The following is a 144,179-nucleotide window of genomic DNA, read 5'->3' as shown; positions in this document are numbered from 1 at the left end:
CTGTCAATATACACTTTTTATAAGTTAAATATTGGACAAGTGACAATGAAATACTTACGGTTGACCATCGATATACACTATTTGAATTACTTGTCGTGGGTCACACTGATAAGACCCTGCATCCAGCGTAGGTGAGTCATGTGTAGGCGAAACAACACCCACAGAATAATGAGTTAGAAATTCACACAATGTACATTTCAACTAATCAAGTATATAATTATTTAAATGATATACCTATCGAAGGAGCCCATGAAGATGAAGGCTCAGACTGGCTACCACTGGGTTCTTGACGAGTGTGTCCTCCATGAACCATATTCTAACAAATAAATATATACTAGCAATATATTCAAACATTGCAATGCATTTAAATATATTCAAATCAATACAATATATTTTAATACATTCAAATCATTTAGATCAAATTGAAAAAAAATTCATGCAAGACATTCAAACATTGTAATACATTTCAATATATTCAAATCAATACAATGCATTTCAATACATTCAAATCATTTAGATCAAATTGAAAAAAACTTCATGCAATACATTCAAACATTGCAATACATTTCAACATATTCAAATCAATACAATACATTTTAATACATTCTAATCATTCAGATCAAATTAAAAAAAACTTCATGCAAAACATTCAAACATTACAATACATTTCAATACATTCTAATTATTCAGATCATTCAGATCAAATTGAAAAAAACTTCATGCATGACATTCAAACATTGCAATATATTTTAATATATTCAAATCAATACAATACATTCTAATCATTTATATCATTCAGATCGAATTGAAAAAAACTTCATGCAAGACATTCAAACATTGTAATACATTTCAATATTATCAAATCAATATAATACATTTCAATACATTCTAATCATTCAGATCAAATTGAAAAAAACTTCATGCAAGACATTCAAACATTGTAATATATTTCAATATATTCAAATCAATATAATATATTTCAATACATTTTAATATATTCAAATCAATACAATACATTTCAATACATTCAAATTATTCTAATCAATCATATCAAATTAAAAAAAACTTCATGCAAGACATTCAAACATTGCAATACATTCAAATAATTCTAACACATTACATGTGCATTCAATTCATAATTCTATACATATCGAACATACATAATCAATTCGCAAAATATCCGAGACATGTAATATATTCAAACATTGCAATACATTTCAATTATTCAAATCAATACAATAGATTGCAATATATTCAAATCATTCAGATCATTCAGGTCATTAAGGTATGTATTACAAAATGTATTTCACTAGCTCGTGAATGATTCATCATCACTTGTCTGACTTTCATACTCTTATTCTTCCTCCTCCTCCTCTTTGTCATCATCTTCTTCACAGCCCGAGCAATGTTAGAAATATAGCCATATGAAAATCTCAACTATCTCAACCATTGACATATAAGCTTTACTTGATCTGGTCTAAGCATATACCTTGCCTTTGGTTTCAGTACTTTGCCATTGTACTATTTGAGTTTCAATTCTGGTCTTTTATATACCACTTTTAAATTCATATGTGCCTTCGAATCATCCTTCGTTTTCCCTTTCACATTCATTACTATATTAAACACATTATCAAACACATTTTTTCTCTACGTGTATGATATCCAAATTATGTTATATTAATAAGGTTGGTCAATATGATAGTTCCCAAAATATAGAGTTTTTTGTCCAATTATGATCCTTCCCAAATCCAATAAAGGGCGTTGGTCTACGGGCATCTGTCAGTCCACATGAAAAGTATCGCAATCTTCTTAAAATCTCTATACCAGACAACCTTGTTGGTGGACCTTCAATTTCAGTTGTGCCTGCTCGAAACACATTCTTTTATCGTCGGAACGGATGATCGCTGGGTAGAAATCGACGGTGACAATCAAACCAGCACGACTTCTTTCCATGATTTAATCTAAATGATTTTGTATCCTCCATGCAGTACAAACATGCTAACCTCCCATGTGCTCCAACCAGATAACATACCATATGCAGAGAAGTCACTGATTGTCCATAGAACAACAACCTTCATATTGAAGTTTTGTTTTTTATGGGCATCATACGTGAGAACACCGTCATCCCACAGTATTTTCAGTTCAACAATCAATGACCTCAAATATACATCGAGATTTTATCCCGGAGAAGTCGGACCAGGAATTAATAGAGACAAGAAAAGATTTTGACGCTTCATACACAAGCTTGGAGGTAGATTGTACGGGGTGACAAATACCGGCCAACACGTGTATGGGGTTGATCTACCCCTAAATGAATTAAATCCATTTGTATATAAACCTAGCCTAACATTTCTCACTTCTAAAGCAAAGTTCTGATGAGTATGATCAAAGTGCCTCCAAGCTTTTGCATCAACAAATCGTGTGATCTTGTCTTCATCATGTCGAACTTTATTTGCATGTCATATCATTTGTTTAGCTGTCCTCGAAGACATATAAAGACGTTGCAATCTATGAGTGAGAGGAAAGTAGCAGAGTGACTTATATGACACTTCTTTTGACCTTGTGCTACCATTTTCCTTTGTCTTTGACTTGAACCGAGGATGTCCACATGATGTACATGATCTGCTATTTTCTTGATCTTTGAAATACAACATGCAGTGATTGGGACAAACATCTATCTTTTGATACCCCATATCTAGAGCATTAACCATAACCTTCGCATGGTAGAGATTTTGTGGCAATTTCTCATCTTTGGGCAACATACTCTTCACAATAAAGCACAGACGGTAAAAACATGATTGAATCAAATTAAACTTAGACTTCAAATTCAGTAGTTGAAGAACAACAGACAAGATAGTGTGACTCTCGCAACCATTCTACAATGGTTCATCAACATCTCTAAGTAGGTCATAAAATGTACTAGCTATATCGTTTGTTGCTTCTTCCTCTACCTTAATTGGTGCATCACTATGTCCCACAATAGAACCAATTTTTGGTCCTGCGGTATCAAATCTACATATGGATTATCGTGCACCACATCCACTCGTGCATCAAAATTATTCTAAAATTCTTCACCACTAAGCGTCCAATTTTAATAACCACTAACAAAACTCTTCTTGTATAGGTGATGTCTAACGCCATGAGGTTATTCAAATCGATTGTTCTTACATATCGTGCATGGGCATCTGATCTAACCGGTAGGATCCACTGTACTGACATTTTCCGTTGCGAATTCAATAAAACTGTCAACACCATCCATATATTCATGCGACACCTCATTATCAACTATCTTACGATATATTCATTAACGGTTTGCAGTCATTTTGTCCTATAATATTACAGATATTATCATCACCAATTAAAAGAAAATCTTAATAATACATAGATTTTCGTGTTCAATACACCATCATATCATATTTATACACATCAAGAAGATATTTAGAAATTTGAAATCACATTACATATAAGGATACATTCATTTGAACAAAAAATTCATGATACAAATTCACATGGAAGGCATAATCAAATGAAAAATAACTTTGTGCAAGCATGGATACATAAATATCAATCATTGCAATACATTCAAATCATTCATATCAAAACATATATCAAACATGTACCTACAGCAAACACACTCCAATATCCTACTAACTACTATCATGCTGAGCATGGAATCCGTACTCCAAAAATAAGAACACTTCTACTCATACATTAAAATCATGCTTAGCATGATCTCCAAACTCCATCAAAACAATTCTAGATATTCACAACTATGTGAGTGTGTGAACAAAAAAGTGTTGCATCCAATAAATTAAATAACATGTGATTCACTTGCATCACTTACTCACCACTGGTATTTACCAGATTTTGCATTGCATTTTTATCCACATGTGATGCTTAGCACTAAACATCGCGTGTCTTTGGCTCAACAACGTACCTGCGAAGCACAAATATATAGTACAATACAGGAAGACAGGCTGGGGGGGTTACCTGCGAGGTCGCCGGAGACGGGATAAAAGCGTCAGGGATGTCCCGAGCATGAGCGAAAAAGATGGGGAAAGGGGATGTCCAGACGGGGGTGTCGTCCTAGGTCGGGTGCGCGGTGAAAGGGGCTCGGCAAGGCTGTCGGAGAGGAGGGGGGGGGGGGGAAGAGAAGGCAGGAAGGGGGGCGGCAGGCCGGGGGTCAACAGGCGGCGGGAAGGGGGGGCAAGGGAAGGTGGGCTGGGGGGCAAGAGGAGGCGGGAATGGGGGCGAGAGGAGGCGGGTCAGGGGTTGACAGGCAGCGGAAAGGGGGCGATAGGCGACGGGTTGGGGGGCAAGAGGACGGGGGAATGGGGGGGGGGGGGGGGCGGGTCGGGGGTCGACATGCGGCGGGAAGGGGGGCCAAGGGAAGGTGGGTTGGGGGGCGAGAAAAGGCGGGAAGGGGGATGGCTGGTCTTGGGTTGACAGGCGGCGGGAAGGGGGGCGACGATCGGCTGGTCGTGGGGCAACAGAAGGTCGACCGGGGCTGGGTCGGGGGTTGACAGTGGCGGGAAGGGGGGCGATGGTAGGCGAGCCGTGGGGCAACAGGAGGTCAGCCGGAGGCCAATGGGAGGAGCAACAGAAGGCGGGCCGGGGGGGCAATGGGAGGCGGGATGAGGGGCAATGTGAGGCGGGCCCGAGAGATGTGGCGGAGAGGAAACATAAAAGAGAAAGAAAGGGAAAAAATTAGGAATTTACAGAGAAATTCGTGATGGATTTGCGACAACAAATTTTCATCGCTATTTGGCGACGACTTAGCAACGAAATAGGTCTGCCGTTGATCTGTTGCTAAGCTGTAACAGATATGGTGACAAAATAAAATCCATTGTTAATTCGTCGCTACGTTGCGATGGATTATCGACAGAATATTTTTCGTCGCTAAAATCAGAAATAAACAATATTTTAGCGACAAATATCATTCTCTCGCTAATCCGATGGCACTTTGCGACGGTTTTTTTTTTATCGCAAATGTCCATCGCTAAATAGGGTTTTTCTTGTAGTGGGCCCCACCTCGCCCCCGTTTGCACCGGGGATGGAAGACATGAAATGGGGATGGAGGCGGGGGTGGAGACCTTGTCGCCCGCCCCCGCCCCCACCCCGGTTCACTGCCCTCCCTACTTGCATAACCCCTTCTACATTTTCATTATTAAACTGTAATAACTTACTTTTCGCAATTGCAAGTGCTATAAATGGTATTTTTTGTTTTAATATTTTCTGTATATATTTTTTTAAATAGATTTTATTTTAAATGTATACACTTAATTTATTACTTATTGTATTTATATGATAAAAAATTTAATATAAACTTTACTTACCTACATCCCAGCCATATGGACAGGCTGCTATACCGTACTAGTGTATTGCCAAGAGGAGGACCATGTCTTTTTTAAAAGAGGAGCGTTACAACCCCATGTCATTATGTTGTAGATAGTGATGAGTTTCATTTTCATCTAAACGATCATGACTCATATGATTTGAGGATGTGGACCATTCATTATTAACGCGTGCCTCACTTTATAGAAGAGATCATTTCCATGCCCAAAGACGTCGATGCAGTGCGATCCCACAAGTAGGAAAGCTTCCATTATTTGTCTTTGAATCTTGAGACGGGCAGCTAATTGGCGATGGAGATGCATGACCACAGGCTATAAGCACCTAGAAGGAAAACCAAACTTTCATGTCAGTTAAATTTGGCTACTGATGATGAGGCCATGAAATTGAAGTCAATCAGGGTTTTTTCTTTTTAGATAGTCCAAAGAAAAATCCTCCATCACCAACCGCACATTGGCTGGCTTCCGATTGGTAAAAACCCTTGAGGTCTTCCTACCTACCGGAGAGTACACTAGAGGTGTCAACAGGCCTGGTTTACCTGGACCTGACCCAAAACAAACCCTATAGGGTCCGGGTATGGTGATAAATAAGAAGACCCGATTAAGAGCCGGATCTGGACTTGAAGGTCCAATTAATACATGAACCTGGGTGTAGTTTGTGAAATTTTATACCAGACCTGTACCTAACCCAAGTTCTGATTAAGACCTGCAGTTTTTCAATGTAAAAGTGATACAAATATGATTTTACCGGGTATGGTCCAGGTTTTGGTTCATGTAGTTCTTATCGGGTCTGGGGATGGTTTTTCTTATAGTGGACTCGATTAAACCTGGGTCCAGACCCGATACCATACCCAAAAAATCTGATCCAAGTCTGCTTCAACCTGGGTCCAAACCAAACCCCACCTATTAACACCCGTAGAGCACACCATGTTATTTTGGCTCAAAATTATTAACTTTTGAACAAAGTTTATTGGCAAACTAAAAACCCTCTCTTTGACTAAGTTTTTTGGGAAATGAGTTTTGGAGGAGAAGCTCATTTTATGAATCTTTTTTAGCCACACATTAGTCATTTTTTTAGAAACACAATGGGTTTAAAATGTGTAAAATTATCTTTGAGGGCAAAGCCCTATAGAGGCTTGTCAATCAATTGAACTTTAAATTTGGGCTTTTGCTTGGATTTGGATTTGGCTTTGGTTTTAGTTTTGGTTTTGAATGGTTTTAAATCCACTAAATGGAACCATTAAAAACCTCTTTAAAAGAGTTTTAAAACCTTGTTAAAAGGACCTTTATTCCCAAAACCTTTTGAGAGGTTGACCAGCCAGTCAAAAGTCATTTTTGACTTGATTTAAGCATGCCACCTAGCCCAACATTCTGGATGTTAGTGGGTGCATGCAGTCGATTTGGGCCTTTATAAGGGAATGCAAAACATTATGGTTAATGGTCCTTTCAGGTCTTGTTGACTAGCCATCCAACTCTGGTCTATATATAGCCTGTATGGTTTTTAGTCTTGTAAGGCTTGGCTGTTGTAGACTCTTTTCTTTCATTGCATCAAAGTCCTGTCCTTCTCTCTTAGGATAACCATGTCATAGTGAACGATTGCTTTAGTGCAAAAAGTGTGTCAGTATAGATGAGTAGATGAGGGTTTGGTTATATCCCAAAAGCGAAATTGCGGTTCACCCTTTTGCACCTGATTTTTGCTTAGAGGGGAAACTATAGCTTTTAAGAGAACACCATGTTGTGTGTCAGCATGCCAATTCTGATCTCGTTATCACAAGGTTGATGTTTAAATCATACAAAAATTATAACAATTTAAAAGTGAAAATCATGCTCCATGGCGATCGCATAAGGAGATTGCCTGATTAAAGAAATTGTTGAAAAGAAGTCAAAATCGGTCATAAGAAAATCGAATTGGTGTAAAGACGACTATTAATCATTTCTTTAGTCTCGTCCTCTTGGCAAGATGCTATTGTCTATGCCCTTTGGATCGGGTGATCATGTGCATGCACTCTTGAGCTTAATTAACAATGGAGGATCAATTGTGTTTTTAGTGGGTTTCCTTAATTTCTTGAAATCATTATTGTATAGATGGGTAATATGGGTGTTTTCATCATTAAAAGTAGAAATTTGATGGATGCATATTCTTTTGTGTGGACTTGTTTTTTTATTCAAATTTGGATTTTTGGATCCACTCTTGGATTTAGTATCTTATCCTAACCCACTTTAGGTTTTTTGCTTTAGTTGAGATCATTTAGTTATTTTGTATCTGTGATGAATTTTTGTGTTCACTTAAGGTCTTTATTACTTTTGTCTTTGGTCTTCTCCACATGTAGCATGTTCTGGGTTTTAGAGCCATGTCGACTTATATGCTTTGGATTCATTTGAGATTAATGTTCATTTATTTGTTTTTATTAACATACGAGCTTATTTTATGTGATTATATACTCTTGTAGTTGAAATTGAGTTTTACATTGGATCTAAGTTATATGTGATTTGTTTGGATGTTTTGGATTGTGACCTATATCTTTTGGATTCATATGACTACACCAATGTTAAAAGCATTTATGTTTAATATATGTTGACGAATTTACATGGTTAGAGGTGTATTTGACCATAGCTTGATTGATTTTTTTTTAAACCCATTTCGGTTTCGGAATTTGATTCATATCTAAAATCTTTGTGACTTGGATCCAATTGTGATTCTAAATTAATGTTTGTGAATTAGATCAAGGTGTTGATTTGTCATGATATTTTTTAATAATTCATGAGATGTATTTCGATTGGACTTGATAAATGAATATCATGTAAGGTGTATGCAATGATTCATTTTGATATGGATATATGATGGCTTTCATCTTTATTATGTAAAGATAATAATCTTATTATGGGTTGGATTAGACCTTATTTATATGAGTTCTTTAATAGGATCCATATAGACTTCTTCACAAAGACTCTCACTTAAAAAAATACTTTTAACATCTAATTGATAAATAAAGTCATTGGTTAATAGATGCTAAGGCTATTAAGGTTCTTACACTAGTCATCCTAGCAACTGGGGCAAAGGTTTCTTCATAATCAATTTTATATTCTTGTGCATACCCTTTAGCAACTAACCTAACTTTGTAGCTTTCTAATATTTTATCACTCTTGGTTTTGACTTTATAAATTCATCTACATCCAATAGCCTTTTTTCCTAAAGGAATATCAACAATTGTTTAAGTGTTAGCTTTGTTGAGTGCTTCTAGCTCAAGTCTCATAGCATCAATCCAATGTGGATGTCGTTTAGCTTCTTTAAAATTGAAGGGATCATGATAGGAATGAATCATCATGAAACTATAATTTTGAGAAAAAGAAACATATGACACAAACTTTGAGGAGATCTACTATTCTTAGAAGATCACCTAGATAGGGATTCTTCAATTTGATTTTCTAAAAAAACATCTTGAGAGTATATATCGAAAGTATTTTGATGTTCATTGCCCTCTCGCCGAGTATATATAAGTATATCATTGAGATTCTCATTATAAGAATCAGCATTTTGATGTAACAAACCACCATTTTGATGAGAATTATCATCATAAATAGTGTCATTAAAATCTTTAGACTTATTTCTAGGCAATAAGTCAAAGAAGAAAGAATATTCCAATTTTTTCATAGATTTTTGAGATTCAAATATATTTTGTTCTTCAAGAAAGGTCACATTTCTTGAAATATAAAGTTTATTATTTTTTATGTCATAACACCTATACCCCTTTTGATTTTCACCATAGTTAATAAAAGCGCATTCAAAAGCTTTTGGTGAAAGTTTATCTTGTCCTTAGAAAAAAAATAAAATATTTACAACAAAAAATTCTTAATCTTTTAAAATTTGGAGATATTTTGAACAATTTTTTAAAAAGAGAAATATTTTTTAAGAATGAGGAAACCATTTGATTTATAAGATAAGTTGTGAAAAGAGCAGCTTCGGCCCAAAAGTTCTTTAGAACATTTCTAGAGACAAGAAGAGTTCTTGTTGTTTCGATAAGATGCTTATATTTTCTTTCGGCAAGACCATTTTATTGAAGAGTTTTAGGACAAGATCTTTGATGAATAATGTCATTTTGTTTAAGATAATTTTGAAATTCATTTGACATGTATTCACCTTCAAAATCGGATCTAAAAATAAGTATGTTGTTTTGAAATTGATTTTGAGTGAGGATATAAAATTCTTTAAAGGTAAAAAAAATATCAAATTTGTTTTTAATAAAATAAACCCATGTATATCTAGTAAAATTATTGATAAAGACAACATAGTATGAATATTCTCCTTTAGACATAACGGGTGTTGGTTCTCATACATCCAAATGCACTAATTCAAATGGTCTTTTGAAAATAAAATTGCTATGTGAATAAGGAAGAGAGTGCATCTTTCCAAAAATACAATCATTACATGTAAATTCCTTTTCATTACAATTTTTTTTTAAAAATAAAAATAGATACAACTTAAAAATACTAGGGTGACCAAGCCTTTTGTGCCAAGTAACAATATCTTTAGTTTGAATATGATTACAAAATGATTTGGATGGCAAAGACAAAAAATTCATGTAATATAGGTCTCCTCTACTATGGCCTTGCCCAATCCGTTTCTCAGACCAGAGATCCTGCACATAGCAATTGGTTGATGAAAAAGAGACACTATCCAAAATTGGTAATTTGAAACATGAAAAAGAGATTTAAGTTGAGCTTTGGAATAATCCTAATTTTTGAAACATAAAATTTTTTGCCTTGACTAAAAGCTTTTTCAAGATTTTTTATCCCTTTAATATCGAATGATGTTCCATCGGCCGTAGAAACAAGACTTAAAAGAATTAAGACTTGGTTTGGATAAAAAATATGTATTTAGAGTCATATGAAAGGAGGCACCCGAATCAAGGATCCAAGAGGACATACCGGAAGTTGATGATATCGCGACATTGGAGGTAGAAGGTGTGAAAGAGTTGATTCTCATGAATTGTTGGAGAGTTTTTGTAAGTTGAGCAATGAAGTCTTTTATATCTCTATCTCTCTTTGATTCTTAACTTGAATTGCTTGGACTATCTCCAATGGAAGCCACCTTCTTTTTAAGCTTGGGACAATCTGGTCTAAGATGACTTGGTTCATTACAATTGTTACAAACATTTTTTCTTCCTTCACCATTGTTATTTTTGAAAAAATGAGAAGGTTCATATGTCCTCATGTTGTTTCTCGGTCTAAATACCGTATGGACTTCATCAAAGTCCTTTTTAAGAGCCAAGTAAGTTTCTTCTTGGCATAAGTCGGTAGGGATTACACTAAGAGGAGTAACTTCAATTTGTATTTTACTAAGTCTATTCATCGTGTCGATTTGTTTATTGTTTTTTCTTTCTGCCTTTTATGAATTAGTCATTGTATAAATCACGATAGGACATATTGTTCACATATACAAAGCTCGTAAAATTAATTCACGATAGGACAATCGGTATCAAGCAAATCGCGATAGCATGTATCATTACAATGAAATTGATTTGCAACTAAGTCACGATTTGTAATTTACTAAGTCTAAATATCATGTTGATTTGTTTATTATTTTTCTTTTCTGCCTTTTATGAATCAATCATTGTGTAAATCATGATAGGACATATCATTCACATAGGCATAGCTCGTAAAAGCAAATCACAATAGGAAAAATATTATTATATTATGAAAATTAAAGAGTTGTGGTTCTAAGTCAATTTGTATTTATCAAGTTACCTAGATTTGTACTTCACCAATAAACATTGTGTCGATTTATTTTTTCTTTCTACTTTTCACCTTTTATCAGTCATTATGTAAATCGTGATAAGACAAAAATTTTTACATATACTATATCTGAATCGTTATACCAGATATTGTCCTAGAGCAATTTAACTCGATTTGTTCTTTACTAAGTCTAAACATCGTGTCAATTTGTTTGTTTTTTTTCTACCATTTATGAATTAGTCATTGTGTAAATCGCGATGGAATATATCATTCGCTTAGATAAAGCGTGTAAAGGCAAATCGCAATAGGATATTCAAACGGATTTGGTTTAATTATTTAATGGGTTTTGGTGGGATGGCTGTACAGATCATGATAGAACACCTTCTATAAAAAACAAATTGCGATCTCTTATATAATTGGTTGCAAGGCAATCGAAATCAAGCAAATCACGATAGTACATAGTCTTTATACGTATAAATTGTTTCAACCTTTTATCAATGTTTGTGTAAATTGTGATATGAAGACAACTCGTAAAAGCAATTCATAATTTATGCAATACACAACGCTAAACACTTCTTCAATTTTTTTTTTATGAAGACCGAACATTACAACGATTTATTCAGTGGCACTTGTGTGTTACGCTTATTAAAAGAAGAATTGTACATTTATAGAATGTCACGTTACAAAAAATAATTATAGAATTACAACAAAGAATTATAGAATTTCAACAAATAAATATCGGGGTAAAAAATCATATAATGTTTATTCAGTGGCACTTGACAACTCAGATGAACTATGACATACAAATCATCTCTTTCTTTTTCTTGGTGGACTCTCTTTCCTTGGTGGCCTCCTGGTTGTTTTGATCTTATTATAAACACTGGTCATAATCTCTACCAGTGTATCATATTGTGACCACATTTGTCTCTCCAAATTCCTCACATGATTCTGTAACTCCTTATTCTCCCTCTCTAACATCTTTAACCTTGCGGCAGAGACTACCTTATTTTTTGTGAGTTATTTTCGCTCATCATCATGTACTACAACTAAGAGAATCATTGTTGTAGCCAGAGGGATACGATGGATGTGTTTTCTATGCTGGGAGACGACATTATGGGGGACAGGAGGGATGCATGACTTTCCAACATTTTCATGTTGCTTATTCTCAATCTTCATATTTTGACGCATGGGTTTCCAATATTTTTTTAAAATAGTTGGGGTCATATTGTTGTTCTTTGTAATCATATGCTATGGCATGAACCCCTTCTTTATTTAAGCTATCCAATTGTTCTCTGAAGTGTCCGTGCCAATTCATGTTCTTGGCCTCACCACTATTCATCTTCCTTCTCACTTTCATAGGTTGTTTTGGGATAGACTATCCAAAGCCAGCTTGTAGGAGAACTCGACTATCATGCTGCAACTCGGCTTCATAATTGCTAATAAGCTAAATATCACAGTCAGACAGTCTTGTAGCCTGAGAAACAACCTCTTGGTCCTCGTCCTCTCCATCTCCATCTCCATCTCCATACGGTCTCCACACAACCTATACAATGGAGATTATGGTTTAGGTATAGACATAATTATTCATGCTAATGAATGTTAAATATTAAAATGATTTATAATAATGAGTGCTAAATATATTACAACAACTGCTACTAATGAGAGCTTTGTATTAAAATGATTTACACTAATGAATGCTACATATTACAACGATTTACAATAACGAATGTTAAATGCTAAAATAATAATGCTTTGTACTAACAAAGAAAAAATCCTACAACGATTATTATTTAAGAATACTAACGATTACAATAATGTATATTAATTAAAGTTAAATGCTCAAGCAATAACGATTTGTACTAAGAAATACAAAATCCTTCAATGATCATTACTTAAGAATGCTACCGATTATAACGATTTACACTAATGAAAGTTAAATACTAAAGCGATAATGATTTATACTAAGGAATACAAAATCCTGCAACGATCATTACTTAAGAATGTTAAACATTAGAATGATTTGTACTAATGAAGATAAAATCATGCAATGATGATTACTTAAGAATACTAAACATTTCAACGATTTATACTAATGAATGATAAATGCTGAAACGATTGTAAATGATTTTAAACCATTTACCTTATTTAATTGTAGACCATCTAAAATGAACTTAGCATTATCTTTCTTGACATTTATTCTAGCCCACTGATCGATCTTTGGAAAACCATAAATCACAAAGCCACACTGAGGACGCAAGGCGATAATATGCTCCCATAACCAGGCCTACAAAATCAATATATTAGTAAGACTATAACCTTCAACGATCTTAGTCTACAACTATAAAATATGTAATAAACAATTACTTGAACAAATGGCCAAAACCCTGCAACAGTTTTTGTACCCTTACTTGCACGGTAAAGTTGATTATACCAGTGTACGAGCATAACAACACCCCATGCATAGTTGTCAACTTTATCTAAGTCTTTCAAGAATTGCAGCTATAGTTAACTTATCCTCGAACCAGACAAATTAGAAAATAAAGTAAGTCCAAAAAAATAAAGAAGGAAGCCACGCAACTCTTGGTTAGCTCTTTCAGTTGTACATGTAGTGGACCGGCCTTCCCATTTATTACGGAAATAATAAACTTTCATCGATGTGGAATTTCTTCCACCAGAAATACATTAACTCTAGTCTTCCATCGACATTCCTAGAAGGTTGTGCACTTGTCCCTTGCGTTATAGTTTGAATCTCATAATAGAACAACACTTCCATGGTACTTAAGGCCCGTAATCCGCGCCATATCTTCGAGGGTCATGATGATGTCAAAAGAATCAAACTGGAATGTGTTCGTCTTATGATTTCACTTATTTAGCAGGTGGGTCACACTACAAGAAAAATCCTAATTAGCGACGGCAATTTGTGACAGATTTTTTCTGTCGTAAATTAGCGATGGATTAGCGAGAGAAAACTATTTGTCGCTAACATTCAAATTATTTACATAATTAATGACGAAAATATCTCCCTCGCTAAATCCATCGCTAATTAGTGATGGATTAGCGACAACATTTTTCTGTCGCCAAAACACTATAAAAAAATTCTAATTAGCGACGACATTACCGAGGGAATTTTTCCGTGCATAATTCGTCGCTAATTAGTGATAGATTAGGGACGAAAAAATTCCGTCGCTAATTTTCGATTTAAACTGTCCCACATGAGGCCCAAACTTTTCCCACCCCCGTTCGAAAGTTTCCCTCCCTCCATTTTTCCCTCCCTCCGTTCGAACTCTGAACTGCGGTCTACTTATCAGGAAGGAAGCATAGGTGCATTTCGAGATTTTTTTTGGAACTCTGGTCGTGAAGTTTCTGACAAGAAAGGAAAGGATAAGAGAAGAAATCAATGGCATCCCAAAACTGCTCAAGCCTCGACACGTGGGCCTTCCGGCCTTCACTGACCATCGATTCCTGGTTCTCGGAGGCATTCATAAGCCGTGAGACCGACGCCCTCACTCGGGCGCTCCAGCTTGAAATCTGCAACTCTGACTCCCTCGCCTCCCTTCCCAAGTCGAATGCCCTCACCACCACGAGTGTCACCAGCTCCGAGATGGACGGCTCCCTCCTCCCTCCCTCCCGCCCGCCGGACCACCATCTCCCCTCTGCCCACCGGACGGATCTCCAAGAGAAAGTCCTGGGTGTCGAAGAAGACGCCGACGACGTTCATCAACGTCGAGCGCACCAATTTTTGCCAAATGGTCCTCTGGCCATCGACACGGAGCTTGTCGGTCTCCTTCCAGGGGGAGTCGTTCTCCCTCTCGATCGGCCGCCGTGAGAGGCCGCCTGCAGCTGCCCGCGTCCCTTTTCTCATCGTGTCTGGCTTGCTGCGGAAGAGTGTCTCGATGTCGGAACGCGCCGGTTCTGTGCAAAAAAAATGCTCTCTACCGGAGAACACGCCAGCAGAGAGCAATTTTTTTTAATTTTTTTTTTAAAATTTAACGATGGATTAGTGATGGATATTATCCATCGCTAATTTAAAATAGCGAAGGAATCACGATGGATCCTGTTCGTCGCTAATCCGTTGCAAATTAGCGACGAAAGTAGCGACGGATAAGTTCTGGCACTACTTAGCATCGAAAAATTTGCGATGAAAGTTATTCGTCACTAATCCGTCGCTAAACAGTTTAGTGACAGATTTAGGTCATCGCTAATCCACAGGTTTCTTGTAGTGTCATGGTGTTCCAGCACGTTTCAAAATAATGCTGGTCCAGAAGGTCGGTGAAGTGTATATTTCATAATCAATCATTCTGATATTCACTGAGTTGTCCATACCATGACAGAACTATAGGCCACTGACGTCGCCCTCTGAGCTTTTCACCTAGTACTCTACTTCTCTTCTATCCTCAGTGTAACACAAAATAACATATTAATCGTATCAAATCAAAATTAGTCTCATTTGTACTTTTATACGTCGGTGTACACAGTAATCGTTATAAATAATAATCATTGCACATTCGCTATCATAGTAATCGTTATACATAGTAATCGATATCACAATAATCATTATACATAATCATACCTATAACAGTAAATCGTTTATAGTAATCGCTATCACAGTAATTGGTACACATAATAATACTTATCATAGTAAATCGTTCACAGTAATCGCTATACATAATAATCGTATCACATTAATCGTTGTACATAGTAATCACTATCACAGTAATTGCTATACATAATAATACATATCACAGTAAATCATGACAGACATGATCGATTTACGTACTTTGGTCACACTTTTCTCCTCTTTATCCCCTCCCTCCATCCTTTGCCTTTCTTCTTTCTTCATTCTCTCATTCGCCTCCCTCCTCTGTTTTTCAATTTCTTCCTTCCTTTCTATTTTTTTTTTCTTCCTCCTCCTGCTTTTCCTTTTCTCTTTCCTTCTCTTCTTTCTCCTGCTTTTTCCTTTCCCTTTCCTTTTCTTCCTCCTCCTGCTTCTTCCTTTCTCTTTCCTTATCTTCCTCATCCTCCTTCTCCTTCTCCTTCTTTTGTCTTTCCTTCTCTTCATCGTCCTCCTTCTCCTTCTTTTGCCTTTTATTCTCTTCCTTGTCCTCCTTCTCCTTCCCTTCTCTTCCTCTTCCTCGTCCTCCTTCTCCTTCCTTTGCCTTTCATTCTCTTCCTCGTCATCCTTCTCTTTCTCTTTCCTTTGCCTTTCTTTCTCTTCCTCGTTCTGATGCTTTTTTCATTGTCTTTTCTCTTTCATCTTCATCATGTGCATTTCCTTCTCTTCCTCCTCCTTCTTCTTTTTCAATTGCCTTTCCTTCTCTTCTTCCTCCTTATTTTTTCTTTGTCTTTCCCTCTCTTCCTCCTCCTTCTTCATTTGCCTTTTCTTCCTTTGCTTTTCATTCTCCTCCTCCTTCTTTTGCTTTTCCTTCTCTTCATCATCCTTCTTCTTCTTATTCATCTTTAGTTCTTCCTCATGCTTCTTTTGCTCTGCAGCCTCAATATCTGATGGATAATGCTTCACATTATACAATTTTAATACTTTGTCCCTGTCTTTATCATTCTCAATCTTCGTTATATTTTGGTATCTTTCATAACGCTCATATAGACGAGACTGACAGATAATTTCTCTAATAGTCATTCCATCGAACAACGGGGGATTTCTTGTCTAACGAGTTTTTGACATTGCTAACTTACACAACACATAAATTTAACTGCATCATTATATGTTACAACCACCTCCCCAAGTATATAATGATACAAATTATCTCATTCGTTAAACAATTACTAACATTACAAATCGTCGTAATATTTGGCTTCATAAGTAAACATCATTGTAAGATTTAGCAAACTTAAGTACAAATTGAGGTAACTTCATAAATACACATCGCTACTACTTTAAATGTATAAATCGTTGCTGCTTCAAACTTACAAATCGTTGTAGAAATCACAACCTTCATAAGTACATATCGTAGTAACATTTGGGCTTCATACGTAAACATTGTTGTATGATTTATCAAACTTAAGTACAAATCATGATAATTTCATTAAATCATTAATGCTTCAAATATATAATTTGTTGTTGCATCGAACGTACAAATTGCTACTGCATTAAATGTATAAATCATTGTTGTATTTCAACGTACAAATTGTTGTAGAAATTTAGCCTTCATAGGTACAAATCGTGCTAATTGTTATTCGATGCCCAGAAGGTGGATAGGTACAAATCAATTTATTTTAGTATAAAAATAGGTGTTATTTAGCATGAATAGTACAACCAGTTGAAAGATTTAGCATTCAAATTTACAAATTGATTTGTTTGCATAACAAAACCTTACACGAAACTCACTGAAATGATACGAGTTTTGGTAATCTGACAGTGGAGGAGAAACACCCAAAAGGTAGACGCAACTGATAGTGGCAACGATGTTGCCACTGTGCAGACGACGGCAAAGGATGCTCCGACGGTAGCAGACGACGGTAAAGGGTGCTCTGACAGCAATAGACGACGACAAAGGTTGGTCTGACGGTAGCAGACGATGGCAGAGGGTACGCCGGTGACAGCAGACGACGACAAAGGGTGTTCCAGTGGCAGCAGATGACGACAAAGGGTGCATTGTCAAAGAAAGCTCCTGTTATAGCAGATGGTGCAAACAAAATGTTTGAACTTTGAAAAGTTAACATTGTCCTCGACTTTCTAGATGGAAGACATTTTTGTCCTTTTCTCGAACCGTCATTTCTTTTTTTTGGATGGAGGATATTTTTGTCCTTTTCTCGAACCGTCGTTTCATGGCGAGAATGGTGGAAAAGGGTACTTAAATCTTTGCAACCGCACCGGACTCTGATGCCAAGTAATGCCGACACACACGGAGATACGAGCCCCATGTGCTTATATACATGGCGCTCATTCGGACCTCCAAATATGCATTGTAGCAAATAATGCGTCTTCGGAGAGGGGGCATATAACTTGTTTCGATCCATAGTGATAGGTTTGAGAAGAAAAAAATATAGGAAATCTTTGGGTACTAAGGAAAAAATAGAGTGGGTTGTTTTTTTTTTTAGAGCATTAAATGGAGAGAGAGAGAGAGAGAGAGGAAAGCTCTTAGAGAAGATGAGAGCAAAGAGAATAGTAAATAAGCTTCTCTTGGGAGTTTGAGATACGAGAGAGAGAGAGAGAGATGTTATCTCTTGGGTTTGAGAGAAGGTAGTCTCTCTTGGGTATGGAGAGGGTGAAGATATATCCTGCACGGTGAATGAGTTTGATGGATCGGTGGTTGGACTACATGCACCGGTGCAGCTTTGGGCAATTAAAGACGACCAAGGTGGAGTGTAGTTGGTATGCTCTATATTGTGTTTTGATTATCTCTCTTGTATTTACATGGTTATTTGTGCCTCTTGAATAACAAAGCACTCAGTAGTCTCCATGTGAATACAGGTGATTTGATCGAACTATATAAATCTGTGTATTTATTGTGCATCGTTTGCTTTTGTTGGGTTTACTGTTTTTGCTCATGTTTTTTATTTGCATCCATCCTAGATCCGACCTACAGTGATCCTGAGCAAGGGCCCCAAGACAACAGCAAGTCATATTAAAGTTGTTGCTTAGTAGAGCGGGTGGCTTAAAGATCTGAGATGGTATTAATGAGGATGGGGAATTCAGTTTGAGGTAGAGCAATTCGAAGGCAAAGGAATCGTGGCTTATGGCAAGGAAGGATAAAAAAATTTGTTGATTTATCATGGCTTGCACAAGATATTTGACAGTATACCGAGTAAACCTACTACAGGCAAAAAATGAACAAGACCATGAAAGAAGTAAAATTTTAGGGCTCGACTGAACTTGGTTTGTGGTGTCAGTTAGATTGTTCGGGCTCTTGGGAAAGTGGGTGTTGCTTAAGAGCTAGTTAAATAGAGTCCATGCCAAGATGAAGAATGTTGACAGTGGTTTGAATGAGTCTTGCGTGAGCACACGTGAAGACTCCCTTTTTAGATTAGCCTTTGGTAACCCATAGTTACAGGTTTGATAATAAAAATATCAGAATTTCTTTGAGTGTTAAAGGAAAAGACAAAAAAAAGAGAGACTGAGCTGCTCTCTTTTGGAGCATTAAATGAAGGGAGGAAAGTTATCTTGGAGGAGATAAGAGCCTTGAGAGAATGATACACAAGCTTCTCTTGAGAGTTTTAGAGAAGTGAAAAAAAGGTTTCTTTTGGAGCATTAAATGAAGAGAGAGAGGAAAGCTCTCTCTTGCTGAAGGAGATGAAAGTCTTCAGAAAATGGTGCGTAGGCTTCTCTTGAGAGAGAGGGAGAGGGTAGCTCTCTTGGTGGTTGGTCTTTCCTATTGTTCAGAGAGATGTATTTTGCGAAGCAGGTTATATGTCCCCCCCCCCCCCCCAACAGGGCCGGTACTCCATCTTATGTTCGGGTGTTCCCAAAGAGCGCCACGTATAAGATGTAGACCGGCATGTATCCCCATCGTAATTTGGTGTTGTCGCAAAGACTTAAGTACCCTTTACCGCCATTTTCTTCCTCTTTCTCGAACAGACATAAATGCCCTCTATCTAGAAAACGGAATCAGTGGTTCGTGAAAAGGACAAAACTGTCCTCCATCGTTATTGCGCCAAAATGTTTCGCAAAGTTTGCGTATGCAACAAGTTGTATGTTGTAGGATTTAAATAGTTCAAAACAATTCATTCTCGTCCTAATCAGAAAACTCTACCGGAGAATACTTTACTTTCATCTATGTATAACGAAGTAGCCTTTCCTTTGTTCCAAAGCATCCGTTTTCGTCTTACGCACAGTCGCAACATCGTTGTCACCTTTTGTTGCGTATTAGTTGTTACTGTTGCTTACTCTACAGTTGGAATATCCAAAATCCTATCATTTCGGTGAGTTTCGTGTAAGGTTTCATTATTCAATCTGTAGGTTGCTTCTTATACAATGATTTATAAGTTTGATAAATCTTACAAAGATGTGTACTTATGAACCCAAATATGAATCGCTTTTTAATCATGATGATCGTTTAATGTGTTGTGCAGGTTAGCAATGTCTGCGGCTCATCAGAGAAGAGATGCCCCATCGTTCTATGGTTTGTGTATTAGAGAAGTGATCTGCCAGTCTCATCTATCTAAGGTTCTTAAGAGGTACCAAAATATACTTAAGATTGAGAACGATGAAAACAGGGAGAAAGCCTTGGAATTGTCTTATGCGGAGGATTATCCCTCAGATATCGAGGCTACGGACCAAAGGAAGAATGCTGAAGAACGAAAGATGCTGAAGAAGGATGACAAAGAAAAGGCAAAGCAAAGAAATAAGGAGGAGAATGAGAAGAGAAGGCGGAGGAAGAAGGCATTGCAGAGGGAAAGGCAAAAAAAGAATGAGGAGGAAAAAGAAAGGTATTTTAACAAGGTAATGATGGAGGCTAAGGCGGATTTGGATAAGAGGGCCTTGGAGCATAAAGCAAGGCGAAACAAGGAAAAGTTACTGAAGGAGGCAGAGAAGAGGCGAAGGCAAATGAATAAGGAGGAGGAAGAGAAGAAACAAAATAAGCCTTAGGATGAGGAAGAAAAGGAAAGGGGAAGGAGGGAGAAGGAGTTTGAGGAAGGTAAGAAAATGCAAAGGTAGGAGAAGGAGGATGAGGAAAAGAAAGAAAGGCAACGGAAGGAGAAGAAGGAACAAAAGGAAAGACAAATGAAGAAGCAGGAGGAGAAAGTGCAGGAAAGAAGGAAACAAGACTTGGAAGAGGAAGAAAGGCGGTGGAAGGAGAAGGAGGAGGAGGAAGAAAAGAAAAGAGAAAGGAAAAAGCAGGAGGATGAAGTGCATAAAAGAAGGAAACAAGACTTGAAAGAGAAAGAAAGGCGGTGGAAGGAGGAGGAGGAGGAAGAAAAAGAAAGAGAAAGGAAGAAGCAGGAGGAGGAAGTGCAGGAAAGAAAAAAACAATATTTAGAAGAGAAATAAAGGCGGCGGAAGGAGGAGGACAAGAGAAAGGAAGGAGAAGGAGGAGAAAAAGGAGAGAGAAAGGAAGGAGAAGGAAGACGATAAAGAAAGGAGAAGGAAGAGGCGAAAAAGGAGAGAGAAAGGAAGGAGAAGGAGGAGGAGAAAAAGGACAGAGAAAGGAAGGAAAAGGAGGCGAAAAAGGAGAGAGAAAGGAAGGAGGAGGAGAAAAAGCAGAGAGAAAGGAAGAAAAATGAGGACAAGGAAAGGAAGGAGCGAGAAAGGAAAGAGAAGGAGCACAAGAAAAGGAAGGAGGGAATAAGGAAGGAGAAAGAGGACGAGAAAAAGAAGAGAGAAAGGAAGGCGATGGTGGAGCCGGTAGAGAAGGAAAGGGAAAGGCAGTTGGAGGCAGTGGACCCACCAGAAAGGCCTAGGTTGGAGGAAGAACAGGAGAAAAGAGCGACCAAGGTAAATAAATCTGTTCTGTCTTTGAAGATTTAATAATATGTTTAGCGATTTTGGTATAGTGTTTATTGTGTTAGGTATTAATATGTATAGCGATTACTGTGATAGTTTGTGTGCAACCAATATTATTTATAACGATTAGTAGAATATTATTTATAAGTACAAATGGAACTAATTGACAATTGGTAGGAATAATATGTTATTTTGTGTTACAGGGAGGTCACAGAAGAAGTAGAGCACCAGGTGAAAAGCTCGAAGGTCGGTGTCAATGACCTGTAGTTCTGTCGTGGCATGGTCAGCTGAGTGCATATCAGAAAGACCGATTACGAAATATGCACTTTGGTGGCCTTTTGGACCTGCAATATTTTGAAACTTGTTGGAATATCATGACCCACCTGGTAAATAAGTGGAATGATAAGACTAACACATTCCAGTTTGATTCTTTTGAGATCACCATGACTCTAGAAGATATGGCGAGGATCACTGGCCTTAAGTGCGATGACAATGCTGTCCTATTACGGCATTCAAACTATAACGCAAGGGAAAAATGCACGGCCCTTTTAGGAATGTCGATGGACGAATGGAGTCAATGTATTTCTGGTGGAATGAAGTCCACATCAATGAAAGTATCATTTTTCTGTAATAAATGTGAATGTCGCTTCGCTACTTGTGCATCTTAAACAACTGACCAAGAGTTGTGCGACTTCCTTCATTATTTTTTTGGTCTTACATTATTTTCTGATTGTTCTGGTTCGAGAATAAGTTTCATGTGGCCGCAGTACATGGCAGACTTAGACGAAGTCGACAGCTATGCCTGGAGTGTCGCTATGCTCGCACACTTGTACAGTCAACTCTACCGTGCGAGTAATGGTACGAAAACAGTTGGGGGATTTTAGCTATTTGTTCAGGTATTTGTTGATTGCATACTTAGTAATTGTAGACTAATTTCATTGAAGGTTGTAGTGTTACTAATAATATTGTTTTTGTTAGGCTTGGGCATGGGAACATATTATCCCATTGCGTCCACGTGGTGCCCCTGCGAGTTGTGGTTTTTCAAAGATCAGTCGTTAAGCTAGAATAAACATCATAGTTCATAATGCTAAGTCCATTTTAGATGTGTTGCAACTGAATGAGGTAAACGTTCTAAAATTGTTTACAATCGTGTCAGCATTTATCATTGAGTATTATAAATCGTTGTAATATTTAGCATTCTTAAGTAATCATCGCTGCAGGATTGTCTTCCGTAGTACATATCGTTGTCGCTATATCATCTTAAGTAAATTATAATATATTTGTCACTCGTTATTAAAAAGAATTACCAATGTACATGTTTTGTGGAGACCTTATGGAGATGGGGAGGACGATGACCAAGACGTTGTTGCAGAGGTTGCTAGATTGTCTAACCGTGATTTGTGGTTGTTTTGCAATTATGAAGCCAAGTTGCAGCATGGTAGTCGAGTTCTCCTGTAATCTGGCTTGGGGCAGTCTATCCCAAATAAGCCTTTGGAAGTGAGAAGGAAGATGAATAGTGGTGGGTGCAGGAACGTGAATTGGCGCGAACGCTACATGGACGAATTATTAATTTGGAACTTAGGTGGTGTCTGTGTCGTATCGTATGATTCTAATGGACGACAATTTGATCCCTTCTATTTCGAAAGTTATTGGGAACCAATGCGCCAAAATTTGGCGATTGATAAAATTGAGAACTCATACCTCCCAACTGCCCCCTCTCATGTTGCAGTCCAGCCTCTACAACCAAAACGTCGTCTCTCTCTGATTACAACAACGATTCCCTCAGTAACAAAGCTTGATGAAGAGCGAACATTTGCTACAAAAGAGAACATTGTCTCTGCTGCAAGGTTCGATCTTATGGAGAGAGAGAATAAGAAATTAAGGACAGAAATTAGCAATATGGGGATACAATTAAACTCAGTGGTAGAGATGATAATGAGTTTTTTTAGTAAGATGGACGCAACCTAGAGGCCACCCAGGATAGACAGTCCACCAATAAAAGGAGAGAGACAAGTGTATGATATTTCATCTGATTCGTCAAGTGCCTAGAAATAAACCCTAGGCATTTTTTTATCACGATAGCTATTCGTTGTAATTGTATAATTAATTGTCGTAACTTGACATTCTTTTATTGTTTAATTCTTTATTATTACATGTAACAGACACGTTTCGTCTGTGGATCTCGTAAATAAATAAACTTTAATCAAAAATCGATGTCTGTTGTTCAGAATGTGTGACATTGACTAAGGTCGCCATCGTTATGATAGAGCATTTCTGCCCAGCAATCGTTGTATTTGTCTCTGCCTCGATAATACATCACAAAAAGGATTTGCGATGTAGGCCGTGAACAATAATTTAACGAGTTCTGACATCGTAAATGATAACAGTCAATAGCGATAAGAAAAGTTTGATGCTCAGAAATCGCTACTGATGATCATAAGTAAATTGTAAGTAAATTGCAATCGCGCAATAGGATGCCGGTCAGCCAAAATAGGTACGATATTGTTCCCTGTCAGAAATCGTTCATTTGCGGGGACACCTTCAATGCAAACCGCAAAATAGGAATGCAATTCATGAGGTCAACAACGCAAACGGCAATGGCTTGTCCCTTTGTAAACGTTGTAAGTCAACAAGGATTTGCGGTGTTAAATGATACTAGTATAAAGCGACAATGAACATTTGTTGTTAAAAAACCGATAAGGGCTAAGATATGTGGCATGAATATATCGATGTATCCATGTTTAATAATCAATTCAATAATCATCAAAGATTATTCATACCTGGAAAACAGGTTTGTTCGGGTCGGGTCAATCTCGCACTCAACCATTGTTATAATATGAAGTCGAAACGATAGTTTTTTAATTATTTAAAACCTAATCATTTAAGTTGCGGGTTGTTTTCGATAAAGGGCGGTATTCGAAACGATGGTTTTTTAATTATTTAAAACACAATCATTTAATTTGCGGGTTGTTTTAAAAAAAGGGCGGCATGGAAAAAGACGTATTTTGTATTATTTAAAATGCAATCATTTAATTTATGGGTGTTTATCGAACAAGGGCGGCATGTGAAAAAATATATTATTAATTATTTAAAACGCAATCATTTAATTTGCGGGCGGTTTTCGAAAAAAGGCGGCATGTTAAAGGACGTTTTCTTTATATTTGACTGACGACATCGATTCCATATCTGCATTGCAAATGTGACATCGATATCTTCGTCCAGGCATGGCGCCGAAGAAAAGGACTATGGGAGCAATACGACCAGGCATGACGCAGAAGAAGAGGACGATGAGAGCAGTACGACCAGGCATGACGTCAAAGGAGACGACGATTGGAGCAATACGATCAGGCATGGCGCCAAAGAAGAGCACGATGGGAGCAATACGACCAGGCACAACGCTGACAAAGAAGACAACCACTTCCACAGTACCAGCTTTAGCGCTTAAGACGTGTATTTTTGCCTTTTCATGTTGTATTTCAACTTTTGTTGTTTACTGTAGAAAATAATTTCAATGTCGAATTCTGAATACTACGCTCATGGTGCACTCAGTGCAACATCCACAGACAAGGGTGGGCGGCAATGCCTAACGAGGTCGTAGATGACATCGAGCAGATGCAAGATGAATTTGCAGACAGAAACACTATTAGTAATTTTGTACGTACGTAACCACTATCATTTTCTAGGTCTTCGGTTTGTATGTTTTGAAGTTCGTAAATTTTTGCAACTAGACAATGTGTGATTTTGTCAATTATATTCAAAGCAACACAACGAGCAATACAGTACGCATCATCACCCCTTATTTCATGGTATGTCTGGTCTGCCATTGTTTTATTTGCTTTTATGACTTACTCACTTTTCTTGGTGGTTAAACCTTATTATTTCGTGCAACAGATGTATGTCCGGCGAAAGCCATACACCAGTGAATTCCTAGATGCACTACTTTGTTGGAACAACGGTGATGAGTTCGTAGACTTTTCAAATTTTGATAAGGTAAGTGAACAAACATCTTCTCCAAGGTTTAGTTGTTACATTCACATCATGATATGTCTATGAAATTATAAATTATTGTATCGATTCACAGATTTTACTTCTTACGCTGTAGCAAAATCCAGAACATTGGGTCTTATACGAGATGAATTTTGTGGAAAAACAACTATGGTGCTACAACTCATTGGACTGCCACAGTGGTGTAGAACGTGACGCTATGCATTTGGTAAGCTTCTGCCCATAGGTGAAGCGTAGCTATTTGAGGTGACCCGGACTGTACTATATTTTCCCCTTTATCACAGGCGGGATTCCTGAACGACTATGTGGGTGTCAACATTGTCGAGTGAATGTTGCTCTGTGCTGACGATGCTCCTGTACAAAGTAATGGGGTCGGGTGTGGCATATTCGTAATGAAGCATATTGAAGCAATATACAAAGGAGAAGAACCTTTTTTCGACGTTGTATGAGCTTTGTAACCGCTGTTATTGGGGATTCCAGTTATATATTGGTTTCACATTACATATTTTTATTGCAGGAAGATATACCAGAATTACACAAGAAAATATGCGGAAATTTGATTGAGTTTAAAAAGAACGGGAGACAAAATATGTAATGTGAAACCTATCGATTTCTCTGTTTGTACAAGCTAACGAGCTCTGCCATCACCGTTCTAGCCCAACTCTGGCGGTGTAGTCACAACATGGTGAGGAGCGGTCGGCGGAGGCGGAGTTGGCTGACGTGGAGCTGTCGGCGGTGCAGTCGCGGGCATTTAATTTGTGGTCGTCAGCGATGGCGAGGGACGCGGTCGGCGCGCTGAGGGTGGCCATCAGGAGCTCCACCGCGTCCTCTTCCTCTCCCTCACGAGGAGGAGGTTTCAGAGGAGCGGTCGTTCCGGTGACGGGGGTTCATCTCGCCGGTATCTGAATCGTCTGGTTTCAAGTATCAACACAATCAGAGAGACAGACACAGAGAGATAGAGACAGACTAGAGATATGTAGGAGGACTTCCGGTAGGCAAATTTTGTAAGACTACAAATTTTGTAAATCTGTCTCCGTTGAAATATAATTTGAACGTTACAAAACACTCTTGTAAATCGTTGTATTGCTTCATCTACGAAAACTAAATCGTATCGAGAAATAGTTTTGTGTTGTATGCGCTTAACCAATGCTAGTAATGCTGCTCTTCGGTAATTAAAAATATTGTACAGCGAAAGATATTTTGTTGTTGTTCTGAAATCGTTGTATAGCTCGCATTACGTGAACGAAAAGCGCGGAAATGGATTTTCGCGATTTGTGGTCCACAAAGGCACGTAATGTTCGCTTTGAACAAAGTTGTGGATTTATATAAGACCAAAAAATATTTCTACAATCAAACTCACACGCTACGTGCTACCGTGATTTGAACTACTAGGTCCAATCACATTGATTAGTTTTGAGAATAGCTCTCTGACATGCCATTGTTCAATTTCATTAATGCGGAGGGTATTTTATTTGAGATTTGCTCTTTGTTTATTAAAATTGTCGTATTTGTTTGAAAATTGATGGAGGGTGATAGAACGTTTCATTAATATTTGAATGACACATCACACAGGTTAAGGATGTGTTCCACTTTGCTTCACGAATAAGGAACCGACAAACCGACAATTCATGTAAAAACGACTTGTTCTTGAATCGAGTGTATAGGCGGCTTCGACGCAGTTGTGGTATCCGTGTAAACTCTTTTCATATGTATACAATATCATAATGAAAGGAAAAGTCATTTAAAATTAAAAAAAAAATGAATTCTTACACAAGATTTCATGGTAGTAGTAGTGAAGCTGACGTTAGACCACTATTTCTCAACAGCAAACTCGTCTTATCGTTGTGTACTATTTGTAATTATGAAAGCGACATTAATGGCTCTTGTTCACCGCATTCATCTCGAATCTCTTCTGTGATTTTCATTCTGTGCGTGTCAACAATAAGGCGATGTTTAAACATCAAACATTTCGTTCATTGCATACATCGCAATCTAATTCTGCGACTGTCAATCATGCGGGTTGGGCACCGCTGGTCGTTGTCTTTTAGATCCTCGTGGCGGCTCGGTTAGTTTTGCCTCCGCAATTAGAAAGGACGTCATTTTTTGGCATAGTTCTTGGCGGAATCCAGGTATATCAACCTGCAAAAACAAATTGTAATGTGGAACCAATAGACATGCATTTAATCACTAACAACAGAGGCCAAGAAATGGCATAAAACGTCGAAACAGGGTTTTGCACCATTGTATATCGCTTCAATGTACTTCATTACAAATACGCCGCAATCAACGCCATTATTTTGTAAATGAGCATGGTATGCCGTGCGATAGATCCACTCGCTAACGTCGACTCCCAAAATGGCTTTGACAAAACCGATCTGAGAATAATGCGGCCGAAAGTAAATTCATGACCCCAGTACACGACACGATACTCATATAGATGGAATCTTATGAGATGGGAAATGTCAAGTCGTAAACCACTGTCAACTTCCAACGAATTGTAACACCATAGTTGTTTTTCGTGTAAATCCATTACGTATAAGACCCAATGTTTTTCAGCATGCCAGAGTGTAGGAATCAATATCTGCAAATGGATCGTAAAAAATGTTATTAGCACTGTTATGTTGTGACCTTGCACTCTAGGGGTGTTTACTTACTTTTTCATTAGACAAAAGGTCTCTGCAATGATTACCATTTACTCAATAAGGTAGGTCGTCTTTAAATCCACTGAAGTATGGCAAACGGCGTAAGATAGTCTGCGAACTGAAACCTTATTAACAGCAATGTTAACATACGAATCAACTAGACTAAATCAATAACCAAAAGCAACATAAAATACAACTGATATACCATGAAATACGGGCTGACGATGCTTATAGTCTTGCTTGGCACGTTGCTTTTAATATAACTGACAAAATCGGATATAGTCTGTTTGCAGCAAATATGGTGTTGTTAACGTACGTACACATGACTTACGTATATAGACAACTCCTACTACTTTCATACAAACAAAATTATTGATCATGTTGCATTGTTCGAATTCATTGTGCATTCTTTTGATGTCCTGCAGGAGTGATTGACTAAGTTCTCGCCCAACTTCGTCGGTGGATGTTCTACTGAAATGAAGAAGGACATTGCAATGAACGATATTGAAATTACATTATAGAGTACACAACACAAAGTGCAAATACGGCATGAAAGAGACGGATTTTGATGAAAATGGAGACGATGTGTAGACAATATTGTACTGATTCGCCATTGTTGGTCGTGTAGTTGTCTTCCTTTGCCTCACATGTTCGAGGGAGGAACTCCAGGTTTATAAAGGAACCGTCGGTTTGACTATTGTTGGTTCACGAATTAGAAGATAATCACATCGTTTAGGGCTTGTGCGACTATTTATGAGCCAAAAGATCTACTGCTCATCCACCGTGATAAATAAATAATGTACGATAAATCAAAAAATTTATGATACATCCTTTGTTGTCCTTACGCAACGCATATGTGTATTGCGATTTGTAAACAACAAACGTTCCATTCCTTACTAGGACAGCCTATTGAGGACCTATTTTCCTTTACTTGTAGAGTACTTTGGAACATGCGAGGCATGTAAGTAGTACATCGATTGGATGAGGTGGTCTTATGACCTCGATCAATACAGACGAAGAAGAAGAGGAAGGAGAACATGAATAATTGTCAAAGTCCACTGGATTTCAAGAAGGCCTACCTTACTGGGATAACGTTAATAATTACGGAGACCCTTTTGTCTAGTAAAAAATTAAGTAAACAATCCTCGAATGCAAGCTTACAGCAAAACAGTCCTAACACCATTGGTGGACCGATTTGCATATATTGATTCTTACACTCTAGCAATCTTAAAAGCATTTGGTCTTATAAGTGATGGATTACAATGGAAAACAATTATGGTGTTACATTCAAAGTTGTTTGTGACTGGTTTCCCTCCTTATTCAATTCCGCAGCAGAATTCCAAGTGCGCTGCCTGATCATGTTGAGGTTGTCCTTCCTATTCGCTAGACAACGATTTGTAGTAGTGATCATCAGCTCAATGACGATTTGTAGTAGTGGTCTGTCTGTGTCTATGAACTCAACTCCATTTTCATCATTTGTTGTCCTCTCCTCTTTAACAACCACAACTATCTTTTGATACTTGTCAACAAGCCACCGGTAGAAGGATGGCACACCCATCGCTGGATAGTTTGTGCTGTGAGCCGGACAACAATTTGTGGCTTCTGCAGGAAGTCGATTCATGGCATCACTGAATGGCGATTTGTGGTTATCGTTGAATAGCGATTTATGGCATCGCAGCATAGTGATTTTTGGTTGTCCTTTGAATGTCAATCTAAGCGGGCTGAGAAGGGTTGTTCAAGTAAGTTTTTTTGGGCCATTGTTCAAGGTTGCGATTCATTTTATGATCTGAGTAAGCTTTCACCTGCGTTTTTCAGGTAGGTGGTTGCACAATGTTGGACTTGAGTAATGATAATAAAAAGAAATCATTTTATGATCTGAGTTTTTTTGGTTGATTTAAACAAGTTCTTTATTTATTGAATTGTGATTTACATCCAATAAATAGAATGCGTCCCAACATAGCTGTCAATCTACTTCCAACATTAAAATAGAAAATATAAGACACATACTACAAGTTTCACAGGAAATGCAAACCTTCTTCCAACATTGATTACATACCAAAAGACTTCTAAAGCGCAAATTACGATAAATAAAATAATAATCTATTTTACAAGATGTTTATACGCACAAGTATAAAGAAAAAAAAGGGCACTCATAGCTTGTGAACATGACACTATCTTGGAAGTAGATTGGCAGCTACGTTGGGACACATTCTATTTATTGGATGTAAATCGCAATTCAATAAATAAAGAAATTGTTTAAATTAACCAAAAAACTCAGATAATAAAATGATTTCTTTTTATTATCATTACACAAGTCCAACATTGTGCAACCACATACCTGAAAAATGCAGGTGAAAGCTTACTCATATCATAAAATGAATCGCAACCTTGATCAATGGCCCAAAAAATCTTACTGGAACAACCCTTCTCACCCCGCTTGGATTGACATTCCAACAATACCCGCAAATCACTATGTTGCGATGCCACAAATTGCTATTCAACGATAACCACAAATCGCCATTCATTGATGTCATTAATTGACTTCCTGCAAAAGCCACTAATTGCTATCTATCGATTTAAGCAAATCCAACCACGGACCGCAAGTTGTCACTGACAAATCACTATAAACTCTTAACAAATCCGACAATGTGGAAATCGGGTCATGCAAAGGGGCATTACAACTAAATTAATAGCCCACGCGAGATTCATGTGTCCCATACCTATCTGTCGAATGCATCAGAGTCTGTCATGAAATAGAAAATATAAGACACTGCATTACGTTTCACAAGAAATGCAAACCTCCTTCCAACATTGATTACATACCAAAAGACTTGTAAAACTGAAGCTATCGTTGCCGAAAATCTGATCAGGAGGAATGAAGGTTTCAACGTTTGGTGTTACTTCTATAGGGTATTGTTGCATGTTGGACATTAAACGAGTTAGATATTGACAAGCTTCACATAATGAAAAGCAATATAATGTCTTACATATCTGTTCATTCGAAGGGCTTTGTTGTTTTTTATTACAGGTTGATTGTTTCTTAGTCATTTTCTTGCCAACCAATTCTAGTGCACCCTTTGACATCCGACAACTGCGATCAGAGGCAGGTTTTCTTTTCATACCCTTCACTTCATAAATATGTTCATCATAATCAACAACGTTCACTACTGACTTGTTGAAGATAATGTTTACGCTTCGGCGCAACTTCTCAAGAGTGTCAAGTGAAACATGATTTTCACCTACGTTGTTCAATCTCATTATCTTCGACTGGTATTCATTCGCTGCAACCGACTTAAGGTGAATTAACTCCAAGTTTTCAAGTAACTCCATTGAAAGTTTTCTCACGCATACATAGCCTTCTTCACTTCTCGATGCCAAATCAGCAATATGCATAAATGACCTACACAGTTGTTGGTAACGGGAGGCTATGTGGCACTTCTCGTCAACACCAGATTTACTCACATTGTCCATAACAATGGTTTCAATCTTTGCACATCTTTTCCATCTTCGCATTACATAAGACTCAGGTATTTCTTGTATCTTCTCTTGATTGAGTGTCTTTAATGCATAACAACATAAAATACCTTTGAATTCATACATTTTGCACGAACATTCAACTCTTTCGTTGTCAACATTGTACGTGACATGTGCTTCTCACCTTTCGTGATGCTTTTCGCCCTGCCATAAAATATGGTATTTGTGCATATTCTCGGTTTACGCGAGTCCTTCTATTTTGCAATTCATGACATGTAACACCTCTTTCTTGATTCATTCAAATACAGTTAGTGTATACAGAGCTGCAGATCGCATCAATATTTTCATGCCAAAAGTTAGAGGTCGTATATTGAAGCATTTCACATCTTATTCAAGCTCATTGTCTTAGACCGTCTATAAATAATTCATATTGTTTCATGAAACGAAACATTGTTAAACATGAATACAGGGTTTTCTTCAGCGTGGCATGCATAGATTCAGCCCTTTGTGTGCTTATCATACCAACACAAAAGTATTGTCTTCCATAAGCCAATGCCCACTTCTCTTTTTCTGCATATAAATTTTTTAACCACAGACAATCTTCAAGGTCGTATGTCTGAATCATTTTCTCCCAATCAGTCATAAAGGTGATCTCGTCTACGCTCTCAAGCACACACCTAGTAAACTTTTTGTCAAACCCTGTCTTCTAATTAAATATGTGTCCTATGTTCTTTGCTGCATTTTAAAAGATATGTCACAAACATAGGCGATGATGTGCATCTGGCTACACATGAAGCACTGCAGCCGCAATTGCGTGATCACCATCAGTAAGTACAACTTCAGGTTGCTTCTCGTTCATTGTCTGTGTAAATACTCTGAACAACCACTCAAAGCTTTCATTCGTCTGGTCATATAAAAATGCCCCGCCTAATATACAACTTTGTGCGTGATGGTTCACTCCGACAAACTGTGCAAATGGCCACTGTTCAGTATTAATCTTTACTGTAGTATCAAATACAAGCACATCATTGAAGCATTCATAATCTACTCTTGACTTTGAATCTGCCCAAAACATATTTACAGCATATCCATCTTCATCCACTTGCATTGCATTAAAGAAACCATGTTCATTGCTTGATTTATTCTGTAAGTAATCAACCAAAGAACATATTTCTCCTTTCTTCATGTTATCTGTCCTTTTTCTTCTCAAGTGGTTTCTTAGATCCAAAGGTGTGAACGACACATTATCGCGACCACCGTTTATGTGGGCAAACAAATTGTATGTCTTCCTTGGTGTAATGTCGGCGCTATCGGCTATTTTAGCCATTGCAGCATGCACTATAGTTATTTTACGATGTGACCTTAGCATAGGAGTCATAAATGATGCAGATAAATCATGATTATGATCACTGATTAAAGTACGAACTACAAATTTCCCATTCGGATGTCTTCTTAAAACCATTCTCTATTGACATCCACATCTTGATTCTGACATGCTCCTTGTTAGATTTCCCATTGATTTCTTCCAACCTTGCTTGGAACAAACATACGTCTTTCTAACCAAGACGCCCTGTGCATTTTTTGACCAAGAAAACCTTCTCACACTGAAGCCAACTTTTAAGGCATAATCATTGTAAAATTTATATGTAGCTTTCTCGTTATTAAACCGCATTCCTTCTACAGGAACAAAGTCAAGTGTAATTCCATGTACATTCTCAGTTCCTACACTTTTATTATATGTACTGACATCAAAATCTCTCTCATTATTGAATTGCATTTCCACTACTGGAACATTCAAGTCTAGTGTGCTTCCATTTACATTACCGGTGCCTACTCTTTTCTTATGTGTACTATAATGGTAATCTACCTCATTATTGAATTGCACTTCTTCTACTGGAACATTCAAGTCAAGAGTGGGTCTAATGTCTGCACCCTTTTTTCATGTGGATCATTAGCGCAGATGTTCAATTCTTCAGTTGCGTCATTGGTATAGATGTTCAATTCTCCAGATCTTTCAATTGATTAAGCTATATCATCTTTATTACAACCTGATGATAAGCTCAACAAAGTTTTAAGCAATATATCAATTGGTGTTTGCAGCAAAATAGCAAACAAATCGATATTAACTAACAAAAATATATCTCACAAAAAACGGGAGTATGTTACTAATACAAAGGTTTGAGATACAATGCATATAATGAGTGAATGTAGGATACCTGATGGGGTAGAGGCCCTTCCTAGCATTTGTAAACAAGCATTCTTGTCAACAGGTCCCAGCGTTTTACAAATATTGATAAGTTTCCAACCATCGTAAGAACAAGATCTACCTGCAAAAAACAAACAATGCCTTAGTGGCACACAAGACGACATGCCTTCTTCATCGATAGCATGATGAGATGGAAAGCTACTCACGCTGCCTTAATGGCACTGGTTGGAATGTTTGTGCATCATTGCTTTCTTCCATACGAAAAAGAAGAGAAGAAAGTGGAATGTTTTGTAAGCAATATATCAATTTGCGTTAGCAAGAGCATACATTTACTGTGATTTAATCAAGATGCATATAACAACGAATACCGATAAGGTTAAGCAAGTCAAAGCAACGATTTAATGAATGACAGTATCTAAGCAAGTGCGGTTTGATATTTGCTTATACTGAGCATCGAGTTGTCACTTACCATGCCAATAAAAGATACATGTCGTACATGTGTGTTGACGATAACGCTCTCATTATATCCACGATGTTGTAAAGTGAGTTCAATAGAAATCGCTGACAGAGCAGCGGTATGAATGCAAAAATCGCCCCCGCAATCGTGTAACAATGTGTTTATGCACGCACACGTTTTCAAAGTCTTTGTACAAATATCTTAGAAATACATATTACAAAACATATAATATCTTACAAAGTGATATGAATATCGAATAATATATTGAAAATCGATACGACAGTTCAGCATAATAACTTACAACTCAACAATACAAAACCATAATATTTAAAAGGTCGATAAATATATCGCACAATAAATTACAAATTGATACGGAAGAAATCGAGCAAAATAGCAAACAAATCGATATTAACTAACAAAGATATATCTCACAAAAACGGGAGTATGTTACTATTACAGCGGTTTAAGATACAATGCATATAATTTTAGTGAATGTAGGATACCTGATAAGGTAGAGGCCATTTCTAGCATGTGTAAACAAGCATTCTTGTCAACAGGTCCAACGTCTTACAAATATCGATAAGTTTCCAACCATCATAAGAACAAGATCTACCTGCAATAAACAAACAATGCCTTAATGACACACAAGACGACATGCCTTCTTCGTCGATAGCATGATGAGATGGAAAGCTACTCACGCCGCCTTAATGGCACTGGTTGGAATGTTTGTGCATCATTGCTTTCTTCCATAATGCCTAACGACAGCAAAAATGAAGAGAAGACACAGAAATGTTTTGTAACACAAGGCAGGCACGAGAAGGCGACAATGTGTTGTAAAACAGGATAAAAAACAAGGCGGAAACCTCGACTGGAGACGAAGGCAAAGTTTGGGTTGATAATGGGAGCTACTGTTACAGCAAATGGCGCAGGAGTTTCATGAATAGGGAACGTCTCCACTTTAAATAGTTAACATCAAACTTTCTGGATGGAGGACTTTTTTGTCCTTTTCTCGAACCATATTTTCCCAACTTTTGAATGGAGGATATTTTTGTCATTTCCTCGAACCGTCATTTCAGTGCAAGAAAAGCAAGTAAGGGTGATTAAGTCTTTGCAACAACACCAGAGTCCGATGCAAAGTTATGTCATCATACACGGGAATACGAGCCCTATGTGCCTAAATACGTGTCGCTCATTCAGACGTGGGATTCAGTGAATCATCAGGGGCAAACATACACCACCCTCCCTGTATTTTGGGCTTTTTTTGGGTTTGAAAGAAGGTAATCTCTTAGGTTTAGAAAAAGTGAAAATAGATCTAGCAAGGCGAATGAGTTTGACAGATCGGTGATTGGACTACATGCATTAGTGTCGACCGGCAATTGAAGATGATCGAGGTGGAGTGTAATTGTTTTTTATATTGTGTTTTAGTTTTATCTCTCTTACTTACATAGGTATTGGTCTCACTTAGGGATGGCAGCGGGTCGGGGGCAGGGCGGGGGACAAGGTCTTCACCCCCGCCTCGCCTCAAGATTAGAACCTCTATCCCCGCCTCCATCCCCGGCGGGGATGGATTTTAACCTCCACCCCCGCCTTCATCCCCGTTTCATGTCCTCCGGTTCAAACGGGGATGAGGCGGAGCGGAGCAGGGATGAGGCGGGGAAAAGTAGCAGGGATGGGGCAGGGCGGGGATGAGGTGGGGATCGGGGCGGGAAAAAGGGTACGTCCATCCCCGCCTCCATCCCCGAACGGGGATGGATTTTAACCTTCGTCCCCGTTTCATACCCTTCGTCCCCGGTCCAAACTGGGCGGGGCCCCGCTTTCCCCTGGTCCACGGCCATCCCTAGTCTCACTTAAATAATAAATCTCTCGGTAGTCTCGTAGATGTAAGTAATTTCACCAAACCACTGTAAATCTGTGTCTTCATGTACATGATTTGCTTCTTTGCCGGTTATATATTGTGCTTGTGTAGCAATTAGGGAGAGCCTGATGCTTAACCAAAACAAAAGGAAAAAAACTTTAAAAAGAATCAATTTTTAAATCAAAACTTCATTTTGAGGACTTAAAAAGTTCTTGTAAAACTGGATTAAAAGAATAACACCAGCCAAACAATCACAAAAAAGGATATAGTGGAAAAGAATTTCTCAAACTTGCACATCATTCAAACAGCCCCCCTAAAAGGGAAGAGGGCTGATAAGCTGTAAAAACAATGCACCAAAAGAAAAAAAAAGGTTGAGCCTGCCTATAGGGATAGGGATAGAAAACAAACCGAGTAGCTCGCAGCTCAGGACATAAAGAGCTCATTCAAACTTGCAAAATAAGGTCGGAAAGTTGAACATGAATTATAGGTACTCAGCTCAACTCAATTGGTATGAGCTCATTTTACATCATATAGTATATGTAAAACACATGGGTTTTTTTTTAGAGAGAGAAATACAGAGCACATGATTGAACTGTTTGGTTTGAAAAAAAATAGGTTTAGTGGTAAAATCTTATTATTTTGAGCTTTGAATCAATGCATTTTTTATTATCGTATTTCTTTTAGCTCCAAAACAATGTAGTTTTTCTGTAAACACACCAGCTTGAACTCAACTTTGGCTCATTATGAGCTCGAACTCGGCATGGTTGACCACAAGAATGAGCCACGCTTGAATGCTTCAAGCTCAACTCTTCCGCTTGTTCACCAGCCCTAGCTGCCTGGTCTCTGATTCAATATGTAGGCCCCATAAACAGTAACCGGTTCTCTAAGCACATGCACCGTGCTGTGAGTCGGGAAGTCCCATTTTTCTTGTACAATGTGATCTCAACTGATCCAGAGAGAAAGGGAAAGGTAGTTAGGGATGGCAGTGGACCGGGGGAAAGCGGGGCCCCGCCCTGCCTCGCCCCGTTTAGACCGGGGATGAAGGGTATGAAACGGGGATGGAGGCGGGACGAAGGTTAAAATCCATCCCCGTCCGGGGGTGGGGGCGAGGATGGACGTGAACTTTTCCCCACCACAATCCCCGCCCCGACCACTTTTCCCCGCAATATCCCCGCCCCGCCTCATCCCCGTTTGAACCGGGGATGGAAGACATGAAACAGGGATGAAGGCGGGGGTGGAGGATAAAATCCATCCCCGCTGGGGATGGAGGCGGGGGTGGAGGATAAAATCTTGAGGTGGGGCGGGGGTGGAGACCTTGTCCCCCGCCCCACTGCCATCCCTAAAGGTAGTCAGTCAAAGAGGAGACCGGATCAGGTGATCTGCCAAATCACTTTAAGTGATTTGGCATCCTCACCGTTCACAAATTGCATAAGACAGTTGGGTCCTGGTGGGATAACGCAATGGATGGTGAGGATGATTTAACGATCACCTGATCTGATGTCCGTCAAAGAGAGAGCTGAAAAGTGCTACGGTTCAAGTTGTAGTTACCAGGAAACAAAATAGCTACGAGAGGCAATCAACAAATCAATGGACAGTTTTGGAATTAAATTTTATAGTGAAATACCATTAAAAATTTGTGAATCATTTTCTATTCTCTAGAAAACTTTGAACTCTTTTTTTTGTAGATTGAACAAATTTAATAAAATAAAAAATTGAGAAAGCATTATATCAAATTGAAACCTTTGTAATTGAGAAGCCTTGCCCACCCAATTTGGCATAAGACAAAGGACAAAATCCAATTCTTGGAGGATAAAGTGGTAGAAACCTTGTGCTAGCCCAGAAAAAGGTTAGTAATAACTGCATTTAATTTTAAAAATGTTTGCTTTCGATCTACATAAACAAACTTTGGTACTTCTTCGAAATTTAACTTTAGGAACATTTTTGAGTTACATAAGCTAAAAGCTTAGGCACCATCTTGCTCATTTTTTTCAATAAATAATTCTAAACAACTGTATAGTAGGGGTGGTCATGCAATGGGCTCGGCGGCTTGATGGGCCATGCCAACACGGCCCGCCATGGGCCAAGGTTTTAAGCTCGGGTCCGTTAGGTACCGGGCTGAATCTCGGCCCACCCGGCTCGTGGGCTATTCGGTTGGTTTGATGGGACTGAGTTATTTATTAATATTTAATAATATATTTTTTTTTAAAAATAACTATTGTATATTACATTATTTATATTAATTTTATGAAAACTAGAAAGATAATTAATTGGGTACATGAAAGTTGAGAACTTGTTAATTATTACTATTTACAAATGAATTTAGATCGGGTCAGGTCAGACCAGGACCACTTCACATTGGCCCGTTGGGCCAATGAGCTGAGCCATAGGATGCTCTTCAAACCCGAGCCCGTTAAGAACCAGGCCGACCCCTACTGTATAGTTATTGTGGGATATCAGAATCAGTGATATTTAGGAACTTAATATAGATACTAAAAATTTGGCCGGTTGAAAGAGATGGGCACAACTAATAAAAGGTGTTAATAGAAAATGTCTGCTCATGAGGAACTTTATTCCCTTAACTATTATTGAAGGTAACATATGGTCTAATTTTTTAGGAACACATTTTAGGGTGAGCTTGAATTTTCAGACAAGGATATTCCTAGGGCCTTAATGGTTTAAGATAATGATGTCTATCGTAAGCTTCTAGAAAGTCAACAAAGAAAAGTTCACATTAGGATGTCCATGAACTTAGGGCTAATCTAGAGTGCATTCCTAAGGACAAACTAGGGAAGCCAGATGAGCAGCTCGGAGCTTGACTCATGTTCGGCTCGTAAAAAGCTCGTTTGAACTCATAAGATAGGCTCGGCGAGCTCGAGCATGAACAACCAGTGTTCAGCTTGGTTCGACTCATATAGGCTTGTTAATTAATAAAAAATATATTTTATATCATATAATGAACATGGTTGAAGTGTTTGTGCTGCAAGCAATACCTTTTGAGTTCAAATCCTACTGTTTTACAAATTTGAAATCATTATTTATTTTGTAAATAATCCAGTTTGAACTTAGCTTAGTAGGTTTAGGATCCAAACTCTATTATTTTTAACTCTGAAAAGAATATATTTTTTTGTAAGTGATCTAATTTTGATCGGCTTATTTAGTTTAGTCTTTTCATGAGCTCAAGCTCGGCTCGGCTCCACATAAGAAACAAGCTGAGCTTGAACACCCTCTGTTCGATTTGTTTGGCTAAGGACAACCTTGTTTTGGTCCTATCAAACTAATTTTGTAAAATTGGTTCGAAAGGTGCATCATTTTTGTTAAAATGATTCAGAAAGCCAGTCTAACTGCCAAAAATTAATATTTTTTTTTAAATGATGAAAGAAAATGGTAAATCAAGTCATGTATCACTCAGTTTTCTTTTGATTCTTTAAAAGAATTACTTTATAGCAATCCGATATCCGACCTGATTCCAATCAGATTAGTAAGACTTGGTTAAGAAAACTGAACCCGGTTACTAATTGGATTCCCATTTGGTTTTGGATTTCATGACCGAATCTGATGGATATCCGAATTGGACTACATGTATTTTTCAGATTTGGTATTGGCCTTTTTCTATCAGACCGAATCTGAATCCAAGTCTGATTGACGGATACTCAATTAGTCAGATTAGCTATTGGCTACATCCGGCCCGAATCCGATTTATTTACATCCATAAGTAATGTCATTCATGTTGCATGGTTACAATCTCAGAACGTTTACTGCTTAGCTCAATGTTGTCAGTATCGGTATTGGCCCTGAATCGCTGGGCCACCGATTCAGCTGTATCTGTACCGATACACAAGTGAAACGTTCTGTATGGGTAAGAAAATAAAAAAAAAATATTATGTATCAATCATAACATGACATGTGTTAAAACCATTAAAATACTATTAAAATAATAAAAATTTTGGAATTTTTATTTTTTGCATCTATTTAAAAATAACCGATTCAGGGTGAAGCGTATCGATTTTCTGCGGAGACTATGCATATTGGCCGATACAGGATGATACGCACAGATACTGATAACATTGGCTTGGCTCCTAGGCTTGCTATGTCACAGGGATAATTATACCAATGTCGTGTCTCCTTACATGATATTCTTGATAGAAAGTCGCACAAAAATGGTGTGGTTCGTGTCCTTCTTAACGCGTCTATGTGACAGAGCCTGCATGGGGGCAATTTTGTTTGTGGAACCACTGCCTCGTGTATATTGGACCATAATTACCGGAAGTGGCCCTAAAGAGGGGAACCGCGCTTCCGAAGCGGGAAGCATCATGTGGGGAAACTTGCATTCCATTTGTGGGAAACACGCTTCCCACTAGCTTCCCCTTCGTTTTTCACTAGGTTTCCCCTTTTTCCCTCACTTCTCCATTGTTTCTTGTGTTTTTTATGTTAATATTTATTTTTTTGCTTCTCGATTTCAACTCGTTTTCATGTTTCCTTTTTCGCTTCTTGCCCACTTTCACTATCGCTTCCAAAACGAATCCAGCTTCCTGCTTCACACTATTTTTTAACACTTGCTTCTCTACTTCCATTTCACGCATCGCTATCTGGTAACTATGTATTGGACTCCAAACACAGGTTGGCCCTTACTAGTTTCTTCCCTGCAGCCCATAAGAAACTGGACAGGACATGTGCGGCGCCAACTGAAATGCAAAGATGATAGCGCCAACAGAAATGTATAACTTACTGCACTGTTGCAAACACGCAACTCGCTATCATGGGACCAAGTGCCACCTTCGGTGTGTTGATCTTCAATCTACAACAGTGCCGTGAGGACACGGCTTGATAGGGATACGAGACACGAATATGCAACTTTTTTTTAACGTAGGACATGAGGATATCATCTTTTAATATGTTCTTTATATTTTAATATGTAAAAATATATTAGTTACGGAAAAAAATGATCATTAAAATTATAAAATGCTCATGTCGACATAGAAGCATATATACCGTGTCTCTGTGACGCATACCTACGATGAACATCAAATCGCAAGGTGAGCTTTCCCATAACATCCTTGTTGAGAAGGATAAGAAAAGGACGGTGATGTGATCCGAAATTTAGCCCAAAGTTGACAGAGGATGAGGATCACGTACTGTCAGAGGCGCCTTAGATGTTGTTCATCTTGAAAACGAACGACACCCATCAAAGCAATGAACAAGCTCATTGTGAGCCGTTCATTTTAAACCATTCTGATGCCGTCCATACGAAATACAAAGACATCGGAAAAGAGAGTGGGGTCCATCCATTTGAATGCTGTTCATCTTGAGATCAACGACATCCAGCGGTGACCCAATGGAATACCGTTAGAGGACACCCTGACCTGATCCCATCTCAACATATTTCCTAAAAAGGAAACCTTCCGATAGAATTTAAAATGGTCAGCAACTTGAACATATCTCATTCCCCCCACCCTAAGCCCTAAGATCTATCTATATCCCCGTCATCACCGACAATGAATGTCATTGATTGCAAGCTACTGTTGATAAGAGATGAATAGGAACAAAAAATCTTGCATCCAACTGTAAATTAATATTTATATTTTCACCTTGTGTTTTATTTGAGATTTTTTGGGGAAAGTAGTTAGAGCATCCAATGCCATACTCGTGTAGTGCTTACAACCGTGATTTTTATCTTTTCATGAAATATATTATATTCCCTGACTGCCAGTTGGGAAGTGAAAAGATCAGGTGATTGCACAAATATTTGTGCATTAAGCATCTGATCACCCTTCATCTTGGGGACAGAGCCTGTTAGGTGTGGGCCCAATACCTGATGAATGGCGATTGGGTGCTTAATGCACAACTTTTGTACAATCATATTGCACCCGATCCTCTCTCTAGTTGAGAAACAAAAGGGAAAAGAAATGCTTTCTCCTTTTTTTTTCAAAATTTGGTTCCAATTCGGATTCTATTATGTTCTTGAATTATGAATGAAAAGAAGAGAGAGAGAGAGAAGCTTTGCCTATAAATTCTCTTCAAAATAGGAGACAAGCCACCAAGCGTGAAAAACCAAGAGAGCTTTGTTTTCTGCTTGTCCTGTGAGAAAGGAAGGAAAGGGGAAGATGGCATCCACGAAAACTGAGAAACCAGCAGCCCCACAGACAGCAGTGCCTGGACAGGCCAAGGCCAAAGCCAGTGAAGGCGCACCAGCCTCAAAGCCTGCTCAGAAGAAAGCTGAGCAGAAACCTCGGGAGCCCAAGAAGAAGGTCTCTCTCTCTCTCTCTCTCTCTCTCTCTCTCTCTCTCTCTCTCTCTCTCTCTCTCTCAGCATAATAATTTGTATGGTAACTAGAAATGAGGTTTTCTTTGGTTTGTAACTCCTTTTGTTGTTTCTTTCCTCTGTGCACAGGCAAGGGGTGGCAAACAAGCATCCAAGAACTGAAAATGAAGGAAGGCCTTGTTGGCTCAGGGTTGGTCATCTTCAGTGTTTTTACTTTTTATCCATGTAGCTTTTACATATGGAGCTGACCTAGGTCAGCTTGATAAAATAATTTAAGGGTGATCTAGTTTACTTGTTCCAGATGTTATTATTACCAGTTCAATCTAATTGAGCTTCCTAGTGCAGCTGGTACATTTTCTTGGTTTACAGCAAATGATATGAAACGAGGATCACATACTAAACAACCCACATGTTGACCATGTCATTAGAAAGAAAGAATTGATATGTAGAAGCTGCTATGGTGAAATTATTTATCATTGGACATGTTCAACTAAATCAGTCAAGAGTCGAGATAACTACCATAACTGTAATGCCCAAAGTACCAGTCACACGTATACACACACACACACACGCACCTGAGGCACCTTGACTGGATGCAAACTCTAGAAAAACTGAATTTACATTATGAATTGTTACATTATATCTAAAAAATTACATATAAAATATAATATATTGTTACATTCTATTTAGACACAAAAATTGCCATGAATTTTTTAGCTTCCAAGTCCAAGACTAGCAAAGATCAGGTGTGGCGTCACATAACTATGATAGGATACAAGAACCACCACCACCATCTCGGGGTTCATCACTGATGCGGTTCTATGGCCAACTAATATCATCGGAACCAATCCGTTAAATCAATCAATGAAACCACGAATCTGAAGGGAACATACTCAACTCAGAATGGGCTAATTTCGTGAGCCAACTTCAACATGAATTCTGGGACAAGACGACGCTTGGGTGGTGCCGCTGCATCATCAACCTGTGCCATTGGATCATCTGCATGAATCACAGCTAGAATGTCTCCAAGAAGCTCATATGTTCCTCCTCTCATAGGATCCTGCACCATTCACTGCCTTATAAAAAAGAAAACCATACATGCTGAACTTATCAGATGGGGATGAGAACGTAAACTATTGGCATAAGAAAAAGCACACTCTAGCTGGATCGAGGATGACTCTCGACTCAGAGGCCTCTTCACAGCTGCTGAGCTCATTACCCTTGTTGGATTGAAATCTGCATGTGAAATTATCTAATTTGATTCTGATTCTTTGCACTATTATGTGTTTCCGATTAGAAAACTCCATATAAAACCTCACAGTTTATGCAGGGAATTCCATCCCCCCGATCTCCTACCCTTTTTCCCTACTACCCATCCATAACATACCCCTCCCTTTTCATGTATGCACGCACACATACACCAGTTTAATCAAGAAGTATTAAAAGTAAATATGGCCATAAGTGGGTGGAAATGCTGTTCCTGATCCTATAACAACCTATCCAATAAATGTTCTTCACCTGCCATTTAGACAGCTCAGTTCAGTTCCAAAATTTCCACTTGAATGTGGGCATGGAACAAAGAGCCCACCGCAAGTGGAAAGCCACATCTCCATACTATTATGCCACTTTTCATCTGATGTCCATCTTCTGACAATAAGCTTACAACTTGAAACTCTAGAAACAAGATATTCAAGCTTATTGTCACTTGTCAATGCAGTGTAATGTTTAATTGACATAGAATAGAACTATAGCCGCCAATATCATTCTTGGCAATCTCTCAAGGTTTCTTTTTTAGGTTGGTTTTCTCCGAGGACATGGCATTAGATAGAAATGAATGGAGAAGGATTCATGTGGAAGACCCAGAATGATTTTCTTCGTTGGTTCATATCGCCGACCCCAATTGTTTTGGGATGAAGGTGTAGTTGTTGTTGTTGTTGGTTTTCTCCAGAAGTTCAATAAATATATATAATAAAGAAAATAAGAGAACTGTCCCTTCCTCGTCCTCCCTTTCTTCCTCCTTTCCCTTGCTTTTTCCTTGTCTTTCCTCTTCTTTCAACTCTTCCTTTTTTCCTTTTCCTTCCTCTTCATTACCTCGTCACCTCCTCCTCCTCCTCCTCCCTGTTCGGTCAAGATGGAATTCCCTCTCTCAAGAACAAAACCCTAGTACAATGAGACTGATTTTTCTTCCTTGATCTCTTAAAAATTGGTTTTTTTCTAAATACACAGGAAAAATTAGGCAATAAATATCATATTAATGTTTGCAATTTAAAAGCAAAATAAATGTGAGATTTATTCTGACAATATGATGTGGACTCGGTATGCCCCCATCCACGATCTAAGATCCAAACGGATCTCAAAACCCGCGGAAGCTTTTTCACTAAGATGAGTACGAACAAGACTCTGGAAAATAGGGTTTTTGGGACCCGTGCGCTCTATTTTGACAACGGCGGTCCAAAGGAAAGTTGTGTGCGACTCTCACACTTTTCCAACGAATCCAAAATCACCGGATTTGGATCAGGAATGTCCGCTCCACGAACTCGAAACTGGGACTAAAAGTCAAATCCATGATAGACTCTCCGGGTTTGGTGGACAGCCTGTTCAAAGAGGTTTTCGGCTACTCAAACGACAGAGTTTGTCAAAACTCCCAACAAAGATATTGTAGGTCGGATCTAGACCTTTCAAACAAGCTATAATTTGAAACTTTTTGAGTTTCCTACGACCCTGTACAGAATTTTGAACTTTCGAATCCGTATGTGGTTCTTGATATAGATTGTAATCTAGGGCTCGTAACATGCATTATATCAACGTGAATTTCAGACTTGCAGACATACGAATCAGACGAAACCCATAATAAGAATTAAGTTCAACAACATTTCAACTAATCAATTCTTGTTCCAAATTCACAAGTTATGCAGGAAATATCAGGAAATCGAGAATCTCAAGATCCTAAATCAGGATATCAGTTCGACTACAACAGAAAGACGGATAGTTTTGAGACCCTTAGACGAAGATTCAACCTTGGCAATGAACATAAAAGTTGTAGAGTTATGTCTTAGCTTTCCACAGAATCAAAGAAATCAAAGTTTCATAGAGGGAGTCGGAAGGAATCTCCAAAATACGGAACACTGTTCACAGTGTTCTGGAAGGGACAAGGTCTGACAGATTATGTTCGACCGACTGATTGATAGGGATTTTTCAAGACCCTACCCACTGAATCAGGACGCAACCTCAACAAAAATGTTGTAGGCCCGTGTCTTAGCTTTCCAGAAAGCCCAAGAACACCGGAATCGGACCAGTATCTTAGCAGATACTGGTCGATTCTTTGGAGTTGTCTCTGACAACTCCAAAACCGAGAATCTGATTTTTTGACAGAAAACGAAATGGATAAAACCCTAATGCTCAGAATCAAAACATAACTAAAGATCACCTTAAATATCATAAAAAACTGGTAAATATTCAGTACATGGACAACAATCAATTAGTTTTGCAGTTTGCAATCGATGAACAAAGATCTTAGCAATTAGCAACAAAAATGAGTATAAAGGAACAAAACCAAGCACAATAGTCAGATGGACCAAGAGGAAGAGTTGCCGGACAGCAGCCACCATCTCATGCCCTTGCACAGCAGCTTGTTGCGACCTTCCAACCTCCAGCACCCTCAAGTTAGTGCCGCCACAATCAGCCACTAGCCGAACCACACACTAACAATGTCACTCATCCAAACTCGAGTTTTCCCTTCACCTTCTTCCTTGATGACGTCAGCAAAAAACTTGTCTGAAACTTTAACGACTTAACCAAGCCGAATCAAGTCAAATGTTAAACAGAAAACTTGTAGAGTACGATCTTAGCTTTCCAGAAAGCTAAAGATCATGCAATTTGGACCAGTATCTAGAGAGATACGACTAAAATATCGAGACTGTATTCACCCTTCAAATAACATATTCCCCTCCCTCATCACCATTTCGATTTTCTTTCTAAAAAACAAGAAGACCCCCTCTATGGTCGACCCCCATGGGCTCTTAAGCTTTGTTGGAGGGTAGAATGATGATGTCACCCTCAGCTCCAATCACACCAAAAGCGGGGTGGGCTTTTTCAAGGTGCCGCCCACTTGCACAATGCATGGGCTTCTTTTGAAAATGGGCATCATTGCCTCTCCAACACCTTTTTTGACCTTCTATGATCAAATTGATTTCAAATGAGGGTATAGAGGTCCAATCAAGGTGACTCCATCTATGGTTTGGGCTGAATTGGATCTTGGATAAGATCCAAGATCCAAATGATGTTTTTGCTCCAAAAATCCTTCACGATATTGTTTTTTTTTTAAATCGAAAAAAAAAACTACCCTGAGTACCCCATACACCCTCTAGTTCCGCAAAACAATCCTATAGGGCACTAGAACTATCCAGATTCGTAGAATCTGGCACCTAAAAATAAAAATAAAAATTATATAAAATAAATACATAAAAAAAAAAGCATAAAAAAAAGCATAAATGATTCCAGACATACAAAATGGAATCAAACATAAAAATACAATTTCTGAGAAAATAAAATATCTTAGAAATTGAAACATGATATTCAAAACGGATCTGGATACGCAAAGATCCAATTGGACCCAGATGGTCCTGCATGATTGGATCTGCCACGGATCACATCCTGGATCAAATTTGATGGGTTAGATATGGATCCAACTTTGCCTTCAATGCGCGGATCTTCAGGATGCTTTGTATCATCCCCCCTGGGTCGAAAGGCTTCGTCCTCGGAGCCTTGTTCTTCTCATGCGAAGCTCTATAATCCCTGCAAAGATTCAAAATAAAATCAACGCAGAGTCTGTCCACAGGAAAAATAAATATACTATGCAATGTAGACAATATCAGATATATACTTAAACAATTATGCATGCTCGACAAATATTGTAAATTGCTATCAGATATTAACACATTAACATTTTTATCATGCAAGACAAACATTGGGTTTTTACTCAAATATTCACATGGATTCTCACAAATATTTATGGTTTGACTAAAAACATGCAAATTAACATTCCTTTCACAATCTAATTCAGACGAATTAGATTGAAACACAAAATTTTTTAGGACTTGATATTTAATAATTTGACTATGTATCAAGGCTCTAACGATTACAATAAAATTCAGATCAGTCAGAGATAAAAATTGTCTATGTATCATGCTAATCACAATATCAAACTTCACACACAAAGTTTTGCAATCATAAGACAATTCATTTTGAAAATAAGCAACACAATATAATAATAGAGCAAAATTACTATCGAAATTTATCAAAGATACAGAAGTACGATTATCAACAAAATCCTGATGGTCACAAAAAAAAATTACAGTTTTTATGTTTGCCATTTTCAATGTATTTGTCTTAGAATTTTCGAACATGTCAACAAGAGACATTTCATTTTGAGCTTCTAAATTTTCATTTCATAAAAGCTCTTTATCACACATCTCGATCGAATTTTCAATACTATAATAGGGCTTTTCAATTTTGACATGTTTATCAAAAATGAATTCACTGAGACTTGACGGATCAATGTTGATAATCATGTCAAACGCATCTCGAGGCAAAATCATATCTTCTATAGGCTCATAAAATTTCTCATAGACTGGATCGTCAAGACTGACATAGGATTGGTATTCTAGAGGTTTTATTTTCCAAAATGATGAGATATGGAGCATCTCTTCATACATCGTTTCTAACACTGGTTCAGTAATAAATCCATGCATAGGAACATCCTCAATTTCAAATGAGGGTTCCTTCTCGATTTCATCAATTTCATCAGACAATGCATCAAATGTTATATCGAGGATAGGTTCATCTTCATTCTCCTCATTGAATATCGAGTCACCTACAATTTCACGAAAAGGCTCCTCAGGAGAATCCTTTATGGAAATGATATGAGTGCGACTGATTTCATCACACTGGGACTCTTTTTCACGATCCGAATCAATTTCAAAATCGCCGCCTATGACCTTTTGAATTTTCGAAGATTCTAAGTCATAAGAAACGAAATTTTCTTCATCCTCGCAACTCACATACGAGGTTTCCTCTAACCTGAATCCAGCATTAATATTCTTGAATGAGGTGGGGTTGGGTCGGGGACTAACAGCTGAGACAGGCTTACGAGGGACATGCCTCAAATCTCTATGCGAAGAGTTCGCATAGTTGGACTTTAGATTTGGAGTTCTAGGCTCTCGACTGGATCTCCTGGACGGATCCAACTGACAACACGAGTATGAATATCGATGTGGGTCAGACCCACGAATGGAATCAGACCTCCAAGATTCGAGCAGATCAGGTCTGTCACGATGGTATTCCCTTAACTCTAGTTCACAAAGTCTAGATTTTATCCTTGTCATCCGAGTTTTTTCAGCGAGCAATTGACTTTGCAAAAACCTCGTTTTCTTATCCAGTTCTGACTCAAATTCATCATCAGAGTCATAGGTGTTCTACGCATTCCTCGAGAAACGCATTGACTTCGCTCGAATGGCTTCTCTCGCTCATTGGTAAAATCTTTTATTTTACAACGAAGATCATCGATTTGATGCCGCAAGGTTCAAGTTCCATCCTTAAGGTCGCGAATGTCCTTTTTAGGGATATACTCGCTTTGACTCCTATATCCGGTTCGTCCAGACATGGTGCATGGATCCTAAAAAAAAAATTGACCTTCCCACTACAACGGGGATCAAGTCGAATTTAGAAATCCAACAAACCTGACTCTGATACCAAAATGATGTGGACTCGGTACGCCCCGATCCACGATCTAGAATCCAAACGGATCTTAAAACGAGTGAAAGCTTTTTCACTAAGATGAGTCCAAACAAGACTCTGGGAAATAGGGTTTTGGGGACTCGTGCACTCTATTTCGACAGAGGCGGTCCAAAGGAAAGTTGTGTGCGACTCGCACACCTTTCCAACGAATCCAAAATCATCGGATTTGGATAAGGAATGTCCGCTCCACGGACTCAAAACCAGGACTGAAAGTCAAATCTATGACAGACTCTCCGGGTTTGGTGGACAGCTTGTTCAAAGTGGTTTTCGACTCCTCAAACGACAGAGTTTGTCAAAACTCCCAACAGAGATATCGTAGGTCGTATCTAGACCTTTCAAACGAGCCATAATTTGAAATTTTCTGAGTTTCCTACAACCCTATACAGAATTTTGAACTTTCGAATCAGTATTTGGTTCTTGATATAGATTGTAATCTAGGGTTCGTAAACATGCATTATATCAACGTGAATTTCAGACTTGCAGACATACGAATCAGACGAAACCCAAAATAAGAATTAAGTTCAACAGCATTTCAACTAATCAATTCTTGTTCCAGATTCACAAGTTATGCAGGAAATATCAGGAAATCGAGAATCTCAAGATCCTAAATCAGGATATTAACAAATGATTTAAATTATCAGTTGTTCGACAGCAGCAGAAAGACGGATAGTTTTGAGACCCTTAGACGAAGATTCAACCTTGGTGATGAACATAAAAGTTGTAGAGTTATGTCTTAGCTTTCCAGAAAGCTAAAGATCATGCAATTTAGACCAGTATCTAGAGAGTTACGGCTAAAATACTGAGACTGTATTCACCCTTCAAGTAACATCTTCCCCTCCCTCATCATCATTTCGAATTTCTTTCTCAAAAACAAGAAGACCCCCTCTATGGTCGACCCTATTCACCCTTCAAGTAACATCTTCCCCTCCCTCATCATCATTTCGAATTTCTTTCTCAAAAACAAGAAGACCCCCTCTATGGTCGACCCTCATGGGCTCTTAAGCTTTGTTGGAGGGTAGAATGATGATGCCACCCCCATCTCCAATCACACCAAAAGGGGGGTGGGCTTCTCCAAGGTGTCACTCACTTGCCCAATGCATGGGCTTCTTTTGAAAATGGGCATCATTGCCTCTCCAACAACCCTTTTTGACCTTTTATGGTCAAACTGATTTCAAATGAGGGTTATAGAGGTCCAATCAAGGTGGCTCCATCTATGGTTTGGGCTGAATTGGATCTTGGATAAGATCCAAGATTCAAATGATGCTTTTGCTCCAAAAACCCTTCACGATATTGTTTTTTTTTATCGAAAAAAAAAAGAAAATTATCCAAGATTCAAATGATGCTTGTGCTTCAAAAACCCTTCACGATATTGGTTTTTTTTTAATTGAAAAAACAAAGAAAACTATCCAGAGTACCCCATACACCCTCTAGTGTCGCAAAACAATCCTATAGGGCACTAGAACTATCCGGATTCGTAGAATCCGGCACCTAAAAATAAAAATTACATAAAATAAAATATATAAAAAAATCATAAATGATCCCAGACATACAAAATGGAATCAAACATAGAAATACAATTTATGAGAAAACAAAATATCTTAAAAATTGAAACATGATATTCAAAACGGATCTGGATACGCGAAGATCCAATTGGACCCAGATGGTCCTGCATGATTGGATCTGCCACAAATCACATCCTGGATCGAATCTGATGGGATAGATATGGATCCAACTTTGCCTTCAATGTGCGGATCTTCAGGATGCTCTGCATCACAATATTTCACCGTTTTTAATGGTTGACGTTAAGTTCCCATTAAAAACTCGGTCATTATTTTCTTCACTACAATGAAAACATCAACTTCAATAAAAAAGGTTCTTATTTCCCATTTACCATACTCTGGTGGTCCAAAGATACTAGGTTCCTTTTCTTACCCAAGGTTATTCATGTATCTATGGCTAGTAGCATTTAGCATGTTGGTATTTATGTAGTTTAGGTATCACGACGAAACACTTTAAGAAAACAAACCTTGTTTTTGCAATCTTTATTAACTCTAATTTTTCATTGCTTTTAAAGATTGCTAGTGCCTTTGAATGATTCGTAATATACTTCACAATTTCTTTACTCTGCAAATATATTTCTCCCAACCAATTAAACTCATGTGCTAAATCCTTAAAGATCAAATTAAGTGTGTGCACAACCCAAGGTGACCAAAAAATATACTTATACGTTTGTTTTAATTCTTCACCTGCTAACTTGCAATTTGCTACATTGTCTGTAATCACTTGCACTACATTAGAAGGCCCCACAAGTCTAAATCCCGTCTTCAAAAACTCGACAATGTTTGCATCTACTGTTGCACATTAGAAAAATCGTTTGCATATAAGAACATCGAGCCAAAACAGTTTGATGCAAGTATATTTATCAAGTGTTTGTTCTTGATATTTGTCCAACCATCTGAGACAATAGAAACTCCAAACTCCTCAAACTTTTCTCGAAATTCATTTAACTCTCTGTGAACACACTCTTTCTCACTATCAAGCAACGTTATTCGTGTTTTTTCATATGATGGGGGTTTATATCCAGGCATTTTACTAACTGCAGATATCATCTCTTCCCAATATGGTGATCGAAGCACATTGAAAGGTATGTCATTTGCACACAAAAATCTGATAATTTTGTGATCTACATCATCTCTTTCTACCTTTTTAAAGGTATCACGGATATCAATTGTTTTTCGGCTTCCACTAGATGATGTAGTCATACTAATAGGCTTCTTCGGATTATCAATTCTTGATCTCCTCAACTCAAATGCACTTGATGAAACCTCCACTCTGCGAACTTGCCTCTTAATTTTTTTTGCCAATTCTGCATTTTTTGCAATTACAGGGCAAAAGGAAATCTCAACAATTTGTCCCTTTGAAGATCCCATGAGATGTGCAAAAACTCGAATATATGACCCATGATAAATATTTTTGCAATGCCTTTACATAAAAACCTAGGTTCCACCTTGCTTTCCTTGCCCACTCTTCTTTTGTTTCAATACATGGCGCCATAGCACTCTTGTTTTATGCATGCTAGGTAGTTTATCATCTTTGTCATCTTCAGAATAGTAGTCATATTCTTCTTCATCTTTCTCATCAAAACAATTTTCATTTCTGTCCTCAAACTGATATGGACAATCAGAAGACCTCTTGGTCTTGCCCTTTCTTGCATTGTCCTTCCCAACACCATTAGACGATTCATGCTTCAAATTGTACAAAGAATCACTATCGTCATCATAATTATCGTGATCATAGCTTGTGATGGTCATTAATGAAGCAAAGAACAGACAAATATACATGCATCATAAGAGTATAGGAATCATTTTAGAACACTTTAAAAAAACTATTATTAACAGCAAAATATGGATAGTGGAATGCCAAAACAAAAGGGAAAAAAAAGAGACCCAAAGTGAACCATGAACGTCCCTTGCAATCGAATTCCCGTAAAATACTGTGGGGTTTACTAAACAACTTCAATGTTAGCGCACATAAACTAATCATGCTCATTTCTCAAAATAATCCAGACAATATGTATCACACACAGCTTCGCAGTCACAATCTAAATTACAGAACTATGAAACCAATCAGATTTCCTTTTTCTAATAGCATTAACACCCGTAATGAATACAGAGAAAAGCATCATGCCTTAAAATTCAAGTTTAATTAAACTAAATCTCAAACAAACATGACAATTGAAACTTGAAACACCACAGATTTAATTTAAACCAGGAAATCACAAATAGGTAGAAGCTTGATAAATCCAATCTAAAAAGAACTGCAGACTAGTTCTATTTATTCTTATCAGAATATGCCCATCAAATCAAATTTAACGAATCTGAATCAGCCAAGAGTCAAAGACTCAATGCATATAGCAAAATTTGTGTATAAAACCCATAAGGTTATATATGATTCTTGAAAACATGTCCGTAATAAACACCGGAACACAAGCATCGATCAATCGATTTAACTACAATCAGTGTGAAACTGTGAACCCATTTTAGAAGGATGCATATTAAAAATCCATAACGCCAATCAATTTATTTCAAACAGAAACAATCTTGATCATTCGTGAACCTAGTACAAGAAACAAGCAGATCAACATTTAAACCAACATATCTAATTTAAATAGAATTAAAATCTCAACAAAAGTCCTTAAAAGAAATTAGATCTTTTTATGTTCATCTAAAACCCAAATCAGAAAACTGATACCTGAATCAGCAAAGACATTCGGTGTTCCGCCCGTATCACAGGGGGTATACCCACAGCTATTCCTATACAAGGGGGTGATAGCCCCTATTCGAGTCTATACAAGGAAACAATCTTGATCATTCGAGTCTAAAGCCCGTATCACAGGGGTACAACCATATCTATGGTAACTGCGCTCGTTGATTCCACGTATCACAGTCTAATATTTTTTTAATCGTCTGAACTTTCATGGTTGGCGCATGTGTTGTAGCTCTCATGCAAAACAACCTGCAAGTCCTGAGTTGACAGTGGCGCAGCTAGGATTCATGTGAGGAGGGGCAAACAAGGGGTGTAGCAAAAAAAATTTTGTGTGATAGTCGGGGGTTCGGGGGCAATGCCCCGAAATTCTTTTTTTTGAGATAAAATAAAAAATGGCTACAATTATTAATAAAAATCTATTTCATATGGACAAATCAAACTATTTGCTGCAGTCAGGGCTGGGCTAGGACTGGGCTGGGCAACAAAAATGGATAAAAATCTATTTCATATGGAATCAGGGTTGGGCTAGGATTGGGCTCCTAGCTACGCCTTTGTGGGTTGACCATCGTCAACAAGGGTTTCTTTTTTAATCAAGACACAAAGGCCATTCAGAACCTATTTTGGAAACCATTGCTTTTCTCATCAGCCTGAATCCCTACAACTTGCTACTCACGAAACAAACCATTCACAGAGGTATACATGAATATCACTATCACTTTGATGGATCAAGAGTCTGAACACAAGAATAGTGGATGAGAGAGGAGAGCGAATTGAAAGAGAGAGGTTGCCGGACGTCAGTGGATGAGAGAGGAGAACATACCTGAATAGAGACATTGCCAACGTCGATCAAGGAGGTCGTCGGAGGTCGCCGATCGTCGGAGGTCGTCGGTCGTCGGTGGCCGAAAATGAGAGAGAGACAGAGAGAGGAGTCGGGTGAAAAACAAAACCCAGAGCCTTCGTTATTAAGTTTTCACGGTTTTTTTTTAAATGCATGTTTTACCCTTATTCAGAATTTTTTTTTTGTTTCTTGTTTTTCACGTGTTAATTTCGTTTTTAAAAAGGGTAAAAAAGATATTTCGTAAACGCGTCCCCCTTTAAAGGGAAACGCGTCCCCCTTTAAAGGGGAACGCGTACCCCTTTAAAGGGGGACGCGTTTCTTCTTTTTTACGTGTGCTTCCCTGTGCGTTTCAGAAGCACCGCGTTTCGCGCTTCCGAAGCACGTCTCGGGGAAGTGTGCTTCCCCTTATGCATATGTGTTTCCGGTAACCCTGGTTTCAACAGAGAACTTCAAGGATTCTCTCAAGAGAATATTTCCATAACTTTACATGCTATATTAGACATTTCCTCCAACTAAAACTGGGTCAAGGAATCAATTTTCAGAAACTAACCAAAAGTCCAACGCTTATATCAACTTGAAAATGCATATACAATCCATATGCATATAGATTGCCAAGCCCTATTATTCAAGGCTGAACAACCCAGTGCCCCATATCGGTGCCAAAATGATTCCCATACCCATGCATAGCTTAGCGATGTAAAATGAAAACACAGACTCGCAGGATATTACAGTTTCAGACCTGAGATGATAATTCAACGGAATTTACCTGAAGGAACAAGTCTGTGTGTGTCTTTCCTTCATATAGAATTAGTTTAACTTGAGCTCCAGCACCATCAAGAGCATTCGCAAACGATTTGCTGCATAACCAAATATTCACAATGACCAAGCACATATAAGAACTTCCTCAAACTAAATTAGAAAGGAAGTCCCATAAATATTCAAAAAAGTTTTAATGCATAAATTAACTTCGCACATGAACCATGCACAATTCTGACTTAAACAGAACCAAGATTCATGTTATGATATAGATATTATGTCAGTTTTCAAATTCTCACTCCCTGAACATAGTTGAAAAGATTGCATGCATATTACACAAAAACAAGATTCACAAACAATTTAGGGGGGCAGGTATTCACTTCAAATAAGAAGAGGTAAAAAAACATGTTTTACATGCACCTACTAATAAAGACAGAATATAAAAAAGATCGCTCCCTCCAGAATAACAAACATCCTCAGTCACTTTTCTGCAAGACCACAGTTACCAGAATCCCTTAAACTAAGTGGGAATCCCAATTCTAAGTCATGACACTATTTGGATGTTAGAGTTTTCTGTAAAATTACAGTGATACAAGTATGACACTATTTGGATGTAAGATTTCTTTTGCAAATTTTGAGATAATATGAATATATTTTGCTATTGCTTGTCTTTTAGATGAAAAGAATCAATATCTTTTTTAGATTTGTAATATATGTGAAAAAATATGCATAAATTACTGCACAAACTCTTTTTTATTTAAATGTGCAGTGTCTAAAGTAAGCTTAATAAATTGTTGCTTTTTGAATATTCTGTAGTTTTGTTGAATGTATGTTTGTGTTTTATTTTCTTAACTAGGTGATACTAGAAATTTTCTAATAAAATGATAGTCTGTAATGGTGATATTCCTTTCTTCAAAGTTTTTTTTTCTCCATTAATTTCTTAGTATTCTATATGATTCCACATATCGTTTGTTAAATGATTCCTCATACTGCTGCTTACCCGCCTTCCCACCTCTCGAATCCCTTAAAAATTCGAAATAACTGCTTCCCCATTCTGTTTCACATACTGCTTTCTGTTTTTTATTCCCGTCCTGGCAACCATGTGCAAGACACTTCCCTATTTTTCCAAATGCACCTCTCTTGTAGAACAATCCCCTTTTTCTCCTTTTAGTTCTTGTCTCTGTTAATTCTTGCACAACAATTTGATCAAGCTGTTGCCAAGTGAAGCCAACTTATCTTATCTATCCAAAAAACTGTAATTGCAAAACCAAGACCCAGGGCTATCCTAGCCAAGACAAGACAACTAATTCTAGGCTATTTGTGCCAAATCGGGTTTAGCTAGGCATAAAACAACCCAACCAGTTTGTCCATCAAGTATGCTCAACCCAGCCCAGCTATGAACCTACACTAGGAAAAAATAGCCATAGATCAACCTAGTTTACTGCCATTATATCAAAAAAAAATTTGCAGCATAAAGAAATGCAGACAAACAAGGCTGAAAATGTCAAGAATCACTCACCCAATCCAACTGAGAGATCAACAACATTCCTTATTTAAGATCAAAAAGGCATGACCTTTCCTTTCTCTGATTACTTTTGTTTTTATAACTTGAACACTGATCCTCCACATACAATAATCCCCCTTCCAAAAACCGAAAACTTTCTTCCATCCTTCACATTTGCAAATTCACTTTTAGATGCTCATAAAATAACCACTAGAGCTAGTGGTACCATCATAGGGGGCAGCATAGCCAAGGTCAAGGTCAAGGATTAAAGCACTGTTGTTCTCACTCTCCTTGAAAAAGGACAAGAAATAAATAATAAAGTCAAGCAGCTTAACCTCAATACCAACAAATCTGTTGCAAATTTTCTATGTTTAGGGTTCTGGAAATGGTATGAAATTCATAATGAAACCCAAATTTACACAACCAAGACTTCGGAACCAGATCATGTGCCATTTGTCACCTTTTTTCCCCTGTAAATTCCAGTTCTCTTATATGCAATTTGTGCTTCCAACTTGTTTTAGCTGCATGAGTCATCATTCCGCCTTTCTTTCCAAAACCATTGAGCCCAATGTCATAAATTTTCAAGTCTTTATATCTTGATTTCCACTGCAATTTGAGGCATACAGCCCTTGATAGTGATAGAAGTGTGTCAACTGGACAGGGCTAGCTATTCAATAGGATTTTGGATGCCCAATCAGGATTAAGCCACCCTGAGCTTAACAGTTGGTGCCAAGCTTTATTGACATGTGATTAGGCCCATCTCAGTATGAGAAAGGACCAAACTCCTGAGAAAGAAAAAAAAACAATAGCACCTCATCCATGCTCAGGCTGATTTAGACATACTGGCCTAGTTTTGACACTGGACCTGATAAAGGCACGCCTCAGCAGAGCCCCATAAGAACCAGGCCAGACTGGGTCTGACCTTCTATTAGTCTCAAACATGTTTCTGAGAGCAGGGTTTTAAAACTCGCCGAGTCAACTTGGTGACTCGGCTCGGCCCTCCAACGAGTCAACCCGGCAAGGTAAACTCGTTTTGCGAAAACTCGATCTTGACTCAGCCTGACTCGGGCCAGTTTTGGGCACTTTTTCTTTTTTCATTTTTCAAAGGCTATGGGCAATTTTTTCATAAGTGTTCATTTTTCAAAGAACAAATAGCATAATAACAATAGGCTTACCAACTTAATATAAAATCACAAAATTAGTAAAAGTCTATCAAATTTCAGATGTCCATCATTCATTCCTTTTGGTAGCTCCAGGTAAGGAATCAAACCCAGTACCCCTCAATGAACATAGAGTGAATCCACTAATCCAGCTAACATAACTGATCCCTCATGCAACCATCTCTGCAACACTGACTTTGTTTGCATATTGATACTGCATACCAGGTGGTTGAAACTTGAAACACAAGATGAAAGTCATTGTTATTCTTCTATATCCTCCATCAGATCCCACTTGAAGTGGCTCCTGTCAAAACTCCAAATCCTCCTCCTAAAGGGTTTGAGTTTATTTCTTTCATTAAAAGTTCACCACGCCACTACTTACAAAGAACTATATAAGTACATAGGTACATAGAGCAAATGTCCATAAGGAAACTTTGTTGCTGTGAGACCTACACAATAGTTGGCAGCCTGCCAGCCTGTTCAAAACCAATAGCATAAAATGCCCACATTTATCATTATAATATATATACATCACAGCATTCTCATTATCCAAAGCTTATATGCATTTATGTGCAGATATATAAGGCATGGTCCAATCAACTCTACATCAGACAGACGCTTACAAATATCAAGATAAAGTTCAATGTTCCCAAAAATTTGCAAGGATTTTGTGAGGCCCAGCAACACAACAGCTATGTCCATATATTCAGGATGTAAACCATGATCGAGCATGGCTATTAAAGTTCTTGAAGCTAGTAATTAAGTCATTCTTTATATATTGTCTTGAAAGACTTGTTCCTGCTTGTGTAGTTTCTTTAGTAAATGTGAGATTTGAATTAAGAGCAGTTTTACTTGATGTTATTTTACTTATTAATCAATTAAACTAGTAATTAAGTCATTCTACAAACCTTTATATGTATAAATGACAATTTATATATTGTCTTTCTTTTAAAATCAAAAGTTAACAAAACCCGGTCTGAGTCACCGAGTTGACCCGCCGAGTCACAAGTCAATAAAGAACGAGTCGAGTCCCGAGTCACGGGTTTTAAAACCTTGTCTGAGAGTCACACCTAAGCCAAAAAGAAAGCAGCTGGTATCTCCTAAAAATTTATTCTTTCTTCCAGCATTGTTCTGCTTGTTTAGCAAAAACAGGTGTCGTTTTGTTTTTCACTATAGGATTTCCCAAAGATTTGAGCCCCAAACACAACATTAAGACATTTTCACTCCACCTGTAGAAATGTTTTCAAGCTCTAACTTTTTCAATCAAATTGATTGCTTTTTTAGTTCAAAAGCTCTAAAGAAAATTTTGCATCATTTTACTTTACCAATGTCTGATAAGAGACCTTTGCAAGATAAATGACTTACAGGATGGATTCACAAACTTCTAAATAACCTCCAAAGGACCAAAAACTTTACAATCACTGTGATGTAAGACAAGGACATGTGCCATGTAGGTATGGGTGTTGCTATGTGGTGTAACATAGCTACAGCCAGCGGGATGTGAGGGTGTGGTTGAGTTGTGCATGCACACATGTACAAACTGAAAATGTAGAAAACCACTAAAATATAAAGAAACAATGTAGAAAGGTAGAATAGAAAGCAAAAAAAAATAGTCAAAACATATAACATATCCTACATATAGTATATCCCGACCCTTGTGGATCGGCAAAGGAATAGAATATATTCCTTCTTTTTTGTTTGTCCCTACTGCCCTTCCTTTCGCTCATGTTAATACTCCATATATGTCTATATATGACAGCATCCAGCACCAGAACCTGGAAGTGCTAGTGTTGACACAGGTGTGTTGGGCATTTTGAATATCCATGTTACATAGGAAAGACCAACTTGCAAGCATCGGAATCTCCAATATGATGAGATCAAAATGTTCAAGAATACCCAACCAACAAATCAGGTGTGTTTGGAATCACACAACCAGTATAGATGGTCTCCTGAATAACACAATTAGAGGTCAATCTGACTCAATTATCAAGCCTTTATATTTCCTTCAAAATATCCTAAAGGAGAACTTTAAAATTCTTGTTTCATTTTTTAATTCTTAAATAATGTGGTTAGTTCCAGATATCACCAAAGATCAACTCTAACAAGGACACGGAAAGACAATAAATTTATAAACACACTGTCTATATGCCCATACTTGACTGTATAACCTGCATCTTTTCTTTGTCAAATTTTTCTTCTGAATCCCTCATATTTATTCTGTTATATGGTGTTTTTGGATAACTTTGGTGAAGCAAGTAATCATATTTGCTTACTACAATTCAATGCATCGATTTTCCTAAACCACTGCATATTTGGAGGCTAGGTTTGATCTCTCTCTCTCTCTCTCTCTCTCTCTCTCTCTCTCTCTCTCTCTCTCTCTCTCTCTCTCTCTCATTTACCTAGTCAGCTGGTCATGTATATAGAAGGCTACCTTCTGTTCAATGTTTGACATTTAATAATATGATAATGGCATTCTCCCACCCAACAAAACAAATAATACACATCTAAAATCCTAACACTTCAAGGGAAAAAATCAATCTTAAGATAATGAAGATCAACATTCATTCTTGATATTGCTTTTAATACCTAGCATCTGTTGGTATCGAGTAATCTTTGTTTCCATGGAAAAGAATGAAGGGGGGTAGGAGAGAAACTGCAGATTGATTACTTGGATCTTGAACAATTGTTTCAGGAGAGAAACGCTGCAAGGAATGTTCACCTTCCATTATACTGCAACTTATCACACGACATTACATAAGCAGAAGAGTAATGAGAAAATACATAGATACTCAAAGCTAGAAAGATGGTGCAGAGTATAATACCTAAGAAATATAGAGCGATATAGACCCCGCCTATGGAAATGATCAACTAAGTTCAACATATTGTACCTATGATTAAAAACTCATTTATGAGAATCATATAAAGGGAAAAAACACAGCTAAAATCATAATATTTAGAGCTAAAAGCAGTTCCAGTGATGCCAAAAGATAGGGAAACAATAGCTAGAGGAAGGTGCATAAAAGAAAAAGAAAAAAGACAATGACAAGGTAAGACAAGCCAGCTCGTGAAACCCTAATTGTAGAATAATAGTCATTTGATGAACCAGCCAAACCATTCAAAATAAGACAGAATCCAGCTTGGATTGGTCTGACTGATGTTCTTCTCATTTGCAAAAGGGCTTGAGCCAGGGGTTTTGCCCTTGTCTCAGCTTGAGCCAAGCTTAGACCTAGTCCAGCCTGTTGATGGGTAGGATTTGACCCTGATTGGCCCACCCAAAAGACCAGGCCAAGCTGAGCCTGGCCGGCCCATTGTCCAATGTTGTACATAATTTTCATGAAGACAATAAAACAAATGTGAAGTTTTCCTATTTGTGCTTTTATATTTTATTAGCATATTGGAATTATATAAATTTCAGTCGCAACCTGATCTTAACCAACCATTCATAGCCCTAATCTTATATGAAATGCCTATTTGACTGAGCCTCGGAAGCCCATAAATAATCAACTAAGGACATCAAGAAAAACCAACCGTGTCATTGACTAACCTAGACTAACAAGTATCAAAGCAATAGAGTTTCAATCATGAGAGAGAGAGAGAGAGCAAAGAAGATGAGAAGAGAAACTTCTTCAAGGCACAGAATGTATGATTACAACATATATGGGGGTCTACCCATCTATGGCACAAAAAGACAAAAATAGTTGACTCTACAGCCTTACAACTAACTATGGCTAAAATACAAGAATGCCCCCACAATGAATGATATTTATATAAGAGGGGTATTACAAAGAAAGAAGTAAACATGTAGGACAAACAATACACTGTTAAAATATGTAATATGTAATCTCATATGTAATCTCCTTTTTGTTTAAGTTATGTATTTTAGTTAGGTTAGGTTAGAATCCAATTAGGATTAGTCTTATTTTTCATTTTTTAGCCATCTCAACTTTTAGCTACTTTTTGACCAAGTCAAAAAGTACATTTCAAAAGGAGTCGTTGGACTCCCAACGGCTCTATTTAGAGCCGTTGGGAGCCCACCGACTCCCTCTCTTGCTCTCTTTTGTGTAGTATATATATGGGGTCATTTCCCCCTTGTAATGCATTCTTTTTGTGTGGGTTTCTCCCACTTGGATGAAATATATTTCCTCTTCTCTCTTTGTTTGCATACTCTTTTTGAGTATTTTGTATGAACCCTAGTGGTTTTTGTGATTGTGAGTGTATGCCATTTATGAACCTTTGTGGTTCTTGTGAAGAGATCTTTTGTGAGTATCATTTGAAGATCCGATTGTGGATTTCATCTTCTTTCATGGTATCAAAGCTCGATTGTGATCAAGCAACTCTTATTGGTACAGCGGGAAGTGTGTCATTCGAAGGTTGAAAAGAAAAGTGACATTCTTTGAAGTTGTTCTTGCAAAAGATTGGAGGAGCACTCGTACTCACTATCCATGGTAGAGTACATTCTTTTTCCTTTATTCCTCTACTCTTATTCTCCTTCTTTTTTTGCCGTTTCAAACCTTGTAAAATTGATGACAATGATAATGTCACTATTAAACCCATTAAACTTAACGATACAAACTGTTACATGGGCTTCAATTATGAAGCACCTCATATGGGGAAAGGGGTTGTGGAGATTAGTGGATGGTTTCGATTTAGAGCCTAAGCTAATTCATACAAAAGGTGAAAGAGAGAAGAAAATACCTCTTACGGAGGTTAAAAAAACAAAGTCATTGCCAGAAAAAGTGGAAAGAGTGGAGAATGGGACACGCCAAGATTATGTCTTGGCTCATAAGTAGTGTTGACATCAAGAAATGTTAAGTCTTGCAAAATTTGAACATGCTGTAATGAAATGGTGGTCTTCAACAAATGCACAAATAACTCACAAACAAGTGTCTATTGGAGACACTACAAGCATGACCCTTGAAAGGGTATAAAAGGAAGAACACTTGAAAAATAAATAATACTTTATTCATGAACAAAATGCTTAAGAAGCATTGTTTTACATTGAAGGGGTTCACCCCTATATATACAAAAAAGTGGAAGAGAGAGGAGAGCTCATTTTGAGCTCTCCAAAAGAGACGTTGGATTCCAACGTCTCTTAATATAGCTGTTGGACATTAGTCCAACAACATTTATTATTATAGCTGTTGGACTATAGTCCAACAACATTTATTATAGCTGTTGGACTACAGTCCAACAGCTATTTGCACAATCAAGTTCCAACAGGAACTTGACTGGATCAAATATCTAGTTTCTATTGAACTAGATGCTAAAAAAGAAAATAAAGAAAAATAATAAAAGAAAATATAATAATATTAAATAATATATATATATATTACAGTTTACATTTTAACACTCACCCTCAAACTTACGGTACAATGAGCGAAAGTTTGTCTAAGAGGAAGTGAAATCTGGGAGCAGCGAGAGGCTTGGTGAAAAAGTTTGCTAATTGATATTCTGATGTAACATATGGCAGATCAATGGTTCCATGTAAGTATTCCTCTCTGACATAGTGACAGTCCATCTCAATGTGTTTAGTGCGCTCATGAAATGTCTGGTTACTTGCAATGTAGATCGCACTTTTGTTGTCACAACACATCTTTGAAGCTTGTGTTGCTTTAGCTCCCATATCCGCTAGCAATCGTCTGAGCCAAACAACCTCTATAGTGGTGGTTGTCATGGCTCTGTATTCAGCTTCGTTGAAGGAAAGAGAGACTTTCTGCTGCTTCTTGCACCTCCACGAAATTAAGGTTTCACCTAGGAACACACAAAAACCAGTAGTTGAGTGTCTATTATTGGGATCACCTCCCCAGTCAGCATCAGTATATGCAATTAAATTTAATGAAGATGAAGCAGACAAGAAGAGTCCTCGTGAAAGAGAGGATTTTAAGTATCTAATAATACGCAAAATCGCTCCCATGTGCACGGAGGTGGGAGCATGCTGAAACTGAATGACTGTATGAACCGCATGAGTTATATCTGGCCTAGTAATGGAAAGATAAGAAAGAGCTCCAACAAGCTGTCTATAAGGAGTAGGATCATCAAGAAGTTCTCCATCATCAATTTTCATTTTAACATTGACAACTTCTGGAGTGTCTACTTTCTTATCATCTGTAATTTCAGACCTGAAAACGATATCAAGAGCAAATTTAGATTGAGATATCAAATACCCCCGAGGGGAATAAGCAACTTCAATGCCTAAAAAATATCTTAATAAACCTAAGTCAGTCATTTCAAAGTGAGTTTTAAGAAGAGATTTGATATTTGCAACTCCCTGTTTGTCGCCTCCGGTGATGATCATGTCGTCCACATAGAGAAGAAGAATAATGATGCCTGCATCAGATTTCTTAACAAACAAAGCAGTGTCAGTTAAACAAGGTTGAAAACCAATATCAAGCATAACATGACTAAATCGGTCATACCAGGCCTTTGGAGCCTGTTTAAGACCATAAAGAGCTTTTTCTAGACGAAGAGCTTTACCCTTAGGGATACTAATACCAGGTGGGGCTTCCATGTATACTTCTTCAACGAGATTCTCATTCAGAAAAGCATTTTTGACATCTAATTGAAAGATAGGTCATGTTCTAATGAAGGCCAAGGCTATTAAAGTTCTAACAGTGGTCATACGGGCCACAGGAGCAAATGTTTCTTCATAATCGATGCCATACTCTTGGGCATATCATTTTGCTACTAAACGGGCCTTATATCTTTCTAGGGTCCCATCACTTTTGGTTTTGACTTTGTATACCCACCTACAACCTATAGGTTTCTTACCCGAAGGGATATCTTGTATCGTCCAAGTATTGGCCTTTTCTAGTGCATCCAATTCTATTTTTATGGCTTCTATCCATTCTATATGATTTTTTGCTTGAGAATAGGATGATGGTTCAACATATGATTGTATTAATGTAATGGCGGCCCTATACGTGGGTGAAAAAGATTCATAAGACACAAATTTTTCTGGAGGTTTAGAGATTCTAGACGTTCTTCTAGGTGAGACTTCAGAGTATTTTTGTAATGCACATGGAAGATTTTGCTCTCTACATCTTGAATATTGTAGACTAACATCCCTATGGATTTGCTCTTCATTATCATCATTTTCAACAACAATAGGACTTTGATCATTGTCAAGGTCACATCCAACATCACATTCATTGGATTTTGAAGTTGGATCAATTAAAAACGAGTATTCGTTGACATCCTTGGATTTTTCAAATTCAAAGAAGCTTTCTTTTTCCAAAAAAGATACATTTCTTGACACATATAATTTGTCATTTTGAAAATTGAAACACCTGTAGCCTTTTTGATTATCAGCATATCCTAAAAAGGCACATGGGATTGCACGAGGAGAGAGTTTGTCATTTCTGTTGGTGAAAACAAAACATTTGCATCCAAAGACTCTTAATCTAGAATAATCTGGAGTTAAATTAACAAGCTTTTCTATTGGAGTTGTATTCTTTAATGAGGAAGATGGCATCCTATTAATGAGGTAGGTGGCAGTTAGGACCGCTTCAGCCCAAAAACTTTTTGGAACTTGATTTGCAATTAGCAATGTCCTAGTAGTTTCCATAATGTGCCGATGTTTGCGTTCGGCTAGGCCATTCTGTTGTGGAGTGTGTGGACATGATCTTTGATGTGTAATACCATGTAAATTGAGATAGTCTTTGAATTCGTTGGACATAAATTCTTCTCCTGAATTAGTACGAAAAACAGAAATATCATTTTGAAACTTATTTTTAACCATTTTATGAAATATTTGGAAGTTAGCAAAGACATCAGATTTATGTTTAAGAAAATAAATCTAAGTATGTCTAGAAAAGTCATCAACAAAAATGACATAATATGTATAACCACCTTTGGAAATAACTGGTGCGGAGCCCCAAACATCCGAATGTATTAACTCAAGTGGTCGTGAGGAAACAAAAGTTATACTAAGAAATGGTAACCTTTTCATTTTGCCAAGAATGCAGTCTTTACAAGAAAAATTTTCAGAATTACAAAATTTTTCCAAACTTGGAAAATATTGAATTTTAGACATATGAGGATGGCCAAGCCTTTTGTGCCATAAATCCAATTCTAATTTCTGAATATTATAACAAAATGCATTCTTGGGTAATTCCAAAAAGTCCATGTAATAAAGTCCTCCTTCTCTATGGCCTTCCCCAATCAGCTTCCCTGACTGGCGATCCTGTACCCAACAACCATGAGAAGAAAAGGAGATATTACATCCATAATCAGATATTTGCGAGACAGATAAGAGATTCAAATTAAGTTTAGGGATATATCTAACTTCTGGGATAAAAAATCTTTTGGATTTTTTAAGATTTTCAAAACATCTTATTCCTTTTACTTCAAGAGATGTGCCATCGGCTGTAAAAACCTTTGACACACTTGAGTTAATTTTAAGACATTCGGATAGACTATTAACATTTGGGGTCATATGAAAAGAAGCACCAGAATCTAAAAGCCAAGGAAAGTTACATGGACTGGAGAAAGATGCAACTGTCGCTCCAGTTGAGGCTTCGGTTGAGGAGGATACCCCTTTGAGAAGAGGTTGAAGGATTTCCATCAATTGAGCCATAGACACAGGTGCATCTTGATCTTTTGACTCAGATTCAACAGATGCAACTCTTTTTTCTTCTCTTCTTTTTAACTTTGGACATTGAGGCCTATAATGCCCCGGTTCATGACAATGATGACAAATAACTTTTCTTTTATCAAAGTCGTCGTTTTGCCTTCCAAAATGAAAGTACGAGTCTGATTCTCCGGTCTAGATACAGCTAAAACAGAGTCATCATCAACTTTTGGAGTACTTTTTCTAAGTCTATTTTCCTCCATAGTGAGCTCTTATATAGTATCAACAATAGAAGGAATTTTTCCACGATGTAAAAGGGCCGATTTGGTGGATTCAAACTCCGGCCTTAGACCATTCACAAATTGATAGAAATGTTCCATATCGAGTTGCTTTTGGCGAAGCTCGATGTCTTCGGCACAATGTCATTTGGGCTCAAGAAGAGCCAACTCTTCCCAAAGTTCGGACAACTCATTATAATATTCTCGAATAGTTTTATCTTTTTGAGTCATTGTCCGAACTTTATCTTGTAAATTGCATACATGTGCAATATCTTTAAGGGAATACATGTTTTTGAGGTATTCCCAAGCCTTATCGGCATGCTCAAACTTGCTAGACTAGAGCATTTTTTAATGTCTATGCTATTGATGAGCCATGACATAATTTTTGCATGCCCTATCCTCCATTCTTTCCATTTCTTTTCATAAGTGGCTAACGCCTTACTCTTCTCTTCTTCCGTTAGAGGAACCTTTTTATCACCCTCTTTCTTGGTAAGAGATAGTTTAGGTTCCAAATCGGAACCATCCACTATACCCCATAAACCTTTTCCCCAAATGTGGTGCTTCATAATCGAAGCCCACATTACATAGTTAGTATCATTTAGCTTCATAGAAATGATGGTGATCTTATCATTGTCATCCATCTTTTACAAGGGTAAGAGAGGAATAAATAGGAGGAGAGAGAGAGAAAAATAAAAAGAAAAGAAAAAGAGTAGACAAAGGAATAAGAGAGGATATAAAACCAAAAATTTTTGTAGCACAAGTTCGCCTTTCTTCAAACAAATCTTCTTGAGCCAAGAACAAGGTGATGAAACACCTTTTGTAAATGTGACACGAAAATCGAGGCGGAAGCTCTTCAAGCTCTAAGGATTTCATAGCTCTCATACCATGTAATGAAATGGTGGTCTTCAACAAATGCACAAATAACTCACAAACAAGTGTCTATTGGAGACACTACAAGCATGACCCTTGAAAGGGTATAAAAGGAAGAACACTTGAAAAATAAATAATACTTTATTCACGAACAAAATGCTTAAGAAGCATTGTTTTACATTGAAGGGGTTCACCCCTATATATACAAAAAAGTGGAAGAGAGAGGAGAGCTCATTTTGAGCTCTCCAAAAGAGATGTTGGATTCCAACGTCTCTTAATATAGCTGTTGGACTGTAGTCCAACAGCATTTATTATTATAGCTGTTGGACTACATTTATTATAGTTGTTGGACTAGAGTCCAACAGCTATTTGCACAGTCAAGTTCCAACAGGAACTTGACTGGATCAAATATCTAGTTTCTATTGAACTAGATGCTAAAAAAGAAAATAAAGAAAAATAATAAAAGAAAATATAATAATATTAAATAATATATATATATATATTACAGTTTACATTTTAACACATGCCAATGATGCTTGGGATTATTTAAAGAGAATGTATTTTCTTAAAGATATTGTCCATATATGTAATTTACAAAATCAAGTTCGGAATATGGTTCAAAGGGACAAAACTATTAGAGAATATTACTGGGAAGAGTTAACTCTTCTTGAACCTAAGTGGCATTGTCCACAATACATTGAACTCCACCAAAATCAAATTAATGTGGAGCATTTCTTTCAATTTATCAATGAACTAAGATCGAAGTTTGAATCTACCAAATATGTTCTTCATCGAGGGAAGATTCCCTCAATTGAAGACACAATAGAGGAGTTGAGCATGGAGGGGAATAGGTTCAAGAATAGAATCATCAAGAATGATGATGACTCCGTCCTAGCCATGTCTAGACCGGAAAATCATGTTTGTACATACAAGCCTCTAATTTATGGGAGGACAAATGATTAGAGAAATGGAAATGAATTTGAAAAAAAGAAAGTGACATGTTACTATTATCGAGAACCAGAACATGTAAAAACCCACTGTCCAAAATTGAAGAAACCACATGAAAAGAAGGTTGCCTTCGGTGGACCATCTCAAGAACCAAATGAACCATCTATCGGAAGCATGTCTTTGACTCAATTGGTGGAAGCACTGCAACCTCTGCTCAAAGGAGCATCTTCATCTGTTGGAGCCGCCGCATCTTCCTTAGGCATCTCTAATCCTGGTAAATTTCTTTGGCTTCTTGACTCAGGTGCTTCATTTCATATGACAGCAAACGTTGATATGTTATCTGAATGTTATAATTCAAATGGATCAAATGTTTTTATTGTTGATGGTACTGCCCTTGAAATCAAGGGAGTAGGAAATTTTGAAAAAAGTTTTTCAAACTCAAAAAAAAATTGTTCCACAAGTTAGATATATAACTAAGCTCAACCTAAATCTTTTATTTGTCTAACAATTGTCTGACTATGGATGTAATGTTTTTTCTCCTCTCGTGGATGTCGAGTGCAAGATCACCAGTCAGGGAAGTTGATTTGGGAAGGTCATAGAAAAGGAGGCTTATATTACATGGATTTTTTGGAAATACCCAAGAAGACATTGTGTTGTAATGTTCAAAATGTTGACTTAGATCTATGGCACAAAAAACTTGGACATCCTAGTGTATCCAAGTTCTAGTTTTTTCCAAAAATAGAAAATTTTTGTAACCATGATTGTACAACAACAACAACTACGCCTTCATCCCAACACAATTGGGGTCGGCGATATGAACCAACAAAGAAAATCATTATGGGTCTTCCACATGAATCCTTCTCCTCCATTCATTTCTATCCAATGCCATGTCCTCGGTGAGGTTCAAAGCATTCATATCCTTTCTTATCACCTCCATCCATGTCTTCCTAGGCCTACCCCGACCTCTTTTAACTAATATATTTTCCCATTTCTCCATCCTTCTAACTGGAGCATCATTAGGCCTTCGTCGAATATGTCCAAACCACCGTAAACGATTCTCTCTCATCTTATTTTCAATGGGTGCAACGCCTACCTTCTTACGTATCTCCTCGTTCTGAATCTTATCTTTTATTGTATTTTCACACATCCATCTCAGCATACGCATCTCAGCTACACTCATTTTTTGAATATGATGTCTCTTGGCAGCCCAACATTTCGTACTATATAGTAAAGCGGGCCTAATAGTCGTCCTATAAAACTTTTCCTTCAACCGCAATGGCATTCTACGATCGCACAACACTCCAGTTGCACTCTTCCATTTCATCCACCCAACCTTTATCCTATGATTTACATCTCCATCAATTTCTCCATACTTTTGAATGATAGATCCCAAATATTTGAAAGAATCATCCACCGATATTTCGTGCTCACCAAGCTTCACTACACTCCCATCACTACTTCGTTGCTTACTAAAACGACATTCCATGTATTTTGTCTTACTCTTACTCAACTTAAAACCTCTTGCTTCCAATGTCTGTCTCCATAATTCTAACTTAGCATTAACCCCAGCTCTAGACTCATCAATCAAAACAATATCATCAGCAAACAACATACACCACGGCACATTTTCTTGAATTGATCTCGTAAGCTCATCCATCACTATAGCAAATAGGAAAGGGCTTAAAGCAGATCCTTGATGTAACCCAACCGTTATAGGAAAATTGGTTGTCACCCCTCCGCAAGTGCGGACATTGGTTACTACTCCTTCATACATATCTTTAATTATACTAATGTACTTGAGAGAAACACCTTTCTTCATCATTGTCCACCAAAGAACGTCCCTAGGTACTCTATCGTAAGCCTTCTCCAAATCAATAAAAACCATATGCAAATCTTTGTTCCTCTCTCTATTTCTCTCAATAAGTTGTCTAAGAAGATGTATAGCTTCCATAGTTGATCTTCCAGGCATAAAACCAAATTGATTCTCCGATATCATGACAATCTTCCTCAACCTAGACTCAATCACCCTCTCCCAAAGTTTCATAGTATGACTCATGAGTTTTATACCACGATAGTTTGTGCAATCTTGTATATCACCCTTATTCTTATATAGAGGCACCAAAGTACTCTTCCTCCACTCATTAGGCATCTTATTTGTCCGCCAAATCTTGTTAAAAAGATTTGTCAACCATTCTAAACCTTTCTCTCTCAAGCATTTCCAAGCCTCGATAGGTATACCATCTGGGCCAACTGCCCTTCTTGATTTCATTTTCTTCAAAGCCTCTGCAATTTCTTTCTTTTGAATCTTGCGCATGAAGTCACGATTCATCTCATGAAAAGGAATTGAAAAGTCTCCAAGATCCTGAGCATGACTTTCATTAAATAGCTTATCAAAATAATCTTTCTATCTCTCCTTAATCTCCTCATCTTTGACTAAAACCCTTTGCGTTTCATCTTTGATACATCTAACCATACCCAGATCCCTCGATTTCCTATCTCTCATCTTTGCAAGCCTATAAATATCCTTCTCACCCTCTTTGGTATCCAACTTGTCATAAACATCCTTATATACCTTATCCCACGCGTTCCGAACTACTTTTTTAGCTTCCTTCTTTGCTATCATATACTTCTCCAAATTCTCATTATCACGATTTTTACTTAGATTTCACACTCTCTTTTAACCTTAATAGCTAATTTGACATCCTCGTTCCACCACGATGTATCCTTACCTAGCGGTGCACCGCCTTTAGACTCACCCAATACCTCCTTAGCCACCTTTCTCATGCCATCCGCTATCTTATTCCACATAGATTCTGAATCCTCTTCGAGACACCAATCAACTTCCTTAACTACCCGCTCTACAAACATTCCTTGTTTAGCTTCTTTCAGTGCCCACCACTTAATTCTAGGATCTATCATATGTCTATCCCTTTTGCGGTATTGTCTAATTCTAAGATCTAAAATTACATGTGAAAATTGTATTCTTGAAAAAATAAAAAGATTATCCTTTCAAGAAAGAACTTTTGTTTTTTCACGACCATTTGAGTTAATACACTCAGACGTATGGGGACCTGCACTTGTTATATCAAAATGAGGTTTTATATATTATGTAATCTTCATAGATTTACAGGACATGCTTGGATTTATTTTCTTAAACATAAATCCAAAGTTTTTTCACATTTTCAAATATTTCATAATATGGTCAAAAACTAATTTAAAATTGATCTCTATTTTACGCACTGATTCAAGAGAAAAGTTTTTATCAAAAAAATTTAAAGATCATTTGAACACACACGGTATTATAAATCAAAAATCATGTCCCTGTACTCCTCAAAAAAATGGCATAGCCGAAAGAAACACATTATAGAAATAACAAGAACTTTACTTATTATACATCAAGTACCGAAAACCTTTTGGGGTGAAGCCACTTTAAGAGCAGTTTATCTCATTAACAGAATGTCATCTTCTATACTAAACATCTCTCCTGTGGAAAAACTTTTTAAACAAAATCCAAATTACTCTAGGTTGAGGGTTTTTTGGTGTAAATGTTTTGTTTTTACAGATAAAAAATGATAAATTCTCTCATCGTGCAATTCCTTGTGCCTTTCTAGGATATGCAAGTCACCAAAAAGGCTATAGATGTTTTGACCTTGAATCTGAAAAATTATATGTATCAAGAAATGTGTCTTTTCTAGAAAAAAGAGAGTTTCTTTAGTAAAAAAACCTAAGGAAAACAGATGAGTACTCTTTTTTGTTGGACTTAGTCCCAAAGATTCGCTGACCCCAATTGTTTTGGGATGAAGGCGTAGTTGTTGTTGTTGTTGTTTGTTGTTGTTAGTCCCAAAGATTGATGAAGGTGATATTAATGAAAGTCACGACAATCAAAATGACCTGATAAGTACAAAACCAATTAATAATGATCAAAATTGTATTCAATATTCCAGGCGAAAAAATTTAGAGAAACCATGCTCTTTAGAAAAATATACCAAAGAACATGAATAGATATTGACTAGAAAGTCATCTAGAGTGTCAAAAATTCTGGAAAAATTTGTGTCATATGAGTCGTTTACACCAAAACATCAAGCCTACATTGCCATGATTTACTCCTATAAAGAGCCTTCCAACTATGCTGAAGCAAAAAGTCACCCTGAATGGGCCAAAGCTAATGATAGCAGAACTAAAAGCCTTAGAAAAAACCAATACCTAGACCATTCAAGATATTTCACCAAGCAAAAGACCTATAGGATGTCGATGGGTATACAAAGTTAAAACCAAGAGTGATGGCACTCTTGAGCGATTTAAAGCTCGATTAATTGCCAAAGGCTATTCCCAAGAATATGGAATAGACTATAAAGAGACTTTTGCCCCAGTTGCTAAAATGACTACAGCAAGGATCTTAATAGCCCTTGTCTCTGTAAAAAAATAACATATATATCAAATTGATGTCAAAAATGCATTTCTAAATGAAAGCTTAGCCGAAGAAGTATACATGGACCTATCACCTGGCATCATCGTTCCTGAAGGAAAAACCCTTCATCTAAATAAGGCTTTATATGGACTTAAGAAAGCCCCAAAGACTTGGTATGATAAGTTAGTCAAGTTATGCTTGATTTTGTTTTTCAATCTTATCTTACTGACACAACTTTGTTTGTTAAGAATTCTGATACACGTATTATCATCATTCTCCTCTATATAGATGACATGATCAATAGGGAGTTGACAGCATTAAAAAAATTCTCAAAACACACTTTGAAATGAGTGATTTGGGTTTCTTAAAATTCTTTCTTGGAATAAAAGTTGCTTATTCTCCCAGGGGCTATTTACTAACTCAATCTAAATTTGCTCTAGATATTGTTGACAAGTCTGGTATCTCAGATGAATGACAGGTTGACACTCCCGAAGTTGTAAATGTCAAAATGAAGATAGATGATTGAGAACTTCTTAAAAATCCAACACCTTACAGACAACTTGTCGGGGCACTGTCTTATCTTTCTATTACAAGACCTGACATTGTGCATTCGGTTCACACAGCATGCTCCTACCACTGTTCATATGAGTTGTTTTACGCATTATTAGATATATTAAAACTTCCATTTTTAAACAACTTTTTTTGTTTGCTTGTTCCTTAGAATTTACTACTTATATTGCTGCGGACTAGGGAGGTGATCCCAATGATCGACACTCAACTACTGGCTTTTGTGTGTTCTTAGGTGACTCATTGATCTCATGGAGATGCAAGAAGCAACATAAGGTTTCTCTCCCGTCAACTAAAGTCGAATACAGGGCAATGGCTACGACGCTTGCTTCATGACATGGGTATTGAAAGCACAGGAGCATCAAGACTATGCTGATATTGCCAGTAACCAGACATTTCACGAACGCACCAAGCATATTGAAATAGATTGTCACTTCGTGCAAGAGGAATTTCTACATAATTGATCTTCCCTATGTTTTCTCGAAATATCAATTGGCAGATTTCTTTACCAAACCTCTCGCCGCTCCACGATTTCACTTTCTCTTAAACAAACTTTCGGTTATTCAACCGTAAGCTTGAGGGGGAGTGTTAAAATATGTAATCTCGTATATGTAATCTCATATGTAATTTCCTTTTTGTTTAAGTTATGTATTTTAGTTAGGTTAGGTTAGAATCCAATTACGATTAGTCTTATTTTTCATTTTTTAGCCATCTCAACTTTTAGCTACTTTTTGACCAAGTCAAAAAGTACATTTACAAAGGAGTCGTTAGAGCCATTGGGAGCCCAACAACTCCCTCTCTTGCTCCCTTTTATGTAGTATATATATATATATATATACATGGGGTCATTTTCCCCTTGTAATACATTCTTTTTGTGTGGGTTTCCCCCACTTGAATGAAATATATTTCCTCTTTTTTCTTTGTTTGCATACTCTTTTTGAGTATTTTGTATGAACCCTAGTGGTTCTTGTGAGTGTATGCCATTTATGAACCTTCGTGGTTCTTATAAAGAGATCTTTTGTGAGTATCATTTGAAGATCCGATTATGGATTTCATCTTCTTTCATACACTACTCTACACTTCCCCTCAAACATGAGATGATGCAAGGGTAATCATCCCAAGTTTGGAAAAGATTGGAAGTGTAGTGTTGCAAGCTATGTCACCTGGGTGCGGGTGCGGATACAAAGGGTACAACACAACAAAAATAACATTTTTAAATGAAAGAAAAAATAATAATAATAACATTTTAAATGTAAAAGAGGAAGAAGGGGTAAAATGATTTTTTTTAAATAAGAGGGTGTTTTAAAAATATGTGTGCGTGTGTTTGGAAAAATATAAAAGGGAATGGGTTATTTAACCCCATCCCCACTGCCTCTCTCGATCGATTGAGATACTAAGAAGGAGGACCCCATACGAGGTAGGTACCCTCTCTCTCTTCTTGTTTCCCCCTCCCCTAACCCCTTTAGTTTACCTCTCTGCAGTCGTCGAGAGAGAGACAAAAAGAGGGGGGAAACGAGAGAGAGAGAGAGAGAGAGTGGGGAAGACGAGAACCAAAGAGAGAGTTGAGGGTTTCAAGAGCAAGACCAGGGAGAGAGAGAGAGCATCAAGGGTTTCGGGGGGGTGCTTTTGCTTTTTTTCCTGAGGTTCGGGTTTGCATTAGACCCGACCCAGCACAGTGCGAGACCCAACCCGTGGCGTACCTGCACTATGCTCGGTACCCGTTCCCGTGTCGAGGGTTTCAAGAGCAAGACCAGGGAGAGAGAGAGAGAGTCAAGGGTTTCGAGGGGGGGTTGCTTTTGCTTTTATTTACTGAGGTTCGGGTCTGCATTAGACCCAATCCAGCACAGTGCAGGACCCGACCCGTGGCGTACCTGCACTATGCCCAGTACCCATACCCATGTCGACACGGGTATGACATTCGAACTGACATGTCATGGTTATATAGGGTGCAAGGCTTCTTGGTAAAAATATCAATGATTTTCTCCTTTGAGCCCACATGCTCCAATGAAATAATCTTATCCTCAAATGCCCTCCCGGTAAAGTAATAATCTATCTCAATGTACTTCGTTCTTTCATAGAATTTTGGATTTTTTGCATGGATGGCACTCATATGGTCACAATATAAGAAGGTTCTCCCACAAACGAAGACACTTGGCTCTTTCAGAAGCCATCCAACCCGTATAATCTCAACAAGAACTTGGGTCATGACTCTATACTCTGCTTCTGCTGTGGATAGTGCTACACGTTGTTGCTTCTTACTTTTCCATGATATTAGAGAGCTCACAAGGAAAACACAAAATCATGTGGTGGAGAGTTTGTCTCGTATAGATCCCTCAAAGGCAGCATCACAAAAAGCTCTAAAATAAAAAGTAAAGGATGATGAGAAGAACATTCCAAAATGCATGGTATCTCTCACATATCTAATAATTTGAAAAACCGCAATAAGATGAACTGATCTAGGGGAGCTCAACAAATTGGCTACATGAACTGCATAAGTAATATCAGGCCTTGATATTGCCAAGTATATCAGACTTTCAATCAGCTTTCTATATACAACTGGATCTCCAAGCTCAACCCCATATGTGGCTCTCAACTTTATGTTTGCTTTCATAGGAAAACCAACATTTTTTGAATCATCTATTAGTCTTGCCTTTATTACCAGATAAGTTGCATAATTGTGTTGTGACAAACAGATTCCTCTTCTCGAGTATGCAACCTCCAATCTAAGAAAATATTTTAGGTCCGCCCGATCCTTCATCTCAAATATGCTAGCAAACCTTATTTTCGTACTCTACTTTCTATAAATCATCACCTATAATAATCATAGCATACACATAAAGCAATATACACTTTCCTTTAGATGAGGAAAAAACAAACAAAGCAAGATCATGATAGATTTGGTCAAACCCAAAACTTTTAACTCTTGAGCTAAATTTTTCAAACCATGCTCTTGGTGATTGCTTAATAAGCCCATATAGAGTTCTAAATCTGCACACTTTATCTTCTAATCTAACGTAACCTTGTAATAATTCCATATACACTTCTTCCTCTGAGTCTCCATTCGAAAAGGCACTCTTCACATATATAGTTACCACAAATTCCATTGTCTTACACCAGCCAATGCAAGTAGAGTCCTTATGGTAGTCATATGGGCAATAGGAGCAAAAGTCTCAACAAAATCAATTCTGAATTAATGGCTATAACCCTTCGAAACAAACCTTGTTGTATACCTCTCAATTGACCCATCTTCCTTGGTCTTAATTTTGTACACCCATTTACAATGAATCACATTCTTTTCAGGTAGAAGTTACAAGGTCCAATGCATGCATCCTCTCCAGTGCACTCAACTCTTCAGCCATGGTTTGCTGCCACATCTCTTTAGAAGTTGCTTCTGCATAGGAACTAAGCTCAACATAAGAGTAGATTAGGGTCAGATAAGCACAATGCTGAGGAAAGAATCCTAAGACGCAAAACGAGGAAGAACAAAAACCTTGTCACTTTGACGTGCCTGAGAAGGTGAGGTAATGGAAGGAGACTCTAGACTTATGTGCTCTGAATCAACTGAAAGGGAATCAGAATTGGCCTCTAAGTTGTCTTTTTCCTCCATCTCTATTTGATCCAAGAATGGTGTTTCAACCACATTTCCTTGCCTCCTAGAATATGTTTGCCTAAACATACTATCTCTCATTTGAGTTTTCTCCTCTTGAATCTCCAAACTCTTATCAATTCATTATTCCATAGAAAAGGTATCAAGAAAGAGAAATCAATTGGATCTTTCTCTTTCGCTCCATATTATCAAAGTAGATATCCTCATGAAACACAACATGCCTAGATATCCAAATTCTCCTTTCTACAGGATCATAGCACTTATAACCTTTTTGTCCAATAGAGAATACCAAAAAGCAACATTTAACAGCACGTGCTGAGAGCTTATCACTGTATCTACTAGGCAAAAGCACAAAACAAGTGCTTCCAAAAAATTTCATCATCTTAGAATTTTGGATAGCACCATATAGTTTCTAAAATGAAGATATACCATTAAGAGTTCCTAATGGCATGCGATTAATTTGATAATGAAACACATTTTTCCTATGCAGCATTTTACTTTGAACTTTATATCTCATTATGCATTTGTCCACTAATAATGCTAGTTATATTTCACTTGGCAGCTACTCCAAAAATGTGCGCTCTGAAAAATGGACACAAAGCCTCACTTGTCTATGCCTATAAGTAGGGAAGCTAATCAAGCAGCCAGCATATCTTTGTATCTATTGCTCACATGATCTCTCATTTAAAATATGTATATATATATACATATACTTATATATATATATACATTTGTATATATATAAGTATATATATACATATATGTATATATATACAGTTTTCCTTTTCTTGAAATACCCGATAGGGGTATTTTTGTAAAACCACAATATAACCTTTTCTTTTTTACATTTTTCTTTTTTCTCTTTTTTCTTTTTCCTTTTTTATTTTCTCCTTTTTGTAAGACCACAAGGGCCCCACACATGTAGTCGTTGGGGCCCCAACGGTCAGATTTATGACCGTTGGGGCTCCCAACGACTACATGGGAGCCCCTTGTGGTCCCTTCCTTAAGACTCCCTCCTCTATAAATAGAGGAGGTAATCTCCTCTTGTAAGCATTGGGTTTTTACCCTTCTCTTCCTTTCTTCAATAAATCCAACTTATGACTTTAAGTCATTTTCTACTTTTGAGAGTTTTGTGTGTGCACTTTTAGTGTTTGTGTTCTTGGCTCTTGAGGTCACTCTTAAAAGAGTGCTTTTTGCTCCATTGGTGCTTCCGCCTCTTTTCATTACATGGTATCAAAGCTCGGTTGGTGATTGGGCTTCTCTTTATTATCTTGGAACATGTGCCTCTCAAATTTTAAGAAAGGAAGGATATTTGGTGTCGATGGAACGTGGTTCTAAAGTGAAGCTTTCTTTCAAGCTAAATGGGTCCAACTATCTCATGTGGGCCTCCGTTATGGAAAATCGTCTAAGAGGTAAGAAACTTTGGGGTTTTGTTATGAGAACTACTCTCGAACTCTCTCTTGTTCTCACTAAAATAAAAAATGAGGTTGAAAAAGCTTTAGATGGCGATGAGCGCATCAAAGCTATCAATGACCATCAATCCAAAGTTGAGGATTGGGAAAGTAACCATGCCAAAATTTTGGCATGGTTTATGAACAATGTAGACCTTAAAAATTGTGCCAATATTGCCAAATTTAGAAGGGCCAATGAGGCATGGTTTTTCCTTAAGGGTATGTATACCCAAAAGGATCTTGCTCGACAATTTTTTTGTCAAGAAAAAAATCCGTTCTACCAAACAAATGGATATGAGTGTCCGGGACTATTTTAGCTCTCTAACCCCTCTTTGGGATGAACTTGTTCTTCTTGAGCCTAAATGGGTGGCTCCGGAAGATATTGAGTTAAGAAGGGAACAAATTGAAAAGGAGCACTTTTTTCAATTTCTTCATGGTCTTCGCCCGAAATTTGAACAAGTTAGGGCATCTCTTCTCCATAGAAGCAAAGCCCTACCTATTAAAGACGCCCTTGCCGAAATATGCCAAGAGGAAACTCGACTTGGCTTAAGCATTAAGAGTGATGAAGTTTTGGCCGTTACTAGGCCCGGATCAAATGTTAAAGCCTATAGACCTCCTCACTTTAACAAAAATAGTAATGGGCCTAGAAAGGGAATAATATGTCATTATTGTAATGAACCGGGACACATTAGACCGGTTTGTCCCAAACTTAAAGGAAAAGTAGCTGTGGTTGGAGAAAATTCTCCAAAGAAGGAAGAAGAAAGTGCACAAAGGAGATATCAAAAAGACTCTTAATCATATTTCTGAAGTTCTCCAACATCTTCTCAAGACTTCTTCCTCAACATACGGAGCCGCCATCGCTTATTCTTCATCACCTCCAGATATGTGGATACTAGACTCCGGTGCTTCTTTTCATATGACATCTCATAAAAACTCTCTTTCAAATGTTTTTTCCGAACCCATATCCTCTTATGTTTCAACGGCCGATGGAACATCATTGAAAATTGAAAGTATTGGAACACTTGATTTTAAAAATTCTCAAAAAAATTTCGTTCCTAAAGTAAGAATCGTTCCAAAAATTAATTTAAATCTTTTTTCCGTTTCTCAAATCACCGATTATGGATGCCAAGTCTCTTTCTCACCTAAAGATTGCACCGTGCAGGATCTCCAGTCAGGGGAGCTGATTGGGCAAGGCCATAGAAGGGGTGATCTCTATTTTATGGACTTTTTGACTCTTCCGTCTAAGTCATCTTGCAATCTTGTAAAAGACAAAAGTATTGGAATTTGGCATGAAAGACTTGGTCATCCAAATTTTGTAAAAATGTCTCTTTTTCCGTTTTTGAACAATACTTGTAAAGACAATCGCATGACTTGTAAAGATTGCATTTTTGGGAAATCTAAAGCTACTCCATTTCCTCAAAGAAGTTACTTTACTACTCGACCATTTGAACTTGTTCATTCCGATGTGTGGGGACCTTCCCCTATTTTGTCTAAAGGAGGATTTTCGTATTATGTGGTCTTTATTGATGACTTCACTCGATTTACGTGGATTTACTTCCTAAGTCGCAAATCCGAAGTTTTCTCCTTCTTTAAAGAATTTCATGCAATGGTTAAAAATCAATTTTTGGGAAATCTATCTATTCTTAGGTCCGATTCGAGAGGCGAATATATGTCCAATGATTTTCAAAGTTATTTAAAAGAAAATGGAATTTGTCATCAACGTTCTTGTCCCAACACTCCGCAACAAAATGGTCTCGCGGAAAGAAAGCATAGACACATAATAGAAACTACAAGAACATTATTAATTTCAAAAAATATCCCAAAATCCTTTTGGGCCGAAGCGGTTCTAACCAGAGTTACCAGTCGAGGAAGCGGGAGCGGGAAGCGATACGGGAAGCGGGAGCGGGAAGCGAGGCACTTTAAAAAATTTAGGAAGCGGGGAAGCGTGGGACCACTTAGAAGAAAATTCCGAACCGTCTCGGAAACGACCTAGGAAGCGAACCGGAAGCGACCTAGGAAGCGAACCGGAAGCGAGGGGAAGCGAAAAAAAATGAAAAAAATGGGGAAGCGAGGGGGAAGCGAGGGCGAAGCGTGGGGGAAGCGTGGGGGAAACGTGGGGGAAGCGTGGGGGAAGCGCGCTTCCCATTTATGGGAAGCGCGTTTCCCATAAAAGGGGGACGTGCTTCCCATAAAAGGGAAGCGCGCTTCCCAAAAAAGGGGGACGCTTCCCCTCACGCTTCGGAAGCGCGACGTTTCGCGCTTCCGAAGCGCGCTTCGGGGAAGCGCGCTTCCCCTTTTGCCTAGGCGCTTCCGGTAACTCTGGTTCTAACTTCAACATATCTTATCAATATAACCCCTTCATCCTCTTTGAAAAATCTTTCTCCATTTGAAAAACTTTACAATATGTCTCCCGATTATAAAAGACTAAGGATTTTTTAATGTAAATGCTTTGTTCTAACTCACAAAAATGATAAACTTTCTCCTAGGGCTATTGAATGTATTTTCTTGGGATATGGCGAAAAACAAAAAGGTTATCGATGTTTTGACATACTCAAAAACAAACTTTATATCTCAAAAGATGTCACATTCCTAGAAGAAGAAAATGGTTTTTCGCACCAACCAAATGAAAATATTGATTATTCTTTTTTATTTGACTTATTGCCTCAAGAAAACATCATAGATGATCATATTGATCCTAGTGAACCTCTTAGTGAAGATCATTTTGAACATCCAAATGATGATCAAAACTTAGAAGAAAATGTTTCAAGACAAATACAAGTTTACTCTAGAAGGAATGAAAGAAATCCTCCTCGTGCCCTTGAAAAATTCTCTCAAAGTGAGTCAATCGAAGAGACCTCTCAAAGAAAATCAAATCGTATTCTCAAAATACCCAATAGATTTGTTTCTTATGATTCTTTTTCTCCTAACTTTCGAGCATGCCTACTTGCTCTTCACTCCTTTCATGAACCATCTCATTACAATGATGCTAAACAATATGCTCATTGGAATGAAGCTATGGAACTAGAACTTAATGCTCTTAAAAGGGCGCAAACTTGGGAAATCATTGATCCTCCCAATGGCAAGAAATCGATTGGATGTAGATGGGTTTTTAAAGTAAAAACTAAGAGTGATGTTCATTGGAAAAATATAAGGCTAGGTTGGTAGCCAAAGGATATGCCCAAGAGTATGGGGTAGATTATGATGAAACTTTTGCCCCAGTTGCTCGAATGACTAGTGTTTGAGCTCTTATTATTATAGCCTCTGTTAAAAAATGGCCAATCTTTCAACTTGATGTCAAAAATGCATTTTTGAATGGTAATTTAAATGAAGAAGTTTATATGGAACCGCCTCTAGGTATGGATTTAAATGGAAAAATTTTGAAATTAAAAAAGGCTTTATATGGACTTAAGCAAGCTCCTAAAGCTTGGTATGATAGGTTTAGTAATGTATTAATCAATTTAGGATTTTCTTCCTGCTATACTGACACTGCTCTTTTTGTTAAAAGGACAGGTGACTCCATTATTATGCTTCTGTTGTATGTTGATGATATGATCATCACTGAGAATGACAAAAAGGGAGTAAATGATGTAAAGTCTATGTTAAAAGAAACTTTTGATACGTCTGATCTTGGATATTTGAGATATTTTTTAGGAATTGAAGTGGCTTATTCCGCGCGAGGATACATCCTATCTCAAATGAAATTAGCTGCAGAAATTTGTACCAAATCAGGAATATCTGATGAAAAGAAAGTTGAGACTCCCGAAGTTATCAATGCGAAACTGAGACTTGAAAATGGTGTTCTTCTTGAGGATCCAACCCCCTACCGTCAATTAATCGGATCCCTCACCTATCTATCCATCACACGTCCAGATATAGCTCATGCGGTTCATGCAGCAAGTCAGTTTCAGCATGAACCTACTTCGGTTCATATGGCGGCCGTAATGAGAATTGTGCGATACATCAAAAATACTATATCCAAGGGACTCTTCGTATCCTCTTCCTCATCTATTGACTTAACTGCTTTTACTGATGCTGACTGGGGAAGAAATCCCAATGATCGTATCTCAATAACGGGTCTTTGTATTTTCTTAGGTGAATCTCTCATTTCGTAGAGATGCAAGAAGCAGCAGAAGGTTTCGCTGTCATCCACTGAAGCTGAATATCGGGCCATGGCAATGACAACTATGGAAATCGTGTGGCTCAGGAGTCTCCTTGGTGACATGGGCGTCCCCATTTCCACTCCCACCAACATTTGCTGTGATAACAAAAGTGCGATATACATTGCCATAAATCACACTTTTCATGAGCGGACCAAGCATATCGAAATGGATTGCCATTATGTTCGAGACGAATATCTCAAAGGGACTATCTCATTACCATATGTTACTTCAGAATATCAACTAGCTGACTTCTTCACCAAGGCGCTCCCAACTCCACGATTTATGTTTCTTCTTAGCAAACTTTCGGTCTTCTCCCCGTAAAGTTTGAGGGGGCATGTTAAAATATGTATATATATATACATATACTTATATATATATATATACATTTGTATATATATAAGTATATATATACATATATGTATATATATACAGTTTCCCTTTTCTTGAAATACCCGATAGGGGTATTTTTGTAAAACCACAATGTAACCTTTTCTTTTTTTACATTTTTCTTTTTTCTGTTTTTTCTTTTTCCTTTTTTTTTATTTTCTCCTTTTTGTAAGACCACAAGGGCCCCACACATGTAGTCGTTGGGGCCCCAACGGTCAGATTTATGACCGTTGGGGCTCCCAACGACTACATGGGAGCCCCTTGTGGTCCCTTCCTTAAGACTCCCTCCTCTATAAATAGAGGAGGTAATCTCCTCTTGTAAGCATTGGGTTTTTACCCTTCTCTTCCTTTCTTCAATAAATCCAACTTATGACTTTAAGTCATTTTCTACTTTTGAGAGTTTTGTGTGTGCACTTTTAGTGTTTGTGTTCTTGGCTCTTGAGGTCACTCTTAAAAGAGTGCTTTTTGCTCCATTGGTGCTTCCGCCTCTTTTCATTACACTCTCACCTAATAAAACCAAGTCTCAGCACAACGGCCTATGAACCACAACCCACAAAAATGGTCACTACTCAATTTGAATGTCCAGCTGAAGTAATCAGCTAGTACTGAGAGTTTATCTCTTGACAAATTAGTATTGATTTGTGTAACTTATCAATCAAGAAAAAAGGCTACACGTCACTTGAATGCTAGCCGGTATAAAATTTTACCCAAAAAGTTATCATAAATTTGGCTTGATTATTTCCAGTGTATATTGGTTGAATTCCAGCTCTATTTCACTTTAAGAGAATGTTGAAGCTTCTCAGAAGAGTCTCAAAAGAGTCCCCATCACAAAGGAAAATGGCCATAACAAGCCAACTCTCTAACATACACAATATGATTGTGTTCACATCCTACTCATACAACTTATCCAATATGTTCCATAAAACTGAAAGATAAGGGCCCATTTTCACTCAGAATTTTGCCCTTTCCTATTAGGATGAAATCCATGTCTTTATTATTTATCCCTTGAAAAAGTTCCTTGCATACCTTTCTGCTACAGCAGTCTTTACTACACTTCCGCCTAACCAACAAATGATATGCACAGATTACATATTATCATGCATATTTGCTTCCCTCACAAAAAAATATGCTTCATTCTGTAGTTGCAAATCAAAGGAAATTCATGCAAGGATGCAAATTTAGTGGCAAAGGTGCAGGCACGCATGCACGCACGAAGGACAAGCACACACACACACAAGAAAGTGATGGGCGACTTTTCATGCACATATACAAGTGAAGTGTGGCTTTGCAAGCATGTCAACACACACACACACACAAAAGCAAGTGATGTGTGACTTTGCATGCACATGCTTGCAAGCACAAGAACACACACACATGCACAAAAGCAAGTGATGTGTGACTTTGCATGCACCACACACACACACACACACACACAAGCGTCATCTCTTTGTATGCACTACAAACAAAAAGAGCTTACCCTCCAGAAAGGCCAAAATATGCTTTAATCTCTGAGATACTCCATGATGGATGCGCTGCTTCACCACATTCCTTCATTGCCTGCTCAACAAGAGAACAAGCAGCAATATGTGCACCGGCTGATTGTCCCATCACATATATTCTACAAAACAATGCATAAGAAGCAATAATCCACATTTCAAAAGTGTAAAATAGTCGGTGCATACACTGCTTTACTTATACAGCACTCGCATTATGCATGAATGGAAATAAATTTACCTGTTGGGATCACCACCATATGCAGCAATGTTATTGCACACAAATGAGATTCCTTGAGAAGCATCTTTGATCATGTCACTAATGGTCCCTTGAGGGAAATTCCTGTGTCAAAATATCAATACATATATGAAGAGCTAAAAACATTGATCCTGCTTTTCACACTACAGAAACAGAAACTGGAGAAAACACAAACCTATAGTCAATGCATGCTACTATAACATCTCTTTCTGCTAATTGTTGCCCCAAAAGAGCACCCCATGCCTTGTACCTACAGACAGAAAACCCTAGAAGTACATTTAACCTAACAATCAACTTATGAATAAAAAAATCTCAATTCAAAGCATTGAATATCAAACATCCCAGACAGATAATTTAGCATCAGGAATATACTATATTAACTTGATGTGAAAGATATTAAGACATCTGTGCACAAAGAAAATCAATTAATAACTTACCCTATGATCCACGCTCCACCAGTTACAAATGCCACAACAGGTTTTGGCTCATCAATATTCAAAGGTAAATATAAATCCAACCTGCAAAGTAGCATCCACGATATGCCCAAAAATCAGATCCCAACGATTGGATGCATACACTAATACACATTGAGATACAAAATCAAGGTCAGATTCTGTCGAGAATAAGAAAGCCTATTAATTTGCATACCGGTTTCTTGGTTCACTTCCATAAACTATGCTGCGACGGATTTGCCTTGAGAAATAATAGAAATACCCAACTGCAATAAACTGACACCGGTTACAGTTTTATGAAATTCAGGTTCTTACTATAGCAAAATAAATTATCTTAGAAAGAAATGACTGGATTATACATGCAGAACTTGGCTAAAAATCACAAATCAAACAACACGATAAAGATTGACAAGACATCAAGTGAATTTAAAAGTTCACATATCTGGAAAAAAAACACTCACCCTGCAAAAAGCCTGGCATAAGTAGCAAAGCATAAAAACCAAGAGCAAGAAACCTCGTAATCCACCTGTAACCTATCCTGCATAAATTAGAATTGATTAGAAAGGATAGCAATCATGATTTTTAATATTAGTAGGGCATCAAGAGCTGGTGCAAAGAAAAGAAAAGACTAAGACACGTAGAACCAAACAGAAAAGTACCCAATCAAGGTTTAGGTGGCTTAACACTTTAAATAACCTATGTAATTGATGCTCTTGAAGAATATTTCAAACAATTACTTGTTAAACGAGACACCAAAGGAAAAAAGAAAGTTCAACTTAAAGACAAACCATCTGCTGATTATTCCAACAACAAAAGATGATTATAAACTATGATTCGAGTATGCCATAGAATTTATTATAGCATGGATTGGTTAGTTTTCTAGGATAATCAGGTCCTAGTAATCAAATAATCGCTTTAAATAGCATAATTCAATTCAAGAAATTAGACAATATCTCAACATGCATGTATAGAAGACAAAAAAGTGCATAGGCCTTGACATATTTAAATAAATACTCCTGGTATAGTCCTACTATTGGAATTAGCTGTTGCAGACTAGTACAGAAAAAAAACAGTGCTCACAGAAAAGATTTCGCTTGGATTGCTCTATCAAATAACGACCACATGGTTCCCTGGAGCAGATTCCTAATTGAATCTCAGCTACTCTACTAAAGATGAAGACGTGACAGCTACTTGGTAATTCTTATGGTCTCTGATAAGTGCACTATCGTTAAGTATCACTTAGTTTAGGTCAGTGAAGCTATAGATTCTTTTACCTCCTTTTTCCAGTTGAACTACTTAAAAAGAATACGGCATGGTCTCAAGGCATCTTGGCGCATGTGGTTCAGAGAACAAACATGGCAGCAGAAGTGTCTACTTCAAGAACCACAAAAGATCACCAGAGCTTTAACAACAACCATTTATAGAATTTATCATCTACCCAGATGGATTAATCCAAACAATTAGAACGCATCGGCTGCCTGCTCTTATAGATCAGGCAAAATTATCCTTCAAGTATTCTCCTCAAGCAAAGAAATCAACAAATTCAGTGTCCTCCAATGTCGAAGTATGCCTAAAAGGGAACTTAAAAAGCAGAATGATAATCGAACCTAGATTGGTGGTTCTCATTTCAAGTTAATCCGTAATGGAAACTGAGCAAAGAAGTCCGAAACAGAATAACCCCATTGGAAAAGCGATCCTTGATAACTCTGACTAACTAATAAGTGGGTGGGTTGTAAATGCAGAAGCAAAAGGCAGCAGATCATTATAGAGATTCACCCATCCACCCCAGCCCCAACAGATTCTTCACTTCACAAAACAGCATGAAACCCAATCATCATCTGAGCAGAATGCAATCAAAGATTCAATTTCATGCAACACCAATCGAGGAATTAGAAAACCATCAATGAAAAAGCGCAACCAATCATCTCTAATCAACCATACCCATCAAAATGAGAGAGAGAAAGAGATGGGTGTAGTTACCCCAAATAGCGCAACAACTTGAAGCTGAGGCCGGTGATCAAGTAGGTCTCGGCGGCAGCGTGGCCCATATCCTCCCTAAACGACTGTCGCCGAGAGATGGACACGCCGGGAAGGTGAGGGCCGAAACCGACGTTTCCGTCATTCTCTGCCCTCCGTCTCCTCTGATGGTTGTTGGTGGTGGTCGTGGTCGCGGTGCTGCGGACGACGAAGGCAGAGCGCTCGTCGACGTCTCCGCCGATGCACGAACCAGTGGCGAGGAAGGGCTCCTTCTCCTCCTCCTCCTTGAACAATGGCAAGGAGCAGGACAACAACGACAGGGAAGAAGGGGGAGGAGGAGGAGGGGAGTGCGGAAAAGGGACATCGTCGCCGGCGAGACTCCCCATATTAGGGCGGGTGGCTCCCATCATCTTTCCCAGCACCCGCATCGCCATCACTCCTCCCCACTGCACCACCCCCCACACCCACTGATATGGCCTCCCTCCTCTTTCTTTACCACTACAAATCTGCAACTCTCTCTCTCTCTCTCTCTCTCTCTCTCTCTGAGACCTCTGAAAACGGAGCCTATCATGTAGCATACAACAGAATAATGTCATCAGCCAATAAGAAACCTGTCTGTCTATATGGTCCCCACCGCATTGTTTTCCTTCATTTTCGTGAAAGACACCGGCCAGTTCATTCTTTTCATGAAAGTTCTTTCACAGGACTTATCGAAAAAAATCGTGAGAAAGCCTTTTTACGAAAGTTCTTTCATACGGAAGGAGGTATGAAAAGATTTACACGTGAAAAAGAAAGGTGCCCACTCCTACCAGAATGGCAGTTTCTCATCATGCTAACTGGATTTGAGTTTCACCCTCGGTGAGAAAGGAAAAAGATGCTAGTTGGGCAACTAATTTCCCTTGTAAACGGTATGAAACAAACAGGTCCTTAGAGTCAGACCTCTTGAATCATATAGTGTATGCCGGAATAATATCATGAGCCCATAAGAAAAGGCACCTGTCTATCTCGTCCCCACCTCTCTCTCTCTCTCTCTCTCTCTCTCTCTCTCTCTCTCAGCCGGGCCCATTACTGACCCAATAAGAAAAGAAGAAAAAGCACATGTCTCCATGGGCCCCACTTTTTGGCAGGCCAGCCTATTTTTTCTTTTTCCTTATTTTTTCCTAAAAAATTGAGGGCTGGACATTTCTCAGCCTGTAACTGGCCCGGTGGGCATCGGGCTAGCCTGACCTGCTAATGGACCGAGCTTAATGCCATGTTCTTAATGGGCTCGGGTTTGAATAGAAGCCCATGACCAGGCCGGTTGGGCCAATGTGAAGCAGGCGAGTCCGGTCCATCTTGGCCCAAACCTAAAATGCAGAAATGCTTGACTGAAACTATGGGTTAATGAGAGAATATTACTCAGGTGTGTGGTCTTGAATAAACCCAATTTTTAGTCTACAAATTAGACTTGAACCCAATCCGCTGTGATTCGAGTCTGGTCTGGGTGCAGACTTGACTGAAATTATGGAACCATATAGGTTAACTGGTTTGGATATAAATAAAGGTGGCTATGTACAGGTGGGGTCTTAAGGTTATGTTTGATGGTTTGTTCAGAGTTGAACGAAATGAACAAAAAAGACAGAACAGAACATTAGTTTTGTTCATTCCGTAACAACTGTTCCTAGTCCAACGTTTGTTTGGACCGTACTCAAATTATATGATTCAAATGTCTGTTGTTTGATGACAATGTGTGGATAACTTGGACAGTCATGGTTAATAGGTAGAATTACTTCGTTTTGGATCATATGACCCGATCCGTTCACCATTTTACATGTTTTAACAAGTTTATTATGATTTTTTGTCCTGATATATATCCAATTATGAAATTGTGTCTAAAATCATGATTTTTTTTTTTACTTTTGGACAGTCAAAGAAAACAAAGGTTGCTTCAAAGATGCAGAGTGGTAACTTTAATTTTCAAATATAGCATTTCAAAGGGGAGCATGGAAACCTATTATAATAATATCTGCAAGGGGCTGCATATAGCTACTACTGATTATCTATACAAACCAAGAGCATACTGCCATAAGGTATTGTGGCTCAATACCATATGACTAAGACATGTGCATGCATACCCACCCTCACCCACACTCCTACACGTGCATGTGCACATACACATGACATATGCACTTTTTACGTGTGTCAAAGCTTGGGGGAATAATCACGTTATCAATTCTCTCATAACTATGCCATAAGAAGGTGCTCATTGCACCATTTTTAGCAAGCATATTCAAAAGTAACATGAAAGTGACTAATTAACCACAGCGTGTTTCACATACAGGCCTTACAGTAAATTTGAGCACAATCAATAGTCGAATTACAGTGAGCCATGGAAGAACTAAGAGTCCAAGATGACTAGGAAGTGCCTACACATATGAGCAGCAGCAGTCCTGAACGAGAGCTTTCATTTTCCACAAGACAACTCTTCCTGTTCTATTGTTTTAAATATTTTCTTTCTCTTTTTCCTTTTCTTGGATGGAGAGCTTTATTTAAGGTAGGCAAAGCAAAGTCCCCCTGAGAGCTATGAAAAATATATACCTCAATAAAGTGAAAAATGACTCAACCATAAGATTTCCCTCTTGTAAGAGCCTCTGTCCAGAATTTTAGGTAATGTTCAACAACTATTGAGCCCATCAATCATATTACTCATATGTAGACAGTTCACATTACAACCATCATTAACATATAGCGAACAAGAATCCAATTACAACCCAAAATCATCAATCCAAATCAGTCACAATAGCCCCCCTCCCAACATGCATTAACTAAGCCAAATACATACTGCAACATGAAATAAAGTGAAACCTACTTTTCCCTTCAAGCTCAATGCCAGAAAACGAATTACAAACAGCAAAAGAAGTTACAAATTTTCCAGAATTTTGCTCCTCCCAAAACTCAAATCAGTAAATCCCTGCAACCTCCAAAACAAACTATCCTGCAACAATAAATAGCAGAAAAAAAATTATTCAAAATCTTGAGAACACAATTAAAAACACAAAATTTGATCAAGCTATCGAACAAAATCACAAAAACACTAACATAGGTCATAAAGATGCTTAACTTCAAAATAGTTGTGATTCTGATGATCACAGTCAACTGGATGTTTTCAATTTTAACGCTTTCACAAGCTGCTTGGGTCTTATATACATACATATAGAAGTTTTCCTACACTTGAACATATGAATGCAACCATATTGATATAATTCATTTGAAAGGTGACCTCAACATAAATATTTAACTGATCAAGAAAGTATGAAAAGCTTAAATGATAGTTTACTAAGGTATGTATTTTTTACCTATTTGTTCAATATGATCAGCAATAAAAACAGAAACAAGAAAAATTACTAGAAATGTGGTAGTCTTGGAGCAGCAACGCCTCTAGTGGCAACTAAGGGCATTTTATTCTACAACCAAGTCCCTCACTATTCTTGTAACCCTATGAAATGCTTGGGTACTTCTAAAATCTTAAAAGTGTTCATATCTAGGTAGCCAATTTCTCTTGATAATATTTGTACATCTGTGGGTTGAAAGCTAAGAGATTGGATGAGCTAGGCAAGGCTAACCATGACCCACTTTTATGGAGCTCCTAAAAGCCACACGGGAACAGAAGCATGATTTATATGTCAATAGGAAATGTAAGGGCCTTCCAAATAAAAATTAAGTCTGTCAGAATCTCTTTTGTCCTTAGTCAGCCAGCTCTTAAGCCAAGTCAATAATCCTGGGTCACCCGAATGAGTCTTGGTATAGTTGCTTTATACATCAAGTTGACAGGGAATACATGATCTAGCAGCTTAGCTGCTATCATAGCATCAAGTGTTTCTACAGTTGATCATCACTCTTCTAGGGGAAAAGGCTCCAATAATTGATACTATGCACTTCCATGAAGCCTTCAACTGCCAATCCAAAGTTTATCCATCACCAAACCCATCAAAGTACAGCCCCTCTGTCATGTACTGCTTGTCATAGTGATATTTCCCATTAAAAGAAAAGTGAAGATATCATGTTCGATTTTGATGCAGACCTAAACCCTTCCTATCATATCCCACTCAGAACAAGGAAATAAGAAATTTTTGTGAGATTGAAAGCTATGGAGGGAGTTAATAACAGCAACAAAAGCAATGTTGAAGGGAACCAAGAGACTATTTAAAAGAGGGTGTTGCACAAATGTAGTGAAGTAACTATGTGAAGCTGATGCAGTTTAAGATGCATTCAGAAGAAAGGGCAGCATAGGAAACAAACCATTGAACTGCTAATCCAGAAACATCGCCAGCAGCAGCATCAAGCTGTTGGAGCACAGTATTGGACAACTTGATCTCCAGGTCACTTTCAACTTTAAAACTTTCCCTGTTTAGCTCATTAAGCATATCAGATGTTGCCATATATCTATAATATTTGTCCTTTCCAGTCATCTGCAAATACACAAGAAAGCCAAATTTTGACTGTGATGAGAATTTCAGTCTGTAACTCGGACAAGGAAAATCAACATAAACATTAGGCATCTGATACAACCAATATAAAATTCAAAGGTAGAATTGCAGAATATGGATTCACCAATGATAAGATAATAAGATGTGAAAATAATCCAAGGTACATGTAGATTTATGGAACACCTTTTCCAAAATATTTGTAATGGTCATGTTTTCCATTTTAGGCTTCTTGCTAGTTTTTGAAGGATCACCACGAAGGACAGTTTACACCCTTCAAGAGAATTGTGGAAGCACAGGTTCAATCTAGAATTACAATTCAAACAGCAAACAAATTTAAAGTTAGAAGCAGTGACAAGATGCAAAATACCAGTTATAAATATAGAGCACATTTTATTGCAAAAACATAAGAACCCTGCGACTAATCCCCCAAGCCACCCCAAAACTTCTCTTCCTCTCTTCTTGTTTGATTTCTATTGTCTTTCCCGATAATAAGCATGGAGTAGGACTAACAACCTTTTTTCCCAAATAGACACAACCATCCCCATCGGTGCCTAGCCTTGCTTAAACTTAGTTTCATTGCAACAAGCTATCGAGAATGGTCGTTTAATCGCCGTTTGGGCAAAAAGGATGAGACTTGGAAATAGAAATCCAGTAGCTGGCAATGCATGGTAAAGCTAGTTAGGAGCTCATAGGAAACATCACTGACAACCAAGATGCTGACTGGCATCCCACCTCATGGTTAAAAAGAAGAGATAGAGCCAAAAAAAAGAAAAAGAAAAAGGTCATAACTTAACGCGAGCTTCTCCGACAGATGGATTCAATCAAAACACTCAAGAATGCCCTACGAACTAAACAAATCATCAGCGCCATAATTTCAAATCAAGGTTGGGATTTCGACAATGCCAATAGAAAACCCGAATACCACCACACTGATTTTAAACTTATTTTTGTATAATCAACAGAAAAAATCAACAAGGCTAACCATGACCCACTTTTATGGAAGGCCCTCACATCTCCTATTGACATAAATCATGCTTCTATTCCGGTGCGTAGAGGGACCTCCGGTGAGTAAGGTGGCCTCTGGCGACACAGAAGGCATAGCGTCTGCAGAGAGGAATGAGAGTGACGATTGAGAAGAGAGAGAATCGCGTGTTTTGGAGAGAGACCTCCAACTGCAACATTTTTCTCTTCTCCTTCTTGCTACAACCTCGGACTGTGATTCCAGCGTGCACGGGCTATATCCAATACTAACGCACATGTAAGCGTCGACTTTGTCTGGAAGAAGTGGTTTCAGATCTTGGTTTAAACAAATAATCTGGCTGGATCTGGATCTGGATCTTAACTGAGACCAAATCAAGGCATAGTAGAGGTTGTCCTATGCATCTCGCTACAGGCCATGACTATTGAAAATGATGTCAAAATGAAACCAAAAAGAAAAAAGCAAACAACCTACGGAATTCTGATATATATGCAAAGGCTTATGATTAACCGGCCGCCTGTCAAGCATTGTAGTTGGATACTGCGATTAAGGCCCCTTTCTGGGTTTTCAAGGAATGCTTGGACCCAAATCCATCAAAGATTAGACTGTAAAGATATCGACCGGAGTTTTCACTTTGATGTGGATCGTGATAGTTGATCAATCTTTCATTAACAGCTAAAGATTTGGTCGCCTCCTCGAGCAGCAGAGATATAAACAAAACCGACTCGGTCCAGACCCAATTAGGACTATCAATAAAACAGACTCAGTCTAGACCCAATTAGATCAAGATGCAGAATAATATGATATAAATATGTATAATGGTTGACATCCAAATTTTTTTTTGTTTTGTTATCAGAGAAACCATGCACCCTAGGATCATAGACCTCATCTCACTGGCATCCAATCTAATTGAAACCACCATCTTTGTCACACATTTTCAAGCTTTTTTGTCAACCAGAGCTTATAGATATGATTTAGAGGGAAATGAAAACTTACAAAATACAAAACCTGCTAAATGAAACATGATACTGAATTTCTGATGTTTTTTTTCAAAATTCCGACCCCATGGATGTTTTCTGCAAGATTGACTTAATAGAAATCAAGGATTTAATAGAAATCAATGTTTAGATCATGCATTTTGAATGAAAAAAATGGTATTTGGAGCCTTGAAATTTTATGAAAATTATAGGCTGTTGATTTTTGAAACCTTATAAAAACCTTATATCCATGCATCAAAATCAAATGTTCCATGAATTGATTCCTATAAACACAGCATATAAATCACATCTGTAAGGTCACAATTATGAAAAAACACCAGAAATTCATAAAATTTCACTATCATATTTCATTTATTAGGTTTTGTACTTTGTATTTTGTAGGTTTTCCATTTCCCATGATTTCGAATATAGTTATTTAACAGAAAACATGCTTTGGGTCATCTGACTGCCGTGTATCCGATTTTTTCAAACACTTAAAAATTTAACAATACCATAATGTGCCAAATCTTGGCGATAAAAAATCATGTCTTACCAACGGAGGCTTGGCGTGGTTAGTAGGAGCTGTCAATCAAGTGAAGCTAGGATGTTTATCACAGAATTTTGTTCACACTATTCCGTGGAGGTCACTTTTTATGCAGCGTTGCTGCATGGTGGGCATGCAGTGACCTGCTTGACAACCGCCCATCTTGGAATTTTTTGAGATGGGCATGGTGTCCATCTCGATAAATGTTGAGATGGATGGTCATCAGCAGCCGAGCCATCGCTGCATAAAAAGTGATCTCCACGGAATATCCTACTGTTTCTTTCTTCCCATATCCTCCACCGTGCAGCAAACAGTCATCCTTTCTGGAGTTTCCACCAGTGATTTTCCTTGCAAAAGGTGTACCCAGAATAAGTCGCCTGAAATACGATTCTAACCAATGTTGTCAGTATCGTTATCGAACAGAAAATACTTAAAAATTATTATGTGTCAACCATAATATGATACCTGTTAAAATTATTAAAATAATAATAATAATAATAAATTAAGTTTTACTATATTTTGACATTTATTTAAAAAATAGCTGATTCAGGGAGAAGCTTATCGAAATTCTGCCGATACTATTCTTATCGGCCGATACGCACCAATACTGATAACATTGAACTTAAGCTGAAGACACCCCACGTCTTTCCTGAAAATTTGCTGATAAAAACAAATGTACTGCAGTTTCATTCTCCTGTTCTGGGACATTTGTTGATTTTTTTGTTAATTATCAAGCCCTGCATATATGATGTAGATGTGATATGTTTTTTACAGTGAAATTGTAGGGATAGCATTTTCTACTCTTGGGTAGAACGGGAAAAGATGTTTAGACCAAATTTGACATCGTGGACGTGTTTAGAATGGCCAAATTAGTAAAAACTTCACCCTTAGATCATAGTTTGTGGATGTAATTTTTTTTTGTATTATAGGCTGTTGATTTTTCAACCCTCATAAAAGCTGATATATAACATCAGAAAAACAGGATTCAAAAGTCAGTTTCTACTAAACTTAACATGATGATCACATCTCAAATGTGCAAAAAATAGAAAAAAATAAAAATATTATAGTTTTTTACTAGAGGCACTACGAGGGTAGCAAACATTATCCAAAATTACATTAACACCAAGAATAGTCCACAGTACATCAATTTTTTTTGTTTCGCTAGAAAAAGGGCTGGTCCTCATAGACGGCTCACACACATTTATATGCTTTGGTATTAGAGCTTGAAAATTTAGTTAATCAATAACTTCACTGTTAAATTATTTAATTAGGTCTCGTGGCTAGATCACAACCAAAACATGTTGTCAATTCATAATACAATCAATATATCCATATTCAGCTTTTCACGTGCTTTGCAAATACAATCATGTTCATGCTCAATTTATCATGAAAATAAATACATTTAAGATGTCATAAATTAATTCATTCATAAATCTCAATTACAATTCGTGCAAGAGTTTTTTTCTCAAAAAAATGACATCCTTACATCACAACCATAACTTACCAATTGCAATCGAGCTCACATTTATCTCTGTCATAAATATTTATATCAAATCTAATATAATTCAAAACTAAATTTTATGAAAAGATTAGAGAAAACATCAAAATATAATTAGAGTATTAAACCTAACTTTTTCGATAAGAGCTCTCGTAAACCCTCACTGAGTAAATCTACATGACTTCAATTAATGTCTTGATTTTTCAGTACTCAAATCATATTAAACCTAATCAATGAATCCACTACGACTAACTTATAACCAAAAACACATAAGTCGATTTTCTCGAGTTAGGCCCCCATAAACCCAAATCAGAAAGACATATATTTTTAATTATGTTTAGTTGTAGCCATGCGTAGTCAATGTAAATACACATAACTTAATTCAGTTCATGTTGTACATAACTTGAAAAAAATTATACCTCAACAACATATGCATTTGAAAAAATCGAAATCCAAGAAAGAGCACAAAACCTTAAATCGATTTATGAAAAATTAAGGTTTTGATTCTCTTGAACACTAATAATTAATCTTCCTTAAGTCAAACATGAATTCATATATTAAACACGCTAAACATACTGAACATAATCATAAAAATAGTTAATTTACAAGACAATCAAGATTTGATAATATCTTTCAATTACAACTTGCAAAATTCAAAGTCAGATCTTTCTAAATGCTTAGCCATTTATTTATGATTTAATAAGGTTTCTAAATATTGATAATATATAGAATATAATAGAAAAACAGTAAAAACACAAGATCCAAATACCTTACAGACTTATCACAAGCATAAGTCGTCAGAGAAATTTGGATCCTTGATGACTCGTTTTTATAAAATCTGTCAGAAATAAAAGATCGTATAACAAATCATGATATTTTTATTGTAGCTGTCTATACCTATCAATAACACAACCCAACAAACTGATCTAAAAAATAATGAGTAGATAAATAAATAAAAAACTTTTACAAAACCCTGTTCTAATAGAGTTTTAATCCAGAATATGCAAACTACAAGATCTTTATCAAATTAAATATTTTTTTAGAATTTAGAGAAAATATTTTTGGCAAAACTATTTTTACACAATAAAATTTTTATAAAATATTCAGAGTTGCTTTACTTGGGCGTTTATATCTTTTATCATAGATAGGTCGAAACAATATTATATCTAGAGCCATAAATTGGAGCTCTGTTAGAAGAGATGTTTCTCTCTTAATACAAATCCAAATCAGGTAAAACAAAATTCTAAAATCAAGAGAAAATACGTAGATTAACCTAGTATTTTTATTTAGATTTTTTAAACTAGTACTCAAAGAAATATTGATTTATTTGTAAAACTAGTCAAGAATAACATATCAATCATCATAGACTTAGGTTTCTCAGAAAATGTTTTTGTTAAAAATCTTCTTGATACCATAAAACCTTTAAAATCTTAATTTTTTTATTTGATCATATACAATATGGATTAACTTATGAATATTACCAACAATAATCAAGTTGCGACTGACTCTAATACGAAACAACAAAGAAATCCTATTAAAGCATGTTTTTTTAAATCATTTTTATGAAAAACGCATGATACATCTTCTTTGAACCTAAATAATAATTTTTTCATAAAAAAAAATTTATGTATAACAGATCCAAACATGTAAATATGCTACTAAAAATAAATATAACTCAGATATGCATGCTTAATGTAAGTAAAAAGCATCTACTATGCAAATATTACCTGAAAATTGATAGATTTTTAAGAAGAAATCGGGTAGTCCGATCTCTACACCACCACAACCAACAAAGTTTATTCAAGTTTAATGGCTGCACAACCTACTACAGACCTCCTAGACGTTTTTAGGAGAATAGGAAAAATAAAAATCAAAAAGAAAAAAGGAAAGAGGGATGAAGAGAGAAGAAGCAAGAGGATTTATGAAAAAATAAATGAGGGGTGTGTGAGGGGATATATATAGCCCTCTCAACAAATCCCTAACCTATTGATATGGGACTCTCCTCTCCAAAATCGTGTGGAGGGGAGGAGGCCTTTCTAGAAAAAATTTATTATCTTCTAGACTCTATCATCTTTAATTATTTGTTTTTTCTCAATTTTATTTAATTAAAATTATGAGGTTTGACTATTCCATAAGAAACTCTAACAATTCTAACTAATATTGACTCTTAAAGAGGTGTGGGACATTCCACCCTCTTCAAATCTCTTAATTAGTGATTTAAATAAAAAAATTTATTAAAAATCTTAATTATCACCTTTGATTTATTTATTTAATTATCTAAATTAAAGTTAAATAATATTTTAATTTCATATGGACTCCTGAATTCAAATGAGGGTCCACATAGGACGTCCCCTATGAGGGTTCAAACCATAACCACTGGATCCAATTAATATTTTCAATTGGATCCAATATAAACAACATCTCAGATCCATATTGGATCCAAATGGTGATTTTAGATCCAGAACTGAAGTCTAAGATCCAAAACCACACCAACTCATTTAGTCTTCGTAATTTAGCTTTTTCAATTATTCTTGAAATATTGTTCATAACTTGAGACAAAGGTTTATAATTAATCAAAATCAAGAATATCAAGAATTCATATTATTGTCATAAATGTACCAATAATTTATCATTTATTTATTTTAATTATCAAAGAAAAATCTCGAGTTTTACATATATGGCAGGATGATGCGGGCCATATACATGTCCTTAGTCCAAGAAGTTATCGTTTTGTCTATCCTAGATGTTTTGAACATTGATACAATTATTTGTTCAATTTATTGTTAATGACTTGTTAATTTAATTTATTAATGTTTGGTTAGCTCTGATTCAGATTTATAAGAAAAGATTCATAGTTATTTTAGACCTAGACCTAATGTCCAGTATAGGAATCAGTGTCAATTACGAGCCGATTCAACTTACCTGTAACTCACACAAAGTTTTTATCAAAATTTATGTCCTTAATTCCACTGTGATTTGATTTAGAAATAAAGGCCTTTCATTATAAGTTCAAAAAAATTGGTCATATTTTTAGTTAGATTTTTTGGGTGTTAGATGAAGGAAGAGATATAGTAGTGTTTCTATGAATATTGAATGAATGAATGTATAAATAGGTTCTGTAGTCAACGAATAATCTGGTCCATAAATAAATGTATAAGCATTTTTTATATTAAATGAATGAATGAATAAACATTTTTTGTATTCAAATTAATGTATAAGCATTTTTTGTATTGAATGAATGTATAAGCATTTTTTGTATTTAATAAATGAATGAATTTATATATATATATATATATATATATATATATATATATATATATTAGAATTAGTGACGTACAATAAAAATGTTTTTACTGACGTGAGCATATTTCACGCTAGTAAAGCCCACTTTACTGGCACATTTTTTGCACCAATAATATGTATGATTGATAATGAAAAAATAAAAAAATATATTAAAATTACTGGTGCATAAATATTTGTGTTATGGATGCCCATAAATAAATAAATAGCTAAGAGAGACATAGAACATTACATATTTACATGCTAATGACCATGGCATCATTGGGTGGTATCTTTTCGCTTATCACCACAGTTAAAGAACATCAATCATACAAAATTCTTGCGAAATTGTGGAGAGAGAGAGAAATCAATCTTAAAAAATTGTTCAAAATAAGAAAGTCACTTAGCAATCATCCTTAGCCTTTTTTTTATAACGAGCAAACCCTCACCAAGGATGAGATAGCCTAATGGGCCCGCCATGTGAGGTAAAGCAACGGATGAGGACACGACTTCCCTGACTTATATGACCCATCTCCGATAAAGCTGCAGACACACCTGGACACCAGTAGGATTTGATCCAGCGTCTTCATCTCAAGGCCCTCACACATCCTTAGCATTTTTTATTATACTCCCAGTGGGAGAAAGAACACTTTTGGCTGTGATGAGATCGTGAATCAATTTCCACTCCAGTATTTTTAAAGAAATTTTAACAAAACAAATTACCGCAAATGGTAATCTATTTTATTCATCAAGAACTTACCAAGAAATGTAAACACCCTTTGGCATGCAGGTTCCAATGCTAAGGAGCCTAGTACGTGGCCTGTTACTACATAACAGGAAGCTATAAAACACAAGATTACAATTTCTGCACTCGTTCCAAGCATTACAGAGACCTTGCCTATGCTGTTTCCTTACTACTGGAGGGCAATGCAGGTAACCCCTCACACCTTCAAGAAAGAAAGAACTAAAGCCTGATTAAGCAGTCCAATAACATGTCTATGTCCCTCTCTTCAGTGTGCCAGGAGATGGTTTGATGAGGGGTAGAGCAGCCACCTCATCAATCTAGGGAAGTAAGTGTCCGCCATGATTGTTGCGGGTGCGAATATTGCTTATGAAAGAGATAAAAACGCCGGCTAGTTGTCTCTGCTTGTTATCACATCCAGTGCAACAACAGTTTACCAGTTGTACTGGGACTACGTTTAGGACTGGGGCTTGGTGCAGTTCCACTCGTGCAACCCTAGGATAAGGGATGAGTTGATACTTCGTCTTTTCCATGGGCTTGCTGTTAGTTGATAATGATTAACATTTTGATACTGTCTCTATCACGCCACATGAAATTTAAGTTAAAACCATCTTAACATTTAAGCAGCTAAAAGATATTAACCAAAAAGATTGTTCCTCTCAACTCATTGACAGAAAAATGGCTTTAATCTGCAGGTTCTGAACCTTGTTTTTAGGTTGGCCTGGTTGCAGACAGCCCTCCATTCCAACTTTGGGAGTGTGGATTATAGAGTAACCGGATTCTTTTTAGCATCCCTTGAAGTAATTCAAAGGGGTCAATGGAATTTCTACAGGTATTTGCTAGTTCAATTAATTTTTAAGTTACACACACACACACATATATATATATATATAGCCGCACCATCTTGAGTTCACGATGGTTTGAGGGCTGGTTACACTGTGGAAGGTCTCGAGTCACTAATTCTCAAATAAACAACTTCAGCCCCAACAAGTTTGGAATGCATTAGCTCTTTTATTTCTGTACTTCGCTTGTACATTTTGCCATATATTTACTTATGACGTACAATTTGGATGGATATTGTTAATCTTCATCCACTTCATGAAAAGGTAGTGGCACAGCCTTGACTGCCCTGAATTTGCCTGCATTATTCAAATGTTCATTTTCCAACCTGCACCATTATACAAAGCTTAATGGTTAGTTCTGTGCCTTACCACTACCTTTTTATGAAGTAGATGAAGATTAACAATATCCATCCAAATTGTACGTCATCAGTAAATATATGGCAAAATGTACAAGCGAAGTACAGAAATAAAAGAGCTAATTCATTCCAAACTTGTTGGGGGCTGAAGTTGTTTATTTGAGAATTAGTGACTCGAGACCTTCCACAGTGTAACCAGCCCTCAAACCATCGTGAACTCAATATGGTGCGCCTCTTGCATCAGTCTGACACCATGGATGTGTTGAACCCTGATTTGTTTGCTAAGAGGCACCTCGGATTGCATTGTTTCAATGTAAACCACAATTTTTTGGATTATGAAAGTGCAACCTAAACAAAGACCACCTATGCTATTCATTGGAGGACAAGACAAGCAACATGGGGAAAACAAACCAAGTACTTTTTGTTAAAATATGTTGTATATATATATATTTATATATTTAGATTATGACATATACACATATATATTGACATATATATGTCTATATGTCTATCTATATATATAAATATATATATTTATATTGTAATACCCAATAGGGGTATTCATGTCATTTCACATGTACATGCATATCCTAGATATGCTTCCCTTTCTTTTTCCTTTCTTATTCTTTTACTTTTTCTGTTTTTTTATTTATTTCTTTTTATTGTTAAAGGGGGTCCCACATAGAGACGTTGGACCCCCCTCCAACGGTCATAAATATGACCGTTGGAGGGGCTCCAACGTCCCTATGAGAGCCCCTCCTTGGGTCCCTTACTGTGTATAAATAAGGGGCATGGCCCCATGTATCTCTCAAGCTTCTTGTGAAGCATTTAGTGAATGAAATATATTTTTTTCTTCTTTGTGTGCTTGACCACCTTTTGTGGTTTATTGTGTGCCCTCTAGTGGCCTCTTGTGTATGTGCGTGCTTCCGTGCTTGCTCTTGGAGTTCTTGCCTCTCTCGATTGGCACTTCATTACATGGTATCAGAGCCTTGGTTGAAAAAGCTTCATCGGATCCTCTTTTGACAAGCAATATCCTTCTCTTTCTTGCCTTCATAGTCTTCTTCTACAAATGGCAAACAAGGATGCAAAAATCGATCTCTCATTCAAATTGGATGGGACCAATTATCGCATGTGGGCAGCCACAATGGAGAACAATCTCAAAGGTAAGAAACTTTGGGGTTATGTATGTGGAACCGTTCCGGAACCACAATTGAAGTTGACTAAATTTGAAGGTGATGAGGAAAAAGCATTAAATGAAGAAGAAAAGGAGAAGGCTATCCTTGACTATTCTTCTAAAATAGAAGATTGGGAAAGTGAGCATGCTAAAATCTTAGCATGGTTCATGAACAATGTCGAATTGAAGATTTGTGCAAATCTTGCCAAATTCAAGAAGGCTAATGAAGCTTGGTCTTTTATGAAAAGCATGTACACTCAAAGGGACCTTGTTAGACACTTTTTTCTTCAAGAGAAGGTAAGGGCTACCAAGCAAGGTGATATGAGTATTAGGGACTACTATAGTGCCCTATCCTCTCTATGGGATGAACTTGTCCTTCTCGAACCTCAATGGGAAGGTAGTGCTATTGCCATGAGGCAAGAGCAAATGGAAAAAGAAAGGTTCTTTCAATTTATTCATGGGCTTCGCCCGAATTTGAGCAACTTAGAGGATCCCTTCTTCATAGGGCCTCTACTCCTCTAAGTGATATTTTAGCCGATTTATGTCAAGAAGAAACTCGTTTGGCTTTAAAACAAGATGTTGATGAAGTTCATGCCGTGTCTAGACCCGGCAACAATGTAAGAACATATAAACCACCACATTTTTGGAAGAATAATGGTGGTGGAGGAAGGAAAATCGTTTGTCATAATTGTAATGAACCGGGCCATATTCGTCCGGATTGCCCCAAGTTCAAGAAGAAGGTGGCTTCCGTTGGTGAAACTCCTCCAAACGCCAATGAAGATTCAAAGAAGGATGGAGACATAAAGGAGTCCATCGCTCATCTAACTGAAACTCTCCAACAATTCATAAAGATGAACTCTTCATCATCATCTTCACCCTCCACGTCCGGCGCCGCCATCTCCTCTTTTCCAGGTATGACCTCTTGGATTCTTGACTCGGGTGCCTCATTTCATATGACCCCAAATGCATCACTTTTGTCAAAACCAAGTCTCAATAAATTTAAATCATACGTCTCCACTGCCGATGGAACATCCTTGGGTGTTGAAGGCATTGGAAATCTTGAGAAAATCTATGACCAAAATAAAGAATTTTTTGTTCCCAAAATCCGTATTATTCCAAAACTTAACCTAAATCTTTTTTCCGTGTCTCAAATTACTGATTTTGAGTGTAATGTCTCCTTTTCACCTACTCATTGCTATGTGCAGGATCTCCGGTCCGGGAAGCGGATTGGGCAAGGCCATAGAAGAGGGGATTTTTACTATATGGATTTTTTGTCTTTGTCATCCAAATCATTTTGTAATCATGTCCAAACTAAAGATATTGAGACTTGGCATAAGAGGCTTGGACATCCTAGTATTTCCAAGTTAAATCTCTTTCCATTTTTGGAAAAATTTTGTAATACAAATACATTTACATGTAATGATTGCATTCTTGGAAAGATTCACTCTCTTCCATATTCACATAGTAATTTTGTGTCAAAAAGACCTTTTGAACTTGTGCATTCCGATGTATGGGGGCCGGCACCCGTTATGTCCAAAGGAGGTTATTCTTACTATGTCTCTTTTATTGATGATTTTACTAGATATACTTGAGTTTACATTATTAAAAATAAATCCGATGTCTTCACTAATTTTAAAGAATTTCATGTTCTTATTCAAAACCAATTTCAAAACAATATAGCCATATTTAGATCAGACTCGGGAGGAGAGTACATGTCTAAAGATTTTCAAAATTACTTTAAAATAAATGGAATTGTGCACCAACGTTCTTGTCCTAAAACTCCGCAACAAAATGGTCTTGCGGAAAGGAAACATAGACATTTAATTGAAACCACTAGAACTCTTCTTGTGTCAAAAAAAATTCCCAAAAACTTTTGGGCCGAAGCCCTTCTTACCGCAACATATCTTATAAATCGTATGCATTCCTCCTCTTTAAAAAATATTTCACCTTTTGAAAAACTATTTCAAATTACTCCAGATTTTAATAGACTAAGAATCTTTGGATGCAAATGCTTTGTACTTAGTCAAGGACAAGATAAATTGTCTCCTAAAGCTCTTGAATGTGTATTCATTGGCTATGGTGAGAATAAAAAAGGTTATAGATGCTATGATATTCGAAATAATAAATTGTATGTGTCAAGAAATGTGAACTTCATTGAAGAACAAAATGGTTTCGATATCCACACATCTAGGGAAGACATTGATTATTCTTTTCTATTTGACTTAGCTCCTAGACTTGAATCCCCTGAGGCAATTATTTGTGATACTACTTGTGATGGCATCTTACACTATAATAATATCCCACACAAGATAATGGTTCCCAAAATGAAAGTCTAAATGATATAAATGTATATACCCGGCGGTTAGGAAATGAACATCAACCTGCTATTGACAGATACTCTCAAGACTTCTCCTTAGAAGAATCTATTGACAACAATCCACCTAGGAGATCTTCTCGTACTAGTAGGCCACCACAAAAATTTGTGTCTTATGAATCCTTTTCTCCGAATTATAGGTCTTGCCTTATGTTAATACATTCATACCACGAACCTTCGTCATTTAAGGAAGCTAAAGATCATCCACATTGGATTGAAGCTATGAAAATTGAGTTAGAGACTCTTAATAAAGCCCAAACCTGGAGCATTATTCCTCAACTACTAGGAAAAAAAGCAATTGGGTGTAGATGGGTATATAAAGTCAAAACCAAATGTGACGGATCCCTAGAAAGATACAAAGCTCGCTTGGTTGCAAAAGGCTACGCCCAAGAATATGGGATTGATTATGAAGAAACCTTTGCTCCTGTAGCTAGGATGACTAGTGTACGAACCTTAATTGCTCTAGCTTCCATTAAGCAATGGCCGATATATCAACTTGATGTTAAAAACGCGTTCCTAAATGAAAATCTATGTGAAGAAGTTCTTATGGATCCTCCGCCGGGTCTTGAAATTGGGAAAGGAAATATTTTAAAGTTGAACAAAGCTTTCTATGGTCTTAAACAAGCACCAAAAGCTTGGTATGATCTTTTTAGCAAAGTAGTGCTTGATAATGGCTTTTCTTCATATTACACCGATACTGCTTTGTTTGTTAAATCCTCTAATGAATACATAACTATCTTATTGCTATATGTTGATGATATGATTATCACAGTTAATGAAAAGAAAGGTATTGACCTTATTAAAAATATTCTTAAGAAAAATTTTGATATGTCTGACCTGGGTTTTCTAAGGTATTTCTTAGGTATTGAAGTTGCATACTCCCCCAAGGGGTATGTCCTATCTCAGATGAAGCTTGCCTCTGACATTATTGCTAGGTCTGGGCTGACAGATGACAAAAGGGTGGAGACTCCAGAAGTCATCAATGCCAAGATGAGAGCCAGTGATGGCACTCCTTTAGCAGATCCCACGCCTTACCGTCAACTGATTGGATCTCTAACATATTTATCTATCACCAGGCCCGACATTTCTCATGCAGTTCATAGTGCAAGCCAATTTCAGACTGCTCCCTCTACTATTCATATGGCAGCAGTAATGAGGATTATCAGATACTTGAAAAATTCCATAACTAAGAGAGTATTCTTATCCTCTTCTTCACCTCTTACTTTACTTGCGTATACTGACTCCGATTGGGGGGGTAACCCCGATGATCGTATTTCTACCACAGGTTATTGTGTGTTTCTTGGTGATTCACTTATCTCATGGAGGTGTAAGAAGCAGCATAAAGTCTCTCTCTCATCTACCGAAGCAGAATATCGTGCGATGGCCACTACCACAACTGAGATTGTATGGTTAAGACGCTTGCTTAAAGATATGGGTGTCTCCTTCTCAACTCCTTCAAAGTTGTGTTGCGACAACAAGAGCTCTATCTATATTGCTAGCAATCACACCTTTCATGAACGAACAAAACACATTGAGATGGACTGTCATTATGTTCGTGATGAGTTCTTACGGAGCACCATTCAACTCCCATATGTTCCTACTGAATATCAGCTGGCGGATTTCTTCACCAAAGCCTTGCCATCGTCTCGCTTCTTCTTTCTCCTTAGCAAACTCTCGGTGATTTCCCCGTGTGTTTGAGGGGGGGTGTTAAAATATGTTGTATACATATATTTATATATTTAGATTATGACATATACACATATATATTGACATATATATGTCTATATGTCTATCTATATATATATATAAATATATATATTTATATTGTAATACCCAATAGGGGTATTCATGTCATTTCACATGTACACGCATATCCTAGATATGCTTCCCTTTCTTTTTCCTTTCTTATTCTTTTTCCTTTTTCTGTTTTTTTATTTATTTCTTTTTATTGTTAAAGGGGGTCCCACATAGAGACGTTGGACCCCCCTCCAACGGTCATAAATATGACCGTTGGAGGGGCTCCAACGTCCCTATGGGAGCCCCTCCTTGGGTCCCTTGCTGTGTATAAATAAGGGGCATGGCCCCATGTATCTCTCAAGCTTCTTGTGAAGCATTTAGTGAATGAAATATATTTTTTTCTTCTTTGTGTGCTTGACCACCTTTTGTGGTTTATTGTGTGCCCTCTAGTGGCCTCTTGTGTATGTGCGTGCTTCCGTGCTTGCTCTTGGAGTTCTTGCCTCTCTCGATTGGCACTTCATTACACTTTTTAACTCTCAGAAAAGGACTGCATTTGCAAGATTTCAAGATGATAATTCACACAGCCAAAATCAGAAAACCTAAGAATCATAATGTAATAGCGATTCCTGCGAGTAAAACTCTAACAAAGTCAAGAAACTGTCAAAAGTGCCTGCCAGTTTTACACCCTTTCACCCACATTTGCTCACCCTCAAACTTCTTTGTTACAGCATCATAACAACGAAGATGTCTTCATTGTTTTCTGTTCATCTTCAGTTGAAGCAAACCGTTGGCTCAGAAGGCCACTAGAAGTCCCTCTCATTACTCAATGAGCTAGTATTTTGTTATTCTTCCTTCAATAGGTAACAAGCAGAAACAGCTACAAACAGAACATCATACTCAAAAAATCATGCATCTTAGAGAAAAATTTTGGAGGGTTCGCAATTGGCATGCATGAAGGTGGAGATTCTGGTGTTTTGGCCTTTTTCCTCAGCTGAAAGAATTGTTGCATTACGTCAGAGCACTCAGTTGCAAGGACACCACGCCTAATCTTCATATTTAGATGGAATGGATGTATTGAACCAGTGGTAGGGCTCGGTTGATCCAAGCTGTGCTGTCCTTCATCAGTGGAAGTGAAAAGTCTGCAAGGAAAGGATCAAGTCAAAACTGTGGCGGAACGTCATAGCATGGTCCCAGTAGGATGTTTCTTACACAGGCCAAAAGTGGTTAAAAGAGTCAATTAGTTTATCTGCCTTATGACACTTTATTTTCTACAGTTAACATCATTTTCAAGGAGCCTACTTAAGTTGCAGTTCAAGCAATGTGATTGAAGGTGCCAGGTTTCAGAACGACCAATGAATTCTTCACAGGAAAGCGAACTACATGATGTTTCATATTCCACGATGGTGCAGTAGCCATCTGCTGCTGAATTGTGGCAAACTTCTTTGCTAAGTTCTCAAATATGGTTTTCAAATTCACATCACAGGAGAATTAGAGTTCATCAAAAGATCAGGATCTTGAAAACAAAACAAAACATCCATGGATATGACATGTCAATGGAGACAGCAAACTCTGCTTTATTCTTGGTACTTTTAATTCATTAATAGCTGATAACATGTTGGCACTGCAAACTAGCATTTTTATGATTGAGTGAACTCATCATCTAACCATTGCCCACACATGGTAAAGTCACTTAGCAGTTTGGTCTACATTTTGCACCATCAGGTGGCAATGGATCACCCAATAGGATGATAGCATCTTATAAAATGAATCATCATCAAAACCTTTAATTTTCATTCAACCGAAAATTTGCTAGATGAAAACGAAAAGATATAAGCAACAAACTTAAGACTATCATATACAAGCATACCTGATCCAGCTGCCATCAGCTTCAAGGAACTTATTGGGTGCCCTTCACACCAAGGTATCAATTCTAGCTTGAAGAATAGCACCCGCACACATTGGGCAAGGTTCAAGTGTGACATAAAGAGTTGTTCCCTGGAAACAAAGAGCAAACTAGAAAGTTATGAAATCAAATTTAAGAAAAGTGCATGCTGCACATTCTTTGCATCTCTGTATGAAACATATTTTGGGAGTTCATTTGAACATAAAGTTGTCACAGCAAAGCATCTTCCACAACTCAATCACAAATCGTCACATGACTTGTTCAGTAACAAATGCCATAAAACAAAAGAAAAACACAGTAGGCATTTCATGGATCACATCTCAACACCATAATATCCAAACTGCACCTGCCTGTAGGTCCAAGAAGCATATTTTGTCAACTCAGCTAGGAACAAAACCTACCTTGTTCAGATATTTGCATCCTAGACCTGAGATAATCCTGATATTTAACCAGATTCCAGATCACATGTAATGAAAAACAAATAAAATGAGGATCTAACCCGGTGTGTTTGATCCAGATTGACACAAATCAAACAGCTGTGGATAGGGTTTTCAGTTCCTCAGGTCAAAATAGGACCTGTGATTCAAATGGATCCATGTGGAATTTTCACCTTACTCGAACCCAATAAGCTAAAAGACCCACACAAGAAGGTCGGTGTATGCTTGCATTTGAGTTGGAACAGGTCCATGAACAGTCCTGCATTACAGGTATTAAAGCTTTTCCTCCACATTAAATGCTTATAAGAATTATGTGTTTCTATTCATGGTCTTGACTCTTGACAAGCACAGAATTCCACATCCAAGGCACAAAAGGCAGCCATCAGAAGAACATATTTATATACCAAAAATAGAAGGTTACCGTTTGGATGACGGGCTACAAAACCTGGGTTTGTAAAAACCAACTTTTCCTTAAAATCAGGTTTTTGGCAAACCCAATTTGCCAAAAACTTGGTTTTCATTTTGTCGCTAAAAGCTCAAAAATTAAATTAAATTAAAAAATAAGTATCATTTTCCAGCCAGCACTAGCTGGAAATGGCCAGGATGCTACCATCCAGCAGGGATAGTATCAGCCCAGCCATTTTCAGCCAGTCACCGATCAGAAATGGCCAGACTGGTACCATGCCGACCGGCCATTATCAGCCCAGCCATGTCTCGCTCAGTGGCAGGCTGGAAAATGGCTGACGTGCCTAAAATGGAAAAAATATTAATAATAATAATAATAACAACAACAATAATAATAATAATTTGGCTATTCTCCAGCCATCAACCAGTTGAAAAATGGCCATTGGCCAGACTGGTACCATCCCTGGCAGAGGTACCAGATCATTGTCTTAATGATAGGTCACAGCCTCACAGGTCATGAGGTATCTCCTAACATGTGTTTGTTGAGAAATGGTGGGATAACATATTTATTAAGATGTAGACTTACAAACAATAAATATAAAAAAAGGTATATATGGGAAATAGCAATTTAACATACATAAAGAACAAATTTGCCAAATAATCCTGATCTGAGAAGCTGATCCACCTTGAGATAGAGGATCCAATATTTATGGATTCAATTGTTATACAGTTGCCAAATTCTCTAAAGAGATTATATATGCTTCCCAATTACTTTTCTATCATAGAGGAAATCTGTTCAGATATGCACATATATTTTAATGGCAAATTCATAAAAAAGAAAAGGATCATTCCTAATTATTTTTTAACGTTGAATACGATCAGGATATCATGCATAAGCAATAGCACAATGGGCAACACAATGTGATGCCATCCATACTCAAAGGCAAATACCATATCTGGGCATTTTCTCAGATAAACATGAGTTGGAATTTAGGGGGGAGGAATACGGCTTTCCTATGAAGGTCGCTGGGCCCTTGCAGGCGCCACTGTTTGTGAGACAATCTGTTTTTCTCTTCTTAATGTTGAAAACTGCCCCAAGAATATCAAAACTACCATTGAAGAATAACTCTCTTTTATACATGAGAGAGTGCTGGGAAGATTATGCAACAGAATATGCCTCCCTCAATTGGTGTAGCTTCTAAGGTTAGGCAGGAATATACATTGTATGACATCAGATATTAAATGGTAAAGTCGAACAGAGTTATTTGCAGGCAGCATAGTCAACAAAATACAAAGGAAAAGATAAGAAAAGTACTGCAAGTCGCCAAGTTTAAAATATGTATAGATGCTTCCCTGATACACATCACTTCAGCATGTGCAGTTGAATCTCTCAACTCTTCCACACTGAAACATCAATTCACTTGGTTATCAGTTTGGTGCAATAGGTGTGATCTTAACTTTGCAACAGACAGAAAAAAATAGGAAAGAATTGCTTACAGGTCGCAGCCTCAAGCGATGATCTTACCATCCTGGACCAATACAGCTCCAACTGGTACCTCCCAGGTATCATCTGCTTTTCTTGCTTCCAAAAGTGCTTCCCTCATGAACATTTCATCCATCTTTCTCTGTTCAGTTTCCAGTCTATATGCTTCTTCCCATGCTTCAAATCTTTCTCTTTGGACTTGTGCAGTTCTTTTCAACTTACTTTCTCTCGAGGCTCTTTCCTTATCTTCACCGCTGGCATTCCTTGGCCTATCCTTGATGAACGGTTTATGCACTCCTGTGCCCAAGACATCACTGGCAAACTCCACTGAGGAAACTACAGCTTCATTAATTTCTCTTTGCTCTTGTGCACCAATAGTACCTGTCAAACTTGTAATGACATCAGGTGATGTTCTACCACTAACTGATGCTGATAATGAACCTATAGAGGCAGAATTAGTAGCAGAACCACATCTTTGATTATCTAATACTGAAGAAGTTCTTCGGCGGATTGATTCATGTTCAGAGAGGCCCACTGAAGAAGCAGTAGCAACCTCATTGTTAGATAATGTTGCCTGGAGACTCGTCCTGTCAGTGATTTCCTGTCCTTGGTTCACATTCAAACCAGATATCAGTTCATCGTCTTACCCTTTGATGGCTGTTGGTTCTTTCAACCTATCCTTCTCTTTCCTCACCTTCTCCTCATCTTCTGGTTCATGACCTGAAAACCATGCATCATTGCTGCTAGATTCAGTTGATGAGCTCTTAGAAGCTGACTTTGCTGTTGAATTATGTGATCCCATCCGTAAATCCCAGCCAATCTTAATTATTTCTGCAAGGTAGCTCCACAATGATCTGCTTGATCACAATTGCTCTCCTAGAGGATGCAGCACCAGTTCCCTCAACCGCTCCTATAGTGGAAGTTACTTCAGTCAAGTTCTCCCCAGAAGCAACAGATAAAGGAGACACATAAGCTTCCAGTATCTCCAAACTAGAAGGTTCTTCGAATGTTTCACATGCAACATCCCACATTTCATCAGATGGGCCTTTTATTCCAGATGATGCAGGAGACTGCCAAGTACTCTGCATCCCGGAGTCTTTGGAGTTCTTTTCACTTGAGTCACCTTGCACAGAATCTCCATTTGAATTTGATGGACTCACCAATACTACTTGTTGTAGCAAAGCAGTTGTGTGGTGAGAAGTCCTCTCTCTCTCTAGTAGATACATTTTCTCAGTTGTTTCTAGAATTCTCTGAGAAGGCAGGTTTGTCTGGTGCAGTTGATCAGCAGAAGGTTGCATCATTTCATGAGGTGATTCCTCCAGGAAGATGACTGAGCTGGAATCACCACCCTTGGCAATCAGATCAGCGTGCTCACTTAATGTATCATTTCTTTTATTCATTACTTCAGAGTGATATCTAGGAGCTTCTTCCTGCAGTTTTACATTTAGGACATGAGAGCCGATTTGTAATGATTCAGTGAATGCCTCAGTATTCGCATACCCAGTTGGTTGATGACGACCATCAGTAGCTTGTGGCAATCCCTGAATTGCTGATGTAGAAGATGATGGCATTGGTGGTTGTTGTAAGGTTACCTGTCCTAAAACGGTTGAACCTGTCTGTGCACTAGTTTTTAGTTCTTGCACATAATCCACATTTACATAATGGTGATGTTGTGGAACATGGTCATTACTTACATAACCAGGCAACAGTTGGCCATCAAAAGTTTCGAATGAGCCGCTGATTTTCGACTGAGAAGATGGACGAATTGAAACTTCCTGTGAAGTTATCCGTCCAGAAATAGTGGCACCTGTCTGTGAACCGCTAGTGCATGATTCTTCTGAGCAGCTATGTTTAGCAACATAGTCTCTAATTGCATATCTACCTGATTGGTGGAAACCAGTTGTTTTCAATGAGCTTCCTGGTGTTGATTGAGAAGGATGAGGACTTGGGCTTGAATGCAAGGTCGTTAGTTCTGAAATCGTCACAGCTGTCTGTGTACTGCTAGTGTTTAATTCTTGCCTGTATTCCATGTTTGAAGAGTGATTATGCTTGACAACATAATCAGTAGGTGTATATTCAGTTGTTTGATGGCCAGCACCAGCAATAGTTCCGGTTGGCAGCTGAGAAGTTGAAGCCATTGCCATTTCTGGCGATGGTAACTGTTCTTGTGAAATCCGTGCACCTGTCTGTGTGCGGCTGGTCGCAAGTAATCGATATTTGAAGAATGAAAATGCTTAGAAACATACTCCTTGGACTCATGAAGTCTCGATAAATCTGAATCCACAATGACAAATGAGCCATCTGGATGCTTCTTCAATGCAGGCTCCATTGTTAGGAAAACCGCAAGCAAGAAACAACCAAAGAAAACAATGAAAAAGAACGATCAAACAAAACACAGGAAGAAGACAGATTTACGTGGAAAAACCTCTCCTCAAATCCAAGAGAGAGTAAAAAACCACGGCCGCCTATAGAGAAATCTTATTGTTATTCTTCGACTGTTACAAGAGGGAAAGAAAAGAGAAAATTTATACAAGGCAAGAGCGCCAACCCTAACTCTAACCAAATCGGGTCCGATCCATAAGAAATCGGGTCTCAAACATAAGCCCAAGAAAAAATTTCTTCTTGGAGGGGGGGCACTGCCCCCCTAAAACCCCCGCCAGGGGCAGACTCTGCTTCTAAAAGGGCAAAAACTATGAATCAGGCTCCACAACTCATCATCCATGCCAACTTGGTTCACTTTTATCTCCTGAGTTTGTTTTGAACCTTGAACTGTACTGCGAATCGACGTTGGAGTTGCTTGCCTTTCGTTCACAAATGCCCTTTGCTCTTTTCCACGTGTAATGAGCATCATTTGAGATCGCCGCTGAAGAAGAATCTGCGGCACCAAACTCCATTACATAGTGGTTTACTCTTGTATCATGTGGTTGGCTCAGTTCTGTGACTGCTCCCACCCTAACTTTGGGTGGACTATCCTCATAAGGTTTGTCATTCCTATAACAACCAGAATAGGTAACCCCAGAAACAGAGGACTCTCTAGTGACATCTCTTCTCTGAACTTTAGAATCTGCCAGCTTCATCTGAATCTGTTGTTCATGGCGACGAACTGATGTAATCGACAATGCCGCCCCGTTTCTTTTTCATCCACACAAACCTTGATCTCATCATTCTTCGAAAAGGACTGACCATCGCCCCCGATCTCTCGTTGCTTTTTTCTTCTGTTATCCTTATAGAAGTATTGATCATCATGCTTAATCTGCTGGTGTTGCTTACTTCTTCGAGTACCCATCGAGGAAGCCCTGGCTGAACTTTCAACTTCATAAGGCGCATCTTTTGTCACGCCATAACGGCCACCAGCCCTCAATGATACGCTCCCTGATTCAGTCTGATTTCGTCTATATCTTCCTCTGTAATCACTTGAGAAATGCTCAGCTCCAACAGTGAATTCTCCCTGCGATCTGCACATAGACTGATGCCTCTTGGAAGAAGAAGAACCATAACCGTTCAGCCGAGTACTAACTTCACAACCAGCATCATCACCATCGTCGCGATCATCATCGTGTCCGTAGCGACTATCCGAAGCTCTATTTCTTCTTCCATCGCCCCTTCTGCTAACATTTCCAGCCTTAGACTTGTTTCCAACAACTCGACAAACGTCCCCGTTTGCGATTTCCTCGAAAGCCCAATGCTCGAATCCGAATCTGGAATCATTCTCACCATCATGGTCATGATCATACGGAAGAAGCGGAGATTCATCGTGTCGAACACCACTGCACTTCCCTGGAACAGGGATTAAATAACTCTCGAATCTGACCAACAAGTCCACTATTTCCTGCACCCACCAGTGAAGCTCCACCTTATAATCGCACTCGTGGTAACCACCAAAGCCTTCTTCCTTCACCACGCACTTAGCCCTTCTCCTCTCCCCACCACCACCCTCCTCGAGACGAAAGAACGGAAACCCATCACCTCGAGAGCGGCAACACCCACTTCCGCCGAGGAGCACCACCCTCCTGGCGGCGAATTGGCTAACCAGAGTCGACTGCCTCAGCCCACAAGCAGGTGGCGTCCAAGAAGATCCGTGCCCAAAAGCACAAGCAGAACCTAGAAGCCTCCCATTTCCATGGGAGTAGAGGAATCCGTTACAGCAAGGGACGGAGGCCCTGTCCCTCTCGGTTATGGTCGACCTGAAGTGAGTTTGATACATTGACGTCCTACCCTCTTCCTCCTCTCTGTTCCTCTCTCTAGTCGATCGACCAATCTGTCCGATTTTGATCAGGTTTTGGCTTCCATTTTTCGTTTCCATCTTCTTCGTCCATTGCTAAAACCCAAGGGTGGCTACACTGCAGTAGCTACCCTGAAACAACAAGACAGGACGATCAAGAAACGATGACGGTCAGAGACCTTGAAGAGAGAGAGAGAGGGTTGCTTACTTGCTTTGGGTTAGCCAAAATTGGGTTTGACCGCCACCTTTAGTGGAGAATCAGGTGCAATGTGATTGCACACTTTTACTGTACTGCTGCACCTGATCACCCAACATCTTTAGGATACAGCTTGTCATTCATTTATGGGTGGTGATCAGGTGCAGAGGCACACTCAAAGTGTGCAATCACATTGCACCTGATCTCAATTGGAGGGGGGGCTCAAGAGCGCCAACTATGCTGACGTGTGCATGTGAACAGGTGGTTTGAACGTAAGTTTTACTGAATTCAGCCTAATCGGATTCCGAGCGGAGTTCAAATCAGATAATAAAGTGCAATAACGAATCCAGATTTGATTAGCTTAAAATTGCTAATTGGATAATCCTCCACGCATAATTTGATTCAGATGTCTATGAGATTTGGTTTCAATTTGGACTCAAATTTGGATTCTAATGCAAAACACTATACCAAATTCGAACACGATTTCTAGTCATATGTTTTTTACTATACTGAATCCAACTAAACAGAAGATTCATGTGCAGTTGGATGCCTGAACCACATCCAACTAGCCGTTGCATTGAATTTGCACTTCTTTCTTTCCAAAAGTAAAATTGGAAAATGGCACAAGGGACCCGCAAATCCAAGAAACAAGGCGTCATGGTGAATATGGCATTCTTCTATTACTGTGTATGCTTGCACCAACATCGTTCTTCCGTGTTTTTACAGTATGATCGTTATAAATGGCATTAGGCAAGCAATGCACCTCCCATAAGTGAAGACCCCACTTCTCTTTCCTTGTCATCTGTACTTCAGAAAATCTTCGACCATCCCATCTTAGACAAAAGCCCTATGCGCTAACACCAACTTTGAGTGGCTGGTGCGTATCAATTCCCACAAAAAGAGCCTACCGTGGAGTGAAAACGATGATGATAGAACGAGTATAGTCATCTTCACATCTCTCAAGCAGTCATGCTTTTTAAAGACAAACATGGACCCAAGCGGGCTTTAGGGCTTGTCTAAGTTTGGACTAAGTGAATAAAATCCTCGAACAGATCACTGGTTCTGTACGTTCCATAACAACTATTCCGAGTTCAACGTTTGTTTGGACCTTACTCAAATGCTGTGTTTCTAATGTCCGATATTTGATGACGATGTACGAACAACTAAAGGAGTCCTCATCTCATGGCAGAATCAACCGAATGTTTCATTCCTCCCTTGTTCTCTTCCCCCTCTCCTTATGCTCATCTCTCCTCCTTTTAGCTCTCCTCTAGCCCTCAACCGCTACTACTATCACCTCCACCGGTCCCGAAGCTCAAATCCTCCTCCCATATCTCCAATCCATCAAATCCCCAAGTAGGTTCTCCTCTTTGTCTCCCAAGACTAACCCTGACCCTTGCCTCTGGTCCTACGTTTCCTGCTCTCCTCAATCCCACATCACTCAGATCGTCATCCCACCCCTCCCTCTCCTTTCCGGCTTCCCCACCCACTTTACCACCCTACTCTTCCTCACCAAACTCATCTCCAGTGCCAATTTCACCCGAGAAATCTCCTCCCAGATCGAAAACCTCACCTCCCTTGTCGTCCTCGACCTGAGCTCCAACTCCCTCACCGAAAAATCCCCACCTCTCTGGCAGGATTCCTGCCCACTTAGGCCCGCTAACCGGGCTCAAAACCCTTTGGAACTTGGTCTTTCTGGGTCTCACGACCACCATCTCCAGCTGAATTCTGGTGTCTGAGAAGAGTGAGGGGAGGAAAGGGGGGCAAGAGAGAGGCAGGAAGAGAGAGAGGGAATCAGGTTTGGGGAGTCGGCACTTTTTTTTTAATTGGTTTCCCCGTCCTTTTTCTTTTCGTAACAGGGGGTGGAGATTTCACTAGCCCTTAGCTAACACAGTTATTTGGTACTCGAGAGGTCAACATCAGGATATCACGCAAGAGAATGTTTTCTCTTGTTTTAACAATTACACAATTATTTGGCCTCTTTGTAAGAAGAAAAACAAGCAAGAAAATAACTAAAGGTGAACATATCAATAATGAATCATTTATCTTGTTCATTTATCTCTAGAACTTCCATGATAAGCATTTATTTTCATTTTCAACACAATTATCATTCACATTAAAGAATTTTAGCACCCATAAAGATTTATTGCAACTTCGTATAACGAGACGCATTTCATAGACAAAGGTTGCTAGAGCTTTAGATCTCATTTGCAGTTCCAGCAAGGTTTGTTACTCTGGAATTGACAGTCTGATGGTTAGCTGGGTAAGCCCGCAATTGCGCAGGATTCCCTGCGATCACGTATATCCAACATACAAGAAAAGCAGCATTCAGTCACAACGCATAAGTTGATGTTAACTCACATAAATGCAACAAACACATTTCTTTTGTTTCTTCTTGAGTAAAGAAATACTAAGAGAAATTAAACCATTCATGTGAATGAAAGAAAGTAAAAGCATCAATTATAGAGTGGTAAACAAAGCAACTGCTGTTATTGTTGCCTTGCTTCTTCCCAGCTACTCTGTAGTTTGAACCCTTCAAATGGATACAGATGACACTTGAATTATTAATTTTAACTTTATCTTTCTGAACATCTTCAAAGACGACCTGCAAATTCAACTTTGAACAATTTTTTACAGCATTATCCACTGAAGAATCAAGTTCTAATCTATAGGTAGATGTTCCAATAGAAGGAAGAGTTGACGGTACCGATGTGATTTTCTAAATATTAATGCATGACAACATTTGAACGAGCTCTCGCCACATTTTTTTCCAGAGCTAGAAGCAGTTTAATACCATTCATTATGAGAGAGAGAAAGGAGGATTTTTGAAGATTGTGTGATTTCAAGTAATGTTTTTCTAAAACTTTATTAAAAGAAGCATACAGATATATCTGAGACTTAAAAGACAACCCTTTAAATAAACAAATAATAATAATAATAATATGAGAAAAACTAAAAAGGATTGAGTAAACCCCAAGAAAGAAAATTACCACAGAGTTACCCATGGAAAATGAAAGTGTATCAATTGTGCACAGTGGTGAGTGAAGAACCCGAGCAAGAAAATTGCCACAGGTTCACCCATGGAAAATGCAAGTGGATCAACTGTTTATAGTGAAGGTTTGAAGTTAACCAAGCATATAATCTGCAATATTCCTGACCTATACTAGAAAAACAGAAACAGGAAACCTTGACACTATATGTAAGCAAAGAGAAACAAAGCTGAAATAACCCTAGCACATAACAACAAAATGTATTAAAAGGAGAAAAATAAAGACTAATAGAACTCAATGAAATATTCAAATAAAAATTACTATGCATTAACCACTTGATGAAATAGATGCACAGTTTATTAGATCAAAGGACAATGGACGAAACCAGATTGTAACCTAAGTAGTGTTAGGAAACGCTCAAGCAAGAAAACAAAGAAACAAGAACAATCAAATCACAAAGAAGAGGGACACAAATTTACGTGAAAAAACCTCCCCTCAAACTAGAGAGAGTAAAAAAACCACGACCGCCCAAAGAGAAATCTTATTGCTCTTTTCCGACTGTTACAAGAGAGAAAGAAAAGAAAGTATTTATACAAGGCAAGGGCGACAACCCTAAACCTAAACAAATCTGGTCTGATCCATAAGAAATCGGGTCTCAAACATAAGGCCCCCCAAAAAAAATCCGCGTCGGGGGGAGCCCCCGGACCCCCCTTCCTGCAAGGGCAAAAACTCTGAATCAGGCTCCACAACTCATCAAGTAGCACATATTAATACATGACAACATTTGATCGAGCTCTAGCCACAATTTTTTTTCCAGAGCTAGAAGCAGTTTAATACATTCATTATGAGATAAAGAGAGAGAGAGAGAGAGGAGGAGGACGATTTTTGAAGATTGTGTGTTTTCACATATTGGTTTTCTAAAACTTTATTAAAAGAAGCATATAGATATATCTGAGACTTAAAAGACAACCCTCTAAATAAACAGCAAAAACAACAACGCCTTCAACCCAAACAATTGGGGTCGGCGATATAAACCAAAAAGAAAATCATTCTGGGTCCTCCACATGAATCCTTCTCCAATCATTTCTATCCAATGTCATGTCCTCGGTGAGGTTCAAAGCTTTAATATCCTTTCTTATCTCCATTCAAGTCTTCTTAGGCCTACCCCGACCTCTTTTAGCTAATATATTTTCCCATTTCTCCATCCTTCTAACCGGAGCATCATTAGGCCTTCGCCGAATATGCCCAAACCATCGTAAATGATTCTCACTCATCTTATTTTCAATGGATGCAACGCCTACCTTCTTACGTATTTCCTCGTTCCGAATCTTATCTTTTAGTGTATTTTCACACATCCATCGAAGCATACGCATCTCAGTTACACTCATTTTTTGAAAATGACGTCTCTTGGCAGCCCAACAAATAATAATAATAATAATATGGGAAAAATTAAAAAGAATTGAGTAAGCCCCAAGAAAGAAAATTACCACAGATTTACCCATGGAAAATGGAAGTGTATCAATTGTGCACAGTGGTGACTGAAGAAGCCGTTCACCCATGGAAAATGCAAGTGGATCAACTGTTCATAGTGAAGGTTTGAAGTTAACCAACCATATAATCTGCAATATTCCTGACCTCTGTTAGGAAAACAGAAACAGTAAACATTGATCTATATGTCAGCAAAGAGAAACAAAGCTGAAATAACCCTAGCAGTAGCACATACCAACACAATGTATTAAAAGGAGAAAAATAAAGACTAATAGAACTCAATGAAATATTCAAATAAAAATTACTATGAATTAACCACTTGATGAAATAGATGTGCAGTTTATTAGATCAAAGGACATGGAAGAAACCAGATTGTTCCTTGACCTAAGGGCTAACCTAAGTAGCGCTTCCAGAGAACCTGTTAATAATCGAGAAAAATACCTCAACACCCGCCCCCCCCCCCCCCCCCATGAGAAAACATATACCAATGGCCAGATTTAGATAGGAGAAACATATATTCAGAAGCACACCAAGCATGTCATGTTTGTTCATCATTGAAGACAAGCCACAAGGAAGGGTAAAAGACAACTAAAAAAAAAAGAAAGCAAAAATTCTAATTGAACAATAAAAAATGGATGATGTTGTTCATAATACTGTAATGTATCCTGAGACATAAAAAAGCAAAGACAAGTGAAGCAACTAGATCTGTCAAGTTGGGTAAAGCAGTCAACAGGTTGCACATCCCTGGGACTAGGTATAACACTTGCACGCATAAAAACAATAGTCCAATTCAAATGCTTTTGTCATTCATAAGTGTGATTTATTAAGTTGCAAAAATGTGGAGGACCAGATAAGTAAATATCCATATCCAAGATATCAAAGCTACACAATCAGTCATAGTCGATGAATGCACTAAGGGCACGTTTGGAAGAGAGGAAAACTCTCATAGGAAAAGAAAGTTTTGCCTATGAGAGTTTTTGATAATGAGAAGTTTTCCAAAAGAAAGTTTTTCGCTTGTTTGTGTAGCATGAGAAAAACAGATTGGGAAAATGTGAAAAAATGAGAGAGAGGAGGAGGAGGGTGGTGGTGATGGTGGTGGTGGTGGTGATGATGGTGGTGGTGGTGAGATGGGTGGTGGGGAGTATAAAAATAATTTTTCTCTTAGTAGGAAACATTCTTCCACCCCCTCCATGGAGGAATGTTTCCTATCAAAAAGTGTACTTTTTAGAAAAACTCTCTCAGCAAAAAATTCTCTCACTTGGAAGGGTCGGAAAATCCGTATGGATTTTCCATTTTGCATCACTTTTCCTACATCTTTCTCACTTCCAAACATGCCCTAAGTAACGACTAAAGAAAATGACACTGTTTGATGCTTCTTGCATCCTACATCACATGGACACTTCACATAGCATGTGTATCCTGTGTCGACACGAGCTCAGACACTTCATGGACACAATGTGACACTTCATTGACATAGTCAAACCAGTTTCACACACATTCAACATTGTGTCATTAACTATTTATTTTTTTATGATCTTGTTTACTTATTTCATATTCATTTGAGTTCCTTTTCTTTTAAAATGTGTCATCAATTATGTTACATTTCAATCTCAACTTAGTTTCATTATTTGATTTTCCTAATCATAGTGTTTTAGAATTGTTGTTTTATACACACACATACATACATACATCTTTGTGTGTGTGCGGCCATGTTCCCATGTCCTAATTTCTAAAAATTATCGTATCACACCAAGTGTGTGTGCATCATTGTCCTGCTCCCACATCCATATCCATGTGACATAGCTTGTGTCTCCATGAAATATGATACTCTCAGGAAAATGCAGTAGCCAACAGTAGACCTCTGGACCATCGCATCATCTCTTCAATCAGCATTACATGATAGCCAATTAAAGTGTACAAACAAATAGAAGTCTCATGAAATGGAGTGCATATCACATAATGAAAAAGATCATTGCGATATGTTTGGATTCAGGACTATACTGAAATTAACTAGACAGAAGAATCAATGATACACAGCAGGCCAAGTAATTGGGAGATATATGAAGGCGCCTCTAAACTCTCCTTGAAACAAGGATCAACTAATGGTAACCCATTTAAGATTCTCAATCATGCCTTCGCAGGAGTTCAAACAACTTTATCATCAAATGGTCTTAAACTAAGTGGCTCAAGCCTCATCAAGGCAAAAGAGAGAATAGGGAACTCCAACAAATATCAAACAAATCTCATATTTATCAGCTCGAAGACTGAAGCTGAACTCAAAGCTGCCTTTTCACTTCATTAATGTTATCATCACCAGGGATGCTCATGTCCTCAGCATACAGGACCATTACATGCAGCAAATCAATGTGATGCAGATGTTCCCTACAGAAGGCCATAACATGCCTCCCAAGCTAGCACAGATCAACTTACCGTAGAGGAACCATCAATAGCAAATGGAACAATGGACACCAAATCTAAAGGAGTTGTCAATGCGGTACTAAATCTAAGAACAACAAAAACTATCAATGCCTCTACATTCTTTTCTTGTGATAGGTGAACTTTGTATGTCCAACTTCTCATAAAAATTAAAAGCCTACACTAGGTTAACTCCTAAACCAGAGACTCAATTGCAGCCTATGTCACCTGGGTGCGGGTACAGGTACGACACGGCAATTCCAAAAAAAGTAGGTATGGGGAGATGGCTATATATATATTAACAAAAACTATCAATGCCTCAACATTCTTTTCTTGTGATAGGTGAACTTATGTCCAACTTCTCATAAAAAATAAAAGCCTACACTAGATTAACTCCTAAACCAGAGACTCAATTGCAGCCTATGTCACCTGGGTGCGGGTGGGGGTACAGGTACGACACGGCAATTCCAAAAAAAGTGGGTATGGGGAGACGGCTATATATATATATTATACTGAAAATATAATTATAAATTATAAATTGAATACAAACTTGTATGTACGGAGGGTAAAATGGTGTGCCCAGGCATCGACGCGAGTCGACATGGGTACGGAGGGCAAAATGGAGTGTCCATGTGACATAGATTGCAGTGTGATAAAGGTTCAAGTCAAGATTTCAAAAGAACAAAACCAATTTAACCATTTTTTCTCTTAAATATGATCAGTTGAGATTCCTCTATCTTCACGGGAACAAACTTCAACAAAGATGAACATGGATTTGGGGTTATCCCTCATCTACCATTTTTTGAGAATCTGAGTCTCAAGATATAAAAAACCTTCATACTCTCACAGACATGTGAGTCTCTCTCATGCCTGTGTGAAATGTCCATGGATTATCAAACACAATATACCCCTTCAATGTTTTCTAGTCAGGTCTCTTTTTAAGGGTAGGCCCATAAGATTTCTGTCTATATTAAGGCATGTTTGTACTTTAAACTAAGAGGTGCATTATTGTTAATTGCTTGTAGTAAGAGGGGGAAACAATTATATTTAGGTTATACACATACATTGATAGAATAGAACATCTAGCCCTAAGGATAACCTGGAGATGCCTTTGGCTCCTTTCTCCATTTCTCTTGTTTTTCCCCTACATGGACATGTTTTATAATATGATTGAATCTTCACATGGTATCACAGCAAAGGGAGAGATAAGACTGCATCAAGATCTTCTAAAGGTTGTATCTGAAACATCACGTCATATTGTATGTATAATATGATATAGTATTGTACCGCCCATGCAGCCCAGTATTTAAAAAAAAAGGCTGATCACGTTGTATTGGGCCCTATATGATCGCATATTGTTTTGATATGGGGTGCATCATACAAGTCAACCCACCACATGAAGTTATCAAAACCACGACTAACTTTGGCAAAAAGTTTATTTTTTCAGTGATTTTGTTGAACTATTAAATCTATGCTACATTTGATCTCTGAACTTCACCAGACCTATGTTAAAATGTACCCATCAATTGTTGTAATTAGACATATTTTATATATATAAAAGATGATACATATACATATATGGTATATATGTATATGTATCCTCCTATTTATATATATAAAATATATATTTTCCTTTTGTTTAGCCGAAGGGGTATTTTAGTCTTTTCCTCTATTTTACGCACATTCACTTTATGAATGTGATTGTAATTTATTTTATTTTTATTTTTCTTTTATTTTTTATTTCTTTTTTCTCAAGTACCAAAAGGTACCTTGGGGGGCCCACTCAAATAGACGTTGGGCCCCTTCCAACGGTCACATTTGTGACCGTTGGAGGGGCTCCAACGTCTATGAGTGGAGCCCCTCCAAGGCTCCTTTTTGTTGTTATAAATAGGGGCTCTCCCCTTTGTATTTCGAAATTCTTGAGGGAGCTTATGCTCCATTGTAATGGGGTTTTTACCCCTTCTCCATTATTCTTCAATGATATGCAACTTATGACTTTATGTCATATTTTTCCCTTTTTATGGGTTTTATGTGTTAGCACATTATGTGCTTATGTTGTTTCCCTTTAATGGGTATATTTGCACTCCACGTGCATAAGTATGGGTTCATTATTGAACCCAATGTATTCCAAGTCACTTTCTAACATGGTATCAAAGCAAGGTTGAGATCGAGTTGCTCTTTGGTGCATCGGGAAGCGTGGTATTCAAGAATTTGTTAAAGAAAAATGGTGAAGTATTCATTTCTCTCTATTGTCTTTCTTATAGTTATTCGGTATGCATTCTATTTCTTTGAGTATTGTATGAAGAATGAAATATGTTCTTTTCTTTATGTGTGATTTTTGTCATTATGTCTTTTTTGAGTTTCTTGCTACTCCATTGAATCGTTTTCGTATGTTTTTCTTTGAAAAACTTTAAATGATAACTTATTTGGCGAAAAATTAGATATATGATTGCTCAAAACTTGCTTTAATGGGTCGGTAAAAATTTATGACCGTTGGAACTTTGAATTTACATTTTAAACCTAACCTTGTTTATGAAAATACCTTTATATGAATGTTTAGTCTTTAAAGAAAGGTATGTTAAGATTAAAATGCTTGTGAAATATAGTTTTTTGAAAAATGTTTGGCATATATGAAAAATTCCATATTATGTGTCCGTTTTATATGAGCAACATTTAATTAAGAAAGTTTTTTTTTTTTTAATACCGGTTGAATTAAGTTTTAAAATGATCTTATGGAATATGGTGATTTTCTTTCCATCTTTACACTCTTAAGGATGTTTTCAACATTTAGAGAGTTCTCTCTCTTTTCAATAAGAGACATTTATATTTTTATGTTGTGATTGTCTCTTGTGGGTTTTGGTGTTTGCCCTTTTGTTTGTTCATTAGTGAATGTTGTAAGTGCTTAATGCACTCTTTTGCTTTTCCGCATATTTCATTACAAAAGTTATGGTCTTCACTAATGTTTATTGTGTACTTATTTCATTAGGAGTAGGTAATAATCTATTAAGTCATGTTTTTTGATAAAACTTAAGAGTGTTAAATTTTTCCTCAATAAATGTTTACTTTTTATTTAAGCCATAGTACAATCTTATTTATCATAAGGTTTTGTTAATGAATCTATTTTGTTGGGATTTCTTCCACTTTAATGGAGTTCTCTCCCTCTTTGGGAGTTGTATATGTTTGTTTGTTCAAACTCTCCTTAAGGAGCCTTTCGGTCCTTATAATCTTCTTGTGAGTATATACTCTTTTATGAAGATTTCATGATTGTTTATCATTTTTAAGTTGAAATAGTAGATTTCATAAGTTTTTCGAAATTCACCATCTTTATGAATGCCTATATTGGCCTAAGTTTGTTATTTTTGAACTTCACCAACTTCACTGTTTAATTGCACCTTATGTCTTTCATAGTTAAGGCTTGTTTGTTCCAAATCGGTTCATACACATGATGTTGCTTAATATTTCATGTTATGTTGCATAGTAAGCCTTTTTTGGTGTACAAGACTTCTTTTGAAGATTAAGCATAATTCGTGGTTATGCAAAATTGTTTTGATGGATTATATTGGACCTTTGATTCAATTTGTTAATCGGTCCTCTTTGTAAAAATTTTTTATTTGGAAAATGATTCCTTATGTGTTTATTGCCCTTTTGTGGCATTTATGTTTGTCCATCACATGTTATTTAATGCATCATTGTTTTGGCCTTATTATTGTTTTATTAGAGATGTTTGTTGAGGTGAGTTATGGGCACCTCGTGTTATATCATTTTAGATTGTCCAAATTGCCATATTATAGATGGTGGTTGAGGTGAGTTATGAGCACCTTGGGACTCTAGAATGATTTGGTATATGATCTCTAATTATGAGTGTGACACTCGTTGTTATGTCTTTTTAGATTGTCCACTTACCATATTATAGATGGTGGTTGAGGTGAGTTATGGGCACCTTGGGACTCTAGAATGATTTGATATATGAGTGTGTCACTAGTTTGTTCTTGTGCCATTGATATTATGGATGCTTCTAAGTAAATGTGATGGACATATGGTATTTGAAACATTAAATGTTTTAAGGTACATTTAAAATCAAGATGTTTTGGGATTATAGCCCAACCTTTTATTTGTTTATGAATCTTATGAGTGCATTTGCACATTTGTGATTCCGTATGTTGTGCTCGTTGTGCACATGTGTTCTTGTGATTTTGCACAAGTATTCTAAGTGTTCTTGGTGTGTGTATGTTCACACATTTGTTCTCAAGAATTTTATTTTATCGATTATAGTATCTTGTTGAAGATATTTTTTACATGCATGTTATTGTTATGAGAATTCATTTTAAAAGGAGTATTGTTTCATTCGAGGTTTTATTTATATGTTGTCATTACAAGCTTTATTGCCTCAAAAGTCCTTTCCTTTTATGCCTATTATCTAAGTGTCATCATATGTAGACAAGAATTACACCTTCGTGTGTTTTTAGCCCTTTGTTGGCTTTTGCTCTCTTGGTCTAGCAGCTGAACACACTTGTCTTGAGTGATCTTATATGTAGACAAGACACGTTGATTCACACCATCGTGTGTGATCTTAGTCCATGTTGGCGTTTGTGTTCTTGTTCTAGTCGCTTAGATGTATGCCCATGGTTGGCTTATTTCACTCATTTCAAGTGCCATCTTATGTAGACAAGAGATGTATTATGTTTTAGCCCATGGTTGGCTTATAACTCTTGTTCTAGTAGCTGAACATACTTGGTTTTAAGTGTATTTTTACGTAGACAAGAGATACTTTTTAGTCCATGTTGGCATGTATTCTCTTGCTCTTGTCGTAGATGCACTTATTTCAAGTATTATTATATGTAGAAAAGAGGTTCGTTTACACACCTTTGTGTGTGTCTTTTGCCTTTAATGACTTTATATTCTTGATCTAGTAGCTTATACACTTGATTTATGGGTTTTGGAGGACTAATGAGGAAGTTGTTTGTAATGAATAAACTATTATTGAAATTTGCAAAATTTCATTCATGACTTTGTTTTTCAAGTAAATCATCTTTTTGATATGCATATCAAGTTGGTTTTTGCCACCCTTATATGTAAAATGTTTTTTTCCTCTTTTCAATTAAGTGTGACTTTCATAAATGTTTTTAAAAACCTTGTGAACTCTTGGGCTTATTTTGCCTAAAGTATGCTTGGAGACTTCGTTTCTCTTATTTATAACTTCACTACATGTTTGAAGCATGTTTTAGTTCTTTGAGTATCAATTCATATAATGATTCGTATATGCATATGCTCTTTATGGCCTTTTTTGGGCTCTCATTCAATAAAGCATATGTATGTTATGCCTCTTCGTAGGCTTCTTGTGGTATCCCTTAGTGGATCATTTTGTTATTCCCCATTATGGGGTTATATTTGTCCAATGGTGGACCTTATGAATGCATTATGCATTCTTGCAATTTTTGCATAATTTGCTTCCGCTCATTTTGTTTTAACATAATGTATGATTTAGAAACTTTGGTTTTCTAAATTTTTCGTTTCATACTAAAGTAACTATCATATTATGCATAAATTTTGCACCTTGTTAGGAATGTTCTTTTTTTTGAGTAAAGTGCAAAGATATTGTTTACTTGTTCTTTGTTGTTTTCTTTTCTCAGGATCTTGGAGATAGGACAAAGGGAAGTACCCTGGATGGTTCGGGAAATGGGTTCATCATTTGAAGACAATTGGAGGAAGGCTATTTCAAGTTTCATTGCATCCTTGCCGAAGCCTCTTGGAGTCGCCGAAGCCTCGTGGAGTCTTGCCCTTTTTTTTCAATCTTTTCGTTTCCCTGCAAAGCTTGAGGGGGGGTGTTAAAATGTACCCATCAATTGTTGTAATTAGACATATTTTATATATATATAAAAGATGATACATATACATATATGGTATATATGTATATGTATCCTCCTATTTATATATATAAAATATATATTTTCCTTTTGTTTAGCCGAAGGGGTATTTTAGTCTTTTCCTCTGTTTTACGCACATTCACTTTATGAATGTGATTGTAATTTATTTTATTTTTCTTTTTCTTTTATTTTTTATTTTTTTTTTTCTCAAGTACCAAAAGGTACCTTGGGGGGCCCACTCAAATAGACGTTGGGCCCCTTCCAACGGTCACATTTGTGACCGTTGGAAGGGCTCCAACGTCTATGAGTGGAGCCCCTCCAAGGCTCCTTTTTGTTGTTATAAATAGGGGCTCTCCCCTTTGTATTTCGAAATTCTTGAGGGAGCTTATGCTTCATTGTAATGGGGTTTTTACCCCTTCTCCATTATTCTTCAATGATATGCAACTTATGACTTTATGTCATATTTTTCCCTTTTTATGGGTTTTATGTGTTAGCATATTATGTGCTTATGTTGTTTCCCTTTAATGGGTATATTTGCACTCCACGTGCATAAGTATGGGTTCATTATTGAACCCAATGTATTCCAAGTCACTTTCTAACAACCTACTCTCTTTAGTTTACAGTATACACCAACTCAAATCAGCAGGCAACATTACTGACCTCGATGCTCCATTAGCAAACTTTTGCACTTTGTTTAATCATTTTAATTGAAGCACAAACTAACCGCTCCAACTATAGAAGCTGAGTATGTACCTCAGACTTAATCCCCACAGAGGTTTTCTCAGCTTTAACAAGTATTGGTAGATACAGGTTGCCTGCTTATCTCAATAACTTCAAAACCTCCATATCAGCATAAGTTCTATCTATATCATCAACAAACACCTTTTGCAGTCATACCAACATGTCAAACTTAAATACCGCTGGATTCACAAGCAGATTCATGATGTTATCTCTTTTCCGTGAAATAATCATGATATACATTTTTCCAGCAGTTCTTTAGGCATTCAGCCAATCAATGCTTGATGGTTCTCATCCTTCGCCTCATATCAAGGATTAGAAAACTGGCGTCTCCCCAGTAGTTTGCTTATGCATTTAAGATATACAGCTTGTTGAAGTTTTCACAGGATTATGATAGCTGTTCAATTTACAATTCCTACTTGACAAATCCTCATTAATTAACTAATGGATGTGGGAGGAAATGTTTATTCATCTCATTTATCATAATTTACATTATTATCAGTGTTTTTTGTTTATCTAAAGACACTCTTGCCCTCATCCTTAATAATTGTGCTACCTATTTATATATAGGTTGTAACATTTCATTACAAGGAGGTGAACACTTTTTCCATTTTCATTTCAGATCCATCAGAATCTTAGGAAAAAAATTGACATTTTTACACCCCTAACAAACAAACTCATCTGAGATGACTAGACAGATCATTCAATAAATCAAACCTCCAGAAAAATTGACAGCATGAACAGATCGACAAGCTGTGGGCAGTTGACCACCAATCTCCAAGTCAATTCTCTTCAAGTATCATGGTGTTTTGAGAATGATCCTTGCGTGGTTTCTGCAAACACCACTGTAATACTTAATGTAAGTGAAACAAATTTCAGAAGAGAACCTGCTAAAAAATAAGGAATTAGCTTCTCCAATGGTGAGTGATGATGACAATGACAATGTCTTCCTTACTACTACACAACTGAAGTTGAAAAAAAAATCCTCTTTTACAAACAAATGTGCAATGACGGAGAAATTTATAAAGATCTAGTAGAAAATGAAAAACCAAAGTGTCCATTTTTTACATTTTAAAAAGCGATTATAACTCCAGCATCAACAGAAAAGGACTTACTGGCACTAACGTAATGTGAATCAGTTGGCAATGCTCGTAAGCGAGAATCCTTGGCAGAGCCCCACTATGAGTTTATGAAATAAGTAGAATGCTATTGATCGCAGACTTCAAGTAGCTCCCTGTACTGGGAGATCGAGAGAAGATCATCGTACAGTTCTAGCTTCTGGCACAATGTGAATCACTAATGTCAACACCATCTACAAATTTGATGCAACATATGCACCAAAAAGGTCTCAGCTCTACCAGAAGCTCACCGTGCCACGATCATATGAAAGATGAATACCACCAAATGATAGAAATCTTCAAAATCTAGATTCTTCCGATATCAGCGGCATCACACCGATCAGTGAATTAAGTCCACCATCATTCTGCTCTGAACCCAGACAAGAACGCTTGAAAAGCACTCAGTTCCTCCACAGAATAAGAAGGAACCCTTCTTTCCACCATTTTTATGATCTCCTTCACCTTGTAACGATTATCAGGGCCCTTCACAAGCCCGTGTAACAGTTTATGAACGGTGCGCACATTCGGAAACCAGTTTCTGCCCATGCTCTCCTTACAAAGCATAAAGGCCAAGCCAAAATCTCCGCCTTCGCAGAGGTAATGAATCATCGTCTGGTAGATCCTCGAATTGGGCTTGTAACCGAACTCCTCCATCCCGAAGAAGTACTTCTTCGCCATTTCGAGATTTCCCGCAACGCAGAAACCCTTGATAATTAGATTATACGTCGTCTCGTCCGGCCTAATCCCCAGGGACACCATCTTCCGCATCATATTCCTCGCCTGCCAATTCTTCCTCCTGTCGATGAGATACTGAATCCTGACATTGAAAGTGGCGGCATTGGGCCGAACCCCCTTCATCACCATCCTGTTCCAAATCCCATCTGCGATCTTCCCTTCGCCGCTCTTGTAGTAAGCGGCGAGAAGCGTGGTGTAGGAGACGACGTCGGGGGCGATTCCGGCGAGCTTCTCCATCTCCGCCAAGAGGAGGGAGGCGGAATCCAAGGCACCCATGTCGCAGAAGGCCTTGAGGAGGATGTTGTAGGAGAAGATGTCGGGGGAGAGGCCGAGGGCGGGCAGTGCCTCGTAGAAGAAGAGGCGGAGATCGTCGAAGCGGCGGCAGAGGGCGAGGGCTGTGAGGGTGGCGTTGAAGGATTTGGTGGTGGGCGGGGATGGGAGGCGGCGAAAGGCGCGGAGGGCGTGGTCGGGCATACCGGCGCGGCCGTAGAGAAGGATGAGGCGGGCGAGAAAGGCCTGGCGCCGGCGGCAGTGGGGGAGGGCGGCCTGGTCCTCGAGGAGGCGCTCGACAAGGTCGAAGCGGAGGGCGCCGGCGAGGCGCGAGACGGCATCCTGGTAGGCGAACCGGTTCTCGAGGAGGACTCGGTTGTGGGTGTTGGCCTTGAAGATCAGGAAGAGCTTCTCTGGGTCGCGCTCCTTCTTCACCCTCGCGAGGATGTGCTGGTGGTGGCGACTCGGTACGGTGGTGGTGGAGGTGGTGCAGAGCGTTCGGGCATTGCGTAGGAGCACAGACATCGCTTCCCCGCCACCACCACCGCCTTCCTCCCTGTTTGGAAGAGAGATGTAGGTAGATAGCGATCGCCAAGAAATGATTGCTTGGCCGGAGAGTACGTTTGAAAAGTAAGCCCTTGAAATTATATATAGCGCATGCATGAAATGTACATGACAAATATATACATCCCTCGGAATATATTTACGGCTAAACATACATGCATATATTCATGAACAAATACATGTAAATTGCATGCATGAACACATGCATATGATACATGCACTGACACATATTTACAAACAAATATACATGCACATGAATATATACTTATAAATAAATACATATATAAATACTTATGCAGGAACATGTGCATGAACAAATACATGCAATATTATGCATAAACAATACATGCACATGCATGAGCAAATATATGCAAATACATATAGACACATATTTATGAACATTTATAAATACATATACATGAACAAATACATACACGAAGATATTTATAAACAAATACCTCAACGAACACATGCATGAGTAAATATGTACATATATGTATGGATAAATATATGCAAATACATGCATAAACAAACATATGAAATACATGCATAGGCATATACTCATGAACATGCATATACACATATAGAATGAACAAATACACATGTTTGTGCATGACATGCATATGTGACCATGCATCTATTTTAATATATTTTCTCATATAAATATATTAATAGTCACAAAAAATATACCTAAATACATGCATGATCACATGTGCATGGCATTCATGAACATATACATGAACAAGTACATAAAAATATGCATATGCATGAACAAAATGTGCAAATACTTTTGACTGCTTTAGCCAAAAAAAAAAAGGTACACTTGTTTGGAAGTTCATTGAAATACTAAGACCACATGAAAACCAAAAAAGATCTCCCCAACAACTTGCAGTATTAGCAACTCCAAAACTGACAACACATGGAAGCCATATGTTTTCATGTCCCACACATAGCATGAGATTAAGATTGTACAAATTATTTCAAATGTTTTTTTTTTCTTAATAAGTAACTCATTGAATAGTTCCCCAGTTTTGGATAGTGAATTATTATTCTGCAGGTTTATTTCTTCAAAATATTTATGCAATTCGTTGATTGCTTCGACACAGCAATTTTTATCACAGTTGCTTCTTGATAAATCATGGAAGGTGGTGCTTACTATTTAACTGGTTTGAGCTCAGCAGGTGCACATGCACTTTAACTCGGGTTTAAGATATCGAGATCGACCACTAACCTGCCTAGAAGTTTGAATTTCGTTGACTTAAATCTGCTTGAGAAATTTCTATTTCGGTTATGTTTCTTATTAAAGATACAGATACTGACTGACATTTGTGATACCAGATCTACTGATCCATTTGCCTTTACTATTTACATATGAAGAAAGTTGAAATGGGTTCCCTTAGAACCAATTGTGACCCATATCCAGCCTTATATGCACACCCATGTCTGGATCCAACAACACCTGACCATGTATGTTTCAGATCCAACCCGTGTTCAGACATGGGCTGACAGGATCTGAAAATATTGAATCTACATTGGAGCTCCAGACCATTTGCATCCTAGTTCTATTGAGTTGAACCCATTTGGAGTCTGATTTTCAGATGGAAGAAAATTAGCCAACAATGATCCAAGGGGTTTGGGGTAGTGGGATGGGGGCATAGACCGTTTGACAGGCAATCTAGGTTCAAATCCCATGGGCGTCACCCCCATGCGTAAGTTGAAGCTTGGCAACTCCCTGGGGTCAAGGGGTAAGCCTTAGGAGTTTTACACCAACATGGACAGAGACTGTAAGTACGGTAGGCTGAGCCAGTGCGACTAGGTCTTTGCGCTTGGGGCAGTTTCTCCAAGTAAAAAAAATAGCCAACATTGAACCACCCAAGCGGCATTGGGATGGACCATCGGACGTGTTGAGCAGGGGTTAGAAACAAGACAACTTGTTTTCAGCTGGTAAGGAAGCTTGTTCAAACTCATGAAATAGGCCCGAGCACGAACCACAGGTGTTTGGCTTGGCTCAATTTGAATAGGATTATAAATATATTTTTACATATATTTTATGTCATAGACTTTACATATTTCAAGTGTTTGGCTGGGTCAAACAATAAGTCTAGGGTTCAAATTTTGTTGCTTATGGCTTTGAAACAATGAATTTATTTTACAAATGAGCCAGTTTAAGCTTAATTTAGTAGGTTTGAATTCCAAATTCATTTATTTTTTTAATTTTTAATTTTTTTTTTTAAACAAGCCAACTCAAGCTCAACGTGTTTAACTTAGGTTCACCATAAGCTCAAGTTCAGCTCAGCTCACCACACAAACAAGCTGACCTCGAACACCCTCTATTCCGTTCCTTCAGCTCATTTATCAACCTTACCTCTAAGACATGAAACCAAACCCCTGAGTCTCCCTCCAGCATAGGCCTCAAAAAGTTCGGATTGGATCCATCAACAACCAACTCTCATCCAAACTTTTCTAGGTTGGGTTGATCTTGGACTTGACCCGACCAGTTTCTACATAATATATAATGCATCAACTATATTCTCACTTGCCCCAAGGGGGGTTGGCGTAGTGGAGTGGGGGCCCTGATCACTTGATGTTTGGTCAAGGTTCGATTCTCATGGACGTCTCCTCTCTGTGCAAGCTGATGCGCAGCATAGGCCCCAGGGGGCGAGGTCCTAGCCTTGAAGTTTTACGCAGCCAGCAAGACAACCGTAGGTATGGCAGGCTGAGCCAACACGACCAGATCCACAACATACATGGCCTTTTGGCATGATTTGGGTGAAAGAGGGGAGGTCAAGCCAGAGATCCTTGGATTTGAGATCCTAAGATCTTAGATTGCTTCTAATCTGAGATCCATGGAAATTAAACACACTCGATCACTAATAGGGATGGCAGTGGGCGGAGCGGGGCCGGGGACAAGGTCTCCACCCCCACCCTGCCTCAAGATTAGAACCTTCAACCCCGCCTCCATCCCCGGCGGGGATGGATTTTAACCTCCACCCCCGCCTTCATCCCTGTTCATGTCCTCCATCCCCAGTTCAAACGAGGATGAGGCGGGGCGGGGCGGGGATGAGGCGGGGAAAAGTGGCAGGGACGGGGCAGGGCGGGGAAAAGGGTACGTCCATCCCCGAACGGGGATGGATTTTAACCTTAGTCCCCACCTCCATCCCCGTTTCATACCCTTCATCCCCGGTCCAAACGGGGCGAGGCGGGGCGGGTGCCCACTTTCCCCCGGTCCACTGCCATCCCTAATCACTAGATAGGTTTGTGTCTAATCACTATGGATCTAGATTACTTAAACCATTTATACTTTTTTCTAGATGAATCCGATCCATTCACGTGGACATTGTTAATACTATCCATAGTATCATACTATCTAATAACAAGACATTCACCTATTTACTGTGGTTTGTTAGCTAAGAAACCTATTTCAATCAAACTTTTTCAACGTAAAACACTGGAACTTGGACCTTTTCTTGTCACATTTGGTTGAAACGTCTGTTTAAGTATTGAAAACTTCTAATCTAATGCATATTCCCCACTAAACAAACTATAGAATGGCATCGAACCTAAAATTTAAAAATCAGTGAAGTTACTAGGCAGTATAGCACTATCGACATACCCTTCAGTTATCGAATCCTTATCACATGCAATTTTCATTAATTCGTTTGCAAGGTGACTGACACATGCCAATATTAAACGAGTGCAGATGTGTATATGGTATCAATGAGTTGACTCGAGCAATATCTAATTGCTCTTATTATCTTAAGTGAATGTGAAGTTATATGGACTGTTTGGTGGGGACTGACTTTCAAATCACCTGGTGTTTGTGCAGGTCTTTTGGGTGATTACAAAATCAACAGTTATAAAAAATACACCAATTTTTTATGATTTAAAAAAATGATATTTTTATGACTTAAAAAATGATATTTTTGTCAAAAAGTACAATCCAAGTGTTGATCACTAACAAACTGAATATGTTGAAGACCTCTGCAGGGTTAGATTCAACTTGCACCTATGAGTTTCAACTCATTGATTCTGTAGGCACATCCGCACCAAAGACTTATCATAGGTTTAATTGGCATCCTAAACTGTACCATACTCTTTTTAGTAGAAATTAGTTGTTTTTTTCTTTTTTTCTTTTTGTGAAGAGAGTCTTACAAATATTTTCTATTTTTTCTTTTCAAAGCAAGCTTTACAAATATGATCAATATGTTTTTTCTGGTTAAAAATATATGAACCTCTCTCTCTCTCTACAAGTCCTTTTTATCCTAACCAACTCTCTGGTGCTCTGCACCACACACACATACACACACAAAGGCAAACATGCACCTGCTGGACATGGTAGTGTGTATGTCATGCATAAGTTACATGGATCAATGTTGTCAGTATCAGTATCGGCCCTGAATCATTTGCCCAAGGATCCAGGTGAATCGTTTGTAATCAGCTAAAAATAATAAAAAAAGAATTTTGTATCAATAAGAACTTGACACGTGTTAAAACTATAAAAACTATAACAATATTAAAATAATATTAAAAAATAATGTTAAGCATTTTTTACATTTATTAAAAAATAGCTGATTCAGGTTAGTTTCGTATCAGTTTTATGCCGATACAATAAGTATCGACTGATACATGCCGATACTAACAACATTGACATGGAGGCATGCCATGAGCACATGATGCATGTTCATTTATTATATACATTTAGCAATGGCAAATAAGGATGTATCATCAAACATAACATACCTACCTATTCAAGGATCTCTTTGAGCTATATGCCTTTTTTCTTGTCCAAGTGAACTTAAGAAAACCCTAGATTCGAAGGATCGTAGCTTTCTTTTTGGAAATTCAAGATCAACTCTTATAAGAAGACAATGTTCTTCTTTATTCATGCTTCTGATTATGTTATGTTAGTTGGTATCAAAATCTCATTTTTTCTTGGTTCAATGGCCAATGATAGGTCTGGGTTCTGCAACTATGGTGATAGTACTCCTAAAGATCAACCCTTTTAAAGGAGGCGTATTGAGGCATATTTGAAAAATATGAGTGAGGCGTAAGCCTTGAGGTACAACAAGGCATAAACAACAACAACAACTACGCCTTCATCCCAAAACAATTGGGGTCAGCGATATGAACCAAAAAAGAAATTCATTTTGGGTCTTCCACATGAATCCTTTTCCTCCAATCATTTCTATCCAACGCCTTTTCCTACAACAAGGCATAAAGTTGAAATAAAAAACTCTAAATTGAACCATTTGCACTCGAATGAGTGTAAGATACAAGTACACAGTTCAATTACAAACATCATTGAATCCAACCTAAACAGATTTAGGTTCATATGAAAAAGGCTAATATCAAATCTGGATCTTGTTCGGTGTTAGTCATTCAAGCAAACTAGACTAGATTCAAAACAGCTAACAGGATCCAAATTCATCTTGGATGCAAGCATTATCAAATGAGACTAAATGAGATATAGGTAAATCTACCACTTTAGTTTTTTATTTGCATCCAATTTCCGATATGAATGCAATGAATCCTATTTAACAATTAGATTACTCTACCAGATCTAATCAATTTGGATATGGATTTAAATCCAAACTGTTGGCATTCCTATGTACACAAGTGCAGGTCATTGGATCCCTGTTGGGTAAACTAGAATGTCTCTGAATCTCTGAAATAAATATGTAGAATTTTTTTTTTGAGGGGATCCAAGTTTGGAAAGAAAAATAAATATTGCTAATTGATTTTTTAATGAAAACTATCCTCTTTGATTTTTTCCCTCTAATTCTTTGTTCATTATCAATTATTCCCTCTTACAACTTTCTCTTAACCTTTCAATGGTTTTTAAGGCAATTCTAAATTTACATGATGCCCAACATATAGCTTTTGTTTTTTCTTTTACTTTTATTAGGTAGAGTACATAGCATTTTTTAAATTATGAACTTAATTGTCATTTGACATGAAATCTATGGGTTACCAAGATTTTGGTGCATAAAGCATTGTAACTACATTATCTAATGTGTAACTAGTTTTGAGGTCAGCGCCTCTCATTGAAGCTTAAGCCTCAATATAGAGGATTAGGCCTCTTTGTGAAAGAGTTGTGGGCTCTTTCCCTGTTAATGAAGCTTAAGCCTCAAGGCCCATTTAAGGTAGAGGCGTTAAAGTTGTATGCCTTTAATGCCTCTACCAACGCCCTAATTAAAAATCATGTTTTAAATTACCATGATAGCGAGTTTAGAAATCTTTCAAGAATAATAAAACAATTGATGGTAGCAATGAAACAATTGAAACCTCAGGGACATGACAACAATATGTCATTGATCAATGAAGGTGCTCATGATACCCGTAGGCATGTGCCTTCATCATATTCAATCGATGAAGATAAAATTTGATCATTGGAGAAGCCAGGGAGGTTCTCAATAGAGATTGACATAAGTAATACTACAAGATAAAAAGTAGACCTTGGAACTTTTAATGGCAAATTGCATATTGAGGACTTCTTAGACTGGATCTTAAAAGTAGAAAGACTTTTTAACTATATGGATATATGAGAAGATAAGAAGGTTAAGTTTGTTGCTTACAAGCTTAAGGGGGGAGCTTCAGTTTGATGGGAGCACATACAATTAATCAGGACTAGCCAAGGCAAAACACCCATCAAGTCCTAGAAAAAGATAAAACAATTATTGAGGGTCAGATTTCCACCATTTGATTATGATCAAGTCTACGTTAGGATATCCAAACTATGATCTTGTTACAACCTATTTGGACTCTAGTAGACACAGTAAAGATGACAACCAAAATTGAATCACAAATGGATTGACCTCCTATAAGGCATAGTGTAGACAATCATACCTCAACTTGTCCACATTCCTTACTGTAAAAGACAAGGGAAAAGCATTGATGGAGGCCAAATCTCAATCTTCTATCAACCCAAACCAAGATGTGGATAGTGGCAAGGGTCAAGCCAAATCAATTAAAGAAAATCCTTATGCATTCCTTCAACCTATTAAGTGCTATCAGTGTGGGGAAGTTGGACATAGGTCCAACCAATGTCTCAAGAGAATGACCATAAATATTGTCGAGAAAGAAATTGATGAACTTATAAAAGAAGAAAAAATTGATTCAGAATAAAATCATAATGAAGATGTGACTTACCAAGATGTATGGGTTTTTTTGGTCTTGAGAAGATTGATGTATGCTTCAAAACAGAAAGAGAATACTCAATGCCATATTATTTTCAAAACTCAGTGCACAGTTAATCAAATAGTATGTGACGTGATCATTGATAGTGATAGCAATGAGAACATAGTGTTAAAAACTGTGGTGGACAAATTGAAGCTCAAGACTCAACCACATCCAACTCCTTACAATATTGGATTAAGAAAGTAGGTGGCATAAAGGTAATTGAACAATATCTAATTCTTTTTTCAATTGGAAAGCATTATAAGGATGAAGTAATATGTGATGTAGTCGATGTGGATGCTTGTCATATGCTACTTGGTTGGCCTTAACAATTTGATTTAGATGTCACTCTTAGAGGAAAAAAGAATGTGTATATCTTTTTAAAAGATGGAAATAATATTATACTTGCACCTATGAAAGAAGCAATCTCACCCAAAACTTCTAAAATAGAGGGAAAGTTCTTTCTTATAGTTAGTAGCTTTAAAAAAAAGATTAAAGAATCTAGAGAATTATATGCCTTGATAGTAAAAGGAATAGAAGTTAAACCTACAAGCAGCCTTTCTAAATGGATACCTTTGATGAAAGAGTTTAAAAAGATCACTCCAAAAGATTTACCAGATGAGTTACCTCCTTTAAGGGACATTCAACATCATATCAATCTCATCCTAGGTAAAAGCTTATCAAACCTTCCACATTATCTTATAAGTCCCCCAGGAGAATAAAATTCTGTAAGGTAAAATGGAAGACTTTTTCAAGAAGGGCCACATCCAAGAAAGTATGAGTCGATATTCTATGCCTACTCTTTTGACTACTAAAAAGGTTAAAAGTTGGTGTATGAGTATTGATAGCTGAGCCATAAATAAGATAATTGTAAAATACGGATTTCTTATACCTCGATTAGATGATATGTTAGATATGTTGGATGGCTCAAGGGTGTTTTCAAAAATTGATTTAATAAGTGGGTATCACCAAATTTGAATTAGACCTGAAGATAAATGAAAAACTACATTTGAAACCAAGGATGGGTTATATGAGTGGTTAATGATGACTTTTGGATTAACTAATGCCCCTAGTACCTTCACGAGGTTGATGAATCAAGTACTTTAACCTTTTGTTGGTCACTTTGTGGTTATTTATTTTGACAATTACAACTGATTTGAGGATGAACATGTTGAAAATTTAAGAGAAGTGTTCATTGTAATCAAAGAGAATAAGTTATACATTAATTTGAAGAAATGTAGTTTTATGGTCAATAACCAGGTATTTTTAGGTTATGTATGGCATTAAAATTGATGAAAAGAAGGTTAAAGCAACTAGGGAATGACCTACACCTAATTTTGTTCATGATGTTTGATTTTTTCATAGATTAGCTACATTTTACTAAAGATTCATAAGAAATTTCATTTTGATTGTGGCTCTAATCATAAATTTCATGAAGAAAGGCAAGTTTTAGTGGATTGAAGAAGCACAAGAGAGTTTTGCTTTGATTAAAGAAAAAATATCTACTGCACTAGTCTTAACTTTGATTAATTTTGAGAAGCTATTTGAAGTAGGATGTGATGCATCATATGTAGACATATAGGAGATGTGTTATCTCAAAAAGAATGACATGTTGCTTTTTTTTATAGTGAAAAGCTTAGCGATACTTTAAAAAAAATGGTTTACATAAGTAGAATTATATATAGTGGTACAATCATTGATGCATTAGAGGCATTATCTTATCTGACATAAATTTGTATTGTACACAGATCATCAAGCCTTGAAGTTTGTGAACAACCAAACTAACACCAATCATATGAATGCCTGATAGATTTTGTTCTTACAAGAATTTAATTTTAGCATGAAGCATAAATCTGATCAATAGGACAAGGTAGCAGATGTGTTGAGTAGAAGAGCAAATTTATTGGTCATAATGACTAATGAAATAGAAGGTTTTGACCTTAAAAGACTTATATGCAAATGATGAAGACTTAAAAAAAGATTGGGAAAAATGTCAAAAAAGTCTGTCTGAGAATTTACACCTCCAAGAAGGTTTTCTTTTTTATGGAAATGGTCTATGTATTTCAAGGTGTTCTCTACGAGAAAGATTGTTAAGAAATTGCATGTCGGACGTTTAGGGGGACACTTGAGATGTGATAAAAGTATTTCTCTTATAGAAGAAAGGTATTATTGGCCTCAACTAAAAAGAGACACTGACAAGTTTGTGCAACGATGTTCTGTATATCAAAGGGCTAAATGACAATCTCAAAAATTTGGACTTTAGATGCCATTACTCGTGTCAAAAGCACCATCAAAATATTTGTCTATGGATTTCGCGCTTGGAATTCCAACAACCTAAAGAGGTATTGATTATGTACTCATAATCGTTGATCAATTTTCTAAAATAACATATTTTATACCTTATAGAAAGATGCAGATGCCACAAATATTGCTAATTTGTTTTTTTGAGAGATTTTTAGACTATATGGGATACAAAATACTATTGCATCTTACCATGATACTAAGTTCCTTAGTCACTTTTGGATGACTTTATGGAAAAGATTTGATACTTCACTACAATATAACAATGCCTATCACCCTCAAATTGATGAGCAAACTGAAGTAGTTAATCGAACTCTAAAAAATATTCTTAGATGTCTTTATGGAGATAAGCCTAGGCAATAGAATCTTGCTTTACCTCAAGTAGAATTTGCCTATAACAACATAGTGAATGATGCCTAAGCTTAGTTTAGATCTTATAAAGTTGTCAAATGCCAAGTACAAGGAAGATGCATATAAGTGTAGATGCTTGAAGGCATTCAAAGAAGGAGACATGGTAATAGTTCATCTTTGAAAAGAGCATTTTCCTACAAGAACATACAACAAACTCAAAAACATGAAGTATGGGCCTTATTAGATTATCAAGAAGATTAATAATAATGCATGTTGTTGATCTTCTATAAGACATGAACATCTTTCCAACTTTCAATGTAGCTGACTTATATGCATACCTTCTTCTAGAAGAGTTGATCTACCCAAACATCAACTCGATGATGAGTTTGCTACAAGTGGAGGGAGGTGATGTAGAATACATAGCTTGAAACTTTTTTAGAAATCAAGATAAGTCTAAAATAGAGTCAAAATTGAAGTCTTAGGGTATGTTTGCTTCGATCACATGAGATTTACTTTTTAATACATTTTAAAAAGTGAATCTCATTTAAATAGTACCTCAAAAGCAATCAAACATAACTTTTTTAGCACAAAATTTTAAAATTAAGCCTCATACAAAATAAGTTGGCACATAACCAAAAAGTAAGATTTAGAAAGTGAATCACATTTGTGTGAGATTAACTTTTTTATGATATTTGAAATCTCATGAGATTTTAAAAGTGCATCTCTTTTTAACAATATTTTTACTTTTAAAAAACAAAACATAAATTATAGTATCCGTAAGAAAGGGAAAATAATCTTTTCTTTTTTATGGTGCTCTCAAGATGCAGTCTAGAATGCCTTAGCAAATACCATAAAAAAGGCGAACATAGTGATCGATCCTAGAGACTACACTTCTCATCGAGATCTTATTCTTTCCTTTCGAGATGCGGGCTCTCCCTTTTTGACTGAACTGACTCAGGGAAGGATTTGACCTCTTGAGCATGCTTCACAACCACTCATTCGCCCTGACCACATAGTAGAATCTATCTTTTAGTGATTCCTTTCTCTACCAATCACCCCTTCCCAACCCGAAGCAGGTTATATGTCCCCCCCCCGAAGACGATCGTTAGCTACAATGCATGTTTGAGGGTTTGAATGAGTGCCACGTATAAAAACTTGTGGGGCTCGTATCCTTGTGTGTGTCGGCATCACTTAGCATCAGAATCCGGTGTGGTTGTAAAGACTTAATTACCCTTTCCTGCCATTCTTGCCATGAAACGATGGTTCAAGAAAAGGACAAAAATGTCATCCATCTAGAAAAGTGAAATGATGCTTTGAGATCCTCCATCTAGAAAAGCGAAACATCGGTTCAAGAATGATGCTAACTCTTCAAAGTCCAAACGTTTCATTTTTGCCCTAAGCAGTAAACTTTTGCACCATCTGCTGTAACAGAAGCTCCCTTTGTTGTCTTTTGCTCCCACCAGACCCTCATTTTTCATCGTCTGCTGTTGTCGAAGCACCCTTTGTCGTCCTTTGCTGCCGCCGAAGTACCCTTTGCCATCGTCTGCTACCACTGAAGCAACCTTTGCCTTCGTCTGCTATCGTTGAAGCATCATTTGTCGTCATCTGCGCAATGACAGCATCATTGCCACCATCTGCTGCGTCTACCTTCTGAGTGTTTCTCTTTCACTGTCGGATTACCAAAACTCGTATCATTTCAGTGAGTTTCGTGTAAAGTTTTGTTATGCAAACAAATCAATTTATAAATCTGAATGCTAAATCTTACAACTGGTTTTAGTATTCATGCTAAATAACACCTATTTTCATACTAAAACAAATTAATTTGTACCTATCCACCTTCTAGGCATCAAAAAACAGTTAGCATGATTTGTTCTTAAGAAGCAACAATAATTTATATGTTTGAAGCAGTAACGATTTAATGAAATTACCACGATTTGTATTTAAGTTTGATAAATCGTACAACAATGTTTACGTATGAAGCCCAAACATTACAACTATATGTACTTATGAAGGTTGCAATTTCTATACTGATTTGTAAGTTTGAAGTAACAACGATTTATACATTTAAAGTAGTAGTGATGTGTATTTATGAAGTTACCTCAATTTGTACTTAAGTTTGCTAAATCTTACAATGATGTTTACTTATGAAGCAAAATATTGTGACGATTTATAATGTTGGTGATTGTTTAACAAATGAGATAATTTGTAATATTATATACTTGGGGAGGTGGTTGTAACATATAATGATGCGATTAAATTTATGTGTTGTGTAGGTTAGCAATGTCTTAAGCTCGTCAGACAAGAAATCCCCCGCTGTTCTATGGGATGACTATTAGAGAAGTTATTCGTCAGTCCCATCTATATGAGCGTTATGAAAGGTACCAAAATATAATGAAGATTGAGAATGATAAAGACAGACAAAGCGTTGAAATTGTATTATGTAGAGGATTATCCATCAGATATTGAGGCTGACGAGCAAAAGAAGAATGAAAAATAGCTAAAGATAAAGAAGAAGAAGAAGAAGGATTGCGAAGAGAAGCAAAAGCAAAGGAAGAAGGAGGAGGAGAGGGAAAGGGAAAGGCAAAGAAAGAAGGAGGAGAAAAATGAAAAGCAAAGGAAGAAAAGGCAAATGAAGAAGGAGGAGGAGAAGAGGAAAAGGCAAAAAAAAAAAATAAGGAAGAGGAGGAGGAGGAGGAGGAGAGGGAAAACAATTGAAGAAGAAGGAGGAGGAGTAAGAGAAGAAAAGGCAAATGATGAAGCAGAAATATTTTAAAAAGCAAAGGAAGATAAGGCAAATAAAGAAGGAGGCGGAGGAGATGGAAAGACAAAAAAAAATAAGGAGGAAGAGGAGGAGAGAGAAAGGTAATTGAAGAAGAAGAAGGAGGAGGAAGAGAAGAAAAGACAAATGATAAAGATGAAAGAGGAAAGGCAAAGAAAGAAGCATCAGGATGAGGAAAAGAAAGAAAGGCAAAGGAAGGAGAAGGAAACACTATAAGAAATCTGCAGATTAGCGACAGACGTAATCTATCGCTAATTCATCACAAATCCATTGCTAAATAGTTTAACAACAGATAACTTTTATCATAATTTTTTAGTTGCTAATTAGTGACGAAACATATCTATCACTACTTCCATCACTAATTTGCAATAGATTAGCGAATGCCATTATCCGTCGTGAGACTGTCACTAATCTGCAAAGATTTGGTTTTGCGACAGATACACATCTATTGCTATTGTAGCGACAACTTTGCGACAGATTACAATCCGTCGCAAAACACCGATCGATTCAGTTTTGTGATGAATAAATATCCATCCCTAATTCGTCGCTAAATTTGAGGCCGATACTAATTAGCGACGGATATTATCCATCGCTAATTCATCACAAAAAATAAAAAAATTTGTTTAAAATATAAATATCGAGAAAAAATTTCTC

General features: G+C 37.6%; 2 protein-coding genes and 2 long non-coding RNA genes across 6 annotated transcripts; 1 reads left to right on the top strand and 3 right to left on the bottom strand.

The window, feature by feature from the left end:
* Positions 1–42,146: 42,146 nt before the first annotated feature.
* On the top strand, positions 42,147–42,724 carry LOC149816466 (uncharacterized). The gene is made up of 2 exons (XR_016427552.1): positions 42,147–42,367; positions 42,510–42,724. It is a non-coding gene; the product is annotated as an uncharacterized LOC149816466 (long non-coding RNA).
* Positions 42,725–42,970: 246 nt separating this feature from the next.
* LOC149816465 (isoprenylcysteine alpha-carbonyl methylesterase ICME-like) lies at positions 42,971–87,713 on the bottom strand. Its single transcript, XM_089988112.1, has 11 exons — positions 87,129–87,713; positions 85,610–85,686; positions 85,345–85,414; positions 85,134–85,214; positions 84,872–84,946; positions 84,679–84,780; positions 84,422–84,562; positions 60,522–60,587; positions 60,286–60,429; positions 55,046–55,136; positions 42,971–43,440 (listed from the first exon to the last, which is right to left on the bottom strand). Exons 1-11 carry the CDS (start codon positions 87,701–87,703, stop codon positions 43,279–43,281), a joined length of 1,584 nt encoding a protein of 527 aa, XP_089844238.1. The 5' UTR covers positions 87,704–87,713; the 3' UTR covers positions 42,971–43,278.
* A 12,954-nt stretch (positions 87,714–100,667) lies between these two features.
* On the bottom strand, positions 100,668–110,230 carry LOC149816464 (uncharacterized). Its single transcript, XR_016427753.1, has 3 exons — positions 110,154–110,230; positions 107,961–108,088; positions 100,668–100,778 (listed from the first exon to the last, which is right to left on the bottom strand). It is a non-coding gene; the product is annotated as an uncharacterized LOC149816464 (long non-coding RNA).
* A 6,347-nt stretch (positions 110,231–116,577) lies between these two features.
* Positions 116,578–130,936, bottom strand: LOC149816463 (small ribosomal subunit protein mL103 (rPPR7)-like). 3 transcript variants are annotated; one of them, XM_089986782.1, is made up of 4 exons: positions 129,347–130,936; positions 128,949–129,076; positions 119,214–119,363; positions 116,578–117,025 (listed from the first exon to the last, which is right to left on the bottom strand). In XM_089986782.1, exon 1 carries the CDS (start codon positions 130,877–130,879, stop codon positions 129,710–129,712), a length of 1,170 nt encoding a protein of 389 aa, XP_089842908.1. In that variant the 5' UTR covers positions 130,880–130,936; the 3' UTR covers positions 116,578–117,025; positions 119,214–119,363; positions 128,949–129,076; positions 129,347–129,709. The 3 variants fall into 3 exon arrangements, with proteins under 3 accessions (XP_089842908.1, XP_089842909.1, XP_089842907.1); XM_089986783.1 differs by having other exon boundaries at positions 119,214–119,345; XM_089986781.1 differs by lacking the exons at positions 116,578–117,025; positions 119,214–119,363 and having other exon boundaries at positions 128,683–129,076.
* Between the last annotated feature and the right edge of the window lie 13,243 nt (positions 130,937–144,179).

This window comes from Nuphar pumila, chromosome 14 (genome assembly GCF_984573655.1).
Source record: "Nuphar pumila chromosome 14, dmNupPumi1.hap1.1, whole genome shotgun sequence".
Classification (NCBI taxonomy): Eukaryota; Viridiplantae; Streptophyta; class Magnoliopsida; order Nymphaeales; family Nymphaeaceae; genus Nuphar; species Nuphar pumila.
The sequence above is the reverse complement of the archived record's forward strand: the minus strand, read 5'-3'. Positions and strand labels throughout refer to the sequence as shown.

Coding starts and splice junctions, on each gene's coding strand:
- LOC149816465 (XM_089988112.1), bottom strand. CDS start 87,703: ATGCTACATGATAGGCTCCGTTTTCAGAGGTCTCAGAGAGAGAGAGAG. Junction 84,947..85,133: donor GGTGGAGCGTGGATCATAGG/GTAAGTTATTAA, acceptor TTCTGTCTGTAG/GTACAAGGCATGGGGTGCTC. Junction 84,563..84,678: donor TATGGTGGTGATCCCAACAG/GTAAATTTATTT, acceptor ATTGTTTTGTAG/AATATATGTGATGGGACAAT.
- LOC149816463 (XM_089986782.1), bottom strand. CDS start 130,879: ATGTCTGTGCTCCTACGCAATGCCCGAACGCTCTGCACCACCTCCACC.